This window comes from Salmo salar, chromosome ssa16, assembly GCF_905237065.1.
Source record: "Salmo salar chromosome ssa16, Ssal_v3.1, whole genome shotgun sequence".
Taxonomy (NCBI): Eukaryota; Metazoa; Chordata; class Actinopteri; order Salmoniformes; family Salmonidae; genus Salmo; species Salmo salar.
This window is the reverse complement of record NC_059457.1, coordinates 54,780,204-54,924,382: the sequence shown is the minus strand read 5'-3', so window position 1 is coordinate 54,924,382 and position 144,179 is coordinate 54,780,204.

The window sequence follows — 144,179 nt, the reverse complement described above, 5'->3', positions numbered from 1 at the left end:
AGGCTACATTGTGCATAGAATCTCAGTGTTTCGCCAAACTTAAACTTCTTAATTATTTTCACAGCGCTGTGTTTTGAATTCCATTCCCAAGTTTATCAAACATTCCAATTATAAGCACATTTGCGCTTCCATAATATGCTTGATCAAACGATCGCATTGAACAGGGCAGCTCATTCATTCACAGTGGTTACTCACGGCTGGCGAATTCTAGGAGTTCAAGTCCTTCCAAGCGAGCTGTCCTTATGGTCTGAATGCAATTAAAAATAGAACAATATCCAGCGTGTGTACGAACCGGAGATTTCCTTCCGATAGCAATCCTTCACGGAGTTTTTTTGACTTGATTGAAGTGGCTATCCTTTCCTCTTTACCATAGCCACTGCCCAAGCCTGAAGCGGGGTTGTTTGGTCCACACTCAAGGTTTCCAAAAAAGCCAAACATTCAATGAGATCCAGGGATATGGTGCAACAAAAATGTTTATTCTTCTTATATCTAACAGGAAAATGATTATCCAATCAACTTAAAACATAGATTACTTGATATGGAAAATACATAATATGGTGAAAAAACTATACCGCTCCCGCGTCTAGCAAGGACTCCCTCCCCCCGAGGGGGCCCAACTTCCTGCCTTTATCCTAACACACTTACCACAGTACAATGAATGGGCAAGAGGGGGGCCAAAAACTAAGTTACACTAACAACAAATGAATATATCTCAATTAGGTAAATATAAATCATAAAGGTACCTAATATTTCATCATATACATTCATATTTAATATATTTACACAAATATATAGGGAGCTCGGTATGTTCAGTCTTTTATACAAATATGTCCGAATCGGCTCTAACAACCATGGTAGAACCAGGTACCAGACTGACTCATGGTAGAACCAGGTACCAGACTGACTCATGGTAGAACCAGGTACCAGACTGACTCATGGTAGAACCAGGTACCAGACTGACTCATGGTAGAACCAGGTACCAGACTGACTCATGGTAGAACCAGGTACCAGACTGACTCATGGTAGAACCAGGTACCAGACTGACACATGGTAGAACCATGGTAGAACCAGGTACCAGACTGACTCATGGTAGAACCAGGTACCAGACTGACTCATGGTAGAACCATGGTAGAACCAGGTACCAGACTGACTCATAGTAGAACCAGGTACCAGACTGAGGATAGAACCATGGTAGAATCAGGTACCAGACTGAGGGTAGAACCATGGTAGAACCAGGTACCAGACTGAGGATAGAACCATGGTAGAACCAGGTACCAGACTGAGGATAGAACCAGGTACCAGACTGAGGATAGAACCAGGTACCAGACTGAGGGTAGAACCAGGTACCAGACTGAGGGTAGAACCAGGTACCAGACTGATGGTAGAACCAGGTACCAGACTGAGGGTAGAACCAGGTACCAGACTGACTCATAGTAGAACCAGGTACCAGAAAGACATGGTAGTAGAGCCTGGTAGTACACTAGAACAATGGTTGAATGTCAGGAAGACCTCAAAATACATCACACTTTACCAGATGTAAAGCAGACTGGTAAAAAAAAATCCTCTCGGTTGTTATTTGACACACAGTTGAGAAAACATTAATCTCATCGATTCCAGCAAGATATATGATAGGGTGATGTCATATTGTCAATCAAAATAACTATTTTTGACACAAAATAAATAGGAATATATGAGATGTGGAATAACCGGAAGCCTGTTTTGAGGATACTCTACTAGCTTAATACCAACCATTCTAATACCAACAATTCACATCCAGAATTGAGGAAGTAGTAAACAATCACATCATAACCATTAACTTCTGTGACTCATGCACTGGTTGGTCAGCATCACATCATTGACATTTTTTTTTTTTTTCACATCAAGTTTTTATTAGTCTCTCCACCCCACCGGCAATTTGATAGCATGCAAAAATCAATCAAGAGATTAAAAACAAATCAATAAAATATTACATAGGTAATCTCCTTTTAGATATACATCACGTACAGTGCTCACAGTTCCCGCTCAGCCCAGTCAAAACTGTTCGCTGCTCTGGCACCCCAATGGTGGAACAAGCTCCCTCACGACGCCAGGACAGCGGAGTCAATCGCCACCTTCCGGAGACACCTGAAACCCCACCTCTTTAAGGAATACCTAGGATAGGATAAAGTAATCCTTCTAACCCCCCCCCCTTAAAAGATTTAGATGCACTATTGTAAAGTGGTTGTTCCACTGGATATCATAAGGTGAATGCACCATTTTGTAAGTCGCTCTGGATAAGAGCGTCTGCTAAATGACTTAAATGTAAATGTAAATGTACAGTGCATTCGGAAAGTATTCAGACCCTTATTATAAAATAGATTTTACTCTTTTCCCCCGCCTTCATCAATCTACACACAATAACACATGATGACAAAGTAAAAACAGTTTTTTTGACATTTTTGTAAATATCACATTTACATAAGTATTCAGACCATTTACACAGTACTTTGTTGAAACACCTTTGGCAGCGATTACAGCCTAGAGTCTTCTTGGGTATGATGCTACAAGCTTGGCACACCTGTATTTGGGAAGTTTCCCCCATTCTTCTCTGTAGATCCTCTCAAGCTCTGTCAGGTTGGATGGGGAGAGTTGCGGCACAGCTATTTTCAGGTCTCTCCAGAGATGTTTGACCGAGTTCAAGTCCGTGCTCTGGCTGGGCCACTCAAGGACATTCAGAGACTTGTCCTTAACCCACTCCTGCATTGTCTTGGCTGTGTGCTTAGGGTCGGCATCGTGTTAGAAGGTGAACCTTCGACCTAGTCTGAGGTGCCGAGCACTCTGGAGCACGCTTTCTTCAAGGATCTCTCTGTACTTTGCTCCGTTCATCTTTCCCCTCGATCCTGACTAGTCTCCCAGTCCCTGCCGCTGAAAAACATTCCCACAGCATGACCCTGCCACCACCATGCTTCACCGTAGGGATGGTGCAAAGTTTCCTCCAGATGTGACGCTTGGCATTCAGGCCAAAGAGTTCAATCTTGGTTTCATCAAACCAGAGAATCTTGATTCTCATGGTCTGAGAGTCCTTTAGGTGCCTTTTGGTAAACTGCAAGCGGGCTGTCATGTGCCTTTTACTGAGGAGTGGCTTCCATCTGGCCACTCTACCATAAAGACCTGACTGGTGGAATGCTGCAGAGATGGTTGTTAGGCCTCAGACGCAGAGGCCCATTGTATAATCTTCAATATCATCACAAAATCCTTTTTTTTTTTTCATTTTGAAAAATGGACTTTGTGATGACTATAACTTATTACACATCTTGTCATTCTACATAAATCCTCGTCACTTATTTACATATTTACATCTTAAACAAGGTTATAATGAAAGTTTAAATCACGCTATGTAAGTATATTTAGCCTTCCCTGTGGCTCAGTTGGTAGAGCATGGTGTTTGCAACGCCAGCAAGGTCTGTGCAAAGCCAGGGTTGTGGGTTCAATTCCCACAGGGGGCCAGTACAAAAAAAATAAAATGTATGAATTCACTACTGTAAGTCACTCTGGATAAGAGCGTCTGCTAAATGACTAAAATGTAAATTTGGAAGTTATTGTTTTAGAACTTCAGCTCTGGAAGGTTTAACTCATTTACAGTAAAAGGTATTTCTACTCTGATCCTTTAGTGACTGCTAGTAAAAAAAAAAATCGATAGAATTTTCCGTGATCAGACACTTTCTTTTCCAGATAGTAAATTAAACACATCTGCACCAAAACAAATTACAGAAAGCATTGAGTCTTCCTGTCACAACATCCACAGAAGGTGGCGCCTCTCCCCGTTCGGGCGGCACTCGGCGGTCGTCGTCGCCGGCCTACTAGCTGCCACCGATCTCCTTTTCTTTTTCATTTAGTGATGTCTGTTTAGGTTAGCACCTGTTTTGTGTTGGTTCATTAGTGGGGGGTATTTAGTCTGTCTGTTTTTGGTTTGGTTTTGTGACGGATTATTTTGTGTCGTCTATTCGTAGGTTGGGGATTTGATTTTCCTCTGCCGTTCTGTGTTTAGGCATTAGGGTTTGCTGGGCTGCGTCCCGACTCATTTAGGGTTTTGCCTGTCGCTTGAGTTTTGTACCCTGCCTTGTTTTCACGGCACTTTTGGACTTTGTTCATTAAACGTGTGTTTCACGTACCTTCGTCTCCTGTGCCTGACTTCACCCCTCCTGCATATTAGAGTCGTTCTGACACTTACATTTGATAAGAGAAGACACACAAGTAATATAATATTAATAAAATAACTTTATTGAAAGAATAAGGTTAGGGGAATACAATTGTCTTATTTGACCTGAAAACAAAATGCAAGTTACATCACGATCATAACAGCAACATCACACACAACCACTCAACTGCATTATGGTGCCACACAAGCATCCCACATCATATTGTCCTTTCTATATTTCCTGTAGCAAAGCCAACAATTTCTAGAGTAGTCCTCAAGTACATTAACTTAAGGCTAGGCGTCCCGCTAGTGGGACAACTGTCGACAACATCCGGTGAAATTGGAGGGCGCGCAAATCAAATAAATAACCGTAATATTAAACATTTATGAACATACAAGTATCTTCTATCGGTTAAAAGCTTAAATTTTTGTTAATCTAACTGCGTTGTCCGATTTACAATAGGCTTTACAGCAAAAGCATTCCATGCGATTGTTTGAGGACAGCGCCCCACATCAACATATTTTTCAACCAGTACAGGCTTCATAAAATCACAAATAGCGATTAAATAATCACTTACTTTTTGAAAATCTTCCTCTGTTTGCAATCCCAAGGGACCCAGCTACAACACGAATGGTCATTTTGTTAGATAAAATCCTTCTTTATATCACAAAAAGTCTGTTTTGTTGGTGCCATCGATTTCAGTAATCCACTCGTTCAACATGCAGACAAAGGAGTCCAAAAAGCCACCACTAAACTTTGTTCAAACAAGTCAAACTACATTTCTATTTAATCCTCAGGTACCCTAAAATGTAAATAAACTATAATATTTCATACGGAAAGAAGTATGTTCAATAGAAAAATAAAATTAGAAAGTGCGCGCCCACAGACTAATTTTCCACTGTGACTCTTTGTACCAAAACACCAAATTCTTCCTCGTTTTGGAAGAAACAAGCCTGAAACCTTGAACAAAGACTGTTGACATCTAGTGGAAGCCATAGGAATTGCAATCTGGGAGCTGGAATTACATAGGAGCCATAGCTTTCCATTGAAAGAGCAAGGAATCTCAAAACAAAACATTTGCATACCATATCAATTGTGTTATAGTCTCATACATTATTTTAACATTTCTACAAACTTCAAATTGTTGTCTATCCAATGATACCAATTATATGCATATCCTGGCCTCTGGGCCTGAGTAACAGGCAGTTTAATTTGGGCACGTCAGTCAGGCGGAAATTCCGAAAAAAGGACCCTAGCCTGGACAATATTATATATATTATTTAAAGTTTCACTCTTTTTGTTCTGACAATCAGCCAAATGTTAGCTTGGTATTCAATCCATTTGCGCTATATAGCCAACTCCTATGTATAGCCAAATCCTATGTAAAGCCAACTCCTATGTATAGCCAACTCCTATGTAAAGCCAACTCCTATGTAAAGCCAACTTCTATGCATAGCCAACTTCTATGTAAAGCAAACTCCTACGTATAGCCAACTCCTATGTAAAGGGTTGGAGGGTTAGAGGGGAACCAGCTTGGTGTATACAGCAGCCACCTCTACCAGCATCAACCTAGGAGGGTTAAAGGGGAACCAGCTTGGTATATACAGCAGCCACCTCTACCAGCATCAACCTAGGAGGGTTAGAGGGGAACCAGCTTGGTATGTACAGCAGCCACCTCTACCAGCATCAACCTAGGAGGGTTAAAGGGGAACCAGCTTGGTGTATACAGAGCAACAGCATCAACCTTGGAGGGTTAGAGGGGAACCAGCTTGGTGTATACAGCAGCCACCTCTACCAGCATCAACCTAGGAGGGTTAGAGGGGAACCAGCTTGGTATATACAGCAGCCACCTCTACCAGCATCAACCTAGGAGGGTTAGAGGGGAACCAGCTTGGTGTATACAGCAGCCACCTCTACCAGCATCAACCTTGGAGGGTTAGAGGGGAACCAGCTTGGTATGTACAGCAGCCACCTCTACCAGCATCAACCTAGGAGGGTTAGAGGGGAACCAGCTTGGTGTATACAGCAGCCACCTCTACCAGCATCAACCTAGGAGGGTTAGAGGAGAACCAGTACAGCTCCTTCTCTGCCTGTCCATGTTCACCTGTCTGTCCTGTGTGTGTGTGTGTGTGTGTGTGTGTGTGTGTGTGTGTGTGTGTGTGTGTGTGTGTGTGTGTGTGTGTGTGTGTGTGTGTGTGTGTGTGTGTCATACTCTTCGTCCTCGTCTTCACCAAGTAGCTCCTGGTCAAAAATACGTGGCTCTAAGAAGTCCATGACCTCAGGGATCCTCCTCATCCTGCAGGCTTTCATCAGCAATAGCAAATACTGTAAGAAAGGGGTTGATGAATGGAAAGGAATAGTGTAGCTGCAAGTTATCATCCAGTTTGCAAGGTGACAAAGTTACATCTTATAATCCAATTGTTTTCACTGACATTTGAGAAAACATGTAACATGTTTTAATATCTGATAGTCCATAAGTGAAATATTTATGATCATGTATGCCTGTTTAATAGCACAAACCAGATAAGGTGCATCAAAGCTGGAACCGAGAGATTGAGAAACAGCTTCTATCTCAAGGCCTTCAGACTGCTAAACACGCAATCCCTAACTCAGAGAGGCTGCTGCCTACACTGAGACCCAATCACTAGTCACTTTAAACAATGCAACTTTAATAAAGTTTACATATCTTTGTTACGTTCCCCAGTTTCTGTGTTGTGGTTTGTGTATTTGTATGTATTTCAGGAAATGGCTTCCTGAAATTCTCCAAGCAGCTGATTGGTCGGCCCCATTACTGATTGGAGAGCTGACCCCGCCTCCTCGTCAGGACGTAGCTGTCTCCAATTAACAACTCCTTCTCCAGCTATATAAGCCAGTGTTCTGTTGCTTGGAGAGAGAGATGATGGCAGAGGGTTATATATATTTGTTGGTTGTTTCTCAGAAAGAGAATTGGGTTTGTACTGAGTTAGTTGTTGCTGAGAAAGCTTATTGTTATGTTCTGTGTTTGGTGCTCAGAGAGAGTTTTCTTTAATGTCCTGGGTTAGTGTTTTCTCAGGTTTTGTTGTGAAGTAGTTTGTACATTTGTGTTATTCTGTTTCAGTTGTTCCCAGGGGGGAAGGGGAAGGCACCTGGGGAGTGCTTAGGCAAGAGGCCCGCGGGCATACATTACCCATAGTAGTAGCTTATTGTCTATGCACACTAGGTAAGACCTGGGCGGACCACCCCCTGTATTTTGGTTAGTGCACCAGGTGGTGCTAGTTAGGTAAGTAGTGGGTAGGCAGGTAAGGTAGCAGAGGGGGCTTTGATATTTACTTTCTTTGCTTTGGTTCCGTCCAGCCCCTTTTCCCCAAACTTACCGCGTGAAGGAATAAATTCCCTGTAAATGGTATTCTCTGCCTTTTTGTCATCCTTACTCACACCTACAGTCCCATACCTCTTTCACACCACGGAGAGTTGAGTTGTAGCAGGGTGTTGTGTTCCCTCTTTCTAGAGGCGTGCGTAACAATCTTACATTACTCATATCATATGTATATACTGTATTTTCTACTATCTACTGCACCTTGCCTAAGCTGCTCGGCCATCGCTCATCCATATACTTATATGTACATATTCTCATTCACCCCTTTAGATTTGTGTGTATTAGGTAGTTGTTGGGGAACTGTTAGATTACTGGTTAGATATTTACTGCACTGTCAGGAACTGGAAGCACGAGCATTTCCCTACACTCACATTAACATCTGCTAACTGTGTGTATGTGACCAATAAAATGTGATTGAAACTGAATGAATGAAACTGAATGAAACTGCGCAATTTAGAGTGGCCTTTTATTGTCCCCCAGCACAAGGTGCACCTATGTAACGATCATGCTGTTTAATCAGCTTCTTGATAATATGCCACACCTATCAGGTGGATGGATTATCTTGGCAAAGGAGAAATGCTCACTAACAGGGATGTTAAATGTGTGCGCAAAAATAGAAAGATATTAGCTTTTTGTGCGTACGGCAAATTTATGGGATCTTTTATTTCAGCTCATGAAACATGGGACCAACACTTAACATGTTGCTTTTATATTTTTGTTCAGTGTAGAATGAATGGCTATTTATCATTAAAGAGCAATTCTGCCACTTTGAACCTCATATTCATTATCTCCAGCACCATACCAGTGTCTACTGTACACCTGGAAAAAAAAGTTTCTATGATCTGTGGTTAAAAAAAACAAATGCTTCTCTGTGACAACACAGGGTAGGATTTAAAAGTAAGGAACAACTGTGATTTTCAAAACCTGCAGTGAGTTTCTAACCAGAGGAAGGGTTTTGTCTTGCTACCTACATCACTGATTCGCTTAGTGTTTGAATATAAAGTGTTTATAAAATGTGTACAATTTTGATGATGTCATCGGGTAGATATTTATTTTCTACAAAAAACATAGAAATGAGCTATTTTCAAATATTTAGCCACTGGTATTGTGCTGGAGAAAATGAAAATTAGGTTTAAAAGTGGTGGAATTTCCCTTTAATTTAACGGTCCAAAATGGATGTAGCAACTGGCGATTGCCCCTTTAAGGACAGCATAACGTTAGGAAGGTGCTACACATGAATGATAGTAAGTGTGTTTGCTCCCAAATTAATTAATATTGTAAGTGTGTTTGCTGCCATATGAATTAATATTGTAAGTGTGTTTGCTGCCAAATTAATTAATATTGTAACTGTGTTTGCTGCCATATTAATTAATATTGTAAGTGTGTTTGCCGCCATATGAATTAATATTGTGTGTTTGCCGCCAAATTAATTAATATTGTAACTGTGTTTGCTGAAAAAATATTGTAAGTGTATTTGCTGCCATATGAATTAATACTTTAAGTGTGTTTGCTGCCATATGAATTACTATTGTAAGTGTGTTTGCTGCCATATGAATTAATATTGTAAGTGTGTTTGCTGCCATATGAATTAATATTGTAAGTGTGTTTGCTGCCATATTAATTAATATTGTAAGTGTGTTTGCTGCCATATGAATTAATATTGTAAGTGTGTTTGCTGCCATATGAATTAATATTGAACATGTATTTACTTCCATATGAATACTTCCATATGTGTATTTACTGTCACATGAATGACAAGTCCTAGGCAGAACATACAATCATCTTGTTAAATTCTTCTATATCTTTTCCATCTGTGTGGAAATGGTTGTATTGTGTTGTGTGTCCTGGGGATCTGTAAAGAACCTGGTGTCTTAGGAAGAGAGGAAATGAGTTACCATACCTTACGTTACTGTATCAGGATAGTCAGCCCTTCCTCTCTGGTGACATCATACAGGGATGGAACACACTTACAGGGCTTCGACACGGTTACAGGGCTGGGACACGGTTACAGGGCTGGGACACGGTTACAGGGCTGGGACACGGTTACAGGGCTGCGACACGGTTACAGGGCTGGGACACAGAAACAGGGCTGGGACACGGTTACAGGGCTGGGACACGGTTACAGGGCTGGGACACGGTTACAGGGCTGGGACACACTTACAGGGCTGGGACACGGTTACAGGGCTGGGACACGGTTACAGGGCTGGGACACGGTTACAGGGCTGGGACACGGTTACAGGACTGGGACACACTTACAGGGCTGGGACACGGTTACAGGGCTGGGACACGGTTACAGGGCTGGGACACGGTTACAGGGCTGGGACACGGTTAAAGGGCTGGAACACACTTACAGGGCTGGGACACACTTACAGGGCTGGGACACACTTACAGGGCTGGGACACACTTACAGGGCTGGGACACGGTTTCAGGGCTGGGACACACTTACAGGGCTGGGACACGGTTACAGGGCTGGGACACGGTTACAGGGCTGGGACACGGTTACAGGGCTGGGAAATGGTTACAGGGCTGGAACACAGTTACAGGGCTGGGTCACTGTTACAGGGCTGGGACACGGTTACAGGGCTGGGACACACTTACAGGGCTGGGACACGGTTACAGGGCTGGGACACACTTACAGGGCTGGGACACGGTTACAGGGCTGGGACACGGTTACAGGGCTGGGACACGGTTACAGGGCTGGGACACGGTTACAGGGCTGGAACACGGTTACAGGGCTGGAACACACTTACAGGGCTGGGACACACTTACAGGGCTGGGACACGGTTTCAGGGCTGGGACACACTTACAGGGCTGGGACACGGTTACAGGGCTGGGACACGGTTACAGGGCTGGGACACGGTTACAGGGCTGGGACACGGTTACAGGGCTGGGACACAGAAACAGGGCTGGGACACGGTTACAGGGCTGGGACACGGTTACAGGGCTGGGACACGGTTACAGGGCTGGGACACACTTACAGGGCTGGGACACGGTTACAGGGCTGGGACACACTTACAGGGCTGGGACACGGTTACAGGGCTGGGACACGGTTACAGGGCTGGGACACGGTTACAGGGCTGGGACACGGTTACAGGGCTGGGACACACTTACAGGGCTGGGACACGGTTACAGGGCTGGGACACGGTTACAGGGCTGGGACACGGTTACAGGGCTGGGACACGGTTACAGGGCTGGAACACACTTACAGGGCTGGGACACACTTACAGGGCTGGGACACACTTACAGGGCTGGGACACGGTTTCAGGGCTGGGACACACTTACAGGGCTGGGACACGGTTACAGGGCTGGGACACGGTTACAGGGCTGGGACACGGTTACAGGGCTGGGAAATGGTTACAGGGCTGGAACACGGTTACAGGGCTGGGTCACTGTTACAGGGCTGGGACACGGTTACAGGGCTGGGACACACTTACAGGGCTGGGACACGGTTACAGGGCTGGGACACACTTACAGGGCTGGGACACGGTTACAGGTCTGGGACACGGTTACAGGGCTGGGACATGGTTACAGGGCTGGAACACGGTTACAGGGCTGGAACACACTTACAGGGCTGGGACACACTTAAAGGGCTGGGACACACTTACAGGGCTGGGACACGGTTTCAGGGCTGGGACACACTTACAGGGCTGGGACACGGTTACAGGGCTGGGACACGGTTACAGGGCTGGGAAACGGTTACAGGGCTGGAACACGGTTACAGGGCTGGGTCACTGTTACAGGGCTGGGACACGGTTACAGGGCTGGGACACACTTACAGGGCTGGGACACGGTTACAGGGCTGGGACACGGTTACAGGGCTGGGACACACTTACAAGGGCTGGGACACGGTTACAGGGCTGGAACACACTTACAGGGCTGGGACACGGTTACAGGGCTGGAACACACTTACAGGGCTGGGACACGGTTACAGGGCTGGGACACGGTTACAGGGCTGGGACACGGTTACAGGGCTGGGAAACGGTTACAGGGCTGGAACACGGTTACAGGGCTGGGTCACTGTTACAGGGCTGGGACACGGTTACAGGGCTGGGACACACTTACAGGGCTGGGACACGGTTACAGGGCTGGGACACGGTTACAGGGCTGGGACACACTTACAAGGGCTGGGACACGGTTACAGGGCTGGAACACACTTACAGGGCTGGAACACGGTTACAGGACTGGAACACACTTACAGGGCTGGGACACGGTTACAGGGCTGGGACACGGTTACAGGGCTGGGACACGGTTACAGGGCTGGGACACGGTTACAGGGCTGGGACACGGTTACAGGGCTGGGAAATGGTTACAGGGCTGGAACACGGTTACAGGGCTGGGTCACTGTTACAGGGCTGGGACACGGTTACAGGGCTGGGACACACTTACAGGGCTGGGACACGGTTACAGGGCTGGGACACGGTTACAGGGCTGGGACACACTTACAAGGGCTGGGACACGGTTACAGGGCTGGAACACACTTACAGGGCTGGAACACGGTTACAGGGCTGGGACACACTTACAGGGCTGGGACACGGTTTCAGGGCTGGGACACACTTACAGGGCTGGGACACGGTTACAGGGCTGGGACACGGTTACAGGGCTGGGACACGGTTACAGGGCTGGGAAATGGTTACAGGGCTGGAACACGGTTACAGGGCTGGGTCACTGTTACAGGGCTGGGACACGGTTACAGGGCTGGGACACACTTACAGGGCAGGAACACGGTTACAGGGCTGGAACACACAGGGCTGGGACATGGTTACAGGGCTGGAACACACTTACAGGGCTGGGACACGGTTACAGGGCTGGAACACGGTTACAGGGCTGGGACACACTTACAGGGCTGGGACACGGTTACAGGGCTGGGACACACTTACAGGGCTGGAACACGGTTACAGGGCTGGAACACACAGGGCTGGGACATGGTTACAGGGCTGGGACACAGTTACAGGGCTGGGACACGGTTACAGGGCTGGGACACACTTACAGGGCTGGAACACAGTTACAGGGCTGGAACACGGTTACAGGGCTGGAACACACTTACAGGGCTGGGACACGGTTACAGGGCTGGGACACGGTTACAGGCTGGAATACACAGGGCTGGGACACGGTTACAGGGCTGGGACACTGTTACAGGGCTGGGACACTGTTACAGGGCTGGGACAGGGTTACAGGGCTGGAACACACTTACAGGGCTGGGACACGGTTACAGGGCTGGGACACGGTTACAGGGCTGGGACACGCTTACAGGGCTGGGACACGGTTACAGGGCTGGGACACACTTACAAGGGCTGGGACACGGTTACAGGGCTGGGACACGGTTACAGGGCTGGGACACGGTTACAGGGCTGGGACACGGTTACAGGGCTGGGACACGGTTACAGGGCTGGAACACACAGGGCTGGGACACGGTTACAGGGCTGGGACACGGTTACAGGGCTGGAACACACTTACAGGGCTGGGACACACTTACAGGGCTGGGACACGGTTACAGGACTGGGACACGGTTACAGGGCTGGGACACGGTAACAGGGCTGGAACACACCTACAGGGCTGGAACACACTTACAGGGCTGGGATACACTTACAGGGCTAGGACACGGTTACAGGGCTGGAACACACTTACAGGGCTGAGACACACTTACAGGGCTGGGACACGGTTACAGGGCTGGGACACACTTACAGGGCTGGGACACACTTACAGGGCTGGGACACGGTTACAGGGCTGGGACACGGTTACAGGACTGGAATACACAGGGCTGGGACACGGTTACAGGGCTGGGACACTGTTACAGGGCTGGGACACGGTTACAGGGCTGGGACACGGTTACAGGGCTGGGACACACTTACAGGGCTGGGACACACTTACAGGGCTGGGACACGGTTTCAGGGCTGGGACACACTTACAGGGCTGGGACACGGTTACAGGGCTGGGACACGGTTACAGGGCTGGGACACGGTTACAGGGCTGCGACACGGTTACAGGGCTGGGACACAGTTACAGGGCTGGGACACGGTTACAGGGCTGGGACACGGTTACAGGGCTGGGACACGGTTACAGGGCTGGGACACACTTACAGGGCTGGGACACGGTTACAGGGCTGGGACACACTTACAGGGCTGGGACACGGTTACAGGGCTGGGACACGGTTACAGGGCTGGGACACGGTTACAGGGCTGGGACACGGTTACAGGGCTGGGACACACTTACAGGGCTGGGACACGGTTACAGGGCTGGGACACGGTTACAGGGCTGGGACATGGTTACAGGGCTGGAACACGGTTACAGGGCTGGGACACACTTACAGGGCTGGGACACACTTACAGGGCTGGGACACACTTACAGGGCTGGGACACGGTTTCAGGGCTGGGACACACTTACAGGGCTGGGACACGGTTACAGGGCTGGGACACGGTTACAGGGCTGGGACACGGTTACAGGGCTGGGAAACGGTTACAGGGCTGGAACACGGTTACAGGGCTGGGTCACTGTTACAGGGCTGGGACACGGTTACAGGGCTGGGACACACTTACAGGGCTGGGACACGGTTACAGGGCTGGGACACGGTTACAGGGCTGGGACACACTTACAAGGGCTGGGACACGGTTACAGGGCTGGAACACACTTACAGGGCTGGAACACGGTTACAGGACTGGAACACACTTACAGGGCTGGGACACGGTTACAGGGCTGGGACACGGTTACAGGGCTGGGACACGGTTACAGGGCTGGGAAATGGTTACAGGGCTGGAACACGGTTACAGGGCTGGGTCACTGTTACAGGGCTGGGACACGGTTACAGGGCTGGGACACACTTACAGGGCTGGGACACGGTTACAGGGCTGGGACACGGTTACAGGGCTGGGACACACTTACAAGGGCTGGGACACGGTTACAGGGCTGGAACACACTTACAGGGCTGGAACACGGTTACAGGACTGGAACACACTTACAGGGCTGGGACACGGTTACAGGGCTGGGACACGGTTACAGGGCTGGGACACGGTTACAGGGCTGGGACACGGTTACAGGGCTGGGACACGGTTACAGGGCTGGGAAATGGTTACAGGGCTGGAACACGGTTACAGGGCTGGGTCACTGTTACAGGGCTGGGACACGGTTACAGGGCTGGGACACACTTACAGGGCTGGGACACGGTTACAGGGCTGGGACACGGTTACAGGGCTGGGACACACTTACAAGGGCTGGGACACGGTTACAGGGCTGGGACACACTTACAGGGCTGGGACACGGTTACAGGGCTGGGACACACTTACAGGGCTGGGACACGGTTTCAGGGCTGGGACACACTTACAGGGCTGGGACACGGTTACAGGGCTGGGACACGGTTACAGGGCTGGGACACGGTTACAGGGCTGGGAAATGGTTACAGGGCTGGAACACGGTTACAGGGCTGGGTCACTGTTACAGGGCTGGGACACGGTTACAGGGCTGGGACACACTTACAGGGCAGGAACACGGTTACAGGGCTGGAACACACAGGGCTGGGACATGGTTACAGGGCTGGAACACACTTACAGGGCTGGGACACGGTTACAGGGCTGGAACACGGTTACAGGGCTGGGACACACTTACAGGGCTGGGACACGGTTACAGGGCTGGGACACACTTACAGGGCTGGAACACGGTTACAGGGCTGGAACACACAGGGCTGGGACATGGTTACAGGGCTGGGACACAGTTACAGGGCTGGGACACGGTTACAGGGCTGGGACACACTTACAGGGCTGGAACACAGTTACAGGGCTGGAACACGGTTACAGGGCTGGGACACACTTACAGGGCTGGGACACGGTTACAGGGCTGGGACACGGTTACAGGACTGGAATACACAGGGCTGGGACACGGTTACAGGGCTGGGACACTGTTACAGGGCTGGGACACGGTTACAGGGCTGGGACATGGTTACAGGGCTGGAACACACTTACAGGGCTGGGACATGGTTACAGGGCTGGGACACGGTTACAGGGCTGGGACACACTTACAGGGCTGGGACACGGTTACAGGGCTGGGACACACTTACAAGGGCTGGGACACGGTTACAGGGCTGGGACACGGGTACAGGGCTGGGACACGGTTACAGGGCTGGGACACGGTTACAGGGCTGGGACACGGTTACAGGGCTGGAACACGTTACAGGGCTGGGACACGGTTACAGGGCTGGGACACGGTTACAGGGCTGGAACACACTTACAGGGCTGGGACACACTTACAGGGCTGGGACACGGTTACAGGGCTGGGACACGGTTACAGGGCTGGGACACGGTTACAGGGCTGGAACACACTTACAGGGCTGGAACACGCTTACAGGGCTGGGATACACTTACAGGGCTGGGACATGGTTACAGGGCTGGAACACACTTACAGGGCTGGGACACACTTACAGGGCTGGGACACGGTTACAGGGCTGGGACACACTTACAGGGCTGGGACACACTTACAGGGCTGGGACACGGTTACAGGGCTGGGACACGGTTACAGGGCTGGAATACACAGGGCTGGGACATGGTTACAGGGCTGGGACACTGTTACAGGGCTGGGACACGGTTACAGGGCTGGGACACGGTTACAGGGCTGGGACACACTTACAGGGCTGGGACACACTTACAGGGCTGGGACACGGTTACAGGGCTGGGACACACTTACAGGGCTGGGACACGGTTACAGGGCTGGGACACGGTTACAGGGCTGGGACACGGTTACAGGGCTGGACACGGTTACAGGGCTGGGACACAGATACAGGGCTGGGACACGCTTACAGGGCTGGGACACGGTTACAGGGCTGGGACACGGTTACAGGGCTGGGACACACTTACAGGGCTGGGACACGGTTACAGGGCTGGGACACACTTACAGGGCTGGGACACGGTTACAGGGCTGGGACACGGTTACAGGGCTGGGACACGGTTACAGGGCTGGGACACGGTTACAGGACTGGGACACACTTACAGGGCTGGGACACGGTTACAGGGCTGGGACACGGTTACAGGGCTGGGACACGGTTACAGGGCTGGAACACGGTTACAGGGCTGGAACACACTTACAGGGCTGGGACACACTTACAGGGCTGGGACACACTTACAGGGCTGGGACACGGTTTCAGGGCTGGGACACACTTACAGGGCTGGGACACGGTTACAGGGCTGGGACACGGTTACAGGGCTGGGACACGGTTACAGGGCTGGGAAATGGTTACAGGGCTGGAACACGGTTACAGGGCTGGGTCACTGTTACAGGGCTGGGACACGGTTACAGGGCTGGGACACACTTACAGGGCTGGGACACGGTTACAGGGCTGGGACACGGTTACAGGGCTGGGACACACTTACAAGGGCTGGGACACGGTTACAGGGCTGGAACACACTTACAGGGCTGGAACACGGTTACAGGACTGGAACACACTTACAGGGCTGGGACACGGTTACAGGGCTGGGACACGGTTACAGGGCTGGGACACGGTTACAGGGCTGGGAAATGGTTACAGGGCTGGAACACGGTTACAGGGCTGGGTCACTGTTACAGGGCTGGGACACGGTTACAGGGCTGGGACACACTTACAGGGCTGGGACACGGTTACAGGACTGGGACACGGTTACAGGGCTGGGACACACTTACAAGGGCTGGGACACGGTTACAGGGCTGGAACACACTTACAGGGCTGGAACACGGTTACAGGACTGGAACACACTTACAGGGCTGGGACACGGTTACAGGGCTGGGACACGGTTACAGGGCTGGGACATGGTTACAGGGCTGGGACACGGTTAGCAGGGCTGGGACACGGTTACAGGGCTGGGAAACGGTTACAGGGCTGGGACACGGTTACAGGGCTGGGACACTGTTACAGGGCTGGGACACGGTTACAGGGCTGGGACACACTTACAGGGCTGGGACACGGTTACAGGGCTGGGACACACTTACAAGGGCTGGGACACGGTTACAGGGCTGGAACACACTTACAGGGCTGGAACACGGTTACAGGGCTGGGACACACTTACAGGGCTGGGACACGGTTACAGGGCTGGGACACACTTACAGGGCTGGGACACGGTTACAGGGCTGGGACACGGTTACAGGGCTGGGACACGGTTACAGGGCTGGGAAATGGTTACAGGGCTGGAACACGGTTACAGGGCTGGGTCACTGTTACAGGGCTGGGACACGGTTACAGGGCTGGGACACACTTACAGGGCTGGGACACGGTTACAGGGCTGGGACACGGTTACAGGGCTGGGACACACTTACAAGGGCTGGGACACGGTTACAGGGCTGGAACACACACAGGGCTGGAACACGGTTACAGGGCTGGAACACAGTTACAGGGCTGGGACACGGTTACAGGGCTGGGACACGCTTACAGGGCTGGGACACGGTTACAGGGCTGGGAAATGGTTACAGGGCTGGAACACGCTTACAGGGCTGGGACACTGTTACAGGGCTGGGACACGGTTACAGGGCTGGGACACACTTACAGGGCTGGGACACGGTTACAGGGCTGGGACACGGTTACAGGGCTGGGACACACTTACAAGGGCTGGGACACGGTTACAGGGCTGGAACACACTTACAGGGCTGGAACACGGTTACAGGACTGGAACACACTTACAGGGCTGGGACACGGTTACAGGGCTGGGACACGGTTACAGGGCTGGGACATGGTTACAGGGCTGGAACACAGTTACAGGGCTGGGACACGGTTACAGGACTGGGACACAGTTACAGGGCTGGAACACACTTACAGGGCTGGGACACGGTTACAGGACTGGGACACGGTTACAGGGCTGGAACACACTTACAGGGCTGGAACACGGTTACAGGGCTGGGACACACTTACAGGGCTGGAACACGGTTACAGGGCTGGAACACGGTTACAGGGCTGGGACATGGTTACAGGGCTGGAACACACTTACAGGGCTGGGACATGGTTACAGGGCTGGGACACACTTAGAAGGGCTGGGACACGGTTACAGGGCTGGGACACACTTACAGGGCTGGGACACGGTTACAGGGCTGGGACACGGTTACAGGGCTGGGACACGGTTACAGGGCTGGAACACACAGGGCTGGGACATGGTTACAGGGCTGGGACACGGTTACAGGGCTGGGACACGGTTACAGGGCTGGGACACGGTTACAGAGCTGGAACACGGTTACAGGGCTGGGACACACTTACAGGGCTGGGACACACTTACAGGGCTGGGACACGGTTACAGGGCTGGGACACGGTTACAGGGCTGGGACACACTTACAGGGCTGGAACACGGTTACAGGGCTGGAACACACAGGGCTGGGACATGGTTACAGGGCTGGAACACACTTACAGGGCTGGGACACGGTTACAGGGCTGGAACACGGTTACAGGGCTGGGACACACTTACAGGGCTGGGACACGGTTACAGGGCTGGGACACACTTACAGGGCTGGAACACGGTTACAGGGCTGGAACACACAGGGCTGGGACATGGTTACAGGGCTGGGACACAGTTACAGGGCTGGGACACGGTTACAGGGCTGGGACACACTTACAGGGCTGGAACACGGTTACAGGGCTGGAACACGGTTACAGGGCTGGGACACACTTACAGGGCTGGGACACGGTTACAGGGCTGGGAAATGGTTACAGGGCTGGGACACGGTTACAGGGCTGGGACACTGTTACAGGGCTGGGACACGGTTACAGGGCTGGGACATGGTTACAGGGCTGGGACACACTTACAGGGCTGGGACACGGTTACAGGGCTGGGACACGGTTACAGGGCTGGGACACACTTACAAGGGCTGGGACACGGTTACAGGGCTGGGACACACTTACAAGGGCTGGGACACGGTTACAGGGCTGGGACACGGGTACAGGGCTGGGACACGGTTACAGGGCTGGGACACGGTTACAGGGCTGGGACACGGTTACAGGGCTGGAATACACAGGGCTGGGACACGGTTACAGGGCTGGGACACGGTTACAGGGCTGGAACACACTTACAGGGCTGGGACACACTTACAGGGCTGGGACACGGTTACAGGACTGGGACACGGTTACAGGGCTGGGACACGGTTACAGGGCTGGAACACACCTACAGGGCTGGAACACACTTACAGGGCTGGGATACACTTACAGGGCTAGAACACGGTTACAGGGCTGGAACACACTTACAGGGCTGAGACACACTTACAGGGCTGGGACACGGTTACAGGGCTGGGACACACTTACAGGGCTGGGACACACTTACAGGGCTGGGACACGGTTACAGGGCTGGGACACGGTTACAGCTGGACACAGGGCTGGGACACGGTTACAGGGCTGGGACACGGTTACAGGGCTGGGACACGGACAGGGCTGGGACACGGTTACAGGGCTGGGACACACTTACAGGGCTGGGACACGCTTACAGGGCTGGGACACGGTTACAGGGCTGGAACACGGTTACAGGGCTGGAACACGGTTACAGGGCTGGGACACACTTACAGGGCTGGGACACGGTTACAGGGCTGGGACACGGTTACAGGGCTGGGACACACTTACAGGGCTGGAACACGGTTACAGGGCTGGAACACACAGGGCTGGGACATGGTTACAGGGCTGGAACACACTTACAGGGCTGGGACACGGTTACAGGGCTGGAACACGGTTACAGGGCTGGGACACACTTACAGGGCTGGGACACGGTTACAGGGCTGGGACACACTTACAGGGCTGGAACACGGTTACAGGGCTGGAACACACAGGGCTGGGACATGGTTACAGGGCTGGGACACAGTTACAGGGCTGGGACACGGTTACAGGGCTGGGACACACTTACAGGGCTGGAACACGGTTACAGGGCTGGAACACGGTTACAGGGCTGGAACACACTTACAGGGCTGGGACACGGTTACAGGGCTGGGACACGGTTACAGGACTGGAATACACAGGGCTGGGACACGGTTACAGGGCTGGGACACTGTTACAGGGCTGGGACACGGTTACAGGGCTGGGACATGGTTACAGGGCTGGAACACACTTACAGGGCTGGGACATGGTTACAGGGCTGGGACACGGTTACAGGGCTGGGACACACTTACAGGGCTGGGACACGGTTACAGGGCTGGGACACACTTACAAGGGCTGGGACACGGTTACAGGGCTGGGACACGGTTACAGGGCTGGGACACGGTTACAGGGCTGGGACACGGTTACAGGGCTGGGACACGGTTACAGGGCTGGAATACACAGGGCTGGGACACGGTTACAGGGCTGGGACACGGTTACAGGGCTGGAACACACTTACAGGGCTGGGACACACTTACAGGGCTGGGACACGGTTACAGGACTGGGACACGGTTACAGGGCTGGGACACGGTTACAGGGCTGGAACACACCTACAGGGCTGGAACACAGTTACAGGGCTGGGAACACTTACAGGGCTGGGACACGGTTACAGGGCTGGAACACACTTACAGGGCTGAGACACACTTACAGGGCTGGGACACGGTTACAGGGCTGGGACACACTTACAGGGCTGGGACACACTTACAGGGCTGGGACACGGTTACAGGGCTGGGACACGGTTACAGGCTGGAATACACAGGGCTGGGACACGGTTACAGGGCTGGGACACTGTTACAGGGCTGGGACACGGTTACAGGGCTGGGACACGGTTACAGGGCTGGGACACGCTTACAGGGCTGGGACACACTTACAGGGCTGGGACACGGTTACAGGGCTGGGACACAGTTACAGGGCTGGGACACGGTTACAGGGCTGGGACACGGTTACAGGGCTGGGACACGGTTACAGGGCTGCAACAAGGTTACAGGGCTGGGACACAGATACAGGGCTGGGACACGGTTACAGGGCTGGGACACGGTTACAGGGCTGGGACACGGTTACAGGGCTGGGACACACTTACAGGGCTGGGACACGGTTACAGGGCTGGGACACACTTACAGGGCTGGGACACGGTTACAGGGCTGGGACACGGTTACAGGGCTGGGACACGGTTACAGGGCTGGGACACGGTTACAGGACTGGGACACACTTACAGGGCTGGGACACGGTTACAGGGCTGGGACACGGTTACAGGGCTGGAACACACTTACAGGGCTGGGACACACTTATAGGGCTGGGACACACTTACAGGGCTGGGACACGGTTACAGGGCTGGGACACACTTACAGGGCTGGGACACGGTTACAGGGCTGGGACACGGTTACAGGGCTGGGACACGGTTACAGGGCTGGGACATGGTTACAGGGCTGGAACACGGTTACAGGGCTGGGACACTGTTACAGGGCTGGGACACGGTTACAGGGCTGGGACACACTTACAGGGCTGGGACACGGTTACAGGGCTGGGACACACTTACAGGGCTGGGACACGGTTACAGGGCTGGGACACGGTTACAGGGCTGGGACACGGTTACAGGGCTGGAACACGGTTACAGGGCTGGGACACACTTACAGGGCTGGGACACACTTACAGGGCTGGGACACACTTACAGGGCTGGGACACGGTTTCAGGGCTGGGACACACTTACAGGGCTGGGACACGGTTACAGGGCTGGGACACGGTTACAGGGCTGGGACACGGTTACAGGGCTGGGAAACGGTTACAGGGCTGGGACACGGTTACAGGGCTGGGACACTGTTACAGGGCTGGGACACGGTTACAGGGCTGGGACACACTTACAGGGCTGGGACACGGTTACAGGGCTGGGACACGGTTACAGGGCTGGGACACACTTACAAGGGCTGGGACACGGTTACAGGGCTGGAACACACTTACAGGGCTGGAACACGGTTACAGGACTGGAACACACTTACAGGGCTGGGACACGGTTACAGGGCTGGAACACGGTTACAGGGCTGGAACACACTTACAGGGCTGGGACACGGTTACAGGGCTGGGACACGGTTACAGGACTGGAATACACAGGGCTGGGACACGGTTACAGGGCTGGGACACTGTTACAGGGCTGGGACACGGTTACAGGGCTGGGACATGGTTACAGGGCTGGAACACACTTACAGGGCTGGGACACGGTTACAGGGCTGGGACACGGTTACAGGGCTGGGACACACTTACAGGGCTGGGACACGGTTACAGGGCTGGGACACACTTACAAGGGCTGGGACACGGTTACAGGGCTGGGACACGGTTACAGGGCTGGGACACGGTTACAGGGCTGGGACACGGTTACAGGGCTGGGACACGGTTACAGGGCTGGGAAACGGTTACAGGGCTGGAACACGGTTACAGGGCTGGGACACGGTTACAGGGCTGGGACACGGTTACAGGGCTGGGACACACTTACAGGGCTGGGACACGGTTACAGGGCTGGGACACGGTTACAGGGCTGGGACACGGTTACAGGGCTGGAACACGGTTACAGGACTGGGAAAAACATGGACGTAAGAATAACCTATAGACAAACAAAAGCATGAGGTCTGACTGAATGGTGGAGCTAAAAGCCAGTTTATGGGTTTGTGGCAAACAGATGAATAATACATTTAACAAAGCATTAGGACACACATCTATTTATAATGACAGGGGCCTCACTGACAGTAGAGGCATTTAAGTTGTCACACTCCATGTGTATAATTCACACTGTCAGAGGGCTCCAAATGGGCCACCACCTATGGAATCTGGCGTGGCTCTCTCCGCTCAGATTAAAGAACAGATGTATTAGTAAGGCTTTACACTGTGGCAGCCATCGGCATTGCATGTGAGTGTGTGACAAGTCCCTTGGGGAGTTGACGCTGTCACAGAAAGGTTTCCACAACCTACTACAGGACTTTTCAAACAACAAGTTAAGATCACGGTGGCTCTCCGTGCTGCCAAAGCTGACTCTCTCTCCTCTGTTCTCATCCTCCGAGATCTATCCGCTGCCTTTCACACCCTGAACCATCAGATTAGGGCTGTCTCTGAGATCTATCCACTGCCTTTCACACCTTGAATCATCAGATTAGGGCTGTCTCCGAGATCTATCCGCTGCCTTTCACACCCTGAACCATCAGATTAGGGCTGTCTCCGAGATCTATCCTCTGCCTTTCACACCCTGAACCATCAGATTAGGGCTGTCTCCGAGATCTATCCTCTGCCTTTCACACCCTGAACCATCAGAATAGGGCTGTCGCCGAATTAAAAATAATCTTGGTAGACTAAAAGTCATCTGTTGTTTGGACCAATCGATTGGTCGACATTTTTTTAAATGTGTATTTATACACATATAGACACACCCTATGCGTTTTAATTAAATATGTTTGATGAAATAAAACACAAATGACTCAAGAGGGAGTTAGAGATCAAGATAACCTGAACCGACCATCCTCCTCCCGCTCCTATTGGCTTTCATAGATTCTGCCGTTACTTACATGAAGTTGCCGTAAATAGCCTACACGAGGAGTCTTCATATCTCAAAATCTTTGTCATGTGGTTAATCAAAATTATATCCAAATCTAAATGAAAATGATACAAACCTAAAAATAAATTATATTGCCATTAACAACTATGTAAAAATAGCCTATAAAGCCAACAAGTAAAAACATTGCAGACTGCAGGTAGAAAATATTCCGAAAAATAAAGAAATATCCTATGAATCACATTGGCTATGCATGGCCTGTCTGCAACGAACTTAAAACATTGTATCAACTATTAACTTGGGTCTGGCCTGAAGCTTGCACTAGCAAACTTGCAACAAGTAATAACATATTCTGGACCATATTCTGGTCCCTCAGAATTTGCCAGCCGGTGAACTCGGGACAAACACAGCTGTAGGCTATTTACGAGAGGGATAAGAAGTAATAAGGTAGGCCCTATTTTATGATGTTTTCACTGGATCAGAGCATGACATTTTTCCCTTTCACACTGAGTGGTTATCGAAAGAGAGAGAGAGAGCTGGAAATATTTTTCGAATACATTGAGGAACTGTTGTCATTAACAATTGTTGTAAAAACAGACTTTATTTGCTTGCTGTTTTGAGGTGTAGAAAACATGACTTTGAGAAGCTCCACAGCTCATTAGTGATGGTGCTTTAAGCCAATCAGAAACTCTCAGATCCCCAAATGGGAATATTTATATACCTACATTACATTTGTGCGCAGGCCAGGTAGCCTATAGGCTTACTTCTGTGTGTAATCAGGTGCATGTCCTTAATCAACAGGGTTCATCTTCCTCTGGGCCACCTTGTCCTACACTTCGTCCCATCTTCAGGGTTCATCTTCCTCTGGGCCACCTTGTCCTACACTTCGTCCCTTCTTCAGGGTTCATCTTCCTCTGGGCCACCTTGTCATGCACTTCGTCCCGTCTTCAGTGTTCATCTTCCTCTGGGCCACCTTGTCATGCACTTTGTCCCATCGTCAGGGTACATTGTCTTGGGTTGATTCCAACCTACAGCCATACATCCAATATAGTTTATGAAATCAATTGAGGCATTGAGCAAATACAAATAAGACAGCTAGATACGCCTACTTTCAGGCTGCATTTCTGTACAGCACTTTGACATATCAGCTGATGTAAAAAGGGCTTTATAAACACATTTGATTTGATTTGATACTTCAAACCCTAGCTAACTAATAAAACATTGCCACAGCTACAATACTGCAGATTCGTTTACCAGACTCACAACATTTTCCTTTCTTTCTGTTCATACTACTGGTACAGTGAACAGGTTTACTAATACTGTAACATTATATGGAACCATGTTGTTTAAATTAAATCAATGGTTAGCGGGGGCGGGGGGGGGCAAGCTATACGATCACTCCTGGCCTTGCTAAAAAAAACAATGACATACTGGATGTTGTGCAGCTGAGAGCCTCGTGAATACCGAATCACACAGGGTTGAGTACACTCTTTCCCGGTGTTGTTAACTTTCATGCTCTCCCCATTGACTACACTATATCGCGGGTAAAATATATCATGGTGACATCTAGATGGCTATCACTATTACTTATTTCTTGTGTAGGCTGCCATCCTACTTGAAATATAATCATGAAAGGGGGGGGGAAATGGGCCATGTTACTACCTACCACTGGCGACACTGTGATAGGCTAAAGCTGCCCATTGCACCTTTGGTCGGCAGGCAGATCGATACAACACTGGTGCCATTCATATTGGCTTGCGAGTACGGACCACGACGTTGTTTGCCGGTATGTGTAAAATACGGCCCTTCTATCTTAAAAAACACCATTGCGCCGGTAATAAATTGGTCAACTGCTAGAAACAAAACATTTCTCTGTAGTGATGGTGTAAACATACCTGTTAATTATTACCTGGGTGATGTTTTTCTAGGTCGCACAGCAAGATGTTTACAAGCAATTTACAGTAAACCGGAATGCCTTGTGTCAACTTGAGCTAACTAGCTAGCTAGCTATGTTAGCTAAGAAAATATGCAGTCATTCAACGTTGACTAGCAATAAATATACGTATAAACAAGTCAAGGTACCTAGCCAGCAGCAGCTGAAAATATTATTATTCCACTTCACAGTCGCTTCAAGAAGATATTTACTAAAATAGTCTGAGCTTCATGTGTCTCACCTGAGACAGCATGATGTTGGTGCCTGTAACAGATCATTTTAATCGACATTAGGCATAAGCTATCACTGTGAAGTCATATGGTATCTTAGAGTCATTTTTACAGGAGGCTTCCAGTTACAGTTAATAACAGTATTTTTAATAAAATTACCCACAATGCAGTGCGATCTACTGCATTAGTGCTGTAAAACGCACCTAGGGTATTTTCATCTATATTCTACAGTGTTTTACTGTTGAAATGACAGAAAAACACTTTTACAGTGTATGAGGTTAAGCCTAAGCATGTCACTATGGTTGTGTTCCAAACGGCACCCTATTCTCTATGTAGTGCACGTCTTTACAGGCTACCTCTATTGGCCCTGGTCAAAAGTAGTGCACTACATAGGGAATAGTGTGCCAACACATCGTGGAATACATCAGTACTCAATTCACAGCCATAGACAAATAGACAATCAAGATACTACTAACAACAGTTTCTCTAGACAGGGTTTCCTCAATGTTTCAAGCTTATCACGTCTGTCTGTAATAAAACGTCAAATCAAATCAAATTTGATTGGTCACATACACATGGTTAGCAGATGTTAATGCGAGTGTAGCGAAATGCTTGTGCTTCTAGTTCCAGACAGTGCAGTCATATCTAACAACTAATTTAACAATTCCCCCAACAACTACCTTATACACACAAATCTAAAGACCTCAACTGGCAGCTTCATTAAATCGTACCCACAAAACACCAGACTCAATGTCAACAGTGAAGAGGCGACTCCGGGATGCTGGCATTCTAGGCAGAGTTGCAAAGAAAAAAGCCATCTCTCAGACTGGCAAATGAAAAGAAAATATTAAAATGTGTAAAACAACACAGACAGATGAACTGTAGCCTAGAAGGCCAGCATCCCGGAGTCGCCTCTTCACTGTTGACGTTGAGACTGGTGTTTGCTATTATTTAATGAAGCTGCCAGTTGAGGACTTGTGAGGCATCTGTTTCTCAACCTGGACTCTCTAATGCACTTGTCCTCTTGCTCAGTTGTGCACCTTGGTCTCCCACTTTTCTTTCTATTCCGGTTAGAGCCAGTTAGCACTATTCTGTGAAGGGAGTAGTACACAGTGTTGTACGAGATCTTCAGTTTCTTGGCAATTTCTAGCATGGAATAGCCTTAATTTCTCAGAACAAGAATAGACTGACGAGTTTCAGAACAAAATCCTTTGTTTCTGGCCATTTTGAGCCTGTAACCGAACCCACAAATGCTGATGCTCCAGATACTCAACTAGTCTAAAGAAGACCCGTTTTATTGCTTCTTTAATCAGAACAACAGTTTTCAGCTGTGCTAAAATAATTGTATTTCTGATCTATTTGATGTTATTTTCATGGATACATTTTTTTGCTATTCTTTCAAAAACAAGGACATTTCTAAGTGACCCCAAACTTTTGAACGGTAGTGTGTGTATATATATATATTTTAACACCTTTTTCTCCCCAATTTCCTGGAAAATTGTAGTTACAGTCTTGTTCCATCGCTGCATATCTACAGACCGTAGTCTCTGCTGTTGCCTATGGTCAGGTTTCCGTGACTACTGACAACACAAAGTAGAAAAAGTTTCTAAATCCAACCACAAGATGTCCCTCTTGCTCCATTGAAGTGGCCCAGACCAAGCCCCCATTAGTATGCCCAGCCCCAGCTCTGTATCCCTTTTAGACCAGTTTTCCTGCGTTGATGTAGTTATAAACAGATGCATTTTCATTTGCGTGACTACAGGAAGCTCCAGGATTTATTTGAACTCACTACAGGTGGGGGGAAAGAAAGCGCTCTTAAATGCATGGCATGCTATCAAGGCGGTGCTACTCTGTAATTCACATTCCCTGGCTGTTCGCTGGCTCGACAGGGCGTGATATCTGCTGGTCTATGCTGCCAACTCCTGGAAGAAAGCTGCCTTGTGCTTTCCTGAAGTCTCGCTCCAGAACACTGACCCTCCCTCTCTCCAGGCTGCCTGCTTAGGAGAATGTTAAACCTTGGGAACGAGTTGAACCACACTCACTGCACCAACCTTCTCCTCTCATCTCCTATGTACTGTATGTGTGTGTGTGTGTGTGTGTGTGTGTGTGTGTGTGTGTGTGTGTGTGTGTGTGTGTGTGTGTGTGTGTGTGTGTGTGTGTGTGTGTGTGTGTGTGTGTGTGTGTGTGTGTGTGTGTGTGTGTGTGTGTGTGAACTCAACCCACCTCATCTCAGCTCCTGCCACACAAGCACATCAGTGGAGACTTCTGCGGGCAGGACGGCTCACAATAATGGCTGGAACTGAGTGAATGGAATTGCATCAAACACATGCAACAACCGGGTTCCCGCCATTCAACCCCTAGTACAGAGAGGGTACAGCAAGGGTGCAGAGAGGGTACAGAGAGGGTGCAGAGAGGGTGCAGAGAGGGTACAGAGAGGGTACAGCGAGGGTACAGAGAGGGTGCAGAGAGGGTACAGCGAGGGTACAGCGAGGGTACAGAGAGGGTACAGAGAGGGTGCAGAGAGGGTGCAGAGAGGGTACAGAGAGGGTACAGCGAGTGTACAGAGAGGGTGCAGAGAGGGTACAGCGAGGGTACAGCGAGGGTACAGAGAGGGTACAGAGAGGGTGCAGAGAGGGTGCAGAGAGGGTACAGAGAGGGTACAGAGAGGGTACAGAGAGGGTGCAGAGAGGGTACAGAGAGGGTACAGAGAGGGTGCAGAGAGGGTGCAGAGAGGGTGCAGAGAGGGTACAGCGAGGGTACAGAGAGGGTGCAGAGAGGGTACAGAGAGGGTGCAGAGAGGGTACAGAGAGGGTACAGCGAGGGTACAGAGAGGGTACAGAGAGGGTACAGCGAGGGTGCAGAGTGGGTGCAGAGAGGGTACAGAGAGGGGAGGATGCAGAGAGGGTACAGAGAGGGAACAGCGAGGGTACAGAGTGGGTGCAGAGAGGGTACAGAGAGGGTACAGAGAGGGTACAGAGAGGGTACTGTCTGAACAGCATGAAGTGAAATGGAACTGTTAAATTATATGCCATTATATGCCACCAACCTGTTTTTATCTACCTGGTTGACCAACCTGCTTTTATCTACCAAATGCAAAGAAGCACCTCTTTCCACCCTGTGACCTGGTAGGCTACCGTGGAACTACACCCAGTAACTAACTACTGTTTGTTTCTTTGTTTGCTACAGGGTCAGCCTACCAGGTTATTTACTATAGCCTGTAGCCTACCAGGTTATTTACTATAGCCTGTAGCCTACCAGGTTATTTACTATAGCCTGTAGCCTACCAGGTTATTTACTATAGCCTGTAGCCTACCAGGTTATTTACTATAGCCTGTAGCCTACCAGGTTATGGTACATATCCTGTAGCCTACCAGGTTATTTACTATAGCCTGTAGCCTACCAGGTTATTTACTATAGCCTGTAGCCTACCAGGTTATTTACTATAGCCTGTAGCCTACCAGGTTATTTACTATAGCCTGTAGCCTACCAGGTTATGGTACATAGCCTGTAGCCTACCAGGTTATTTACTATAGCCTGTAGCCTACCAGGTTATTTACTATAGCCTGTAGCCTACCAGGTTATTTACTATAGCCTGTAGCCTACCAGGTTATTTACTATAGCCTGTAGCCTTCCAGGGTATTACATATAGCCTGTTGCCTTCCAGGGTATTATACATAGCCTGTAGCCTATAGTTTGTGTGGCTAGAGAATTAAGGCTCATGTTATTCTACACTTGTTTGGCCCGGGTCTTGAAAATCTGTCAGCTAATTATAGTTTCTCTGTTTCTGACCAAGTCCGTTTTTCATGTTGAAAAATAATGCGAGAACCGGGTTTCTTTTAAATATCTCTAAGTTTTATGAAAATGTCAGTTTTCTGTCTTGAATAAAAGTAATAATTGATATTAAAAATGTCTGTGTCTTGACTTAATTATGAAAGGTTACTATACAGTCCAACTTTGTCTGTGAGCATGTGGTTTATGCTGTCTGTGAGCATGTGGTTTATGCCGTTTGTGAGTGTAACAGCATAGCTTCCGTCCCTCTCCTCGGCCCAACCTGGGCTTGAACCAGGGACCTTCTGCACACATCAACAACTGACACCCACGAAGCATCGTTACCCATCGCGCCACAAAAGCCGCGGGGAACAACTACTTCAATGTCTCAGAGCGAGTGACGTCACCCGATTGAAACGCTATTAGCGCGCACCACCGCTAACTAACTAGCCATTTCACATCGGTTACATATGCATGTGGTTTTATGCTGTCTGTGAGCATGTGGTTTTATGCTGTCTCTGTGAAGATGTGGTTTTATGCCGTCTGTGAGGATGTGGATTTATGCTCTCTGTGAGCATGTGGTTTTATGCTGTCTCTGTGCATGTGGTTTTATGCCGTCTGTGAGCATGTGGATTTATGCCGTCTGTGAGCATGTGGTTTTATGCTGTCTGTGAGCATGTGGATTTATGCCGTCTGTGAGCATGTGGTTTTATGCCGTCTGTGAGAATGTGGTTTTATGCTGTCTGTGAAGATGTGGTTTTATGCCGTCTGTGAGCATGTGGTTTTATGCTGTCTGTGAGCATGTGGTTTTATGCTGTCTGTGAGCATGTAGTTCTATGCTGTCTCTGTGCATGTGGTTTTATGCTGTCTGTGAGCATGTGGTTTTATGCTGTCTGTGAGCATGTGGTTTTATGCTGTCTGTGAGGATGTGGTATTATGCTGTCTGTGAAGATGTGGTTTTATGCTGTCTGTGAGCATGTGGTTTTATGCTGTCTGTGAGCATGTGGTTTTATGCTGTCTGTGAGCTTGTGGTTCTATGCTGTCTCTGTGCATGTGGTTTTATGCTGTCTGTGAGCATGTGGTTTTATGCTGTCTGTGAGCATGTGGTTTTATGCCGTCTTTGAGCATGTGGTTTTATGCTGTCTGTGAGGATGTGGTTTTATGCTGTCTGTGAGCATGTGGTTTTATGCTGTCTGTGAGCATGTGGTTTTATGCTGTCTCTGTGCATGGGGTTTTATGCTGTCTGTGAGCATGTGGTTTTATGCCGTCTGTGAGCATGTGGTTTTATGCTGTCTGTGAGAATGTGGTTTTATGCCGTCTGTGAGCATGTGGTTTTATGCTGTCTGTGAGCATGTGGTTTTATGCTGTCTGTTTTGTGTAGTTTTGCTCAACTGACACGTTTCTTCGAGTCCTACCACTATTCTACCGTAGATGTGCTGTAATATACATTCTCCTACAAATTATGTTTGAAATGGAAATGGCAAAACTCAAAGAAGTTAATACAGCCTCTTACTTATCACTGCCAGTTAATCCCCTTGACATTTCAAAATGGTGTCCCTACCGACAATCATCCTGTTTAAAATACAGCCGAGACATTAGATTCATGCACTAAAGACACAATCTCCATACACTCTAATTTCAGAATTTACGGCCTTGAAATATGGCGGCAGTAAACGTTGGCTGACTTGGCTCCATGGGAAAATATTGTTCCCGTACTCATTCTTTCCAGATGACTAAAGTTGAATAATTTAAAGTACATTTACATGATAATTGAATGCTTGTGTTAATCCACCGTGAAGCTGAGATTTGTATCGCTATATGAAATGTCCACTGTTTGTATAAAACCAGAGAACTACTGTCTTCATTGAGACTTGTTGGAAACTCTTTCTATTTCATTATCTCTCCATTTCTTTGGTTTCATCTTTCTGGTTCTATGATGGAGAATTACCACTCTTACTCACAGTTTGGTAAGCTAAAACGGTTGTTTTCCAACAGAACAGAATTGTGATCTCTGTCACAGTGCATTAAAGTCTATTGAAATGAAACACTGGGCTACATCTTAAGTAAAGATCTGTCAGACATGCTGTTCTGCTGTTAGCTGTCTCCACAGTCCCTTACCACTGCCAAAAGGACCTGTTGGAATTCATTCACATGATGGCTCCTTGACAGAAAGTAGTGTAAGATGTTTCAGCTTTTAGTACTGATGAGCCTCACAGCCGAGACATCGGAAACCGACACTATGTGTATGCTCAATGGACGCTAATGGTTTCACTTTTGACAAAGACATTTCTTGTCTGTTAGAATCCTTGGCACACAATGGGTTTCACTGGGGTCTTGTCTGTTAGAATCCTTGGCACACAATGGGTTTCACTGGGGTCTTATCCTACCAGGTGCTGCACAGAGCCTGATTGCTGAAATCAATTGTGTGGATTAAAACGCTTTTTCATGCTGTTTGCTTGCAAAAGGTTAGCTTAACTGTCAGTTATTGAAGCTCTGAAAGAATGTGCAGTAGACTGTGTTACATTGCATTACATCACTTACTGTAAATATCCAATTAAATTGAAGATGAATCTATCAAGCTAAAGGGGGAGGGAGATACAGTGATTCTGCATGTGCTGAGGAGGTCTTAGTTTGCATTTTTACATCTAGTTAAGGTGTTTGGTGCAGTATTTCTCCCGTAAGAAAATGTGCATGAAAACTATATTCAGTGCACTACAGACAGTATCTAGTCAGCTGCTGCTGCTGGCTGTGCTCAGGACTGGTTTCTGAGAACATCATCATCATCACGCTATCAAACTGTTGTAATCAAACTGTTGTAAATAAGGCACAAGATGCACGCTGTTTATAATCAGTGACCAAAATCACCAGCTAGCTATCAACCCAGCTAGGACATAAGGTTCTGCTAACCATATGTTTCGTAGAGCATGAGTTGTCCTTATGGTTATTTTGCATACAACCTTCACACACCTTTCTGAGAATGGTTCAGGATTGTTTGCTTGGCTTTGGAACATTCTCAGCACATTTAAAACCACTTAGAGTCAATTGACACACCGGTGCGTCAATCGAAGTAACATAAGAAAAACAATCCCCATCCAAATCCGTCAGTTTAAACCAGAGATATCTGTTGTTAGCATTGGATGTATATCAATCCACCGCATTCGCCAATCGCAGTTTCGCATCTGCGGTGAAAGATGGCCGACCTAGAGCTGTGTTTTTTTTCCGACCATGAGACATTCCGGTGTTCTCTCGTAAACGTCTGTAGTGTCCAAACGGTATGACCACTCTTTGTAAAGGAGAGACTATTATCAAAAACGATGGTGTTTTCCATTTTTGCTCTATGATCCCCACACGTGTCACTGGACTCGTATGAAGGTAACCGGTACAGTTTTTTTTATTTTTATCAATGGAAGGTAGTTTTGTACCTAGAAAATATTTCCTGAGTTTTTAGGGAAGACACTTTAAAACCTTTTGATTTATTTTGTTGAATGTCCTTTTTTTCCATTGATGAATGTGTTCTTCAATGCATTTCTATGGGCTTTAGTAGTAAAGGCCAAAATCTATATTTTATCAAATCATTTTTTAAATATATTTTTGGGATAACTAAAGGGGTCCTAAAATTCCAAATCAATTAGCGAAATAATCAATAATATGACTATTTTAAAACAATTCCATATGTCAGTTTAGCACCGCCCCAACATCTTAGACTCTAAAGAATTAAGGAACTTTACAAAGACATTTATTTTCTTTAAATGTTATTACTTTAACAGAATGTTTCATAAAAGTTCAAACATGGTTACAATACATTTAAATGTTGGTAATGTTCGGGGAGCGTTCTCCAACAGGTTTGACATTGGGAATGTTCTCAAATAGTTCAGAGAACGTTAAGAAACAGCATTATTCTGTGGGAATTTCAGTACTTCAGCAAAACGTTTCCTACAGGTTTCCTCATGGTTTTATTTAAAGTCATGTTCTAAGGTTGTTCCAAGAATGTTAATTTAAAAAAAAGTTCTGTGGGAATTTCAGTACTTCTGTAACGATCGTCGTGCAGGAAGGAAGAAGTGGACCAAGGCGCAGCTGGGAGCGAACTCATGTTATTTATTACAGACTGAAATAACACGGTCAAAACAGAGAATAAATGTATCGCTACTGCTCCAACAAAAAGAGACAACAACCCACAAACATCGTGGGGGGAAAAGGAACTTAAATATGATTCCCCAATCAGAGGCAACTAGTGACAGCTGTCTCTGATTGGGAATCGACAGAACCCAACATAGAAATACGCCCCAAAGCAAGGCTATACCAAAAACATAGAAAATAAACTATAGAAATGCCACACCCTGACCAAAATAGAAGAGTTCACCTGGTCAGGGCGTGACAGTACCCCCCCTCCAACGGTGCGTACTCCCGGCGCACCAACCGAAAGTCTATTAGGGGGGGGGACCCGGGTGGGCGCCTCACCCTCGGTGGAGGCTCTGGCCCCGGGCGTGTTTCTCCCCCTGCCTCCACCCTAGCCCTACCCCTCTGGCCCGGACTGGACCACGGTGGAGCGCATGCTCAGGCTCCGGAGCGGAGCCGCCGACCGGAACAGGACTGGTCACCGGTGGACCGGACACAGGCCGTGCCGGACTGTGGACACGCGCCGTGGGCCTGGTGCGGGGAACAGGGACGGGCCGGACAGGACCGGGGACACGCACCACCAACCTGGTGCGGGGAGCAGGGACGGGCCGGACTGGCCTGGGGACACGCACCACCAACCTGGTGCGGGGAGCAGGGACGGGCCGGACTGGACTGGGGACGCGCACCACTAACCTGGTGCGGGGAGCAGGGACGGGCCGGACAGGACTGGGGACACGCACCACTAACCTGCGGGGAGCAGGGACGGGCCGGACTGGACTGGGGGCACACACCACTGGCTTGGTGCGGGGAGCAGGGACGGGCCGGACTGGACTGGGGACGCGCACCACTAACCTGGTGCGGGGAGCAGGGACGGGCCGGACAGGACTGGGGACACGCACCACTAACCTGGTGCGGGGAGCAGGGACGGGCCGGACTGGACTGGGGGCACACACCACTGGCTTGGTGCGGGGAGCAGGGACGGGCCGGACTGGACTGGGGACGCGCACCACTAACCTGGTGCGGGGAGCAGGGATGGGCCGGACAGGACTGGGGACACGCACCACTGGCTTGGTGCGAGGAGCAGGGATGGGCCGGACAGGACTGGGGACACGCACCACTAACCTGGTGCGGGGAGCAGGGACGTGCCGGACAGGACTGGGGACACGCACCACTAACCTGGTGCGGGGAGCAGGGACGGGCCGGACTGGACTGGGGGCACACACCACTGGCTTGGTGCGGGGAGCAGGGATGGGCCGGACAGGACTGTGGACACGCACCACTAACCTGGTGCGGGGAGCAGGGACGGGCCGGACTGGACTGTGACCGCACACCGGCGACACAGTGCGCATAAGCGGCGCCGGATATCCTGGACCGAGGAGGCGCACTGGAGGTCTGGAGTGCACAGCTGACATCACCCGTTCTGGCTCAACACCCACCTTAGCCTGGCAAGTGTGGAGCGCTGGCACAGAACGCACTGGGCTGTGTAGCCGTACCGGAGACACAGTGCGCGTCCTCGGCGCAGGATACATCGGACCGAGAAGGGGCACCGGAGGCCAGGAGCGCTGAGCCGGCACAACACGTCCTCGCTGAACACTCCCCTAGCCCGGCAAATGTGGGGCGCTGGCACAGAGCGCACTGGGCTGTGCAGGCGCACTGGCGATACCGTGCGCACCTCTGCCACCCAAGGCTCTTCCTCCACGCTGTCCCTACGCAGGTCCTCCAGGACCTGCCACATCTCTGCCTCCTCCTTCGCCGTTATCCCCCACGAGAGCAGTGGTCTGGGCTCTTCCTCTGCCCTTCCGGACCACCCCATTAGCCCCCCCAAAACATTTTCTTGGGGGTGTCTTCCGGGCCTCCTCGACCGCCGCCTGCGACTCCTTCCACCGGCTGGCATCACCTCCTCGACCTGGGAATCCTTCCGCCAGGGTCCTTTCCCCGACATGATCTCCTCCCAGGTCCAGAACTCCTTTCCCTCGCGAGCCCATCTCTCGCGCTCCTTTTCCTCCCGCTGCTTGGTCCTGGTTTGGTGGGTTGTTCTGTAACGATCGTCGTGCAGGAAGGAAGAAGTGGACCAAGGCGCAGCTGGGAGCGAACTCATGTTATTTATTACAGACTGAAATAACACGGTCAAAACAGAGAATAAACGTATCGCTACTGCTCCAACAAAAAGAGACAACAACCCACCAAACCAGGACCAAGCAGCGGGAGGAAAAGGAGCGCGAGAGATGGGCTCGCGAGGGAAAGGAGTTCTGGACCTGGGAGGAGATCATGTCGGGGAAAGGACCCTGGCGGAAGGATTCCCAGGTCGAGGAGGTGATGCCAGCCGGTGGAAGGAGTCGCAGGCGGCGGTCGAGGAGGCCCGGAAGACACCCCCAAGAAAATTTTCTATAGAAATGCCACACCCTGACCAAAATAGAAGAGTTCACCTGGTCAGGGCGTGACAACTTCAGCATAATGTTTCTTCATGGTTCTATTTGGTGATGTTCTCAAATTGTTCTGAGAACTTTCCATAAAAAAAAACTTTCCATAAAAACCACAAGAAAACTTTAGTAACGTTCAGCGAACATTCTAAGAATGTTATTTAAAAACATATACAGTGCCTTCGGAAAGAATTCAGACCCCTTGACTTGTCCCACGTTTTGTGGGGGGAAAAAGTATTCAGACACTTGACTTTTTCCACATTTTGTTACATTACAGCCTTATTCTAAAATTGATTAAATAAATGTTTTCCCTCATCAATCTACACACAATACCCCATAATGACAAACCTTATTTACATAAGTATTCAGACCCTTTGCTATGAGACTCGAAATTGAACTCAGGTGCATCCTGTTTCCATTGATCATCCTTGAGATGTTTCTACAACTGGATTGGAGTCCACCTGTGGTAAATTGAATTGATTAGACATGATTTGGAAAGGCACACACCTGTCTATATAAGGTCCCACAGTGCATGTCAGAGCAAAAACCAAGCCATGAGGTCAAAGGAATTGGATTTAGAGCTCCGAGACAGGATTGTGTCAAGGCACAGATCTGGGGAAGGGTACTAAAAAAATTCTGCAGCATTGAAGGTCCACAAGAACACAGTGGCCTACATCATTTTTAAATGGAAGAAATTTAGAACCACCAAGACTCTTCCTAGAGCTGGCCGACCAGCCAAACTGAGCAATCGAGGGAGAAGGGCCTTGGTCAGGGATGTGACCAAGAACCTGATGGTTACTCTGACAGAGCTCCAGAGTTCCTCTTTGGCGATGGGAGAACCTTCCAGAAGGACAACCATCTCTGCAGCACTCCACCAATCAGGCCTTCATGGTAGAGTGGCCAGATGGAAGTCATTCCTCAGTAAAAGGCACATGACAGCCCACTTGGAGTTTGACAAAAGGCACCTAAAGACTCTCAGACCATGAGAAACAAGATTCTCTGTTCTGGTGAAACCAAGATTGAACTCTTTGGCCTGAATGCCAAGCGTCATGTCTGGACGAAACCTGGCACCATCCCTATGGTGAAGCATGGTGGTTGCAGCATCATGCTGTGGGGATGTTTTTCAACAGCAGGGACTGGGAGCAAAGTACAGAGAGATCCTTGATGAAAACTTGCTCCAGAGCAGTCAGGAACTCAGACTGGGGCAAAGCTTCACCTTCCAACAGGAAAACAACTCTAAGCACACAGCCAAGACAATGCAGGAGTGGCATCAGGACAAGTCTCAAATGTCCTTAAGTGGCCCAGCCAGAGCCTGGACTTGAACCCGATCGAACATCTCTGGAGAGACCTGAAAATAGCTGTGCAGCGACATTCCCCATCCAACCTGACAGAGCTTGAGAGGATCTGCAGAGAAGAATGGGAGAAACTTCCCAAATACAGGAGTGCCAAGCTTGTAGCGTTATAGCGAAGAAGACTCGATGCTGTAATCGCTGCCAAAGGTACTTCAACAAAGTACGTTTTTTTTTTTTATTATAAATTAGCGAACATTCTAAAAACCTGTTTTTGCTTTGTCATTATGGGGTATTGAGTGTAGATTGATGAAGAAAATAAACAATGTAATCCATTTTAGAGTAAGGCTATAACAAAATGTGGAGAAAGTCAAGGGGTCTGATTAAGGCACTGTACATTCCATTCTCAGCATCAACAAAACTCTCTCTGTCCCCTAATCATGTTAATTGTGTTCCAGTGTGTTGGCTAAACCCACTAATTGGCCACACCTGATCTTAATGAGTGCTTGTTTGTTTTGAAATGGGGTCTGCTTGAATAGACTAAAATGAACAGCTTTGTATTCATAAAACAACATGGTGCTCTCCCTCCTGAAGGCGCAGTGGACTAATTCCGTGGATAGAGAACAGAATTACAATTGGGAGTCACTATAAATAAATTAATTAATGGACAAAAAACGGCATAAAGAAACAACGTTTTTTTATTTTTTATTTCACCTTTATTTAACCAGGTAGGCTAGTTGAGAACAAGTTAGCGACCTGGCTAAGATAAAGCATAGCAATTTGACAGATACAACAACACAGTTACACATGGAATAAATAAAACATACAGTCAATAATACAGGAGAACAAAAGAAATCAAAAAGTCTATATACAGTGAGTGCAAATGAGGTAGGTTAAGGCAATAAATAGGCCATGGTGGCGAAGTAATTACAATATAGCAAGTAAACACTGGAATTGTAGAGATAATGGGGTGCAAAGGAGCAAGATAAATAAATAAATACAGTATGGGGATGAGGTAGGTAGATAGATGGGCTGTTTACAGATGGGCTATGTACAGGTGCAGTGATCTGTGAGCTGCTCTGACAGCTGGTGCTTAAAGCTAGTGAGGGAGATATGAGTCTCCAGCTTCAGAGATTTTTGCAGTTCGTTCCAGTCATTGGCAGCAGAGAACTGGAAGGAAAGACGACCAAAGGAGGAATTGGCTTTGCGGGTGACCAGTGAGATATACCTGCTGGAGCGGGTGCTACAGGTGGGTGCTGCTATGGTGACCAGTGAGCTGAGATAAGGCGGCGCTTTACCTAGCAAAGACTTGCAGATGACCTGTAGCCAGTGGGTTTGGCGACGAGTATGAAGCAAGGGCCAACCAATGAGAGCGTACAGGTCGCAATGGTGGGTAGTGTATGGGGCTTTGGTGACAAAACGGATGGCACTGTGATAGACTGCATCCAGTTTGTTGAGTAGAGTGTTGAAGGCTATTTTATAGATGACATCACCGAAGTCGAGGATCAGTAGGATGGTCAGGTTTACAAGGGTATGTTTGGCAGCATGAGTGAAGGATGCTTTGTTGCGATATAGGAAGCCGATTCTAGATTTAATTTTAGATTGGAGATGCTTAATGTGAGTCTGGAAGGAGAGTTTACAGTCTAACCAGACACCTAGGTATTTGTAGTTGTCCACATATTCTAAGTCAGAGCTGTCCAGAGTAGTGATGCTGGACGGGCGGGCAGGTGTGGGCAGTGATCGATTGAATAGCATGCATTTAGTTTTACTTGCGTTTAAGAGCAGTTGGAGGCCACGGAAGGAGTGTTGTATGGCATTGAAGCTCGTCTGAAGGTTAGTTAACACAGTGTCCAAAGAAGGGCCAGATGTATACAGAATGGTGTCGTCTGCGTAGAGGTGGATCAGAGAATCACCAGCAGCAAGAGCGACATCGTTGATGACACTACAAGAGAACGCTCTTTGCAACTGAAAGGGAAGTAAATGAGGAAAGAGGACCTCAATTAGCAGATAGTTGATATAGCTTAGCGTCTCCCTATAGCTCTAGTCATGTGATGTAGCCTAGCGTCTCCCTATAGCTCTAGTCATGTGATGTAGCCTAGTGTCTCCCCATAGCTCTAGTCAGGTGATGTAGCCTAGCGTCTCCCTATAGCTCTAGTCAGGTGATGTAGCCTAGCGTCTCCTTATAGCTCTAGTCAGGTGATGTAGCCTAGCGTCTCCCTATAGCTCTAATCAGGTGATGTAGCCTAGCGTCTCCCTATAGCTCTAGTCAGGTGATGTAGCCTAGCGTCTCCTTATAGCTCTAGTCAGGTGATGTAGCCTAGCGTCTCCCTATAGCTCTAGTCAGGTGATGTAGCCTAGCGTCTCCCTATAGCTCTAGTCAGGTGATGTAGCCTAGCGTCTCCTTATAGCTCTAATCAGGTGATGTAGCTTAGCGTCTCCCTATAGCTCTAATCAGGTGATGTAGCCTAGCGTCTCCCTATAGCTCTAATCAGTTGATGTAGCCTAGCGTCTCCCTATAGCTCTAGTCAGGTGATGTAGCCTAGCGTCTCCCTATAGCTCTAATCAGTTGATGTAGCCTAGCGTCTCCCTATAGCTCTAATCAGGTGATGTAGCCTAGCGTCTCCCTATAGCTCTAGTCAGGTGATGTAGCCTAGCGTCTCCTTACAGCTCTAGTCAGGTGATGTAGCCTAGCGTCTCCTTATAGCTCTAATCAGGTGATGTAGCCTAGCGTCTCCCTATAGCTCTAATCAGCTGATTTAGCCTAGCGTCTCCTTATAGCTCTAATCAGGTGATGTAGCCTAGCGTCTCCCTATAGCTCTAATCAGGTGATGTAGCCTAGCGTCTCCCTATAGCTCTAATCAGCTGATTTAGCCTAGCGTCTCCCCATAGCTCTAATCAGTTGGTTTCAGAGTCTCTGGGCTGTATTGGCCTTCACTGTGTACAGTCTTCTATCTGGAACATCAGCATCCCAAACCTCCCATCTGACCAGCATGCTTACTGAGAGCTAAGTTAACATGAATTCATTACAACTGAACTCCAATCAGACACAGACATAATTTTCAGCGGTCAGGTCCTTTCTCCTCCACAAAATGAGAGGAAATGTGTCATGGCTGGCTCTCTATCTGTTGCAGCAGGCAGGCTTTTAAGATCCGACGTTATCAAGGTGTTTAGTGAGTAGTCGCTAATCGATTGGACTGCTCCGGATTCACTGGATCACAGAGCCTCAGGGGGACAAGAGCTTTTTGACTGTTTCCACGTTCCACAATCTCATCGTACGACTACGACAGACTGTCTAAATTAATCAGGTAGTGGCAGGCAGAATTATAAAGAGGAATACATTCTCTGCTTTGTGCTGTCCCTTTCACATCTCAGTGTCTGCAAGTTCTTCAAAAGAAAGAAAGTGTATGTTCCAGATGTGACAGACCGAAAATTCCCCCCCATTGGAGCACGAACCCACAACCCTTACCAGAAGCACCATCAATAAATATCCCTGAGGCACCTGACCTTCTGGATCTTGGGCGGCAGTTCTTAGCTTGACTACCTATCCACATCACTCCGTCCAAACGCCACGCCCACTAGCGTTTCTTCTCCATCATGAGTCCGCATTTGCTTTCCTCCTCGACATCTTGTAGAATGCGAACACATTTTGACCGTTCCGATTGGTCCCAGAAACCATTGGGTTGAGCCAGAGCCGACCTACACAAATCTTTAATCACATCATTGACTTTGATAATCTGATTGATTAGAGACGATCCAATTGCTGATGAATTTGATTTTGTACAACGTCCCTCATTTAGAGGTCAACGCAAAACGACTTCTAGGATGCCGGATTCAGACTGAATGTATGTAGTGATCTATGGAACAGTGAAATAAAATCAGGACGAGTTCAGGCAAAGTACTTCTAGGTCTCAAGTAGCATTGCACGGAAGTCCACACCTTATATAACATCAGGGTTTTCCACCCCAGAAAAAAACACTACTTTCAATAGTTTATTTGAGATATCTTTAAAATGTAGAATTAGAACTGACGCTTTGCTAAAATGATGGTCCTTCTCAGGTACATGTAGGCCTTAGTCTATTTTGATTTTACTCTTATTATTATCTATCATGATGCCTGGTCACTTTACCCTGCCTTCATGTATATATCTAGCTGAAATACCTCATACCACTGTATATTTATCTAGTACTGGTACTCCCTGTACTGGCACTCCCTGTATATAGCTCCACATTGATCTGGTACTGGTACTCCCTGTATATAGCTCCAGATTGAGCTCCACAGGGATCTGGTACTGCTACTGTAACGGGCGTCGTAAGGATTAGACCAAGGTGCAGCGGGAACGTGTATACTCATCTTCTTTATTAAATCAAAAGAAGGAAAAACAAACAAATCACGTATACAAAACAACGAACGACACTAAACAGTCCTGTCAGGTGCACAGACACAAAACAGGAAACAACTACCCACAAATCCCATAGAAAAAACAACCCTCTTAAATAAGACCTTCAATTAGAAGCAACTAGGAGCAGCTGCTTCCAATTGAAGGTCAACCCCATTAACTAAACATAGAAATAGATAGACTAAACATAGAAATACACTAACATAGAACATAGCCCATAACCCCTTTACTGGTCAGGATGTGACAGTACCCCCCCCCCCCCCAAAGGTGCAGACCCCGGATGCACATAAAACAACAAAACAAAACCTAATCCAATAACTCTAAACACAAACCAAAAAAGAATCCCCAACTAAAGGGAGGGAAGGGAGGGTGGCCACCGTCACCGACGGTTCTTGTGCTACACCCCCCCTCCCCCAACCACGGAGGTGGCTCAGGCTCCGGCCTTACTCCCCAACCTACCCTGTCCACCCCCGCTAAACTTTCATTAAACCCCTCCCGAAGTCTCTGGGCTATGGCGCATCGCTGAAGACCTCGGGCTGATGCGGGTCGCTGGAGACCTCGGGCTGAAGGGCGACTCTGGCTGCGCCGATTCCGTACTGTAGGGCGACTCTCGCTGAGCCGGCTCCGGACTGTAGGCCGTCTCTCTCGGCTCCGGACTGTGGGCCGTCTCTCTCGGCTCCGGACTGTGGGCCGTCTCTCTCAGCTCCGGACTGTGGGCCGTCTCTCGGTTCCGGGCTGTGGGCCGTCTCTGGACGGGGCACTGTCGCCGGACACTCTGGACGAGGCACTGTCGCCGGACACTCTGGACGAGGCACTGTCGCAGGACACTCTGGACGAGGCACTGTCGCCGGACACTCTGGACGAGGCACTGTCGCCGGACACTCTGGACGAGGCACTGTCGCCGGACACTCTGGACGAGGCACTGTCGCCGGACACTCTGGACGAGGCACTGTCGCCGGACACTCTGGACGAGGCACTGTCGCCGGACGCTCTGGACGAGGCACTGTTGCCGGAAGCTCTGGACGAGGCACTGTTGCCGGAAGCTCTGGATGGGGACTGCGCACTGAAGACCTGATGCGTGGAGCTGGCTTAGGACGTGCCAGACTAAGGACATGCACCACAGGGCTAGTGCGAGGAGCAGGAGTAGGACGAGCTGGACTGGGCTGACGCACTGGAGGCCTGGTGCGTGGGGCTGGTAGTGGAGGTACCAGACTGGAGACACGCACCCCAAGGCTAGTGCGAGGAGCGGGAACAGGACATACTGGACTGGGCTGACTTACTGAAGGCCTGGTGCGTGGTGCTGGCTTTGGAGACGCCAGACTGGAGACACGTACCTCAGGGCTAGTGCGGAGAGCGGGAACAGGATACACTGGGCCGTGAAGGCGCACTGGTGGTCTCGAGCGCAGGACTGGCACCACCCTTACTGGCTGGGTGCCCGCTTCCCCACGACAAATGCAGGACGCTGGCACCGAGCAGACCGGCCTGTGGATGCTTGACCTCGACGCCGTGCACATCACCCTATAGCACGGGGCCTGACCAGTACCACGCTGCCTCTGGTAAGCACGGGGAGTTGGCTTAGGGCTCAACCCTGGCCCAGCCAAACTACCCGTGTGCCCCCCCAAAACATTTTGGGGGGGGCTGCCTCTCAGGTTTCCATGCCAACCGTGTTCCAGCAAAACACTCCCGATCCTCTCCAGCCTTCCTCCATGGTCCCCTCTCCGGCTAGGATCTACTCCCAGGTCCACGACTCCCGATAGCTCCTCTCCAGCTCCTTACCCCGCTGCTTGGTCCGTTGGTGGTGGGTAGTTCTGTAACGGGCGTCGTAAGGATTAGACCAAGGTGCAGCGGGAACGTGTATACTCATCTTCTTTATTAAATCAAAAGAAGGAAAAACAAACAAATCACGTACACAAAACAACGACCGACACTAAACAGTCCTGTCAGGTGCACAGACACAAAACAGGAAACAACTACCCACAAATCCCATAGAAAAAACAACCCTCTTAAATAATACCTTCAATTAGAAGCAACTAGGAGCAGCTGCTTCCAATTGAAGGTCAACCCCATTAACTAAACATAGAAATAGATAGACTAGACTGAACATAGAAATACACTAACATAGAACATAGACCAAAAAACCCGGAACACATAAAACAAACACCCCTCTTACATAAGTACATAGCCCAACAAACCCCGAACCACATAAAACAAACACCCCCTGCCACGTCCTGACCAAACTACAATAACAAATAACCCCTTTACTGGTCAGGACGCGACAGCTACTTCCTGTATATAGCTCCACAGTGATCTGGTACTGGTACTTCTTGTATATAGCGCCATAGTGATCTGGTACTTCCTGTATATAGCTCCACATTGATCTGGTACTTCCTGTATATAGCTCCACATTGATCTGGTACTGGTACTCCCTGTATATAGCTCCACATTGATCTGGTACTGGTACTTCCTGTATATTGCACCATAGTGATCTGGCACTGCCTGTATATAGCTCCACATTGATCTGGTACTGCTACTTCCTGTATATAGCTCCACATTGATCTGGAATTGGTACTCCCTGTATATAGCTCAATATTGATCTGGTACTGGTACTTCCTGTATATAGCCCCACATTGATCTGGTACTTTCTGTATATAGCCCCACATTGATCTGATACTCCCTGTATATAGCTCCACATTGATCTGGTACTGGTACTTCCTGTATATAGCTCCACAGTGATCTGGTACTTCCTGTATATAGCTCCACAGTGATCTGGTACTGATACTTCCTGTATATAGCTCCACATTGATCTGGTACTTCCTGTATATAGTTCCACAGTGATCTGGTACTGGTACTCCCTGTATATAGCTCCACATTGATCTGGTACTGATACTTCCTGTATATAGCTCCACAGTGATCTGGTACTTCCTGTATATAGCGCCACAGTGATCTGGTACTGATACTTCCTGTATATAGCTCCACAGTGATCTGGTACTTCCTGTATATAGCTCCACATTGATCTGGTACTTCCTGTATATAGCTCCACATTGATCTGGTACTTCCTGTATATAGCTCCACAGTGATCTGGTACTTCCTGTATATAGCTCCACAGTGATCTGGTACTTCCTGTATATAGCTCCACATTGATCTGGTACTGGTACTTCCTGTATATAGCTCCACATTGATCTGGTACTCCCTGTATATAGCACCATAGTGATCTGGTACTTCCTGTATATAGCTCCACAGTGATTTGATACTTCCTGTATATAGCTTCACAGTGATCTGGTACTTCCTGTATATCCTGTAGCTTCATTCTTGTGCATTCTATTCCTCTTGTTTTGCTATATTTTACTATGCGTTCCTAAGCAAGAATTTCACGGTCTACACCACCGTTGTATTCAGCGCAGGTGACAAGTTAGATATGTATTTTATATGGATAACAACGTACGCTTTGATTCATAAAAGAGTCAATAGTTCAATTCTCTGAACCACAGAGCACTCCCATATCATAAAAGTGTAATGCACTTGAGTCTCAGAAAGTACAATGAATATTTAAGACAGATTTCTTGGCCCTTTCTGTCTCTCTCTCTCTCCCTCTCTCTCTCTCTCTCTCTCTCTCTCTCTGGCCTCCTGTCTTCACCTACTCACTGCTACCACACAAATAGATTCATAAATTAAGCATGGCACAGAGATCACCTGCCAGTGTTTTTGAGAGAGCATGGCATGTTAACATCACCCAACCTTTTCAAACTTGCTCTCAGTGCAATTCTCAGTTCTCAAATGTGGCCTTGAACACGATTAGATCTCTCAGAAAGAAAGAGAACCCTCAACCCTCTGCTTCTGGTATACAGGCTATAGAGGTTGTGGACTGTTTAGTTAACACGTCTTTTTGAAAGTCTGATGAATAAAAAAATAAATAAAATCACCAGAAAAGCTTGATGTTGGAATTTCCCCCCTGGTGAACTTTCTAAAGTTGTTGACTCCTGAATGAGATGTGTTGGTGTCAGACAGGAGAGAGTGATGACAGAGTGAAGCTCTCCAGACCGGACACTGGGCCAGAAAGAGAAAGAGACAGGGAGGGATAGAGAGAGAGAGAGAGAGAGAGAGAGAGAGAGAGAGAGAGAGAGAGAGAGAGAGAGAGAGAGGGAGAGGAAGGGTGGGGCAGAGAGTGAGAAAGAGAGAGGGAGTGAGGGATAGAGAGAGGGAGGGATAGAGAGTGGGGGAGGGTGGGGCAGAGAGAGAAAGAGAGAGGGAGGGATAGAGAGAGGGAGGGGCAGAGAGAGGCAGGGATAGAGAGAGGGAGGGATAGAGAGAGGGGGAGGGTGGGGCAGAGAGAGAAAGAGAGAGGGAGGGATAGAGAGAGGGAGGGAGGGATAGAGAGAAGGGGAGGGTGGGGGAGAGAGAGAAAGAGAGAGGGAGGGATAGAGAGAGGGAGGGATAGAGAGAGGGGAGGGTGCGGGAGAGAGAGAGAAAGAGAGAGGGAGGGATAGAGAGAGGGAGGGAGGGATAGAGAGAAGGGGAGGGTGGGGGAGAGAGAGAAAGAGAGAGGGAGGGAGAGAGAGAGAGAGGGAGGGATAGAGAGAGGGGAGGGTGGGGGAGAGAGAGAAAGAGAGAGGGAGGGAAGGATAGAGAGAGGGAGGGATAGAGAGAGGGGGAGGGTGCGGGGGAGAGAGAGAAAGAGAGAGGGAGGGATAGAGAGAGAGACAGAGAGAAAGCAAGATAGAGAGAGAGAGAGAATTGGAGAGGCACCGGGAGCAACGTGGCGATGCTTTTCATATGTGAAGGAGCATAAGAACACTTGAGCCTTTGTGCCTGTGATTTATTGGAACCTTCATGGACTGTCAGATGTGGGATGTCCCACATTGAACCAGACAGTCAGGCCAAGATCATTACAGTATCACTAATGAGTGTGTGTGTGTGTGTGCGTGGTTGTGTGTGCGTGTGCGCACGCGTGTGTGTGTGTGTGTGCGCGTGCGTGCGCATGTGCGTGCACGTGTGCGTGCGTGTAAAGTGGGGGGAATGGTCAGATCAGATGGATGGGTTGATGTTTTGGACAGATGCCTGTTTTCTCCTGCCAAAGGGAACCGGGACTGCAGGACTGCAGGAATCAGAGGAGGGGATTAGGAATCATTAAATAGAGAAAGGACAAATAACAGTAATCCAGAAGGGAGAAGAAAAAAAATTACAATTTCTTCCTCCATGACTAACACAGCCAAAAGCGTGTTTGTCTCTTGTCGCTTGACAAATGAGATCCATCCAAAGTAAAAAGTCTGAAAATGAAAAGAGAGCGGGGGGGTAAAAAATAGCTTTTACTCAAACAATAAGACATTTGAATAAGAAATGGACGGTTTTAACAGCTAAGCTGCCCAAGGCTGTTGCCAACATTCCACTTACTGTTTTTCTCTTAAAGCCCTTCTGTTTGAATGAAATATACTTTTTATTCAAAGTGTAAGCTCTATAATTCTGCAAATCTTCCATCAGCCTTTGAACGGAAAAATGGAGGTGACTTTGGGTCTTCGTCTTTGTGACAAATAAAGAGTTAAGACCTTTGTTATTTGTTCCCCTCAGCCTTGATAACAGACCATTTCAAACTGCGACATTTTTAGCCAGAGATGAGATGTTTCCACCCAAGAGATGGTTCCACCCAAGAGATGGTTCCACCCAAGAGATGGTTCCACCCAGGAGATGGTTCCACCCAAGAGATGGTTCCACCCAGGAGATGGTTCCACCCAAGAGATGGTTCCACCCAAGAGATGGTTCCACCCAAGAGATGGTTCCACGAGGTTACCCAAGAGATGGTTCCAAGAGTACTGACAGAATACCGTTCACCAGAGATTCCACACAAGAGATGGTTCCACCCCAGACATTCTACCCAGATAGTATCTTGATGTTTGTGTCTGTGTGTCTGTGTGTGTATGTGTGTGTGTCTGTGTGTGTGTGCGTGTGCGTGTGCGTGTGCGTGTGTGTGTGTGTGTGTGTGTGTGTGTGTGTGTGCGTGTGCGTGTGCGCGTGCGTGTGCGTGTGCGTGTGTGTGTGTGTGTGTGTGTGTGTGTATATATAGAGAGAAAGTAAGAAAGAGTGTGTGGGTAGTGCTGTAGTGTATGTAATGATCCCCAGCATGAAGCACTAGGGACAAGATAAGCCTGGATGAACTTTCACACCCATGGAAATGTTTTCGTGTTGTGGAACTCCTCAGGGCTCTATTCATGGACAGAGAACTGCATTTCTCGGCCTCCCCTCATCACAGAAGAAGAAAAAAAAGCCATTGAGCAGACGCTTTTATCGAAAACCAACTTTCAGACATGCATGCATACGGGTGGCCCCAGCGGGAATCAAACCGACAACTCTCGGCATCGCGAAGGCCATGCTCTACCGGCTGAGCCATACAGATGCACTGCTAATGGACCAGGGACCAGGATGCCATGGACCAGGGTGCCTCTCCCTCTTATTACCCCAGTTTAGAGCATCTTGGCTGGGAGTGGCCTTCACAGATAGACCCTGAAAACCTGACGTCAGGACAGCTTTTACCTCCACCAGAACTCCAACCCCTTCAAGGGGGACACATAGTAAATCAAATTATTTTCACAGAGGATTGAACGTTGGACGGACGAGGCATTTTGGAGCGACCTGTCACCCCTGACGAGCTAACCGCGTGTCATCGCCTGGGCTGTAAAGTGTCTGTCTCCGGGGCTGCATAGTTTGCCAGGGAGAGGGAACACAAGAAAGTGAGGGATGGTGGGAAATGAGGCCAGTATTTGGCTGCGCACTCTAGTCTCATAAATCAGAAGGTCTGTAAAATACGCTGTGATGAGAAAAGGACACCGAGGCGTCTGTGGAGTCTCTGTATCAGCGGCAGGCAAACATTAGATATGTGTTGGAGTTAGAGATCTCTGGACCAGACGTACGGCATGTGTGTGGGAGTGATGTGTTTGTGTGTGTGTGTGTGTGGGTCTTTGCATTTGTTTCTCTTTGTAGTGAAGGGGTCTGGGTGTTCAGGCAGGCCTAAGAGCTGAAGCAGACACCATGCTGATTGATTGCTGTGAAGAGTGTGTGTGTGCTGCCTGTTCCCATGCTATAAAATAAATAGAGAAATTCTGACACTGTAAATCCAACCATCATTCACAGTCCTCAGTTTGATATGCACAAATAACAAACAAAAAAATCGGTCTTGTGTGGTCTTATTGTGAATTAAAAAAAAAAAATGTTTGTAACGCAGATTACAATTCTGGAGTTGATTTGCAGATACGATGTGTGTTTGTTGTTGTAAACATAAAACAAACTGTAGCCAAATATGAGTGATGTCAGTCTCACTGAACTATGACCATGTGCCACATTTGGATAAAACGTCTGCATTAAAAAGACTGAAAGACTCCAGCCCCTGACATCAATAGATTTCTGATATCCTCATGCTCCCTACGATGATGTCGCATTTACCAGTCCCTGACATCAATAGATTTCTCATATCCCCATGCTCCCTACGATGATGTCGCATTTACCAGTCCCTGACATCAATAGATTTCTGATATCTCCATGCTCCCTACGATGATGTCGCATTTACCAGTCCCTGACATCAATAGATTTCTGATATCTCCATGCTCCCTACGATGATGTCGCATTTACCAGTCCCTGACATCAATAGATTTCTGATACCCCCATGCTCCCTACGATGATGTCGCATTTACCAGTCCCTGACATCAATAGATTTCTGATATCCTCATGCTCCCTACGATGATGTCGTATTTACCAGTAGTTGCCTCCAGTTCCTTTTCAAACACATTCTATTTCTTTTTCGAAGCGAACTACAGTGCCTTCAGAAAGTATTCATACCCCTTGACTTAATCTAAATTGTTTTGTGTTACAGCCTGAATTCAAAAATGTATTAAATATATATATTTTAACCCATTTACACACAATAGCCCCATAATGTCAAAGTGAAAACATGTTTTTAGAAATGTTTGCAAATGTATTGAAAATGAAATACAGAAATATCGAATTTACATAAATATTCACACCCCTGAGTCAATACATGTTAGAATCACCTTTGGGAACAATTGCAGATGTGAGTCTTTCTAGGTAAGTTGTAAGAGCTTTCCACACCTGGATAGTACAATATTTGCACGTGTTTTAATTTTTTATTCAAGCTCTGTGAAGGTGATTCTTGATCATTGCTACACATCCATTTTCAAGTCTCACTATAGATTTTCAAACTGATTTAGGTCCAAACTGTAACGAGGCCACTCAGCAACATTCACTGTCTTCTTGGTAAGCAACTCCAGTGTATATTTGGCCTTGTGTTTTAGGTTATTGTCCTGCTGAAAGGTGAATTCATCTCCCAGTGTCTGTTGGAAAGCAGACTGAACCAGGTTTTTGTCTAGGATTTTACCTGTGCTTAGCTCTATCCCGTTTCTTTTTATCCTAAACAACTCCCTATTACAAGCATACCCATACCCTGATGCAGCCACCACCATGCTTGCAAATATGAAGAGTGGTACTCAGTAATGTGTCGTGTTGGATTTGACCCAAACATAACACTTTGTATTCAGGACATTAAGTTAATTACTTTACAACATTTTTAAGCAGTATTACTTCAGTGCCTTATTGCAAACAGAATGTATGTTTTGTAATATTTCTATTCTGTACAGGCTTCCTTCTTTTCACGCTGTCATTTAGGTTAGTATTGCGGAGTAACTACAATGTTGTTGATCCATCCTCAGTTTTCTCCTCTATCATAGCCATTAAACTGTGTAACTGTTTTGGCCTCATGGTGAAATCCCTGAGCGGTTTCCTTCTTCTCCGGGAACTGAGTTAGGAAAGACGCTTGTACTGGTGTATTGATACACCATCCAAAGTGTAATTTGTAACTTCATCATGCTCAAAGGGATATTCGATGTCTGCTTTTTTTTTTTAAATTTTATGTTTTACCCATCTACCAATAGGTGCCCTTCTTTGTGAGGCATTGGAAAACCTCCCTGGTCTTTGTGTTTGAATCTGTATTTCAAATTCACTGCTAGACTTACAGATAATTGTATGTGTGGGGTACAGAGATTAGGAAGTCATTTAAAAATCATGTTAAACACTATTATTGAACACAGAGTGAGTCCATGCATCTTATTTACTCAATAACACATTTTTTTTGCCATAACAAAGGGGTTGAATGCTTATTGACTCAAGACATTTCAGCTTTTCATTTTTTATTAATTTGTAAACATTTCTAAAAACATAATTCCACTTTGACATTATGGGATATTATATGTAGACCAGAGACACACAATCTCTATAAAATTCAGGCTGTAACACAACAGAAAAAGTCAAGGGGTGTGAATTCTTTCTGAAGAAACATTACCTTTATTTATTTTTTTCCCCCTCGTGAATGTTGTTCTGGAGACAGCTCAGTAGAGAGTGGTCACTAGCTGGCTATCACACTGCTAACCTTTATGCCTAACCCTAACCTTAAACTCATTTTTGTTTTCATAGATTTTTTTACAATATAGCCAGATGGCCAATCTAAGGAGAAATCTCTCAGTTCTCCCTCGAGGACAAGACTCATGACAATAAACCAGCTTCTTTTTTTGTTCCTATAATGGAAGTGCAGGGCGACCCCTTAATGCCCAGCAATCCTCAGGAGAGTACCAATCCCATTCTCATGTGGTTCCCATTTCAGGAAGTCACATGACATGGGGGGGGGGGGGAGTTTGTGTCACAAAGACATGGCCACTACCTCTACCAAAGACATCATCATCAAGTCCCACGGCTCCTGAATAAAGAGCGCTACTCATCACCTCAGAACAAGCAGTGACCTGACCCAAAATGACCCGAGGGACTTGGGGGACCTCTCCTATTGAACACTGCTTTGGTTCATTCATACCTTTCTGTTGTTCTTCGAGGACTGGTGAAGTAGGCGTGCAGGCATTCTTGATCGTTGCTTTCTGTTGAGGTTGAATTTTCACCCTCTCATAGCGTATTTATTGGATGTTGATATGCGATTGTAAATGGACAGGGTATCAATAGTATTCACCCAACTTTACATTTTTTCACATTTTGTTGCGTTACTTAGTGGGATTTGAAATAGATTTATTTGTGATTTTTTTTTGGCATTAAAATAAAGAGTAATGTTAAGGTGATCTACAAAAAGGTTTACAAATTAATAAACTAAAATATAGTTATTGCATAATTTTATAACTAAAATATAGTTGTTGCATAATTATATAACTAAAATATAGTTGTTGCATAATTTTATAACTAAAATATAGTCGTTGCATAATTTTATAACTAAAATATAGTTGTTGCATAATTTTATAACTAAAATATAGTTGTTGCATAATTTTATAACTAAAATATAGTTGTTGCATAATTTTATAACTAAAATATAGTCGTTGCATAATTTTACATGTAAAATATAGTTGTTGCATAATTTTATAAAATATAGTTGTTGCATAATTTTATAACTAAAATATAGTTGTTGCATAAGTACTGTATTCTTTGTTTAGGCAAGCCTAAATGAGTTCAGGAGTGAAATGTGGCTTAACAAATCCCATAATAAGTTACATGGACTGACTCACTCTGTGTATAATAATAGGGCTTGACATGATTTTTAATGACTACCCCTTCCTCTGTTCCCCATACATACAACATCTGGCAGGCCCCTCGGTCAAGTATTGAATTTCAAGCACAAATTCAACTACAAAGACCAGGGAGCATAGCGGTGTGTCCATGAAGTTAAGCTTCCCTTATGTAAACTGAATTAAATTGTCAAAATTATATACCTAATTATCCTACTCCTTTCTATACAGAAATAAATAAAAAATCATTCAAAATAGGCTACTGTACGAGAAAGCCTGATTTGGCCACAGAGGATCATGTTTTAAATCGCATTTCCCACAGTCAGAAGGACTGGCAATTTGGGCAATGTAACAAATACCAAATAGGTTATTGTTGAATTGCGACAGTTAGTGAAAAGTCAAGAGGCCCAGCCAAGCATATCACAATATTTTAAAAATAGAATCTCACAAAAACATAGTTTGCAAATGGCTATTGCTGTAAAGAGAAGACAATGAAAATACTCTATGTCTTTTAATTATACAAATTCTGAACTTAATTGAGCAAATGGTATAGCCAATCTTATTGGCACCAGTAGGCATCGGCCATATCCCTGGTGGATGAGTGGTATTGGCCATATCCCTGGTGGATGAGTGTTATTGGTACCAGAGGGCATCGGCCATATCCCTGGTGGATGAGTGGTATTGGCCATATCTCTGGTGGATGAGTGTTATTGGTACCAGAGGGCATCGGCCATATCCCTGGTGGATGAGTGGTATTGGCCATATCTCTGGTGGATGAGTGGTATTGGTACCAGAGGGCATCGGCCATATCCCTGGTGGATGAGTGGTATTGGCCATATCTCTGGTGGATGAGTGGTATTGGCCATATCCCTGGTGGATGAGTGGTATTGGCCATATCCCTGGTGGATGAGTGGTATTGGCCATATCCCTGGTGGATGAGTGGTATCGGCCATATCCCTGGTGGATGAGTGGTATTGGCCATATCCCTGGTGGATGAGTGGTATTGGCCATATCCCTGGTGGATGAGTGGTATTGGCCATATCCCTGGTGGATGAGTGGTATTGGCCATATCCCTGGTGGATGAGTGGCATCGGCCATATCCCTGGTGGATGAGTGGTATTGGCCATATCCCTGGTGGATGAGTGGTATCGGCCCTATCCCTGGTGGATGAGTGGTATTGGCCATGTCCCTGGTGGATGAGTGGTATTGGCCATATCCCTGGTGGATGAGTGGTATCGGCCATATCCCTGGTGGATGAGTGTTATTGGTACCAGAGGGCATCGGCCATATCCCTGGTGGATGAGTGGTATCGGCCATATCCCTGGTGGATGAGTGGTATTGGCCATATCCCTGGTGGATGAGTGGTATTGGCCATATCCCTGGTGGATGAGTGGTATCGGCCATATCCCTGGTGGATGAGTGGTATTGGCCATATCCCTGGTGGATGAGTGGTATTGGTACCAGAGGGCATCGGCCATATCCCTGGTGGATGAGTGGTATTGGCCATATCCCTGGTGGATGAGTGGTATTGGCCATATCTCTGGTGGATGAGTGTTATTGGTACCAGAGGGCATCGGCCATATCCCTGGTGGGTGAGTGGTATTGGCCATATCCCTGGTGGATGAGTGGTATTGGCCATATCCCTGGTGGATGAGTGGTATTGGCCATATCCCTGGTGGATGAGTGTTATTGGTACCAGAGGGCATCGGCCATATCCCTGGTGGATGAGTGGTATTGGCCATATCCCTGGTGGATGAGTGGTATTGGTACCAGTAGGCATCGGCCATATCCCTGGTGGATGAGTGGTATCGGCCATATCCCTGGTGGATGAGTGGTATCGGCCATATCCCTGGTGGATGAGTGGTATTGGTACCAGAGGGCATCGGCCATATCCCTGGTGGATGAGTGGTATTGGCCATATCCCTGGTGGATGAGTGGTATTGGCCATATCCCTGGTGGATGAGTGGTATTGGCCATATCCCTGGTGGATGAGTGGTATTGGCCATATCCTTGGTGGATGAGTGGTATTGGCCATATCCCTGGTGGATGAGTGGCATCGGCCATATCCCTGGTGGATGAGTGGTATTGGTACCAGCGGACATCGGCCATATCTCTGGTGGATGAGTGGTATTGGTACCAGAGGGCATCGGCCATATCCCTGGTGGATGAGTGGTATTGGCCATATCCCTGGTGGATGAGTGGTATCGGCCATATCCCTGGTGGATGAGTGGCATCGGCCATATCCCTGGTGGATGAGTGGTATTGGCCATATCCCTGGTGGATGAGTGTTATTGGTACCAGAGGGCATCGGCCATATCCCTGGTGGATGAGTGGCATCGGCCATATCCCTGGTGGATGAGTGGTATCGGCCATATCTCTGGTGGATGAGTGGTATTGGTACCAGAGGGCATCGGCCATATCTCTGGTGGATGAGTGGTATTGGCCATATCCCTGGAGGATGAGTGTTATCGGCCATATCCCTGGTGGATGAGTGGCATCGGCCATATCCCTGGTGGATGAGTGGTATTGGCCATATCCCTGGTGGATGAGTGGTATTGGCCATATCCCTGGTGGATGAGTGGTATTGGCCATATCCCTGGTGGATGAGTGGTATCGGCCATATCCCTGGTGGATGAGTGGTATTGGCCATATCTCTGGTGGATGAGTGGTATTGGCCATATCTCTGGTGGATGAGTGGTATTGGCCATATCTCTGGTGGATGAGTGGTATTGGCCATATCTCTGGTGGATGAGTGTGAATTTTCACTCATTTCTATCATTGCTGAGTCAGTACCAGTTCAACGTTTGTTTTTGGACAATAGTTTCCTCCTCCAGGTTAGATGATGTCATGTGTGTCTCCAGTTCTTGTAGACCTTTTAAATGGATAACTTTGTGTTATGCTAAGCTATATGGACTTGTGTTAATAAGGTCATACCAAGGATCATTTTGCAATTAGATTTTTATATTTTAAGACCATTTGAAGTATCAAAAACATTTATATATATATATATATATATAAAAAAAAAATAATGATTTAAAAAATGTTTATTTGGCCTTACTGCTATTACACCACACAAACGCAATGAATAACAGATTCACTACATGGAACAACAGATAGACCCCCTCCAAAAAACCGAAAGGAAGTTTGTTCTGAAGTGTCTGTCCTATATCTGAGAGATATTAGAAAGATCAGGAAACATTTGTTATGTATTTAACCACTCATTTTTTGGCCTCTAAACAGTCTCTATACTGTATATACTTCCATTCATTTTTTTCAACTGGTACCGGGGGACATTCAGACGAGTCCTGTGAGGCCTGTGGGCATCCTAGAGCAGAACAAGATGAGAGGGGTCATATTAGTGTGTAGCCCAAACTGTTCGACGCTACAGACAGAAGTTGGCAGATAGGCCCGACCGACTTCAGACGAGTCCCAAGAAGCTTGTGGGGGTCGTAGAGCAAAACGGAGAACATCATAGTGGCTCATCTTTCCATAGAGGGGTCATAATAGTTTCTAAGCCAAACCGTTTGGACGCTACAGACGATTTTGTGAGAAGACTGATTTTCGTGGATGTCCAATGGTCTGACAAACATCGCTGTAGCTCCGTCACCTTCCACCGCAAACGTCTCGTGGTCTTACAAGCACAGTTCTAGCTCTGTCAACTTCCACCGCAGATGTGGAAGTGCGTCATCGGCGAATGCGGTGGATTGAGACGCATCCAATGCAGATATCTCCAGCTTAAACTGATGGATTTTTATGCAGACTTTTTAATATTATGCTAATTATGCTAATTACGCTATGCTAATTACATTTCTGCAGCTAGAAAGTTCAATGGCTGTGATGGGAGAATGAGGATGGATCAACAACATTGTAGTTACTCCACAATACTAACCTAAATGTCAAAGTGAAAAAAATTATATAAATATCCAGAATAAAAATATTCCAAACCATGCATCCTGTAAACAGTAAAGCAATAAAGTATTTGGCCTGAATGCAAAGCCTTAAATTATGGCAGAATTGCAAATCGAACACAACAGTTCACTCAGTAACTGACTCCTTATTTTTCAATCATGGTGGTGGCTGCATCATGGTATGGGTATGCTTGACGTCGGCAAACGCCAACGCCTTGACAGAGCTTGAAGAATTTGGAAAAAAATTATAATCAGCAAATATTTCACAATCCAGGTGTGCAAAGCTCTTAGAGACTCACCCAATGAGACTCACAGTTTTTTGTAACATGTATTGAGGGGGGGGAATGTTTGAATTTGTTTTCCACTTTTCATAGTTTTTCTCAAAATGTTTGTTTGCTTCCATTTTGTTTTACATGTTAATAAAGTAGTGTATCAACTAACACAGTGAATTTCAGGAAATACCACATGCAAGACATTGACTCAAAGGTTATATACCACCAATCTCTATTTTGATATTTGTTACAAGTTTTCAACGCTTCTAGCCTAATAGTATTTCTGTTTATATCACATCTGAACTACCTTATTCAGGATACTGTATTTAACATGCTATATTTTGTGTAAAAGATCAATTATGTTCACAGAATTAATATTTTTCACCAGAAAATAGCAGGTTGCAAACACTGCCCCATAACTCATAGACGTTCCTGTAGTAAAATCTCTGGTTTGGAGGAAACCGCAATATCTTCCCTGGCCTTGAATCTCCATGTATTTCACTGTAATAACCAAAAGGCTAGGAGTCATCAGCATAATGAGTGTGTGTGTGTGTGTGTGTGTGTGTGTGTGTGTGTGTGTGTGTGTGTGTGTGTGTGTGTGTGTGTGTGTGTGTGTGTGTGTGTGTGTTACAAATACTATACAGCTCTGCCAAACACACCTCCCCTAAGCTTTCCAAGACTGGTCCAATTTAGAAGATGTCATTTCTATCTAAACTGATAATCTCCAAATCTGTGTGTCTGTATTTGTGGGTGTCTTTGTTCCGAAAATAACATTGCAAGTTGTTACAGTCCAGGCAGAGATTATAATTCATGAGGATACAAAGACCTGGCAGTATTTTGGTTTATTCCAGAACATCATTGTTTAGTTACTCATTTCTTTGTGTACTTCTCACTGTTATTTTCCTTTCAAACCAGGAACATTCCCAGAATATTAGCTAAAATCCTAGATTTTGCTAAAATTCCAGAACATTAGCTTAGATTACAGAACATTAGCTAAGATCCCAGAACATTAGCTAAAATCCCCGAACATTAACTAAGATCCCAGAACATTAGCTAAGATCCCAGAACATTAGCTAAGATTTCAGAACATTAGCGAAGATCCCAGAACATTAGCTAAGATTCCAGAACATTAGCTAAGATTCCAGAACATTAACTAAGATTTCAGAACATTAACTAAGATCCCAGAACATTAGCTAAGATTCCAGAACATTAGCTAAGATCCCAGAACATTAACTAAGATCCCAGAACATTAGCTAAGATCCCAGAACATTAGCTAAGATTTCAGAACATTAACTAAGATCCCAGAACATTAGCTAAGATCCCAGAACATTAGCTAAGATTCCAGAACATTAGCTAAGATTCCAGAACATTAACTAAGATCCCAGAACATTAGCTAAGATCCCAGAACATTAGCTAAGATTCCAGAACATTAGCTAAGATTCCAGAACATTAACTAAGATCCCAGAACATTAGCTAAGATTCCAGAACATTAGCTAAGATTCCCATTAAGTTCTAATTAAGGTTTTATCTAACATTAGGATGATAACATCCCAAAACAATGTTTTTTAATAACACCTTTTTTTTTCAGAAGATCTTTTAAATGAAATATCCTGTTATGCATAACATCTGTAACAACCACCACAGAACATTCCCCCAATGTTTCAAGGTAATGTAATTACACAATGTACTGTACCAGTAATATTATTTTGAACATACTGTCGCAAAAAAAATATGAGAGCAACGTTCTGGGAATCTGGCAAATGTTTTATTCAAACATTGTGTAATCATCAGCATAACTGGACAGTTTTTGTGTTATGAGAACATTTGCCGCAACCTAATGTATTCTCTGGGAACATTCCCAGAACAATTTTAGTTTGCTGGGCTTTTGATTTATTTCAGAACAATTCATTATTTCGTTACTCAATTATTTTTGCACTTCTCAGTGTTTTTAGTTTTTTTCCTCATCAATACATATACTGAATAAAACTATAAACGCAACATGTAAAGTGTTGGTCCCATGTTTCATGAGATGAAATAAAAGATCACAGTAATGTTCCATTACGCACCAAAGTATTATTTTGGGCACACATTTGTTTACATCTCCTGTCAGTGAGCATTTCTCCGTTGCCAAGGTAATCCATCCAACTGACAGGTGTGGCATATCAAGAATGGTGATTAAACAGCATGATCATTACACAGGTGCAACTTGTGCTGGGGACAATAAAAAGCCACTCTAAAACACAGATGTCTTAAGTTTTAAGGGAGTGTGTATTTGGCATGCTGACTGCAGGAATGTCCACCAGAGCTCTTGCCAGAGAATTGAATGTTCAATGATCTACCATAAGCCACCTCCAACATTGTTTTAGAGAATTTGGCATTACATCCAACCGGGATAAAAACTGCAGGCCACGTGAGACCACGCCAGCCTAGGACTTCCACATCGGGCTGAGACCAATCACCCAGACAGCTGATGAAACTGAGGAGTATTTCCGTCTATAATAAAGCCCTTTTGTGGGGAAAAACTAATTCTGATTGGTTGGGCCTGGCTCCCAAGTGAGTGGGCCTATGCCCTTCCAGGCCCACCCATGGCTGCGCCCCTGCCCAGTCATGTGAAATCCATAGATTAGGGCCTAATGAATTTATTTCAATTGACTGATTTCCTTATATGAACTGTGACTCAGTAAAATCTTGAAATTTTAGCTTGTTGCGTTTCTATTTTTGTTCAGCATAAATACAAGTAGAATACAACAGAATTTTTTCCGAGAGTATGTGTGTGTGTGTTTGCTTGTGTCCACGCATTCCTGTGTGTGTGTTTGTGTTTTTGTGTCCATGCATTCATGTGTCTGTGTGTGTGTTTGTGTTTTTGTGTTAATGCATTCATGTGTCTGTGTGTGTTTGCTTGTGTCCATGCAGTCATGCGTGTGTGTGTGTGTGTGGTCGTCTGCATATTTTATAGAGCGTTTGTTTGTCTTTGATTGATGAAGACGTTTTGCCTGTTTGGTACAATTCAATACCATGGCAATTGTTTAACAATGCCAATGTACATTTAATTACGTGACAAAACGACTCGGCAAATACCATTATTACGAGGCGTAGACTAACTTCTGTAGTCAATTGTCTTTGATATGTCAATCAAAATTTTATAAATCCACACCACAATCGTTCCCGTTACTATAAAGTGACTGTGATTGTTTACTGTAGCCAATAACTCCAAGCCAATCCTCTGCACAGAGACGATGACTCTTGGAGAGTACAATCTCTTGGTCAGTACAATCTCTTGGTCAGTACAATCTCTTGGAGAGTACAATCTCTTGGTCAGTACAATCTATTGGAGAGTACAATCTCTTGGTCAGTACAATCTCTTGGAGAGTACAATCTCTTGGTCAGTACAATCTCTTGGAGAGTACAATCTCTTGGAGAGTACAATCTCTTAGTCAGTACAATCTCTTGGTCAGTACAATCTCTTGGAGAGTACAATCGCTTGGTCAGTACAATCTCTTGGTCAGTACAATCTCTTGGAGAGTACAATCTCTTGGAGAGTACAATCTCTTGGTCAGTACAATCTCTTGGAGAGTACAATCACTTGGTCAGTACAATCTCTTGGAGAGTACAGTCTCTTGGAGAGTACAATCTCTTGGTCAGTACAATCTCTTGGAGAGTACAATCTCTTGGTCAGCCGCATTGCTTTGTAAAGGAGTCAGAGACATCATTTAGACAGCTGGAGATGGGGCCATGGAGGGTGTTCCTCATGGCCGAAAGTGAGAAATCAGCTTGTCATTATCCGGTGAATGAACGTTTGCCGTTCCAACGCAGCCCTGGACACCCTTGTTGACTCTTCTCCACACGTGTTTTAGATAAGAAAACAAACAAAATCTAAATGTGATAAGTCCCTTCTCAGATTCAGAAAGCTGCATGAAATGCTGTTGAAAGTTAAAAGATGACCCAAGACCCTACTTCTCCACTGCTGTGTACTCAGCTATGGAAGGAGAAACAAAGAGCTGGTTTTGTATGCATAGCACAAACCTTAACTTGATTATTCCCCACTAATACATGCAGAATTGGTTTCACATTGGACAACCCAAGTAAACAAAAGACAACTTATCATTTACATACATACTTACATTTCCACAAACATTGTCATTAGTTAGTTTTACACTTATGTCACGCCCTGACCATAGAGAGCCATTGTTGTTGGGGGGTATTCTAGTTTATTATTTCTATGTGGGGTTCTAGGTTATTATTTCTATGTTGGCGATTTGTATGATTCCAAATTAGAGGCAGCTGGTAATTGTTGTCTCTAATTGGGGATCATATTTAAGTAGTTATTTTTCCCACCTGTGTTTGTAGGATCTTGTTTCTGTGTAGTTGCCTATGAGCACTGCTTGAGCTTCACGTATTGTTTATTGTTTTTGTGTTTCACTTAAATAAATTATGTGGAACGCTACTCACGCTGCGCCTTGGTCCAATCATTACGACGATCGTGACAACTTAAGACATGACTCTGCCATTGTGCTGTTGAATTAAAGTGAATTTTGTCTCTTGTATAATATATTCTATACATTAGTTTATACTAGATTAAGTGTACATTTCGTTAACAGTAATTATGTTCGTTATGTCCCAACACTCCCTCTATCTTGTTCCGATATCTGTTATCAGTTTGTTCCAAAGGGGTGTGTTTCTAGGGAGTGATATTGGTTCTTGTAGAATTCAGTTTAATTTTCTTCCATGTTGTTATAGTGTTCTATATTGTTATAGTGTTCTATATTGTTATAGTGTTATAGTGTTATATATTGTTATAGTGTTCTATAGTGTTATAGTGTTCTATATTGTTATAGTGTTCTATAGTGTTATAGTGTTCTATATTGTTATAGTGTTCTATAGTGTTATAGTGTTAAAGTGTTCTATATTGTTATAGTGTTCTATAGTGTTCTATAGTGTTATAATGTTCTATAGTGTTATAGTGTTCTATAGTGTTATAGTGTTCTATGGTGTTCTATATTGTTATAGTGTTCTATATTGTTATAGTGTTCTATGGTGTTATAGTGTTCTATATTGTTATAGTGTTCTATAATGTTATAGTGTTCTATAGTGTTAAAGTGTTCTATATTGTTATAGTGTTATAGTGTTCTATGGTGTTCTATATTGTTATAGTGTTCTATATTGTTATAGTGTTCTATGGTGTTATAGTGTTCTATATTGTTATAGTGTTCTATAATGTTATAGTGTTCTATAGTGTTATAGTGTTAGTGTTCTATATTGTTATAGTGTTATAGTGTTCTATAGTGTTATAGTGTTCTATATTGTTATAGTGTTCTATAGTGTTATAGTGTTCTATAGTGTTATAATGTTCTATAGTGTTATAGTGTTCTATATTGTTATAGTGTTCTATAGTGTTATAGTGTTATAGTGTTCTATAGTGTTATAGTGTTCTATAGTGTTATAGTGTTCTATATTGTTATAGTGTTCTATATTGTTATAGTGTTCTATAGTGTTATAGTGTTCTATGGTGTTCTATATTGTTATAGTGTTCTATATTGTTATAGTGTTCTATAGTGTTATAGTGTTCTATAGTGTTATAGTGTTCTATAGTGTTATAGTGTTCTATAGTGTTATAGTCTTCTATAGTGTTCTATATTGTTATAGTGTTCTACATTGTTATAGTGTTATAGTGTTCTATAGTGTTATAGTCTTCTATAGTGTTCTATATTGTTATAGTGTTCTATATTGTTGTAGTGTTCTATATTGTTATAGTGTTATAGTGTTCTATATTGTTATAGTGTTCTATATTGTTGTAGTGTTCTATATTGTTGTAGTGTTCTATATTGTTATAGTATTCTCTATTGTTATAGTGTTCTATATTGTTATAGTGTTCTATATTGTTATAGTGTTATAGTGTTCTATATTGTTATAGTGTTCTATATTGTTATAGTATTCTATATTGTTATGGTGTTATAGTGTTATAGTGTTCTATGTTGTTATAGTGTTATAGTGTTCTATATTGTTATAGTGTTCTATAGTGTTATAGTGTTATAGTGTTCTATACTGTTCTATATTGTTATAGTGTTATAGTGTTCTATAGTGTTACAGTGTTCTATATTGTTGTAGTGTTCTATATTGTTATAGTGTTATAGTGTTCTATATTGTTATAGTGTTCTATATTGTTATAGTGTTATAGTGTTATAGTGTTCTATATTGTTGTAGTGTTCTATATTGTTATAGTGTTCTATAGTGTTATAGTGTTCTATAGTGTTATAGTGTTCTATATTGTTATAGTGTTCTATATTGTTATAGTGTTATAGTGTTCTATATTGTTGTAGTGTTCTATATTGTTATAGTGTTCTATATTGTTGTAGTGTTCTATATTGTTATAGTGTTCTATATTGTTATAGTGTTCTATAGTGTTATAGTGTTAAAGTGTTCTATATTGTTGTAGTGTTCTATATTGTTATAGTGTTCTATATTGTTATAGTGTTCTATAGTGTTATAGTGTTCTATAGTGTTATAGTGTTCTATAGTGTTATAGTGTTCTATATTGTTATAGTGTTCTATAGTGTTAAAGTGTTCTATATTGTTGTAGTGTTCTATATTGTTATAGTGTTGTATAGTGTTATAGTGTTCTATAGTGTTATAGTGTTCTATAGTGTTATAGTGTTGTAGTGTTCTATAGTGTTATAGTGTTCTATATTGTTATAGTGTTCTATATTGTTATAGTGTTCTATATTGTTATAGTGTTCTATAGTGTTATAGTGTTCTATATTGTTATAGTGCTCTATATTGTTATAGTGTTCTATATTGTTATAGTGTTCTATAGTGTTATAGTGTTCTATATTGTTGTAGTGTTCTATATTGTTATAGTGTTCTATATTGTTATAGTGTTCTATAGTGTTAAAGTGTTCTATATTGTTGTAGTGTTCTATATTGTTATAGTGTTCTATATTGTTATAGTGTTCTATAGTGTTATAGTGTTCTATAGTGTTATAGTGTTCTATAGTGTTATAGTGTTCTATATTGTTATATTGTTATAGTGTTATAGTGTTCTATAGTGTTATAGTGTTCTATATTGTTGTAGTGTTCTATATTGTTATAGTGTTCTATATTGTTATAGTGTTCTATAGTGTTATAGTGTTCTATAGTGTTATAGTGTTCTATAGTGTTATAGTGTTCTATAGTGTTATAGTGTTCTATAGTGTTATAGTGTTCTATATTGTTATAGTGTTCTATATTGTTATAGTGTTCTATAGTGTTATAGTGTTCTATATTGTTATAGTGTTCTATATTGTTATAGTGTTCTATAGTGTTATAGTGTTCTATATTGTTATAGTGTTCTATATTGTTATAGTGTTCTATAGTGTTAGAGTGTTCTATAGTGTTATAGTGTTGTATATTGTTATAGTGTTCTATAGTGTTATAGTGTTCTATATTGTTATAGTGTTGTATATTGTTATAGTGTTCTATAGTGTTATAGTGTTCTATATTGTTATTGTGTTCTATATTGTTATAGTGTTCTATAGTGTTATAGTGTTATAGTGTTCTATATTGTTGTAGTGTTCTATATTGTTATAGTGTTATAGTGTTCTATATTGTTATAGTGTTCTATAGTGTTATAGTGTTCTATAGTGTTATAGTGTTCTATATTGTTATAGTGTTCTATATTGTTATAGTGTTCTATAGTGTTATAGTGTTCTATATTGTTATAGTGTTGTATATTGTTATAGTGTTCTATAGTGTTAGAGAGTTCTATAGTGTTATAGTGTTGTATATTGTTATAGTGTTCTATATTGTTATAGTGTTCTATATTGTTATAGTGTTCTATATTGTTATAGTGTTCTATAGTGTTATAGTGTTCTATATTGTTATAGTGTTCTATATTGTTATAGTGTTCTATAGTGTTATAGTGTTCTATAGTGTTATAGTGTTATAGTGTTCTATATTGTTAAAGTGTTCTATAGTGTTATAGTGTTCTATAGTGTTATAGTGTTCTATATTGTTATAGTGTTCTATATTGTTATAGTGTTCTATAGTGTTATAGTGTTCTATAGTGTTATAGTGTTATAGTGTTCTATATTGTTATAGTGTTCTATAGTGTTATAGTGTTCTATATTGTTATAGTGTTCTATATTGTTATAGTGTTCTATAGTGTTAGAGTGTTCTATAGTGTTATAGTGTTGTATATTGTTATAGTGTTCTATAGTGTTATAGTGTTCTATATTGTTATAGTGTTGTATATTGTTATAGTGTTCTATAGTGTTATAGTGTTCTATATTGTTATTGTGTTCTATATTGTTATAGTGTTCTATAGTGTTATAGTGTTATAGTGTTCTATATTGTTGTAGTGTTCTATATTGTTATAGTGTTATAGTGTTCTATATTGTTATAGTGTTCTATAGTGTTATAGTGTTCTATAGTGTTATAGTGTTCTATATTGTTATAGTGTTCTATATTGTTATAGTGTTCTATAGTGTTATAGTGTTCTATATTGTTATAGTGTTGTATATTGTTATAGTGTTCTATAGTGTTAGAGAGTTCTATAGTGTTATAGTGTTGTATATTGTTATAGTGTTCTATATTGTTATAGTGTTCTATATTGTTATAGTGTTCTATATTGTTATAGTGTTCTATAGTGTTATAGTGTTCTATATTGTTATAGTGTTCTATATTGTTATAGTGTTCTATAGTGTTATAGTGTTCTATAGTGTTATAGTGTTATAGTGTTCTATATTGTTAAAGTGTTCTATAGTGTTATAGTGTTCTATAGTGTTATAGTGTTCTATATTGTTATAGTGTTCTATATTGTTATAGTGTTCTATAGTGTTATAGTGTTCTATAGTGTTATAGTGTTATAGTGTTCTATATTGTTATAGTGTTCTATAGTGTTATAGTGTTCTATATTGTTGTAGTGTTCTATATTGTTATAGTGTTCTATAGTGTTATAGTGTTCTATAGTGTTATAGTGTTCTATATTGTTATAGTGTTCTATATTGTTATAGTGTTATAGTGTTATAGTGTTCTATATTGTTATAGTATTCTATATTGTTATGGTGTTTTAGTGTTATAGTGTTCTATATTGTTATAGTGTTCTTAACTATGAAGTTGTTGATGTTCTTAGCTTTATCCTTTTGAAAACAGACCCGTGAAAATATTTTGGGGGATGAGCGTGCACATCTTCAATAGATACCCAGTGTTTCTCTTAGTGCCTTTAACAATACGTCGCTGGGTGGCGAGTTGATACATTTCCAAATCTGGAAGATTAAAACCACCCTCAGATTTAGGGACATGTAAAACTTTCCCATTTTATTCTAAGGGGCTCTTTTTTAGGCAACATCTATAAGGAAAAAGAACCTGTGGGTAACGAGAGAGAGAACTTTATTTGTCTTATAAAAAGTCTTTGGGACCCGGGCGATGAAACCATTAAATGGTTATAGGAGAAGTTCCCTGCTGACACTGATTCTATCGGAGCTCTGCGGGCTGCAGTGCGCTCCAGGGTCTGGTACGCGAAACCCAAACCGTCCCCGTAGTCCCACCATTTCCAGCACAGCTCTGTGGCGTCCCCCTGAAATTCCAGTCTGGCTCTCTCCCTCCTTCTGTCTCACTTTCACCTCAGTCAATCAGGCCAGCGTCCAAGCCTCCCCACAATGGTCACAAGCACCGCTGCTGCTTAACGTTTCAGCCTCTCATTTCTCCCCGTTATCCTCCTGACTAATTATTGTTATGCTTAGTTTGCATTTTTGGCAGGCTAGCGAGGTTCCCAGTGACATTCGGGGCTATTATGCCTAAAGCACTTGTCAAAACAGCGGTCAGGCGAGCCGCGCTGGCCAGGTCGGGGCCTAGCCAGGGAGAGTGCGGGTGGGCATGGGGAAGCTGGCGTTCCAGGCAGGGTTCGAAAGCTTCTGGTCCCCAGCCTCTGCTGCCGGAACCAGGAAACGACACAGCATTAGCCGGGCCTGGCCAGGCTAACGACGCTAGCTAAGGAGTGAAGGGGACGCTACCATCCAGTGAGGGGTGGGCTCTGAGGGAGGGGAGAGTTGAAAGTGAGGGGTGGGCTCTGAGGGAGAGGAGAGTTGAAAGTGAGGGGTGGACTGTGAGGGGGGGGAGTAGAAAGTGAGGGGTGGACTGTGAGGGGGGGGAGTAGAAAGTGAGGGGTGGACTGTGAGGGGGGGAGTAGAAAGTGAGGGGTGGGTTCAGGGGGGGAGTAGAAAGTGATGGGTATACTCTGAGGAGGAGAACTAAAAGACAGTTCAGTGTGTTCTGAGGAGACAGCTAAAAGACAGTTCAATGTGTTCTTGGCCAGACAGTAACAAGTTCAGATGCAAAATGTTTCTTTTTAACCTTTATTTAACTAGGCAAGTCAGTTAAGAACAAATTGTTTTTTCAATGACGGCCTAGGAACAGTGGGTTAACTGCCTTGTTCAGGGGCGGAACAACAGATTTTTACCTCGTCAGCTCAGGGATTTGATCCAACAACCTTTCAGTTAATAGTCCAACACTCTAACCACTAGGCTACCTGCCGCCCCTAAAGACAAGGAGTGGATAACGTCGGGACCTCACATTATTTTTTTTGCTTTTTTTATTTAACCTTTATTTAACTAGGCAAGTCAGTTACGAACAAATACTTATTTACAATGACGGCCTAACCCATGCCAAACCCTACCCTAACTCCGTTGACGCTGGGCCAATTGTGCGCCGCCCTACAGGACTCCCGATCACGGCCGGTTGTGATACAAACCTGGGTCTGTAGTGATGCCTCTAGCACTGCGACGCAGTGCCTTAGACCGCTGCATCACTCAAGGAACCCAAGGAACATGTACAGGCACACACATACACACACACACACACACATCAGGGTTTCCGTTAGCCGATAATAGCCGGCTTTTGGCCAATGAAAAAGACGATAAATAAAATTGGCTTCAGCCAATTCTCCCAGAGAAGAAGAACAAATCTGATTGTGACATAATGCCTTTTAGTGACCTCTTCATTGATGTAAATACCAGTTGATGTAAATACATTTGACTGGTCATGCTTATCGGTCTATAGGTTCATTTGCATAACTTATTTGAATTAAATTGGCACGTGTGTACAGTATATTTTATTATGTATCTTATTACACGCGTACAGATACGGATTCAGAGCCTTTGAGTGGAACATCTGTCAGACAGATGCTGCAGCATCTCAAATGGCAATGGAAGGCACGTCACACGTCTACCGCTGCATAACTAAGACCGTAAGACAACTGTCTCTTTCCCAGCTTCCATTGCATGAAAAGTTTAAAGCCACTGTATGATGTCATCACAGCAGCATTCGTCTACCAGAGTGCAGGATTGGACGGGAAACCCCCCCCCCAACCCCACCCCCGTCCCCCCCCATCTTCCACCAGTCCTGTATTTATTTGCATTGTTCAGACTTTTCTATGTGATTTATGATGTTAAAAAGAGGGTTATGGTACCTGTGCCAGGTTGTGCTCCCAGGACTGTAGGCTTGGAGGTCGACCTCCTCCAGGAGAGCCCCATTACTCACCATCTATCCACACCACACATAGACTCCACCTCCATTAAACCTTACACTCAGAGACTGGGTCATTCCTTCGTTTTGGCAGGACAGATAGACTGAGAAGCACAATGTTTCAGTTTCCTTTAAAAATCCCATCGGATGCCTCCTTTGCTTCCCCGATTCTGGTAAAAAAAAAACACTTAAGTTCCTGCACTCGGGAGTCACCGTTACTGTAGTTTGAGTTTTCCTAAACCCTTGTATGGCTCATCTCACCAAATGGGGAAACTTGCGTGATATTCAGAATTTTTCACCCTCCAAAATGACTCTCTGACACTAAACAGTACCAGAGATCTGACTTGACTCTCTGACATAAAACAACACCAGAGATCTGACTTGACTCTCTGACACTAAACAGTACCAGAGATCTGACTTGACTCTCTGACATAAAACAACACCAGAGATCTGACTTGACTCTCTGACACTAAACAATACCAGAGATCTGACTTGACTCTCTGACACTAAACAATACCAGAGATCTGACTTGACTCTCTGACACTAAACAATACCAGAGATCTGACTTGACTCTCTGACACTAAACAATACCAAGGATCTGACTTGACTCTTTGACACTAAACAGTACCAGAGATCTGACTTGACTCTCTGACATAAAACAACACCAGAGATCTGACTTGACTCTCTGACACTAAACAATACCAGAGATCTGACTTGACTCTCTGACACTAAACAATACCAGAGATCTGACTTGACTCTCTGACACTAAACAATACCAAGAGATCTGACTTGACTCTCTGACACTAAACAGTACCAGAGATGTGACTTGACTCTCTGACACTAAACAATACCAGAGATCTGACTTGACTCTCTGACATAAAACAACACCAGAAATCTGACTTGACTCTCTGACCTTGGACAGGAAGTTGATTGACTCTGGACAGAAAGTTGATCGACACTGGACAGGAAGTTGATCAACACTGGACAAGAATTTGATCGACCTTGTACAGGAAGGAAAGCTAAAAACCCTCCAGAATTACAGGAAGAGTTGGCCGTTCAATAAATCCTTTGCGGTGTGTTAAATGTTGTTAATAATTCCAGGCAACACTAAAGAGGTCTGCGCAAGGTCTCCTTATACCCTCCACTGCAGACAAGGCACCATTACATCCAGGTGGTTCAGTGTGACTGGGAAACACATCATCATGAGGGGATCCTACATTTACCCCTTCCCTCTTCATCGCAAAAAGGAATGACATTTATATTCTCCTGTGCAGTGATCTGTGACCAGAAACCGTTGGCGGTCCCAAACGCTACTCCCGCCCTCAGCGCTCTACGTTGTGCCAATCAAACAGGGTTAGTGTACTGTGGTACAACGATGTGAAAGGGTTATTATACTGTGATACAATGCTGTGAAAGGGTTATTATGCTGTGATACAATGCTGTGAAAGGGTTAGTGTACTGTGATACAATGCTGTGAAAGGGTTATTGTACTGTGATACAATGCTGTGAAAGGGTTAGTGTACTGTGATACAATGCTGTGAAATGCGTAGTGTTTGATGAATGAAAAGTGTTGACTGGCTTTCTATCGATGTCTGGTTTAAGTTGAATTAATATTTTGTCTGTTGCTCTGATGTCGAATAGCAGAAGTCTTTGGATAAGTTTTACCATTGACGATTGACTCAAGGAGTGATGAAAGGGTGACGCTGAGAATGTCCAAAAATGTACACCGTAATCCCAAGCACAAATCATTTCTGTTCTGTCAGTGTCTTCTTCCATGTGGTTTCCTTTAGGGTCAAAATGTGCTGGTTAACATACCACCCGTCCAATGGGAACACTTACATCAAAATGTATTATACCTTTCTCATTTGGACATAAAACCAAGTAGCAAAACATCTTAATATGGAGAATGGAGAATTTACCCTAACTCTCAAAACAAGTCAGTATTATTGGGGGTGAGGGAGGAAGCAGGAAGTCCACGCTGGAATGTCTGGCAGTGTGCAAGGTTGGCTGGCTGGCTGCTTGGCTTGCTGACTGGCAACTGGCTGGCTGATTGGCTGGTTGACTGGCTGGCTGGCTGCTTGGCTTGCTGCTTGGATGGATGGATGACTGGCTGGCTGGCTGGCTGGCTGACTGGCTGTTTGTTTTGGTATGAACACTTGGAATGGATGCAATGCTTTGCTGGAGAAACCACCTTTTCTAATCCTTGCAGTAAATACACTCTGTCTCTTAAAGACACACGCACGCGCACACGCACACACACACACACACACATGCACATACACATACGGGACTGATGAAGCCCAAAGTTCACCTTTATCATTTGCAGATATTTATTATACGCTGTTTAAAGTTCTATGTGCTCAAACATGTTGATTTAAAGGAACATTCCCCCTTTCAGTGTCTCCCTGTTGTTCTTTATAACCAGAACCATGAGAGGGACATGTACAGGGAAGACTAACGTGTAAGATTTACATGATGGAAATTACCTGAGTAGGCCATTGAGTTGTTGTGAGTCCCAAATGGCACCCTATTCCCTATGAGCCCCAGTCAAAAGTAGTGCACTATATAGGGAATAGGGAGCCATTTGGAATGCAGACTTGGTCTCAAGCCAGACTAATAACAGTAAGATATTTACAGGTTAGCGAGAGACATGTTATTATACATATCGTGGGCTGAAGTCAAATAAACCATGGTGTTTCCATAATGATTACAATGTCAAAGTTGCTCAGGACTGTATTACTGCAATTGCTGATGAATCTGCTTTACTTCAGGTTTTCAGTGCCAAACCGCTATCCAGTTAGCTGTTTCTAGCAAATGTAATGTACTGGAAAAGTTTGAAATACCTCAGTTCATTCTAGAAGTGTTAAAATAGTTGATATTACAACTGCAGAGCTACATATGCAAATCACAGAATATATATGATTTTTCTCGATTAAGAAAAACCTGTAGGTTGGTCTCAGGTTGATATCAGTTTGGTCTGAGGTTTGTATCAGGTTGGTCTCATATTGGTGTCCGGTTGGTGTCCGGTTGGTGTCCGGTTGTTATCAGGTTGGTCTCAGGTTGGTCTCATGTTGGTGTCCGGTTGGTGTCCGGTTGGTGTCCGGTTGTTATCCGGTTGGTCTCAGGTTGGTCTCATGTTGGTGTCCGGTTGGTGTCCGGTTGGTGTCCGGTTGTTATCAGGTTGGTCTCAGGTTGGTCTCATGTTGGTGTCAGGTTGGTGTCCGGTTGGTGTCCGGTTGTTATCAGGTTTGTATCAGGTTGGTCTCATGTTGGTGTCCGGTTGGTGTCCGGTTGGTGTCCGGTTGTTATCAGGTTGGTCTCATGTTGGTGTCCGGTTGGTGTCAGGTTGGTCTCATTTTGGTTTCAGGTTGGTCTGAGGTTGGTGTCCGGTTGGTCTGAGGTTGGTCTGAGGTTGGTATGAGGTTGGTCTCATGTTGGTGTCCGGTTGGTATCAGGTTGGTATCAGGTTGGTTTCAGGTTGGTATCAGGTTGGTATCAGGTTGGTATCAGGTTGGTTTCAGGTTGGTATCAGGTTGGTATCAGGTTGGTATCAGGTTGGTATGAGGTTGGTCTCATGTTGGTATCAGGTTGGTATCAGGTTGGTTTCAGGTTGGTATCAGGTTGGTATGAGGTTGGTCTCATGTTGGTCTCATGTTGGTATCAGGTTGGTATCAGGTTGGTATCAGGTTGGTATCAGGTTGGTTTCAGGTTGGTATCAGGTTGGTATGAGGTTGGTCTCATGTTGGTCTCATGTTGGTATCAGGTTGGTATCAGGTTGGTTTCAGGTTGGTATCAGGTTGGTATCAGGTTGGTATCAGGTTGGTATCAGGTTGGTTTCAGGTTGGTATCAGGTTGGTATCAGGTTGGTTTCAGGTTGGTATCAGGTTGGTTTCAGGTTGGTATAGGTTGTATTGGTTCATGTTGGTCTATTTGGTATCAGGTTGGTTTCAGGTTGGTATCAGGTTGGTATCAGGTTGGTTTCAGGTTGGTATCAGGTTGGTTTCAGGTTGGTATCAGGTTGGTATCAGGTTGGTCTCTGTACAGTATGTGTGTGCGTTTGTGTGGCACTCAGAGTGTGTGTGTCTATGTGAGTGAGTGTGTCTTTCTGTCTCTCTCTCTTTGTGTGTGTGTGTGTGTGTGTGTGTGTGTGTGTGTGTGTGTGTGTGTGTGTGTGTGTGTGTGTGTGTGTGTGTGTGTGTGTGTGTGTGCGTGTGGCCTTGCATGCACCTGCCTATCTGTGTTAGTGTGTTACTGGGCCATGGACAGTAGGGTAGTGTCCTGGCAGAAAGTAGGACTGAGGTGGAGCCTCTGGGAGCTCAACCTATTAGAGATCAGATTAGAAATCCCATTACAGATCCCATTAGGGATTCCATTACAGATCCCATTAGGGATTCCATTAGAGATCCCATTAGAGATCCCATTAGGGATTCCATTAGAGATCCCATTAGAGATCCCATTAGAGATTCCATTAGGGATTCCATTACAGATCCCATTACAGATCCCATTAGGGATTCCATTAGAGATCCCATTAGGGATTCCATTAGAGATTCCATTAGAGATCCCATTGGAGATCCCATTAGAAATCCCATTAGGGATTCCATTACAGATCCCATTAGAGATCCCATTAGGGATTCCATTAGAGATCCCATTAGGGATTCCATTAGGGATCCCATTACAGATCCCATTAGGGATTCCATTAGAGATTCCATTAGAGATCCCATTAGAGATCCCATTAGGGATTCCATTACAGATCCCATTAGAGATCCCATTGGAGATCCCATTAGAGATCCCATTAGGGATCCCATTAGAGATTCCATTAGAGATCCCATTAGGGATCCCATTAGAGATCCCATTACAGATCCCATTAGAGATCCCATTAGAGATCCCATTAGAGATCCCATTACAGATCCCATTAGAGATTCCATTAGAGATCCCATTAGAGATCCCATTTGAAGGTTAAACATTATTGAATGTTTTATGTGGGATCACAGACAGTCCAATAGGGCGGCGCACAATTGGCCCAGCGCTGTCCGGGTTTGGCCGGGATAGGCCGTCATTGTAAATAAGAATTTGTTCTTAGCTGACTTGCCTAGTTAAATAAAGGTTAAATAAATAAAATAGTGTGTGTGTGTTTGAAAGCTACAGAATGGGTGTCTGGGCCACAGCACATGTGGTGTGGTAATGCTGGAATAAGTGCGTGTGTTCTCGACTTTTGAAAAGTCCCAAATATCACGCTATTTGTAGGCTCGAACAAAGAAAGAACGGTCCCAGAACAGGGGCCATTACTCATATGGTGTCAGTATTTTTTAATAGGGGACTGAGTGAGATTTGGCTAACCCGGACCCGACTCAGACAATAGCTGATTGATGCTAGCGGCAGTGTCACTCCTGCCTTCGCACTCCCTCTGCGCCCTTCGGTGCTGACAGACTGATAGGCATGCTATTGTTCCACTGCTGAATTGGAGGAAGACAAGCAAACTCCCATCTCTCTCTCTCTCTCTCTCTCTCTCTCTATCACCTCTCTCTTTCCCTTGCTTTCTCTCTCTCTCTCTCTCTTTCTGTTCCCTGCCTCACATTCGTCTTTTCCACTCTCCCTCCCTCCATCTCCTGTTCTGTACGTTTCTATCCATAGCAACGGTCAAATTCCTCCATCTGTTGGCTCCTGAGTGGCACAGCAGTCTAAGGCACTACATCTCAGTGCTAGAGGTGATCACAACAAACCCTGGTTCGATTCCAGGCTCTATCACAACCGGCCGGTGATTGGGAGTCCCATTGGGCGGCGCACAATTGGCCCAGCGTCGTCCGGGTTAGGATTTGGCCGGGGGTAGGCTGTCATTGTAAAATAAGAATTTGTTCTTAACTGACATGCCTAGTTAAATAAAAATCTCCATCCCTTGTTCTGTATGTTTCTACCCCATAGCAGCTGTCATATTCCTCCATCTGTTGCTTTCTACTTCTCTATCAATCTCTCTTGTCCGTTGACTGTCCCTCTCTCCATCTGGCAGTCAACCTTCTCTCTCTCTCATGACCCTCTCCTTCCCCACCTCCCATGGGTCTCTAGGACCACTTGATGAAAAGATGACTAAGAGCTGTGTGAAATCAAAAGAATAGTATCGGTGGCAGCTGTAGCTGTAGTAGTAGTAGCACAGTAGCAGTTGTAGTAGCAGTATTAGCGGTAGTAGGAGTAGCATCAGTAGTAGCAGTATTAGTATTAGGAGTAGCAGTAGTAGTAGCAACAGTTGTATCAGTAGTAGTAGTAGTAGCAGCAGTAGCAGTAGTGGTAACTAATAGTAACTGTAGAAGTAGTAGTAATTCTGCTACTGATATCTTCATAGATAAAGGTGTGTTTTAGGACCATGCGGATGCCTCGGATCAGTCGGGTAGGCTGTTTTCCAGTTCAGTCGGCTGGATTTAGGATCGCACAGACACCACAGAGTGTAGACAGGCTGTGTGAAGGCAAAGCTTCTGAAAGGTTGGCGTATAGGACCAACATTTTTTACATTTACATTTTAGTCATTTAGCAGACGCTCTTATCCAGAGCGACTTACAAATTGGTGCATTCACCTATAATATCCAGTGGAACAACCACTTTACAATAGTGCATCTAAATCTTTTAAGGGGGGGGGTTAGAAGGATTACTTTATCCTATCCCAGGTATTCCTTGAAGAGGTGGGGTTTCAGGTGTCTCCGGAAGGTGGTGATTGACTCCGCTGTCCTGGCGTCGTGAGGGAGCTTGTTCCACCATTGGGGTGCCAGAGCAGCGAACAGTTTTGACTGGGCTGAGCGGGAACTGTGCTTCCTCAGAGGTAGGGAGGCGAGCAGGCCAGAGGTGGATGAACGGAGTGCCCTTGTTTGGGTGTAGGGCCTGATCAGAGCCTGAAGGTACGGAGGTGCCGTTCCCCTCACAGCTCCGTAGGCAAGCACCATGGTCTTGTAGCGGATGCGAGCTTCGACTGGAAGCCAGTGGAGAGAGCGGAGGAGCGGGGTGACGTGAGAGAACTTGGGAAGGTTGAACACCAGACGGGCTGCGGCGTTCTGGATGAGTTGTAGGGGTTTAACCTGTTGGGTCTAGGGGGCAGCATTTGCACGTCTGGATAAAAAAAATGTACCCGATTTAATCTGGTTACTAATCCTACCCAGTAACTAGAATATGCATATACTTATTATATATGGATAGAAAACACTCTAAAGTTTCCAAAACTGTTTGAATGGTGTCTGTGAGTATAACAGAACTCATTTGGCAGGCAAAACCCTGAGACATTTTCTGACAGGAAGTGGATACCTGATGTGTTGTATTGACTTTAAACCTATCCCATTGAAAAACACAGGGGTTTAGGAATATTTTGGCACTTCCTATTGCTTCCACTAGATGTCACCAGCCTTTACAAAGTGTTTTGAGTCTTCTGGAGGGAGATCTGACCGAACAAGAGCCATGGAACGGTGATGTCCCATTAGACACCTGGCGCGCTACTTCATGTTGGGTACCCTCGTTCCAATACGTTATAAAAGACTATGCATTCGTCCACCTTGAATATTATTCATGTTCTGGTTAAAAAAGGCCCTAATGATTTATGCTATACAACGTTTGACATGTTTGAACGAACGGAAATATATTTTTTCCCCTCGTTCATGACGAGAAGTCCGGCTGGCTTACATCATGTGCTAACGAGACGGAGATTTTTGGACATAAATGATGAGCTTTTTTGAACAAAACTACATTCGTTATGGACCTGTGATACCTGGAAGTGACATCTGATGAAGAGAATCAAAGGTAATGGATTATTTACATAGTATTTTCGATTTTAGATCTCCCCAACATGACGTCTAGTCTGTATCGCAACGCGTATTTTTCTGGGCACAGTGCTCAGATTATTGCAAAGTGTGATTTCCCAGTAAGGTTATTTTTAAATCTGGCAAGTTGATTGCGTTCAAAAGATGTAAATCTATAATTCTTTAAATGACAATATAATATTTTACCAATGTTTTCTAATTTTAATTATTTAATTTGTGACGCTGACTTGACTGCCGGTTATTGGAGGGAAACGATTTCCTCAACATCAATGCCATAGTAAAACGCTGTTTTTGTATATAAATATGAACTTGATAGAACTAAAAATGCATGCATTGTCTAACATAATGTCCTAGGAGTGTCATCTGATGGAGATTGTAAAAGGTTAGTGTATCATTTTAGCTGGTTTTATGGTTTTGGTGACCCTGTCTTTGACTTGACAAAACATTACACACAACTCTTGTAAATGTACTGTCCTAACATACTCTAAATTTATGCTTTCGCCGTAAAACCTTTTTGAAATCGTAAAACGTGGTTAGATTAAGGAGATGTTTATCTTTCAAATGGTGTAACATAGTTGTATTTTTGAAAAATTTGAATTTTGACATTTATTTGGATTCAAATTTGCCGCTCTTGAAATGCACCTGCTGTTGATGGAGTGCACCACAGGTGGCACGCTAGCGTCCCACCTAGCCCCAAGAGGTTAATGGCACAGGCAGGGAGCCCAGCCAACAGCGAGTTGCAGTAATCCAGACGGGAGATGACAAGTGCCTGGATTAGGACCTGCGCTGCTTCCTGTGTAAGGCAGGGTCGTACTCTGCGAATGTTGTAGAGCATGAACCTACAGGATCGGGTCACCGCCTTGATGTTGGTGGAGAACGACAGGGTGTTGTCCAGGGTCACGCCAAGGCTCTTAGCACTCTGGGAGGAGGACACAAGGGAGTTGTCAACCGTGATGGCGAGATCATGGAACGGGCAGTCCTTCCCCGGGAGGAAGAGCAGCTCCGTCTTGCCGAGGTTCAGCTTGAGGTGGTGATCCGTCATCCACACTGATATGTCTGCCAGACATGCAGAGATGCGATTCGCCACCTGGTTGTCAGAAGGGGGAAAGGAGAAGATTAATTGTGTGTCGTCTGCATAGCAATGATATGAGAGACCATGTGAGGATATGACAGAGCCAAGTGACTTGGTGTATAGCGAGAATAGGAGTGGGCCAAGAACAGAGCCCTGGGGGACACCAGTGGTGAGAGCACGTGGTGCGGAGACAGATTCTCGCCACGCCACCTGGTAGGAGCGACCTGTCAGGTAGGACGCAATCCAAGCGTGCGCGGTGCCGGAGATGCCCAGCTCGGAGAGGGTGGAGAGGAGGATCTGATGGTTCACGGTATCAAAGGCAGCAGATAGGTCTAGAAGGATGAGAGCAGAGGAGAGAGAGTTAGCTTTAGCAGTGCGGAGAGCCTCCGTGACACAGAGAAGAGCAGTCTCAGTTGAATGCCCAGTCTTGAAACCTGACTGATTAGGATCAAGAAGGTCATTCTGCGAGAGATAGCAAGAGAGCTGGCCAAGCACGGCGCGTTCAAGAGTTTTGGAGAGAAAGGAAAGAAGGGATACTGGCCTGTAGTTGTTGACATCGGAGGGATCGAGTGTAGGTTTTTTCAGAAGGGGTGCAACTCTCGCTCTCTTGAAGACGGAAGGGACGTAGCCAGCGGTCAAGGATGCGTTGATGAGCGAGGTGAGGTAGGGGAGAAGGTCTCCGGAAATGGTCTGGAGAAGAGAGGAGGGGATAGGGTCAAGTGGGCAGGTTGTTGGGCGGCCGGCCGTCACAAGACGCGAGAGTTCATCTGGAGAGAGAGGGGAGAAAGAGGTCAAAGCACAGGGTAGGGCAGTGTGAGCAGGACCAGCAGTGTCGTTTGACTTAGCAACGAGGATCGGATGTCGTCAACCTTCTTTTCAAAATGGTTGACGAAGTCATCCGCAGAGAGGGAGGAGGGGGGGAGGGGGAGGAGGATTAAGGAGGGAGGAGAAGGTAGCAAAGAGCTTCCTAGGGTTAGAGGCAGATGCTTGGAGTTTAGAGTGGTAGAAAGTGGCTTTAGCAGCAGAGACAGAAGAGGAAAATGTAGAGAGGAGGGAGTGAAAGGATGCCAGGTCCGCAGGGGAGGCGAGTTTTCCTCCATTTCCGCTCGGCTGCCCGGAGCCCTGTTCTGTGAGCTCGCAGTGAGTCGTCGAGCCACGGAGCAGGAGGGGAGGACCGAGCCGGCCTGGAGGATAGGGGACAGAGGAAATCAAAGGATGCAGAGAGGGAGGAGAGGAGGGTTGAGGAGGCAGAATCAGGAGATAGGTTGGAGAAGGTTTGAGCAGAGGGAAGAGATGATAGGATGGAAGAGGAGAGAGTAGCGGGAGAGAGAGAGCGAAGGTTGGGACGGCGCAATACCATCCGAGTAGGGGGAGAGTGAGAAGTGTTGGATGAGAGCGAGAGGGAAAAGGATACAAGGTAGTGGTCGGAGACTTGGAGGGGAGTTGCAATGAGATTAGTGGAAGAACAGCATCTAGTAAAGATGAGGTCAAGCGTATTGCCTGCCTTGTGAGTAGGGGGGGAAGGTGAGAGGGTGAGGTCGAAAGAGGAGAGGAGTGGAAAGAAGGAGGCAGAGAGGAATGAGTCGAAGGTAGACGTGGGGAGGTTAAAGTCACCCAGAACTGTGAGAGGTGAGCCATCCTCAGGAAAGGAACTTATCAAGGCGTCAAGCTCATTGATGAACTCTCCAAGGGAACCTGGAGGGCGATAAATGATAAGGATGTTAAGCTTGAAAGGGCTGGTAACTGTGACAGCATGGAATTCAAATGAGGAGATAGACAGATGGGTCAGGGGAGAAAGAGAGAATGTCCACTTGGGAGAGATGAGGATTCCAGTGCCACCACCCCGCTGGCTCGATGCTCTAGGGGTATGCGAGAACACGTAGTCAGACGAGGAGAGAGCAGTAGGAGTAGCAGTGTTATCTGTGGTGATCCATGTTTCCGTCAGCGCCAGGAAGTCTAGGGACTGGAGGGTAGCATAGGCTGAGATGAACTCAGCCTTGTTGGCCGCAGACCGGCAGTTCCAGAGGCTGCCGGAGACCTGGAACTCCACGTGGGTCGTGCGCGCTGGGACCACCAGGTTAGAGCGGCAGCGGCCACGCGGTGTGGAGCGTTTGTATGGCCTGTGCAGAGGAGAGAGAACAGGGATAGGCGGACACATAGTAGACAAGCTACAGAAGAGGCTACGCTAATGCAAATGAGATTGGAGTGACAAGTGGACTACACGTCTCGAATGTTCAGGAAGTTAAGCTTACGTTGCAAAAATGTTATTGACTAAAATGATACAGTACTGCTGGCTGGTGGAGTAGGCTAGCTAGCAGTGGCTGCGTTGTTGACTTTGAACGTGTAGCTGGCTAGGTAACCTCGGTAGTTTCAGTACTACACCTTGTCATGATACAAAGCAACTTTGTAGCTAGCTAGCTAACATAACACTAATCAAGACGTTCCTTGTAGTGTATTTAGTTTCAACAATGCTGCTCGTCGGTAATAGTTGGCTAGGTTAGGAAAAATGGCGTCGCGGGGGACGGAAATAGCTGGCTAGCTAACCTCGATGGCTGGCTAGCTAACAATTATCAATTAACAATTATCAAGCTATGACAAAGCCAACTAGGTAGCTCGCTAGGTAACACTGCACTAGTCAAATCGTTCCGTTGTGAAGTGTTAGTAACTACAGCGCTGCTAGTCGGTAACGGATGGCTATCTGGCAGTGGGTTAATGATGACTAGGTGTGTTGAGTAAGTCTGGCGCCGCGTCGCGGCTGGCTAGCACACCTCGATAATACTCAAACTCAAACTACACAATTATCTTAGATACAGAGACAGCACAGACAACTATGTAGCTGGCTAACTAACACTAACACCACACTAATCAAGTCGTTGCGTTGTAATGTAATAGTTTCTGCGGTGCTGTTAGTCGGTAGAAGTTGGCTAGCTAACAGTGATGACTAGCTAGCTAGCAGCTAGCAGTGTTGACTACATTAGGAGGACGAAGATAGCTAGCCTCGATAATTACTCAGTTACTCTAAACTACACAATTATCTTTGATACAAAGACGGCTATGTAGCTAGCTAAGAAGAATTGCTCAGATCAAACAAATCAAGCCGTTGTAATGTAGCGAAGTGGAATATTACCTGTGGAGCGAAGCGTGGTGCGACTGCTCGCGTGGTGCGACTGCTCGCACCACGAGTTAATGTATAGCCTGGGAGAGATGGGAGAGATGAACAAAGGCAGCTGCTGTCTGTGTTGTGCTTTTTCTCTGAGTTGTAAAAGCAAGCAGAGCAGAAACTGGCTACTCTTATTTGATTGATGTAGCTGGCAAGGTAGCTGCTGTTTGACAAAAAATAAATAAAAAAATTCCCAGTGCTGAGCTAGTGGTCTAACTGACATGTTACGTTAGCTAATGTTTCATCCCCTCTCGACTGAAGTGAATGAGCTACTAGCAGCTAGTAAGTTAGCTAGTAAGTACCATAGCATTTCAGCTCTAGCTAGCTATCTGTCAGGTAGCAGTGTCTAACAGCTGTTGTGTAAATGGAAATATGTTGTAGCCTTTGTTTTGTCCTGTTTCAACAGAAGGACATTTGATGATGTACCATTGCACCATTAGCTAGGGCTAGCCAAAAGTTGCTAGAGCTAGCCATAAGTTGCTAGAGCTAGCCAAAACTTGCTAGAGCTAGCCATACGTTGCTAGAGCTAGCTGAAAGCTGCTGGAGCTAGATCAAAGCTGCTAGAGATAGCCGCAAGTTGCTAGAGCTAGCCAAAACTTGCTAGAGCTAGCCAAAAGTTGCTAGAGCTAGCTGAAAGCTGCTGGAGCTAGATCAAAGCTGCTAGAGCTAGCCAAAACTTGCTAGAGCTAGCCAAAATCTGCTAGAGCTAGCCAAAACTTGCTAGAGCTAGCCAAAAGCTGCTAGAGCTAGCCAAAAGCTCACTAACTTTAGCTAATTGTTTTGCCTCAATCACACTAGACCTGAATTAAACAATGAAACCAGCGGCCAATATTCTGACGTTTTATCTGCACACTGTTTATATCAGTCAGTATAGCAATGTAACATTATTGATCTATCAGTTTCTTTATTTAATTTACTACTTTCCGCACTGACATGGTATAAACAGCTTCACTGTCATGGTGCACAGTCAGTACACAACACTATACTCATCATGTCTTAGCTGGATCAGATGGTGACAGGTGTCCCTGCAGGGTCAGACAGTCAGGGAAGACCAGTCTACGGAGCTCACGTGAATTTTTCAGTATATAACGATCAGTGAATAGATACAGTGAATAGATACAAAGTTCCATCTTGAGTTGATGGGTAGGCTGCAGTCTGGGATCTGGGAATAATAGTCATTTTAATTATTGAACCATTGATTCTATTCTTGGATAATATAATGTACACCAAGGTCATTTTTTGTTTGTTATGCCTCATCTGAGCAGGATCAGGTAGCCAGGGAAGACCAGTCTGTGACGGCGCTGAGGTGAACTTTTGCAGATACAACACTTGATTCACTCTGTGCAGCAAACAATGGACAAGCAATAAACTTCAAAAAATGATAAGGAAGTTGTGTTGGGGAGAGAGTTGAGTTATTGACTAGGCTGGTGGGGGTCGTGGGTTTGCAGGCGGCTCGGTCTGGCTGAAATTTGATATAGAGGATGTCTTGATAAAGACAATCAAAAATATTTCTACTTTACTTGTAAGAGTTGTTCAATTGTTGGTTATTAAAGGTGCAACACAATATTGATTATTGATTAGTGAATTATCATTGATCTACTTCAGTCTTATCAATCACTTAAAAATATTTAATAATGATCTCTTACATAGCTTGATGACTGTGGGCATTTTACATTGTTCTTGTTCTATATAGAGAAGAAGGGCCATGGGTTTTATTAGAGGCAAAAATGCAGGAAATAAGCTTTAGACGCCCCAAAAATGGGAGGACCCATAGACCGTCAAGTTATGTCCCCCCCACTTCAAAAACGAATGTTGCGCCCCTTGTTCTAAATATAGCACATACTGTACATAATGTAGGTAGGTGGAAGTGGCATATTCCCTCCTGTAGTCTGGCCTGGCAGGCAGGCAGGCAGGCAGGCTGCCGACAGCGAGTTCCTCACAGCCATCATAAACCAACATCAGCCTGGGCCAAATGCGTTATAGCAACATAACCACACACACACACACACACACACACACACACACACACACACACACACACACACACACACACACACACACACACACACACACACACCCTGTACAGCAGCAAGTGCCACTTTACAATAACATTTGAGTCTGAGGGAGAGGAAGTGTGCTTAAAACCTGTTAGGGCTAGGGGCAGTATTGACACAGCTGGATAAAAAACATACCCGATTTAATCTGGTTACCACTCCTACCCAGTAACTAGAATATGCATATACTTATTACATATGGATAGAAAACACCCTAAAGTTTCTAAAACTGTTTGAATGGTGTCTGTGAGTATAACAGAACTCAAATGGCAGGTCAAAACCTGAGAGATTCCTTTACAGGAAGTGGCCTGTCTGACCATTTCTTGAACTTCTTTTCCATCTCTATCTTTTACTAAGGATCTCTGCTCTAACGTGACACTTCCCACGTCGTCCATAGGCGCTCAGAGCCCGGGAAAAAACAGAATGTCGTCATTCCAGCCCCAGGATGAAACACATTATCGCCTTACTCAAGTGGCCGATCAAGGGACTCTGGCCTTATGCGCGTGACCCGACCGCCCCCGCCTTTGTGATTTTTTCCTCTGTTTGGCGAAAAGGAGATTCCCTGTCGGAATATTATCGCTTTTCTACGAGAAAAATGGCGTAAAAATTGATTTTAAACAGCGGTTGACATGCTACGAAGTACGGTAATGGAATATTTAGAATTTTATTGTCACGAATTGCGCCATGCGCGCGACACTTCTTTACCATTTTGGATAGTGTCTGGAACGCACGAACAAAACGCCGCTATTCGGATATAACGATGGATTATTTTGGACCAAACCAACATTTGTTATTGAAGTAGACGTCCTGGGAGTGCATTCTGACGAAGACAACAAAAGGTAATCAAACTTTTATAATAGTAAATATGATTATGGTGAGTGCTAAACTTGCCGGGTGTCTAAATAGCGAGCCCGTGATGCCTGGGCTATGTACTTAGAATATTGCAAAATGTGCTTTCACCAAAAAGCTATTTTAAAATCGGACATATCGAGTGCATAGAGGAGTAATGTATCTATAATTCTTAAAATAATTGTTATGCTTTTTGTGAACGTTTATCGTGAGTAATTTAGTAAAATGTTAGCGAATTCCCCGGAAGTTTGCGGGGGGTATGCTAGTTCTGAACGTCACATGCTAATGTAAAAAGCTGGTTTTTGATATAAATATGAACTTGATTGAACAAAACATGCATGTATTGTATAACATAATGTCCTAGGGTTGTCATCTGATGAAGATCATCAAAGGTGAGTGCTGCATTTAGCTGTCTTCTGGGTTTTGGTGACATTATATGCTGGCTTGAAAAATGGGTGTCTGATTATTTCTGGCTTGGTACTCTGCTGACATAATCTAATGTTTTGCTTTCGTTGTAAAGCCTTTTTGAAATCGGACAGTGTGGTTAGATTAACGAGAGTCTTGTCTTTAAATAGCTGTAAAATAGTCATATGTTTGAGAAATTGAAGTAATAGGATTTTTAAGATTTTGAAAATCGCGCCACAGGCTGCAAGTGGCTGTTACGTAGGTGGGACGCCAGCGTCCCACCTAGCCCATAGAGGTTAAAGAAATGTCTGAGAGTTAAAGGTCAAACAATGTCCATAACTGGCCACTAGCAATGATGTAGCTTGGTTCATCACATTACTGTAGACTGTATCCGCTAACAATGATGTAGCATGGTTCATCACATTACTGTAGACTGTATCCGCTAACAATGATGTAGCATGGTTCATCACATTACTGTAGACTGTATCCGCTAACAATGATGTAGCATGGTTCATCACATTACTGTAGACTGTATCCGCTAACAATGATGTAGCATGGTTCATCACATTACTGTAGACTGTATCCGCTAACAATGATGTAGCTTGGTTCATCACATTACTGTAGACTGTATCCCTTAGCAATGATGTAGCATGGTTCATTTGGGACGGCAGGTAGCTTAGTGGTTAGAGCGTTGGGCCAGTAACCGAAAGGTTGCTGGATTAAATCACCGAGCTGACAAGGTAAAAACCTGTCGTTCTGCCCCTGAACAAGGCAATTAACCCACTGTTCCCCGGTAGGCTGTCACTGTAAATAAGAATTTGTTCTTAACTTACTTGCCTAGTTAAATAAAGGTTACAGTTGAAGTCGGAAGTTTGCATACACCTCAGCCAAATACATTTAAACTCAGTTTTTCACAATTCCTGACATGTAAGCCAAGTAAAAATTCCCTGTCTTAGGTCAGTTAAAATCACCACTTTATTTTAAGAATGTGAAATATCAGAATAATAGCAGAGAGAATGATTTATTTCAGCTTTTATTTCTTTCATCACATTCCCAGTGGGTCAGAAGTTTAAATACACTCAATTAGTATTTGGTAGCATTGCCTTTAAATTGTTTAACTTGGGTCAAAGTTTCGGGTAGCCTTCCACAAGCTTTCCACAATAAGTTGGGTGAATTTTGGCCCATTCCTCCTGACAGAGCTGGTGTAACTGAATCAGGTTTGTAGGCCTCCTTGCTCGCACACGCTTTTTCAGTTCTGCCCACAAATTTTCTGTAGGGTTGAGGTCAGGGCTTTGTGATGGCCATTCTGATACCTTGACTTGTTGTCCTTAAGCCATTTTGCCACAACTTTGGAAGTATGCTTGGGGTCATTGTCCATTTGAAAGACCCATTTGTGACCAAACTTTAACTTCCTGACTGATGTCTTGAGATGTTGCTTCAATATATCCACATAAATGTCCTTCTCATGATGCCATCTATTTTGTGAAGTGCACCAGTCCCTCCTGCAGCAAAGCACCCCCAAAACATGATGCTTTCTTTCAGGTTATGTCTATATCGGACTCATTTTACTGTTGATATAGATACTTTTGTACCTGTTTCCTCCAGCATCTTCACAAGGTCTTTGGCTGTTGTTCTGGGATTGATTTGCGCTTTTCGCACCAAAGTACGTTCATCTCTAGGAGACAGAACGTGTCTCCTTCCTGAGCGGTTTGACGGCTGCGTGGTCCCATGGTGTTTATACTTGCGTACTATTGTTTGTACAGATGAACGTGGTACCGTCAGGCATTTGGAAATTTCTCCCAAGGATGAACCAGACTTGTGGAGGTCTACATTTTTTTTCTGAGGTCTTGGCTGATTTCTTTTGATTTTCCCATGATGTCAAGTGAAGAGGCAATGAGTTTGAAGGTAGGCCTTGAAATAAATCCACAGGTACACCTTCAATTGACTCAAATGATGTCAATTAGCCTATCAGAAGCTTCTGAAGCCATGACATCATTTTCTGGAATTTTCCAAGCTGTTTAAAGTCACAGTCACCTTAGTGTATGTGAACTTCTGACCCACTTCAATTGTGATACAATGAATATTAAGTGAAATAATCTGTCTGTAAACATTTTTTGGAAAAATTAATGGTGTCATGCACAAAGTAGATGTTCTAACCAACTTGCCAAAAATATAGTTTGTTAACAAGAAATGTGTGGAGTGGTTGAAAAACAAGTTTTAATGACGCCAACCTAAGTGCATGTAAACTTCTGACTTCAACTGTACATTACTGTTGACAAAATCCACTAGCAATGATGAAGCATGGTAATCACATTACTGTAGACCTAGGGGTGCTCGACTACTATTTGAGAATGTAAAACTGTGACACTAATTTCCTGGGAGGCAAAGGTCAAGGATGGGTATTTATCAGCGTTACAGCATAGTAACAAACATAGTCGTCTATATAGATATAGAAAATATATAAAATGTTCATTAAATTACACTAAATGTGACTAAGAACTTGAATTAAATCTTTATTTTTTTTGGTGTGTAAACATTGCATCAATATTGCTGAAGAACAAAAAGCGTAATTGTCTATGCAACAAAAAAAAAGTGCACTGTGCATGTTTTCCTGGAGAACAAAGGAGAGTTCAACAAATATAATCTAAATGCACAGAACGTTACTGTTGGCCATGCAATATTCATGGATAAGTCACTCTGGGCCTTGGCCTGCATCAATGAAAGAATTTCCACTTTCTGTCCCCTGCCAATGCTTTGAATGTTGGCACAAATGGTGTGAGACACTGGTGCATGTGTTCATTAGTTCTGGTGCAGGCGTTTGTTTTGAATAAAGTTCATTTGTGGAGAAGGCTGATTCACAGCTGTATGTGGAGCCAAAAACATGGTCAGGATGTATTGTACCAGTTTCTTGAGAACAGGGACGTCAGCTGCAGGCACCATCTTTCCCCAGAAAGTAACAGGGTCACAGTCACCAGTCTGCTTCTTCAAAGCCACATTTTCTTGCATCTCAATCAACTCCATTTGCAATAATGCAACATCTACCCATCTGAAGATCTGTTTTGTTTCTTCTGACAACTTTGTCACATTTGTGACCTAAGAAAGTGGTTCTGGATGTGCAGCAGCTGTTCTCTTCCAACAGTAAAGTCATTAAAACATGCCTTGAAGTTATCCATCAGCTTCTGGATGAAATCACCATGGTTGGAAACATTTTTTTTCTCCCTGCGTTTACATGAGAAGATTGTGGAAGTGGACAGTTTCTCCCTGGAGATCATTCTTCAAAAGCTCTGTTTTCCTCTGGAAAGCCCGGACTGCTGTTATCATGTCACACACATTGTGTTGTCCCGTCTCTACTGCTTAAACATTCATGGATGTAATGTCTGTCAAAAATACAACTGTTTCCATCTCCTCCTCATCTTCCAAAAACTCAGAAAACTGATTTGCCTTGTCACTCTTTTGCTCTGACAACAAAGCTTTGATTTCCTCCTGAATGGCCCAAAAGCGTACCAAAACCCTACTATCGCTGAGCCATCTGACATTGTTGTGCAGCAGTAGTAAGTCATTTTAAACTGCCATTGGCCTCTGTCAGAACGCCTCGTAGCAGGCGGTGTTGCAGGGATGATGATGCTCTCAAAAAAAGTTTCATCATCGTTGTCATGACCTCAGAATACTCTTTTACCCAGACTGGCACACAGGACAGATTGATGGATGATGAAGTGATATGATGTCAGTTCAGGGTGGTCATCTTTAAAATGTACAACCAGTCCCCTTCCTCTTCCTATCATGGCTGGAGCTCCGTCTGTGGTGACGGGAAACCACGGACTTCAGATCTCTCCCCCTTTTGTCAGCATCCCTTTTGATGGTCTCATAGCTATCCTCTCCCCATGTGTGTGTGTGTGTGTGTGTGTGTGTGTGTGTGTGTGTGTGTGTTTCTAGATGTGATAAGCCCAACAGTTCCTTACATAATTCCTTCCTTGTTTCGTTATAAAATCTGACAAACACCAGAAGCTGTTGATTCATCCACAGATGATGAAATGCATGGTGCATTCTGAATGACCTCACATCAAGTTATGAAGTTAAATCTTCAGCTAATATTTCCGTTCTCCTCGTTGGTGTGGAATCTGACAGTGGGATTCTGTTTTGATCTTTTCTCTGAGCTCATCTTTTTTGTTTCCCTTCAAGGAAGGTGTCAGTAACTTCACACATGGGCTCTTTTACCATCTCACCCTTCTGAAAATTGTATATTTTTGTTGTTGTTGTGTTTTCCCAAAACCCAAGCTATCCTCAATGAACACTCAAATTGCAGGTTGTTGGGCTGTCAGGGAATTGACAAGGACTTTGGTGGACCTCTCATATTGGGATTTTAGTTGGTTCATATTTTTTTGTTCTCGCCTCCGGGTTCAGGCGATACGTCTGATCCAATTTACTATGTCTGGTGTCATAATGGAGCTTAACATTGCCACTTTTCACGTGGGCTACGGACTCACTGCATGTCAGACACATTGGTTTTAGCGCTAGTTGCAGGGGAAATGAACAAATACTGTTCCGTTCATTCGTCTTTGAATATTTTTTTTTTTTAACAAGCCATATTTACAAATATACTGGTAACTAAGCTCCTTCTAGCTGTCATATAACCGGTTGAACCGCGGTCAAATCTTTCTGTTTCTTTCTGCCTGCTTGTCCCAAGGTTTCACGGGGGAATACTTGGATATTGATGTGATTGGGTAAGACGTGGCCTCTTGTATTTGCATATAACCACATGATTGGATTAGACACTAGAAGAGGTGGGCGTTGCTTCATGAGAGAGCAGGAAAGAGAGGTTGCTGAGTTAAAGAGGCTGCTGCGCCTGGTAGATTTTTTATTTTTTAAAAGCTGTTTAAAAATAATTGATTCACTTTAATATAACAAAATGCGATGTTGTCCGGTCCGGATTGACCCTTCTCTGGGCCTGGACCAGGACCAACATCCGCCAATTGAGTTTGGCTGCTGTGCTATATCCACTGGTCTGTCTGTAACATGGTCCATCACATTACTGTAGACTATATCCACTGGTCTGTCTGTAGCATGGTCCATCACATTACTGTAGACTGTATCCACTGGTCTGTCTGTAACATGGTCCATCACATTACTGTAGACTGTATCCACTGGTCTGTCTGTAACATGGTCCATCACATTACTGTAGACTATATCCACTGGTCTGTCTGTAACATGGTCCATCACATTACTGTAGACTATATCCACTGGTCTGTCTGTAACATGGTCCATCACATTACTGTAGACTGTATCCACTGGTCTGTCTGTAACATGGTCCATCACATTACTGTAGACTATATCCACTGGTCTGTCTCATTGTATGTGTAAAAATATTTTTTTACATTTGCAGTTTCAGATGTGAAAATGGCATTTTCACATATTAAATTTAAAGTTCACGTCACCTTTTTTCACGTTACGAGAATAGCATGTTTTCACCTCACGTGTGATTTACGTTTTTTTATTTATTTACAAAAAAGATTCATGTGAAAATCCAATTTGCTGTTTCACATTGTAAGAAAACATTGTTCTCCTCACATGGCAAAACACGGTGTTAAAAATGTTGCACTAGTAATGTTTCCACTGGTGGAATTATTGTGACCGTATCTAATAATAAATATGTAAAGGGAAATATTTTTCGGTACATTCATGCTAATGGATCATGTTCACATAGTTCTGCTGTATGAAGGTCTCTGCCTGTTAGAGGGCCAATCCTTACATGATACATGCATTTTTGGACTAATAAATTAAAATGTTCCCATTGATTCTTGAAGAAATATAACTTATAAATAGCCTCATGAGCTTAGTTTACATGTGGTACCCCATCAGAATCCAAAATATAAGCTTGTTTTACAGGTTTAACAAAGTAAAATGTAAAGAAACACTGTATAACCTAAAAACATGGTTAAAAATATAATTTTGATATCATGGTTTTAAACACATTTAATAGTTATAGTGTTTTTATATGGTGCAATTCTCTAGTGAGTGAGTAACTTTTAGAAACCAAGCTTATGAAGTCGAGAACAAAATTCTTAGTTGCAAACAAAAATAATGATATAGAAAGCAAAACATCAAGCCAAAAGTACTGATAGCAAAAAACAAAATATTGAAAGGAAATCATTTTGAAATTAATTGTTAATGGATTCTGCCAAAACATGTATGTAAAAAAAATGTTTTATGACAATGCGATTTTTTTTTATGCTGGAAAAAACACTTGTTTGAAAAAACATTTTCATGTGATTTTTGTAAGGGAATGTCTGCCATGGAGGGAAAGAGAAAGAGGGAGGATAGGGGGAGAGAGAGAAAGACAGAGAAATGTGAGGGATTTAGGGTGAGAGAAAGAGAGAGAGAGATAGTGAGAGAGAAAAGGGGGAGAGATAATGAGAAAGGGAGAAGATAATTGAAAGAGAGTGAAAGGGGGAGAAAAAAAGAAAGCGCGGGGAGAGAGGGAGTGGGAGAGGTGAGAGGGAAGAGAGAGAGAAAGAAAGAAGAAAGGCCGCCGTAGGCAGACCTGTCTCTCAAGAGAAGACAGACTATGTGCAACACAGCCCACAAAATGAGGTGGAAACTGAGGTGCACTTCCTAACCTCCTGCCAAATGTATGGCCATATTAGAGACACATATTTCCCTCAGATTACACAGATCCACAAAGAATTTGAAAACAAACCCAATTTTGATAAACTCCCATATCTACTGGGTGAAATACAGTGTGTCATCACAGCAGCAAGATTTGTGACCTGTTGCCACAAGAAAAGGGCAACCAGCGAAGAACAAACATTGTAAATACAACCCATATTTATGCTTATTTATTTTCCCTTTTGTACTTTAACTATTTGCACGTCGTTACGATACTGCATATATACATAATATGACATTTGAAATGTCTTTATTCTTTTGGAACTTCTGTGAGTGTAATGTTTACTGTTCATTTTTATTGTTTATTTTACTTGTGTTTATTATCTACCTTATTATCTACACTTGGGTCTCCTGAGTGTCACAGCGGTCTAAGGCACTGCATCTCAGCGCTAGAGGTGTCACTGTAGACACCCTGGTTTGAATCCATGCTGTATCACAACCAGCTGCGATTGGGAGTCCCATAAGCCAGCGCACAATTGGCCCAGCATTGTCTGGGTTTGACCGGTGTAGGCCGTCATTGTAAAAAATAATTTGTTCTTAACTGGCTTGCCTAGTTAATAAATACAAAAATACTTCACTTGCTTTGGCAATGTTAACATATGTTTCCCATGCCGATAAACCCCTTGAATTGAATTGAGAGAGAGAGAGAGAGGAGAGTTCCAAAGTCTCTCATGAACTTCCAGTCCAGTTCTGGCTTTTGTCTCCTTCCATTTATGGAGGAGGTGTCCTCTTCTCTTCCAAGTCTCTTGATGTGTCGTTTGCTGCCCAGAGAAAGAATTCAAGTCTGGCGAATGCTCCTTGTGGACAGAGACTAGTATGAATGTCGTAGTGGGAGAGGGAATGAGCCGAGCATGCAGTCATTCTGGGACCCAGTCATATTTACAGTACAAGTGTCCAAGACAAAGTATAATTTACAAAAATGTTTGCATGATTACAAGTATTGTTAATTCTTATTTACAATGATGGCCAACCAGAAGACAAAAGGCCTACTGCGGGGACGGGGGCTGGGATTTAAAATAATTTGCATGGCAGCAACACATGACAACACAGCATAGTAGCAACACAACATGACAACAACATGGTAGCAACACAACATGGCAGCAGCACAACATGGTAGCAGCGCAAAACATGGTACAAACATCATTGGGCACAGACAACAGCACAAAGGGCAAGAACGTAGAGACAACAATACATCATGGCGAAGCAGCCACAACTGTCAGTAAGAGTGTCCACGATTGAGTCTTTGAATAAAGAGGTGGAGTACACACTTCCTCTGTGAGGGAGGAGGAAGTGTGCTTAAAGAAGTGTCTGAGAGTTAAAGGTGACCTGTCACAAACAAAAAATAATGATATTGAAAGAAAAACACAAACCCAAAAGTGTTGATCGCAAAACTAAATATTACAATGAAATAATTTTGTAATGCGAGAGAACAAACGAATTGGAAATGGATCCCCCTCGCAAAAAAAGATGTAAAAGCAAATGGATGACATTTACATTTTAATTAAATAAAATTAAAATGAAATAAATAAAATAAAATGCCTTCTCCCTCTTTCCTGAAATGTCCCGTGTCTTTGCTTATGTGGCCTTTGCTTTCCCTGTGTTGTTTTTCTTCAGTTGCAAGGTTTGCCACATTGTTTCCAGCAACATAGCACCCTGGACCTCATTGCTTATTGGCCTCTGAATCTAAGCAGGGTTTATCCTGGTTGGTCCTGGATAGGAGACCAGATGTAGCTGGGAAAAAGAAATAAACGTGTGAAGAAAAACACTTAAAAAATTAACATGTGAAACTCCACACGTGTTTTTGGCAAAACTATGTGTCTGAATCAGTTTTCAAACGATTTGTTCACACACGTGACCGAACGAAAACCACGTGTGTTTTTTTTTTTCACGTGATTTCGTTGTAAGGGAAGGTCTGTTGCAGAGCAGTGCTCATGATGGTTTTTATTCCACTGACACTATTCCCTATATAGTGCAGTACTTTTGACCCATATAGGTTAAGTAGCAGTGGGGGGAAAAGTACCCAATTTGTCATACTTGAGTAAAAACAAAGATAGTTAATAGAAAATGACTCAAGTAAAAGTGAAAGTCACCCAGTAAAATACTACTTGAGTAAAAGTCTAAAAGTATTTGGTTTTAAATATACTTTTAAGTAACAAAAGTAAATGTAATTGCTTAATTATACTTAAGTATTAAAATAAGTAAAAGTATAAATAATATAATATTTCTTATATTAATCAAAACGAGACGGCACCATTTTCTTGTATGTTTTAATTCACAGATAGCCTGTGGCACACTCCAACACTCAGACATTATCTACAAATGAAGAATTTGTGCTTAGTGAGTCCACGAAATCAGAGGCAGTAGGGATGACCAGAGATGTTCCCTTTAATAAGTGTGTGAATTGGACCATTTTCCTGTCCTGCTAAGCATTCAGAATGTAAAGAGTACTTTTAGGTGTCAGGGGAAAATGTATGAAGTAAAAAGTACATCATTTTCTTTAGGAATGTAGTGAAGTAAAAGTAAAAGTTGTTAAAAATAGAAATAGTAAAGTACAGACTTAAGTATTACTTTAAAGTTTAAAGTACTTTTACACCACTGGTGAGTAGGGTACCGTTTGGGACAAATCTACGATAACGTAGACTTCTTCCTGTTCTCTGGTGTCATTCTATGAGCTCTCTCTTTCGACTACCTCATTCATTTGAAGGATACCAGAGTGATTCCGCTGTTGGTATTGTCTGATAGAGTTGAATCCATTTAGTCCTTCTAGTGTTTTCTATGACTAGTTGGCATTAAGATTAGGGTTTCTCGTGTAAAGGGAAAAACAGGTAAAAAAAAAAAACTGGATTAAAACTGATATTTTGAGCAGAATTTTCTAACTCAGAAACTCCAGTCACAAGAAACAATGAAAAACAAATAGGAACCAATTATGGAGGGAAGGAGTGTTTGTTTCAGTAGGAGGCAGTAACAGTGGGAACGTGTGTATGTATGTTAAGATTAAGATAACTTTATTGGTCAATTGTTCACAAGGTCCAATCAAAAGTTGACTTCCTCTTTTAACCGCAACCCCTCTGAAAGACACACATCCATTCACATCCAGGTTCTGGAAAGGAGTGGGGGGCTGCAACACTGGCCACCCAGGGAGCTGCTGTTATGGGGGGGGGGGGTTAAGTGCCTTGCTGAAGGGCTCAATGGCAGGCAATGGCATCTAGGATTTTGATACCAGCAACCCTCCGGTTGCTGCCTCTCTTCTCTTAACCGCTAGGCTAACTGCTATGTGTGTGTGTGTGTGTGTGTGTGTGTGTGTGTGTGTGTGTGTGTGTGTGTGTGTGTGTGTGTGTGTGTGTGTGTGTGTGTGTGTGTGTGTGTGTGTGTGCGCAGCGGACTGCAGGGGGAGAGGTTCCAGATGTGGAGTGGGCAACCTGCCTGTTGGGACCAAACACAGGAACTTCTCCTGACAGCAGAGATTAATCAAAGCCCAGGGAATCTCTCCACGTAATACAGAGAGAGGGGGAGAGGGCAGAGGAGGGAACGAGGGAGGGGGAGGGGAAGAGAGAGAAAGACAGAGGTGAGAGGGGTTTATGGTGAGAGAAAGAGAGAGATGGTGAGAGAGAAAAAGGGGAAGAGATAATGAGAACTTGAGCGAAAGGATGAGAAAAAAAGAGAGAGGGGAGAGAGGGAGAGGCTTCCAACCTTCCATAACAAAGCTATCACCTGCAGGGTGATGAACCTGGAGAAGAGTCCCCTAAGCAAGATGGTCCTGGGGCTCTGTTCACAAACACAAACACAAACACACCCCACAGATCCCCTGGGCAGCAACACAATTAGACCCAACCAAATCATGAGAAAACAAAAAGATAATTACTTGACACATTGGAAAGAATTAACAAAAAAACAGAGCAAACTAGAATGCTATTTGGCCCTAAACAGAGAGTACACAGTGGCAGAATACCTGACCACTGTGACTGACCCAAACTTAAGGAAAGCTTTAACTATGTACAGACTCAGTGAGCATAGCCTCGCTATTGAGAGAGGCCGTCGTAGGCAGACCTGTCTCTCAAGAGAAGACAGGCTATGTGCAACACTGCCCACAAAATGAGGTGGAACCTGAGGTGCACTTCCTAACATCCTGTCAAATGTATGACCATATTAGAGACACATATTTCCCTCAGATTACACAGATCCACATAGAATTAGAAAACAACCTTAATTTTGATAAACTCCCATATCTACTGGGTGAAATACCACAGTGTGACATCACAGCAGCAAGATTTGTGACCTGTTGCCACAGGAAAAGTTCAACCAGTGAAGAACAAACACCATTGTAAATACAACCCATATTTATGCTTATTTATTTTCCCTTTTGTACTTTAACCATTTGTAAATCATTACAACACTGTATATATACATAATATGACATTTGAAATGTCTTTATTCTTTTGGAACTTCTGTGAGTGTAATGTTTACTGTTCATTTTTATTGTTTATTTCACTTTTGTATATCATCTACCTCACTTGCTTCGGCAATGTGAACATATGTTTCCCATGCCAATAAAGCCCCCAATAAAGAGTTGAGAGAGGGGAGAGAGGTAGGGCAGAGTTGGGAGAGGGAGAGGGGGGAGAGTTGAGAGAGGGGAGAGAGGGGGAGAGGTGAGAGAGAAGAGAGAGAAAGGAGTGAGGTGAGAGAGAAGAGAGGGGGAGAGGTGAGAGAGAAGAGAGAGAGAGGGGGAGAGAGGGGGAGAGGTGACAGAGAAGAGAGAGAGAGAGGGGGGAGAGGTGAGAGAGAAGAGAGAGGGAGAGGGGGAGAGGTGACAGAGAAGAGAGAGAGAGGGGGAGAGAGAGAGAGAGAGAGAGTGGGGAGAGAGGAGAGAGTGAGAGAGAAGAGAGAGAGAGGGGAGAGAGTGAGAGAGAAGAGAGAGAGGAGAGTTCCAAAGTCTCTCATGAACCGCCAGTCCAGTTCTGGCTTTTGTCTCCTTCCATTTATGGAGGAGGTGTCCTCTTCTCTTCCAAGTCTCTTGATTTGTCGTTTGCTGCCCAGAGAAAGAATTCAAGTCTGGCGAATGCTCCTTGTGGAAAGAGACTAGTATGAATGTCGTAGTGGGAGAGGGAATGAGCCGAGCATGCAGTCATTCTGGGACCCAGTCATATTTACAGTACAAGTGTCCAAGACAAAGTATAATTTACAAAAATGTTCGCATGATTATAAGTCAGCGAGTATACCCTACTCAATCAGCGTGTAAAAACAATAACGACATCTCTAATGAAGGTTTATTACTGGTGTGAAGTGCTCCTGGCCTGTGGAACTCCACAAGACCTTGTCAGGACCAATCCAAATAGGTTTGGGCTATTCAAGGAAAAAGAGCCACATACTTTGTTATAATCTTGCGGGGCCGGGTGCAATTGAAAGATGGACCGTATAGCACTGACCATAGCAAGGTGGTCATTACTCACAGGCATATGTCTTGGCAGACCTAAGGGTCCTCGGGCCGCCTCCTGTGACATCTCTGTGCCTACTAAACGTCTCTGCCCATCTGAAGGTATGATGCTCTTTAATCACACCCCAGGGTGGTATGATTCTGGAATGATTCTTTCTTTACTGGTATGATTCTTTACTGGTTTAATGGTATAATTCTTTATTGGTATGATTCTTTATTGGTATGATTCTTTAACGGTATGATTCTTTATTGGTATGCTTCTTTACTGGTATGATTCCTTATTGGTATAGTATGATTCTTTACTGGTATGATTCTTTACTGGTATGATTGTTTAATAGGATGATTCTTTACTGGTATGATTGTTTAATAGGATGATTCTTTAAAAGTATGATTCTTTACTGGTATGATTCTTTACTGATATGATTGTTTAATATGATGGTTCTTTAAAAGTATGATTCTTTAAAAGTATGATTGTTTACTGGTATGATTCTTTACTGGTATGATTGTTTAATAGGATGATTCTTTAAAAGTATGATTCTTTACCGGTATGATTGTTTAATAGGATGATTCTTTAAAAGTATGATTGTTTACTGGTATGATTCTTTACTGGTATGATTCTTTACTGGTATGATTGTTTAATAGGATGATTCTTTACTGGTATGATTCTTTACTGGTATGATTGTTTAATAGGATGATTCTTTGAAGTAGTAATGCAACTACTCTAGACTCCTGTCTTACCTCTCCTGTCTCACCTCTCCTGTTTCACCTCTCCTGTCTCACCTCTCCTGTCTCACCTCTCCTGTCTCAACTCTCCTGTCTCACCTCTCCTGTCTTACCTCTCCTGTCTCACCTGTCCTGTCTCACCTCTCCTGTCTCACCTCTCCTGTCTCACCTCTTCTGTCTCACCTGTTCTGTCTCACCTCTCCTGTCTCACCTCTCCTGTCTTACCTCTCCTGTCTCACCTCTCCTGTCTCACCACTCCTGTCTTACCTCTCCTGTCTCACCTCTCCTGTTTCACCTCTTCTGTTCTCCTCTCCTGTCTCACCTCTCCTGTCTCACCTCTCCTGTTCTCCTCTCCCGTCTCACCTCTTCTGTCTCACCTGTTCTGTCTCACCTCTCCTGTCTTACCTCTCCTGTCTCACCACTCCTGTCTCTCCTCTCCTGTCTTACCTCTCCTGTCTCACCTCTCCTGTCTCTCCTCTCCTGTCTCCCCTCCCCTCTCCTGTTCTCCTCTCCTGTCTCACCTCACCTGTCTTACCTCTCCTGTCTCACCTCTTCTGTCTCACCTCTCCTGTCTCACCTCTCCTGTCTCACCTCTCCTGTCTCACTTCTCCTGTTCTCCTCTCCTGTCTCACCTCTCCTGTCTCACCTCTTCTGTCTCACCTGTTCTGTCTCACCTCTCCTGTTCTCCTTTCCTGTCTCACCTCTTCTGTATCACCTGTCCTGTTCTGTCTCACCTCTCCTGTCGCACCTCTTCTGTCGCACCTCTTCTGCCCTGTCTCACCTCTCCTGTCTTACCTCTTCTGTCTCACCTCTTCTGTTCTCCTCTCCTGTCTCACCTCTTCTGTCTCACCTCTCCTGTCTTACCTCTTCTGTCTCACCTCTCCTGTCTCTCCTCTCCTGTCTCTCCTCTTCTGTCTCACCTCTCCTGTCTCACCTCTTCTGTCTCACCTCTTCTGTTCTCCTCTCCTGTCTCACCTCTTCTGTCTCATCTCTCCTGTCTCACCTCTCCTGTCTCATAACTCCTGTCTCACCTCTCCTGTCTCATAACTCCTGTCTCACCTCTCCTGTCTCACACGGTCTCGTTACAGAGTCTTACTGCAGAGGGTTTACAGTATATCACTGTCTAGATACAGAGTCTTACTGCAGGGGGTTTACAGTATTTCAATGTCTAGATACAGAACCTTACTGCAGAGGGTTTACAGTATATCACTGTCTAGTTACAGAGTCTTACTGCAGGGGGTTTACAGTATTTCACTGTCTAGTTACAGAGTCTTACTGCAGGGGGTTTACAGTATTTCAATGTCTAGATACAGAGTCTTACTGCAGGGGGTTTACAGTATATCACTGTCTAGTTACAGAGTCTTACTGCAGGGGGTTTACAGTATTTCAATGTCTAGATACAGAACCTTACTGCAGAGGTTTACAGTATTTCACTGTCTAGTTACAGAGCCTTACTGCAGGGGGTTTACAGTATTTCACTGTCTAGTTACAGAGTCTTACTGCAGGGGGTTTACAGTATATCACTGTCTAGTTACAGAGCCTTACTGCAGGGGGTTTACAGTATTTCACTGTCTAGTTACAGAACCTCACTGCAGGGGGTTTACAGTATATCAAGGTATAGTCACAGAGCCTTACTGAGATAAGTTGCATAGAGTCACTGTGTGCAATAATAGTGTTTAACATGATATTTGAATGAGTACCTCATCTGTGCCCCACACATACAGTTATCTGTAAGGTCCCGCAGTAGATCAGTGAATTTAAAACACAGATTCAACCACAAAGACCAGGGAGGTTTTCCAATGCCTTACAAAGAAGGGCACCTATTGGTAGATGGGTAAAAAAAACAGACATTTAATATCCCTTTGAGCATATTGAAGTTCTTAATTACTCTTTGTATTGTGTATCAATAGACCCAGTCACTACAAAGGTACATGGATTCTTCCTAACTCAGTTGCCGGAGAGGAAGGAAACCGTTCAAGGATTTCACCATGTGGCCATTGGTGACTTTAAAACAGTTACAGAGTTTAATGGCTGTGATAGGAGAAAACTGAGGATGGGTCAACAACATTTTAGTTATCCACAATACGATGACAGAGTGAAAAGAAGGAAGCCTGTACAGAATACATTTTTTTTTCTCCAAAACAGGCAATAACATAGAGGAAGACCTGGTTGTCTGCTTTCCAACAGACACTGGAAAACAAATTCACCTTTCAGCAGGACAATAACCTAAAACACAAGGCTAAATATTCACTGGAGTTGCTTACCAAGACAACAGTGAAGGTTCCTGAGAGACCTAGTTATAGTTTGAACTTAAATCAGTTTGAAAATCTGCAGTGAGACATGAAAATGTCTGTCTATCAAAAATCAACAACCAACTAGACAGAGCTTGAAGAATAATGGGCAAATGTTGCACAATCCAGGTGTGGAAAGCTCTTAGAGACTTACCCAGAAAGACTCACAGTTGTAATCACTGCCAATGGTGATTCTAACATGTATTGACTGAAGGGTGTGAATACTTATGTGAATTAGATATTTATTAATTTCATTTTTAATACATTTGAAAAACAATCTAAAAACATGTTTTCATGTGTGATGTGTGAAGATGTGTGAAGCTGTATTGTGTGAAGATGAATTGTGTGAGAATGTATTGTGTGAAGATATATGGGAAAAAGTGCAATTGCTTGTATGATGTCTTTCTTTTAATTATAATTTTGTTTTGGTTTATTTTTTATTCATTTTTATTTTCTGCTCCTCAAACATATGATGAGAAATCTCCATTCAGCTCCAGGAAGCACAAAATTACCATATTCACATAGAAGAGCTCTCCCTCCCAAATTACATGCATTACATTAAATCTCCTAGCAACTGAAGCTAACAATCTGGTTTAGTTCAAGGAGATGATGCCTGCATGAAGTATGCTTTTAATTTCCCTCGCTGGTACAATTTTCATTTACATGTGACCTGGAAAATAGGTGAAGGCACAGACAGATGTTTCGAATTGATTCTTTTAGTTATATAAATTAACATTTAATAGTTTAATCCTTAAATGCAGCTGGATTGCCAAGACTTGTATAAATCTGGCCAAATTACATGTGTTGTGTTGTGAGTGGAAAAAGACTGGCCAAATTACATGTGTTGTGTTGAGGGTGAAAAAGACTGGCCAAGCTACAGGTGTTGAGGGTGAAAAAGACTGGACAAGCTGCATGTGTTGAGGGTGAAAAAGACTGGCCAAGCTACAGGTGTTGAGGGTGAAAAAGACTGGCCAACCTACAGGTGTTGAGGGTGAAAAAGACTGGACAAGCTACATGTGTTGAGGGTGAAAAAGACTGGCCAAGCTACAGGTGTTGAGGGTGAAAAAGACTGGCCAAGCTACATGTGTTGAGGTTGAAAAAGACTGGCCAAGCTACAGGTGTTGAGGGTGAAAAAGACTGGACAAGCTACATGTGTTGAGGGTGAAAAAGACTGGCCAAGCTACAGGTGTTGAGGGTGAAAAAGACTGGCCAAGCTACAGGTGTTGAGGGTGAAAAAGACTGGCCAAGCTACAGGTGTTGTGTTGAGGGTGAAAAAGACTGGCCAAGCTACAGGTGTTGAGGGTGAAAAAGACTGGCCAAGCTACAGGTGTTGTGTTGAGGGTGAAAAAGTCTGGCCAAGCTACAGGTGTTGAGGTTGAAAAAGACTGGCCAAGCTACAGGTGTTGTGTTGAGGGTGAAAAAGACTGGCCAAGCTACAGGTGTTGTGTTGAGGGTGAAAAAGACTGGCCAAGCTACATGTGTTGAGGGTGAAAAAGTCTGGCCAAGCGACAGGTGTTGAGGTTGAAAAAGTCTGGCCAAGCGACAGGTGTTGTGTTGAGGGTGAAAAAGACTGGCCAAGCTACAGGTGTTGTGTTGAGGTTGAAAAAGACTGGCCAAGCTACAGGTGTTGAGGGTGAAAAAGACTGGCCAAGCTACAGGTGTTGTGTTGAGGGTGTAACATAAGGGATGCAGTCACTGTGTAATCTCACCCTTGATTGGAATTTAAAGCATGAGAGTGCATCTTTAGCATACCTCCATTTTGGAGGCCTGTGAACGTATACATGGCGTGAACTCTCTGCTTATGACCCTCACCTACCCAATTCTCAGTGTACCCAGGGGATTGTCCTTTTAGCATAGCGATCTGACATCTTGGAGACCCTTTTAGCATAGCGATCTGACATCTTGGAGAACCTTTTAGCATAGCGATCTGACATCTTGGAGACCCTTTTAGCATAGCGATCTGACATCTTGGAGACCCTTTTAGCCTAGATATCTGACATCTTAGAGACCCTTTTAGCATAGCGATCTGACATCTTGGAGACCCTTTTAGCGTAGCGATCTGACATCTTGGAGACCCTTTTAGCATAGCGATCTGACATCTTGGAGACCCTTTTAGCATAGCGATCTGACATCTTGGAGACCCTTTTAGCATAGCGATCTGACATCTTGGAGACCCTTTTAGCCTAGATATCAGAGATCTTGGAGACCCTTTTAGCATAGCGATCTGACATCTTGGAGACCCTTTTAGCCTAGATATCTGACATCTTGGAGACCCTTTTAGCATAGCGATCTGACATCTTGGAGACCCTTTTAGCGTAGCGATCTGACATCTTGGAGACCCTTTTAGCATAGCGATCTGACATCTTAGAGACCCTTTTAGCATAGCGATCTGACATCTTGGAGACCCTTTTAGCATAGCGATCTGACATCTTGGAGACCCTTTTAGCGTAGCGATCTGACATCTTGGAGACCCTTTTAGCCTAGATATCTTGGAGACCTCAAAAACCGAGGCCACACACACAAACAAAAAAAAGACCCTTCTCATATTCAAGCCCCCAAAGGGAACTCGGAACACCTCGCTCTGCGTTACCTCAGCTTGATGTTCTGTCGGACCACCATCACATGCATGTCAAATCTGTGTAGTGGGCCTCGCGTCGAGCAGAACCAGGGGTTTCCCCCCTCGGAACGAGTTCCCCAGCTGACAGAACAAGAGGGTTCAGAGGTGAGACGCCTGGGATTACTTTTGGTACAACTGCTTTGGTTGGCTGTGTTTACACGTCTAACAGGCTGGGAGCCTCGGGGTCTCCTATCAGACCACCAAGACAGAGCTGGGACATGTACACGTTAACTGTTGAATTGATCTGATGGGAAGGTGTTTTTCCATCCACCACTTGACTGGGTAGATGGCTACTTCAACTACGTAGGTAGTATATGTGTGTCATTTTAAACATGTCGTTAATTTCAGTGCTGGCAAGTCCATTGAAAACAGCCAATACGGGATCACGTAATATTCAGAATTGATTTATTTGTAAGTCTATATTAATAAACTTTACGTATACGTGTCTGAATCACTCGTCTTAAAATTGTTCAGAATCAAATCTATATTGTACTTCAATGTTTCACTAATTTTATTGGTAAGATGAAAAACACTTTAGGAGCTTTGCATGCTTACTCAGTTCCATACTCCAAAATGGTTGCTCATTTGTACCTCTAAGTTTGATCAAACGAACATTACTTCCAAACTCCAAGTAACTAAAACATCTTGAGTCTCATATTTTTTCTCTTAAGATGAGGACTTAGTTAATGGAAAGAGGTTAAGAGAGAGGGCTGTTCAATGTAACCAAATAAAAACAAGAGTTTTATCCCCCATGAGTGAATTCATAGTAAAGGAACATGTTTTAATATCCACTGGCTGAGGTATAAGCACTGATTAGTGACAGAGGATCTCTACTCATGTATCATTCCTATCAAACATCCTCCTTTCTTTTCTTTCTTTCTTTCTTTCTTTCTCCCTTCCTTTTATTTTGGGCACAGCGGTCTAAGGCACTGCATCTCAATGCTAGAGGCATCACTACAGACCCTGGTTCAATTCCAGGCTGTATCACAGCGGTCTAAGGCACTGCATCTCAATGCTAGAGGCATCACTACAGACCCTGGTTCAATTCAAGGCTGTTTCACAGCGGTCTAAGGCACTGCATCTCAATGCTAGAGGCATCACTACAGACCCTGGTTCGATTCCAGGCTGTATCACAGTGGTCTAAGGCACTGCATCTCAGTGCTAGAGGCATCACTACAGACCCTGGTTCGATTCCAGGCTGCATCACAACCGGCTGTGATTGAGAGTCCCATAGGGCGGCACACAATTGGCCCAGCGTCATCCAGGTTAGGGATTGGTCGGTGTACGCCAACAATGTAATAAGAATTTGTTTTTAACTGACTTGCCTAGTTAAATAAATGTTAAATAAAGTTTAAGTAAAGGTTAAATGTAAAAAAAAAAAAAAATGAATTATCAGATTGTCAATAACAGGCTTTCTTTTTAAATCTATTCTGTCCCTTTTCTCTCCCATCTATCCACACAAGCAACCTATCTGTCTGTCTTTCTCTCTGTACTTCCAGTACCAGTCAAACATTTGGACACACCTACTCATTAAAGGGTTTTTTCTTTATTTTTTACTATTTTCTAAATTGTAGAATAGTAGTGAAGACATCAAAACTAATAAATAGCACATGTAGTAACCAAAAAAAGTGTTAAACATGCCAAGAGTGTGCAAAGCTGTCATCAAGGCAAAAGGTGGCTACTTTGAAGAATCTCAAATCAAAAATATATACTGCTCAAAAAAATAAAGGGAACACTTAAACAACACATCCTAGATCTGAATGAAAGAAATAATCTTATTAAATACTTTTTTCTTTACATAGTTGAATGTGCTGACAACAAAATCACACAAAAATAATCAATGGAAATCCAATTTATCAACCCATGGAGGTCTGGATTTGGAGTCACACTCAAAATTAAAGTGGAAAACCACACTACAGGCTGATCCAACTTTGATGTAATGTCCTTAAAACAAGTCAAAATGAGGCTCAGTAGTGTGTGTGGCCTCCACGTGCCTGTATGACCTCCCTACAACGCCTGGGCATGCTCCTGATGAGGTGGCGGATGGTCTCCTGAGGGATCTCCTCCCAGACCTGGACTAAAGCATCCGCCAACTCCTGGACAGTCTGTGGTGCAACGTGGCGTTGGTGGATGGAGCGAGACATGATGTCCCAGATGTGCTCAATTGGATTCAGGTCTGGGGGACGGGCGGGCCAGTCCATAGCATCAATGCCTTCCTCTTGCAGGAACTGCTGACACACTCCAGCCACATGAGGTCTAGCATTGTCTTGCATTAGGAGGAACCCAGGGCCAACCGCACCAGCATATGGTCTCACAAGGGGTCTGAGTATCTCATCTCGGTACCTAATGGCAGTCAGGCTACCTCTGGAGAGCACATGGAGGGCTGTGCGGCCCCCCAAAGAAATTCCACCCCACACCATGACTGACCCACCGCCAAACCGGTCATGCTGGAGGATGTTGCAGGCAGCAGAATGTTCTCCACGCATCTCCAGACTCTGTCACGTCTGTCACGTGCTCAGTGTGAACCTGCTTTCATCTGTGAAGAGCACAGGGCGCCAGTGGCGAATTTGCCAATCTTGGTGTTCTCTGGCAAATGCCAAACGTCCTGCACGGTGTTGGGCTGTAAGCACAACCCCCACCTGTGGATGTCGGGCCCTCATACCACCCTCATGGAGTCTGTTTCTGACCGTTTGAGCAGACACATGCACATTTGTGGCCTGCTGGAGGTCATTTTGCAGGGCTCTGGCAGTGCTTCTCCTGCTCCTCCTTGCACAAAGGCGGAGGTAGCGGTCCTGCTGCTGGGTTGTTGCCCTCCTACGGCCTCCTCCACGTCTCCTGATGTACTGGCCAGTCTCCTGGTAGCGCCTCCATGCTCTGGACACTACGCTGACAGACACAGCAAACCTTCTTGCCACAGCACGCATTGATGTGCCATCCTGGATGAGCTGCACTACCTGAGCCACTTGTGTGGGTTGTAGACTCCGTCTCATGCTACCACTAGAGTGAAAGCACCGCCAGCATTCAAAAGTGACCAAAACATCAGCCAGGAAGCATAGGAACTGAGAAGTGGTCTGTGGTCACCACCTGCAGAACCACTCCTTTATTGGGGGTGTCTTGCTAATTCCCTATAATTTCCACCTGTTGTCTATTCCATTTGCACAACAGCATGTGAAATTTATTGTCAATCAGTGTTGCTTCCTAAGTGGACAGTTTGATTTCACAGAAGTGTGATTGACTTGGAGTTACATTGTGTTGTTTAAGTGTTCCCTTTATTTTTTTGAGCAGTGTATTTTGATTTATTTTATTTTGTTTTATTTTATTTTGTTTTGTTTTGTTTTGGTTACTAAATTATTCCATATGTGTTATTTATTAGTTTTGATGCCCTCACAATGTAGAAAATAGTAAAAAAAATTATAATAATCCTGGAATGAGTATGTGTGTCCAAACTTTTGACTGGTACTGTATCTCTTATGCACACACACACACACACACACACACACACACACACACACACACACACACACACACACACACACACACACACACACAAACACACACACACACACACACACACACACACACACACACACACACACACACACACACACACACACACACACACACACACACACACACACACACACACACTAATTCACTTTCTCTCTCTCTAGCTCTCTCGGTGTGCTTGCAGAGTGTTGAGGTTTATGTTACGGGGTAACTGGAGCAGTTTTAGCGCGGGGCGTGCTAGTAGTGGTTCAATCGGTGACGTCACTCGCTCTGAGACCTTCAAGTAGTTGTTTTCCTTAAATCAGCAGATTTTTGTGGAACGATAGGTAACGCTGCTTCATGGGAGGCAGTTGTTGATGTGTTCAGAGGGTCCCTTGTACAAGCCCAGGTTTGGTTCGAGGAGAGGGACGGAAGCCACACTGTTACATGTGTGTGTGTGTGTGAGAGAGAGAGGGAGAGAGAGAGAGAGAGGGCGTGTGCTTCAAATCAAATCAAATCGTATTACTCACATGAGCTGAATACAACAGGTGTAGACCTCACAGTGAAATGCTGAATACAACAGGTGTAGACCTTACAGTGAAATGCTTACTTATGAGCCCCTAACCAACATTGCAGTTTAAAAAAAAGACAGATAAGAATAAGAGATAAAAGTAACAAGTAATTAAAGAGGAGCAATGAAATAACAATAGTAATGTGCGGGGGCACCGGTTATTTGAGGTAGTATGTACATGTAGGTAGAGTTATTAAAGTGATGATAATAGAGAGCAGCAGTGGTGTAAAGAGGGGGGGCTGCAAATATTCTGGGTAGCCATTTGACTAGATGTTCAGGAGTCTAATGGCTTGGGGGTAGAAGCTGTTTAGAAGCCTCTTGGACCTAGACTTGGCGCTCCGGTACCGTTTGCCGTGTGTTAGCAGAGAGAACAGTCTATGACACCTTCCTCTGACACCGCCTGGTATAGTGGTCCTGGATGACAGGAAGCTTGGCCCCAGTGATGTACTGGGCCGTTCGCACTACCCTCTGTAGTGCTCCCTGCTGTCGGAGGACGAGCAGTTTCCATACCAGGCAGTGATGCAACCATTCAGGATGCTCTCGATGGTGCAGCTGTAGGACATATTGAGGATCTGAGGACCCATGACAAATCTTTTCAGTCTCCTGAGGGGGAATAGGTTTTATCATACCCTCTTCACGACCGTCTTGGTTGTGTGTGTGTGTGCTTGTGTTTGTGAGTGTGCGCTAATTTGCTATTTACTTCCTTATCTTCTAATCATACTGTTGTGAAGTTTCTATGTTTTATACAGATGGATATTTGTTTTAATGCTTAATTTTGTATTGTAATCATGTATTGTATTTAAATGATGTATCTATGTAACGGTCTCTGTAATATACTTCAACATTACAGGTTAAAGGATGGTCATCCATCCATCGACTGATATGTAAAGTGCTGAAGGTCGGTGTTCCGGTACTCAACCCTGCACATTAGTAACTGCTGACCTTATGTACATAGAGTCATGGAACACTGGTCACTTTAATAATGTTTACATACAGTTTTACCAACTTTAAATATATATACTGTGTTGCTTTTTAATGTGTATTGCTAGGTATTACTGCACTGTTGGAGCTAGAAACACAAGCATTTCACTGCACCTGCGATAACATCTGCAAATTTGTGTACGCGACTAATACATTTTGATTAGATTTTTATACCGTTCTATGCAATCAATGCTAATGCCATTATAAAACGTATCTCATTCCAGACTGCCCTCAAGCTTGTACTGATTATATCATTTCATGGATGTTGATGCTTGTAAGTCACCTCTAATAAAAGTTGTGTTCGTATATAAAAACAATAACCAAATTGTCTTGCACTCCCTCCGTTCCCTAAGGAGCTGGGAACTGTATGGTCTAACGTGTGGGGCACTCTGAGATTTCTTTTCTCAGCCATTGTTTACTGAAGGATTTACCAGAGAGAAAGGGATGGAGGGGGTTTTCCAGCTCATTTGCAGGCAGTGGCCTCTGTGGAGTGCTCCTGGCCAAAGCTCCAAGCTTTAGCCTCGTGCGTACGCCTCTACTACTCTACTCTTCGGGCCTTTTTCTCAACCATCACACGAATCAAAATGTGACTGGGATACCTTTAGCACATCCCCAAGCCACAGTGAAACACAGCCTCCCTCCCTCCCTCCCTCCCTCCCTCCCTCCCTCCCTCCCTCCCTCCCTCCCTCCCTCCCTCCCTCCCTCCCTCCCTCCCTCCCTCCCTCCCTCCCTCCCTCCCTCCCTCCCTCCCTCCCTCCCTCCCCTCCCCTTCCATCCACCTCCCTCCCTCCCTCCCTCCCTCCCTCCCTCCCTCCCTCCCTCCCTCCCTCCCTCCCTCCCTCCCTCCCTCCCTCCCTCCCTCCCTCCCTCCCTCCCCTTCCATCCACCACCCTCCCTCCCTCCCCTCTCCTTCCATCCACCACCCTCCACCCTGAGTCACAAGGTGCTGCTGAGGGCAGTGGCCAAGCGATTATCAAACGGGAGTCTTCCACTTTGTTGTGGTCATCGTTGACAAATCAAAGTTCTCCCACTAAGCTCCCAGTTCGTAGGGCAAGGGTTTTAATGAGGGTTTTTCTTGTTGGATTAAGTGAACAGAAAGTTCCTGTTTTAGACGGGGGCTTTATAAAATCAGCCATTCCCTTCTCATCTCATGAACACAGAGGGGTTGAGGTACACCAACAAATCTCTGGTCGGTGAAATCACTTTGATCTCTGATCCCCTGTGCAAACGTTCGCTTCCCCTGTTGAAAGTGTATGGATTTGGACACGAAGGAGTGACCTTCCATTGCTTTGGGAAAACCTGCCCCTTCGGGGGAAAGCAGGGTAAAATATTTCAAGTACCAATATATCATTGAGCAGCTTGGTTGCCTGTTTCTTTACTTTACAGTCTGTGAAGTCAGGAGATCAAAACAGCAGTAACTGATGATCTTCCTACTGTTCTCTATAGACCAGGGGAAAGTTAAGAATTCAGTGTCAGCTGAGTTGCCTGATACATCATCATCGACTGACACACTCATATTTCACCAACGACAGTTAAGTTATGATCAGGTGATGTTAGAACTGAGACAGACTCAGTTTCCAGAGGTCATTGACAAGGTCCAGACACAGAGATGGATTGATCAAAACAGGTTTTTGAGTGTCCCTCGCTTGTACGTGTGTGTATGTCCGGATATATGTGTCTGAGGACTTGATTGTGTGTCCTGAAAGTTGCTGTCTGTTTTTACAGTCTATGTTTGATTTACTGTCTCTGTGTGTGAACGCTTGTCTCTGTGTGTTCTAAGTGACTGTTACATGTCTGTGTGTGTTCTAAGTGACTGTTACATGTCTGTGTGTGTTCTAAGTGACTGTTACATGGATGTGTGTGTTCTAAGTGACTGTTACATGGATGTATGTGTTCTAAGTGACTGTAACATATCTGTGCGTGTTCTAAGTGACTGTTACATGGATGTGTGTGTTCTAAGTGACTGTTACATATCTGTGTGTGTTCTAAGTGACTGTTACATATCTGTGTGTGTTCTAAGTGACTGTTACATGGATATGTGTGTTCTAAGTGACTGTTACATGGATATGTGTGTTCTAAGTGACTGTTACATGGTTATGTGTGTTCTAAGTGACTGTTACATGGTTATGTGTGTTCTAAGTGACTGTTACATGGATGTGTGTGTTCTAAGTGACTGTTACATGGTTATGTGTGTTCTAAGTGACTGTTACATGGTTATGTGTGTTCTAAGTGACTGTTACATGGATATGTGTGTTCTAAGTGACTGTTACATGGTTATGTGTGTTCTAAGTGACTGTTACATGTCTGTGTGTGTTCTAAGTGACTGTTACATGGTTATGTGTGTTCTAAGTGACTGTTACATGTCTGTGTGTGTTCTAAGTGACTGTTACATGGATGTGCGTGTTCTAAGTTACTGTTTAATGTACAGTGCAATCGGAAAGAATTCATAACCCTTCCCTTTTTCCACATTTTGTGACGTTACAGCTTAATTCTAAAATCTATTAAATAATATATTTTTCTTATCAATCTACACAAAATACCCCATAATGACAAAACAAAAACAGGTTTGTAGAAATGTTTGCATATTTATTAAAATAAAATACAGACCGGCTTGATTCGGTCTTATGTAGCAAAATTTGAAATTGTGTTTTTTTACATTTGATATACGTAGAGACTCAGAGCTACAAAATGGTATATCATAGACTGCATTATTATTTTTATTTTACCTTTATTTAACCAGGTAGGCCAGTTGAGAACAAGTTCTCATTTACAACTACGACCTGGCCAAGATAAAGCAAAGCAGTGCGACACAAACAACAACACAGAGTTACATATGGAATAAACAAGCGTACAGTCAATATCACAATAGAAAAAAATCTATATACAGTGTGGGCAAATGGAGTGAGGAGGTTTTGAGGAACAATGGGAAAGTACAGTTGAAGTCGGAAGTTTACATACACTTAAGTTGGAGTCATCAAAACTTGTTTTTCAACCACTCCACGAATTTCTTGTTAACAAACTATAGTTATGGCAAGTCGGTTAGGACATCTACTTTATGCATGACACAAGTAATTGTTCCAACAATTGTTTACAGTCATTATTTCACTTATAATTCACTGTATCACAATTCCAGTGGGTCAGAAGTTTACATACACTAACTTGACTGTGCCTTTAAACTGCTTGGAAAATTCCAGAAAATGATGTCATGGCTTTAGAAGCTTCTGATAGGCCAAATGACATCATTTGAGTCAATTGGAGGTGTACCTGTGGATGTATTTCAAGGCCTACCTTCAAACTCAGTGCCTCTTTGCTTGACATCATGGGAAAATCAAAAGAAATCAGCCAAAACCTCAGAAAAAAATTGTAGACCTCCACAAGTCTGGTTCATCCTTGGGAGCAATTTCCAAACGCCTGAAGGTACCACGTTCATCTGTACAAACAATAGTACGCAAGTATAAACACCATGGGATCACGCAGCCGTCATACCGCTCAGGAAGGAGACGAATTCTGTCTCCTAGAGATAAACGTACTTTAGTGCGAAAAGTGCAAATCAATCCCAGAACAACAGCAAAGAACTTTGTGAATATGCTGGAGGAAACAGGTACAAAGTATCTATATCCACAGTAAAACAAGTCCTATATCGACATAACCTGAAAGGCCGCTCAGCAAGGAAGAAGCCACTGCTCAAAAACCGCCATCAAAAAGCTAGACTATGGTTTGCAACTGCACATGGGGATAAAGCTCGTACTTTTTGGAGAAATGTCCTCTGGTCTGATGAAACAAAAATAGAACTCTTTGGCCATAATGACCATCGTTATGTTTGGAGGAAAAAGGGGGAGGATTGCAAGCCGAAGAACACCATCCTAACCGTGAAGCACGGGGGTGGCAGCATCATGTTGTGGGGGTGCTTTGCTGCAGGAGGGACTGGTGCACTTCACAAAATAGATGGCTTCATGAGGTAGGAAAATTATGCGGATATATTGAAGCAACATCTCAAGACATCAGTCAGGAAGTTAAAGCTTGGTCACAATTGGGTCTTCCAAATAGACATTGACCCCAAGCATACTTCCGAAGTTGTGGCAAAATGGCTTAAGGACAACAATGTCAAGGTATTGGAGTGGCCATGCCAAAAGCCCTGAACTCAATCCTATAGAACATTTGTGGGCAGAACTGGAAAAGCTGTGCGAGCAAGGAGGACTACAAACCTGACTCAGTTACATCAGCTCTGTCAGGAGGAATGGGACAAAATTCACCCAACTTATTGTGGGATGCTTGTGGAAGGCTACCCGAAACATTTGACCCAAGTTAAACAATTTAAAGGCAATGCTACCAAATACTAATTGAGTGTATGTAATCTTCTGACCCACTGGGAAAGTGATGAAAGAAATAAAAGCTGAAATAAATTACTCTCTCTACTATTATTCAGACATTTCACATTCTTAAAATAAAGTGGTGATCCTAACTGACCTAAGACAGGGACTTTTTTACTAGGATTAAATGTCAGGAATTGTGAAAAACTGAGTTTAAATGTATTTGGCTAAAGTGTATATAAACTTCCGACTTCAACTGTGTGCATTTCTACTACTATATATTTTTAAAGCCACGTTAGACAGGATTGCCTACACATACTGACCACCTCAAATAGACAGAAGCGTGCTATATGGCTTACCAATCCAAACTCATCTCTTGGCATGTCCAGCCCACTAATTATCTCAGCCAATTATGGCTAACGGGAAGGTTGCTTACTTTTTCTGTGGCGAAACCAACTAGGCTCGTTATTTAAAAATAATGTTTTCATTCAAATGGCTCTCATGTGAAGCAGTGACCCGCGACATACACCTAGTTTGCTGAAACGAGTCACATTTACATAAGTATTCAGACCCTTTGCTATGAGACTTGAAATTGAGCTCAGGTGCATCCTGTTTCAATTGACCATCCTTGAGATGTTTCTGCAAAGTGATTGGAGTCAACCTGTGGTAAATTCAATAGATTGGACATGATTTGGAAAGGCACTCACCTGTCTATATAAGGTCCCACAGTTGACAGTGCATGTCAGAGCAAAAAAACAACGCCATGAGGTAGAAGGAATTGTCCTTAGAGCTCCAAGACGGGATTGTGTCGAGGCACAGATCTGGGGAAGGTTACCAAAACATTTCTGCAGCTTTAAAGTTCCCCAAGAAAACAGTGGCCTCCATCATTCTTAAATGGAAGCAGTTTGGAAACACGAAGACTCTTCCTAGATCTGGCCACCTGGCCAAACTGAGCAATCGGGGGAGAAGGACCTTGGTCAGGGAGGTGACCAAGAACTCAATGGTCACTCTGACAGAGCTCCAGAGATGCTCTGTGGAGATGGGAGAACCTTCCAGAAGGACAACCATCTCTGCAGCACTCCACCAATCAGGCCTTTATGGTAGAGTGGCCAGACGGAAGCCAATCCCCAGTAAAAGGCACATGATAGCCCGTTGGAGTTTGCCAAAAGGCACCTAAAGGACTCTCAGACCATGAGAAACAATATTCTCTGGTCTGATGAAACCAAGATTGAACTCTTTGGCCTGAATGCAAAAAAAGTTGTTTTTCAGCGGCAGGGACTGGGAGACTAGTCAGGATCGAGGGAAAGATGAACGGAGCAAAGTACAGAAAATTTGATGTCATTATGGGGTATTGTGCGTATATTGATGACGAGGGGAGAAAAACAATGTAATCAATTTTAGAATAAGGCTGTAACGTAACAAAATGTGGAAAAAGTCAAGGGGTCTGAATGCTTTCTGAATGCACTGTATGCGTGTGTTTGCATTAGAATGTACAGTGCATAATGTGTGTGTTTTTTCCACGTATGTGTGTGGAAGAGGAGTACAAGAGGAGGAGGTGGGGGGGGGGGGGATGGCTGGAGGAGGTTAGGCTAATTCCCTCTCCCTCCTGGCCTTGATTTGTTCCCTACAAGTTTGACTGCAATTTGCGCTCTGTCTTCAGGTTCAAATTTACGACCTTTCACGGCTTCAGAGCAGAACAAAAGAGTGGATTGAACGCAAAGGAAGCCATTTGGCCTACCAAGGCCTGTTCATAGGAAGCCATTTGGTTTATCAAGGCTTGTTCAGAGGAAGTAATTTGGCCTATAAAGGCTTGTTCAGAGGAAACCATTTGCCATATCAAAGGATAGTCCTTGTGACATGTCACACAACTGGTACCAGATCTTCTTATGAACCCGGGTTTGGACTTATTGCAGGGAATCAATTTTGTGATGTCTCACAATTGTACTTCGGTGTTTGATATTAACCAGCAGTACTGAGGCTTCAGACTCCATCCTTTCTGTTCAGCTCCAGATCCCTCATCCTTTCTGTTCAGTTCCAGACTCCATGCTTTCTGTTCAGCTCCAGACACCATGCTTTCTGTTCAGTTCCAGACTACATCCTTTCTGTTCAGCTCCAGACTACATCCTTTCTGTTCAGCTCCAGACTCCATCCTTTCTGTTTAGCTCCAGACTCCATCCTTTCTGTTTAGCTCCAGACTCCATCCTTTCTGTTCAGCTCCAGACTCCATCCTTTCTGTTCAGCTCCAGACTCCATCCTTTCTGTTCAGCTCCAGACTCCATCCTTTCTGTTCAGCTCCAGACTTCATCCTTTCTGTTCAGCTCCAGACTCCATCCTTTCTGTTCAGCTCCAGACTCCATCCTTTCTGTTCAGCTCCAGACTCCATCCTTTCTGTTCAGCTCCAGACTACATCCTTTCTGTTCAGCTCCAGACTACATCCTTTCTGTTCAGCTCCAGACTCCATCCTTTCTGTTCAGCTCCAGACTCATCCTTTCTGTTCAGCTCCAGACTCCATCCTTTCTGTTCAGTACTGAGCCCCAAATAGACCTCTACGATCAAAGCAAGTAAAATTGTATTTGTTGCATCCTTGGCAAACGGGTGTAGACTAACAGTGAAATGCTAACGGGCTCTTCCCAACAATAAAGAGAGAAAGAACAAAAAGATAAAATAGAAACAATAAAACAAGGAATAAATACACAATGAGTAATAATAACATGGCAATATACACCGGGTACCAGGTAATAACATGGATTTATACACCGAGTACCAGTACTGAGTCGATGTGCAGGAGTACCAGGTAATAACATGGCTATATACACAGAGTACAAGGTAATAACATGGCTATATACACAGAGTACCAGGTAATAACATGGCTATATACACCGATACCATGAAATACCATGGCTATATACAGGGAGTACCAGGTAATAACATGGCTATATACACTAAGTACCAGGTAATAACATGGCTATATACAGGGAGTACCAGGTAATAACATGGCTATATACACAGAGTACCAGGTAATAACATGGCTATATACAGGGAGTACCAGGTAATAACATGGCTATATACACAGAGTACCAGGTAATAACATGGCTATATACACAGAGTACCAGGTAATATCATGGCTATATACACAGAGTACCAGGTAATAACATGGCTATATACACTAAGTACCAGGTAATAACATGGCTATATACAGGGAGTACCAGGTAATAACATGGCTATATACACAGAGTACCAGGTAATAACATGGCTATATACAGGGAGTACCAGGTAATAACATGGCTATATACACAGAGTACCAGGTAATAACATGGCTATATACACAGAGTACCAGGTAATAACATGGCTTTATACACCGGGTAACTGGCAATAACATGGCTTTATTTACCGGGTACCAGGTAATAACATGGCTATATACACAGAGTAGCAATACTGAGTCTATGTGCAGGGGTACCAGGTAATAGCTTGGGTACCAGTACCTAGTCGATGTGATGGATTACGAGGTAATTGAGGTGTCTATATTTTAGTGTGTGTGTGTGTGAATGTGTGTGTGTGTGTGTGTATGTGTGGATGTTAGTGTAAGTACGTGTATGGGTAGAGTCGAGTGTGTTGGGTAGTGTCCAGTGTGGGTGGAGTCCAGTGTGTTGGGTAGAGTCCATTGTGTTGGGTAGAGTCCAGCGTGTTGGGTAGAGCCCAGTGTGTTGGGTAGTGTCCAGTGTGTTGGATAGAGTCCAGTGTGTGGGTAGAGTCCAGTGTGTTGGGTAGTGTCCAGTATGGGTGGAGTCCAGTGTGTTGGGTAGAGTCCAGTGTGTTGGGTAGAGTCCAGTGTGTTGGGTAGAGCCCAGTGTGTTGGGTAGTGTCCAGTGTGTTGGGTAGAGTCCAGTGTGTGGGTAGAGTCCAGTGTGTTGGGTAGTGTCCAGTGTGGGTGGAGTCCAGTGTGTTGGGTAGAGTCCATTGTGTTGGGTAAAGTCCAGCGTGTTGGGTAGAGTCCATTGTGTGGGTAGTGTCCAGTATGGGTAGAGTCCAGTGTGTGGGTAGAGTCCAGTGTGGTTAGAGTCCAGTGTGTGGGTAGAATCCAGTAGGTGGGTAGAGTCCAGTGTGTGGGTGGAGTCCATTGTGTGGTGTAGAGTCCAGTGTGTTGGGTAGAGTCCAGTGTGTGGGTAGAATCCAGTAGGTGGGTAGAGTCCAGTGTGTGGGTAGAGTCCATTGTGTGGGGTAGAGTCCAGTGTGTGGGTTGAGTCCAGTGTGTTGGGTAGTGTCCAGTGTGTTGGGTAGAGTCCAGTGTGTTGGGTAGAGTCCATTGTGTTGGGTAGAGTCCATTGTGTTGGGTAGAGTCCAGTGTGGGTAGAGTCCAGTGTGTGGGTAGAGTCCAGTGTGTGGGTAGAGTCCAGTGTGTTGGGTAGAGTCCATTGTGTTGTGTAGAGTCCGGTGTGTTGGGTAGAGTCCAGTGTGGGTAGAGTCCAGTGTGTGGGTAGAGTCCAGTGTGTGGGTAGAGTCCAGTGTGTGGGTAGAGTCCAGTGTGTGGGTAGAATCCAGTGTGTGGGTAGAGTCCAGTGTGTGGGTAGAGTCCAGTGTGTGGGTAGAATCCAGTAGGTGGGTAGAGTCCAGTGTGTGGGTAGAGTCCAGTGTGTGAGTAGAGTCCAGCGTGTTGGGTAGAGTCCATTGTGTGGGTAGTGTCCAGTATGGGTAGAGTCCAGTGTGTGGGTAGAGTCCAGTGTGGTTAGAGTCCAGTGTGTGGGTAGAATCCAGTAGGTGGGTAGAGTACAGTGTGTGGGTGGAGTCCATTGTGTGGTGTAGAGTCCAGTGTGTTGGGTAGAGTCCAGTGTGTGGGTAGAATCCAGTAGGTGGGTAGAGTCCAGTGTGTGGGTGGAGTCCATTGTGTGGTGTAGAGTCCAGTGTGTTGGGTAGAGTCCAGTGTGTGGGTAGAATCCAGTGTGTTGGGTAGTGTCCAGTGTGTTGGGTAGAGTCCAGTGTGTTGGGTAGAGTCCATTGTGTTGGGTAGAGTCCATTGTGTTGGGTAGAGTCCAGTGTGGGTAGAGTCCAGTGTGTGGGTAGAGTCCAGTGTGTGGGTAGAGTCCAGTGTGTTGGGTAGAGTCCATTGTGTTGTGTAGAGTCCGGTGTGTTGGGTAGAGTCCAGTGTGGGTAGAGTCCAGTGTGTGGGTAGAGTCCAGTGTGTGGGTAGAGTCCAGTGTGTGGGTAGAGTCCAGTGTGTGGGTAGAATCCAGTGTGTGGGTAGAGTCCAGTGTGTGGGTAGAGTCCAGTGTGTGGGTAGAATCCAGTAGGTGGGTAGAGTCCAGTGTGTGGGTAGAGTCCAGTGTGTGAGTAGAGTCCAGCGTGTTGGGTAGAGTCCATTGTGTGGGTAGTGTCCAGTATGGGTAGAGTCCAGTGTGTGGGTAGAGTCCAGTGTGGTTAGAGTCCAGTGTGTGGGTAGAATCCAGTAGGTGGGTAGAGTACAGTGTGTGGGTGGAGTCCATTGTGTGGTGTAGAGTCCAGTGTGTTGGGTAGAGTCCAGTGTGTGGGTAGAATCCAGTAGGTGGGTAGAGTCCAGTGTGTGGGTAGAGTCCATTGTGTGGGGTAGAGTCCAGTGTGTGGGTTGAGTCCAGTGTGTTGGGTAGTGTCCAGTGTGTTGGGTAGAGTCCAGTGTGTTGGGTAGAGTCCATTGTGTTGGGTAGAGTCCATTGTGTTGGGTAGAGTCCAGTGTGGGTAGAGTCCAGTGTGTGGGTAGAGTCCAGTGTGTGGGTAGAGTCCAGTGTGTTGGGTAGACTCCATTGTGTTGGGTAGAGTCCGGTGTGTTGGGTAGAGTCCAGTGTGTGGGTAGAGTCCAGTGTGTGGGTAGAATCCAGTAGGTGGGTAGAGTCCAGTGTGTGGGTAGAGTCCAGTGTGTGGGTAGAGTCCAGTGTGTGGGTAGAATCCAGTAGGTGGGTAGAGTCCAGTGTGTGGGTAGAGTCCATTGTGTTGGGGAGAGTCAAGTGTGTGGGTAGAGTCCAGTGTGTGGGTAGAGTCCAGTGTGTTGGGTAGAGTCGAGTGTGTTGGGTAGAGTCCAGTGTGTGGGTAGAGTCCAGTGTGTTGGGTAGAGTCCAGTGTGTGGGTAGAGTCCAGTGTGTTGGGTAGAGTCCAGTGTGTGGGTAGAGTCCAGTGTGTTGGGTAGTGTCCAGTGTGTTGGGTAGAGACCAGTGTGTTGGGTAGAGTCCATTGTGTTGGGTAGAGTCCACTGTGTGGGTAGTGTCCAGTGAGGGTAGAGTCCAGTGTGTGGGTAGAGTCCAGTGTATGGGTAGAGTCCAGTGTATGGGTAGAGTCCAGTGTGTGGGTAGAGTCCAGTGTGTGGGTAGTGTCCAGTGTGTTGGGTAGAGTCCATTGTGTTGGGTAGAGTCCAGTGTGTGGGTAGAGTACAGTATGGTGGGTAGTGTCCAGTGTGTGGGTAGAGTCCAGTGTGTGGGTAGAGCATAGTGTGTTGGGTAGAGTCCAGTGTGTGGGTAGAATCCAGTAGGTGGGTAGAGTCCAGTTTGTGGGTAGAGTCCATTGTGTTGGGTAGAGTCCAGTGTGTGGGTAGAGTACAGTATGGTGGGTAGTGTCCAGTGTGTTGGGTAGAGTCCATTGTGTTGGGTAGAGTCCAGTGTGTGGGTAGAGTACAGTATGGTGGGTAGAGTCCAGTGTGTGGGTAGAGTCCAGTGTGTGGGTAGAGTCCAGTGTGTGGGTAGAGTCCAGTGTGTTGGGGTAGAGTCCAGTGTGTTGGGTAGAGTCCAGTGTGTTGGGTAGAGTCCAGTGTGTGGGTAGAGTCCAGTGTGTTGTGTAGAGTCCAGTGTGTTGGGTAGAGTCCATTGTGTTGGGTAGAGTCCAGTGTGTGGGTAGAGTCCAGTATGTTGGGTAGAGTCCAGTGTGTTGGGTAGAGTCCAGTGTGTTGGGTAGAGTGCAGTGTATGGGTAGAGTCCAGTGTGTGGGGTAGAGTCCAGTGTGTGGGTAGAGTCCAGTGTGTTGGGTAAAGTCCATTGTGTAGGGTAGAGTCCAGTGTGTTGGGTAGAGTCCATTGTGTAGGGTAGAGTCCAGTGTGTTGGGTAGAGTCCAGTGTGTTGGGTAGAGTCCAGTGTGTTGGGTAGATTCCAGTGTGTTGGGTAGAGTCCAGTGTGTTGGGTAGAGTCCAGTGTGTTCGGTAAAGTCCATTGTGTTGGGTAGAGTTCAGTGTGTGGGGTAGAGTCCAGTGTGTTGGGTAGAGTCCATTGTGTTGGGTAGAGTCCATTGTGTGGGGTAGAGTCCAGTGTGTTGGTAGAGTCCTGTGTGTTGGGTGATGTCCAGTGTGTTGGGTAGAGTCCAGTGTGTTGGGTAGAGTCCAGTGTGTTAGGTAGAGCCCAGTGTGTGTGCATAGAGTCAAAAAGAGTTAGAGCAAAAATGGTCAATGCAGATAGTCCGGGTAGCTATTTGGTTAACTATTTTTGCAGTCTTGTGGCTTTGGGATCAAAGCTGTTCAGGAGCATTTTGGTCCAAACTTAGTGTTCCGGTATCGTTTGCCGTGCGGTAGCACAGAGAACAGTCAATGACTTGGGTAGCTGGAGTTTTGACAACTTTTAGGGCCTGACACCACCTGGTATAGAGGTCCTGGATGTCAGGTAGTTTGACCCCAAGTGATGTACTGCACAGCAGTTGCCATACCAGTTGTGTGTTGTTTGTGTATGTGTGCAACTATGTGGTGTTAAATTGTTCTCACCAGTGTCAGTACTTCAGTGTCAGTACTTCAGTGTGGAGTGAGTAAGTAGGGTGTTGACCTCTAGTATCCAGTAAGAGCATATGGATGCAATCAGAGCAGAAAGAGAGGGACCAGAGGCCTGGCTTGTATCTCTGGATTCTCTTCCATATTCTTCTTCTTCATCACACTTTTTCCTTTTATGGACTTTATGGACTGTGGTATTTTCATGCAGTAATTGCTGCAGTAATACTGCAAAATGACTGCTGTTTTTTTCTGCATACTGCAATTATACTGTACTCTAACTGCAGTTATACTGCAGTGTAGTGCAATTACTGTATTACTTTGAATACAATATTTTTCTTAAGGGACAAAACTGAGGAGGTTACAGTACAGATTATACTGGACATTTAGATTCGATTTTTAAAAAGTGAAAACTGTTTGGAACTTTCTTTCTTATTGGTCTAATAACTAATTTACAGCCTGGTGGCACAACATTCCATTCCACCAAAACAGGCTCAAATGTCTTACATGGAATTATCATCATTTTCACAATTTCACAGTATTATTCCAACCTCATAGTGTGGAAATATAAATAAAACTCAGAAAAATTATGTTTTTAACTGCACTGGGCTTTTAAAATATATAATATGTCATGATCCAAAAGAAAAGGAGTCTTTACCAAAAACAAATGATGATTAACAAATAAAAGCAAGATAGGATTTTTCTGGTTAACACAGAATATTTTACAAACATATTTCTTACTTTGCAAACACAACAGTAGTCAAATATGTTTTTGTGTGAATGTGACAACATTTCTGACTCCACATATTACTTTGTGACTACATTTGACATTTTTGTGACTTGCGTTACATTTGTGAGTTGCCTCACATAGCGGGGTAGGGGGAAAAGGGGGGGAGCATCAGTCTGTCAGTATTCAGACCCCTTCACTTTTTCCACATTTTGTTATGTTACAGCCTTGTTCTAAAATGTAATAAATCGTTTTTTTCCCTCCTCAATCTACAATCCCTCATAATAACAAATAAAAAACAGTTAAAAAAAGATATTTTTTATAAAAAATAAATAAACTGAAATATAACATTTACATAACTATTCAGACCCTTTACTCAGTACTTTGCTGAAGCACCTTTGGCAGCGATTACAGCCTCAAGTCTTCATGGCGCTGCAAGCTTGGCACACCTGTGTTTGGGGAGTTTCTCCCATTCTTCTCTGCAGATCCTCTCAAGCACTGTCAGGTTGGATGGGGAGCGTCGCTGCACAGCTATTTTCAGGTCTCTCCAGAGATGTTCCTATTAAGTTCCAGCCTTGGCTCTGGCTGGACCACTCAAGGACATTCAGAGACTTGTCTCAAAGCCACTCCTGCATTGTCTTGGCAGTGTGTTTAGGGTCGTTGTACTGTTGGAAGGTCAACCTTCACCACAGTCTGAGGTCCTGAGTGCTCTGGAGCAGGTTTTCATCAAGGATCTCTCTGTACTTTGCTCCGTTCATCTTTCCCTCAATCCTGACTAGTCTCCCAAAATCATCCCCACAGCATGATGCTGCCACCACCATGCTTCACCGTACTATATATTGTTTACCTGTACTGACCTCGCCTTCTGGATGATAACGGGGTGAACAGGCCTTGGCTTGGGTGATTGATGTCCTTGATTATCTTTTTGGCCTTCCTGTGACATCAGGTGTTGTAGGTGTCCTGGAGGACAGGTAATTTGCCCCCAAAAATGCATCGGGCAGACCGCACCACCCTCTGGAGAGCCCTGCGGTTTCGGGTGGGGGAGTTGCCCTACTAGGCAGTGATACAGCCCGACAGGATGCTTTCAATTGAGCATCTGTAAAATGTTGTGAGGGCTTTATGGGCCAAACCAGAGTTCTTCAACATCCTGGCCAAGGCCCATCTGCCCCGTTTACTCAATTTGGCCGGGGGGCCAGCTCTAGGAAGAGTCTTGGTGGTTCCAAACATCTTCCATTTAAAAATGATGGAGGCCACTGTGTTCTTGGGGACATTCACTGCTGCAGAAATGTTTTTGTACCCTGCCCCAGATCTGTGCCTCGACACAATCCTGTCTCTGAGCTCTACAGACAATTATTTCGACCTCATGGCTTGGTTTTTGCTCTGACATGCACTGTCAACTGTGAGACCTTATGTAGACAGGCGTGTGCCTTTCCAAATCATGTCCAATCAATTGAATTTTCCACAGGTGGACTCCAATCAAGTTCTAGAAACATCTCAAATATGATAAATGGAAACAGGATGCACTTGAGCTAAATTTCGAGTCTCATTGCAAAGGGTCTGAAAACTTAATTTAAGTAAGGTATTTAAAAAAAAAAAATGTTTATCTTGAATACATTGGCAAACATTTTTTTAAACCTGTTGTCATTATGGGCTATTGTGTGTAAATTGTTGAAGATTTTTTTAAATTGAATACATTTTTTAAATAAGGCTGTAACTGTCACAAGCGTCGATGAAAGGGGATCAAAGCGCAGCGGGTAAAGTGCTCATCTTTTATTATTTAATAAAGTGAACACTTAAACAAAAATAACAAGCCGACAATCAATAGTTCCGTAAGGCACTTAGGCTATACCGAAAACAACCACCCACAAAACCCAAAGGAAAAAACAGGCTGCCTAAGTATGGCTTCCAATCAGAGACAACGAAAGACACCTGCCTCTGATTGGAAACCATACTCGGCCACACGTAGAAAATGAACATAGAAAAAGAAAACTAGAACATATCCCCTGGAAACAAACAAACCCCAAAACACACAGAAACAACCCCCCCCCCTGCCACGCCCTGACCATACTACAATGACAAATTACCCCTTTACTGGTCAGGACGTGACAGTAACGTAACAAAATGTGGAAAAAAGTCCAAAGGGTCTGATTTTTTTCCAAATGCACTGTATACACTCAATAGTCAGCTATGACAGAGGACACTGGCTATAGGAGGACCACAGTTTAGACACGCCAGATGTCTGTCATAGGGGTGAGACAAAACATATCTGCCGGACATGTAGGCCTATTACACTGACGTCTGATAGAACAGAGACCGATACATACAGTGGACAGAGGCAGACAGAGGTTTTTTGGACATACTAACAGAGTTAGTATTACCATCTACAGTCAGTTCAGCATCTTCTCGGATTGATGTCCTCACTAAAACTATTGGCGGACTCCACCTGTTATCACTCTTCACCTGGTGCTGCTGACGCTCCTTCTGCACTGTTGCCAAACAGAAATCCACAGGCCTTGGGGTTACAAACATAGCAATGTTTGACATTGTAGTGTTTTACTTACCAGGAGTGGCCCAAGATGGGCTTCCTGAAAACGACTTTTTCTTCCAAGTGGAGATCTACACCAAGTCAAATCAAATCAAGCTTGATTTGCCACATGCGCCGAATAAACAAGTGTAGACTTTACTGTGAAATGCTTACTTAGAAGCCCTTAACCAACAGCACAGTTCAAGAAGAAGAAAATATTCACCAAGTAGGCGAAAAATTTAAAGTAATAATTAAAAAGAACACAATAACAATAACAAGGCTATATACAGGGTGTTACGGTACAGAGTCAGTGTGCAGGGGTACAGGCTAGTTGAGGTAAACTGTACATGTAGGTGGGGGCAAAGTGACTACGCATAGGGGGTTGGTTTTTTAAATAAATTGTTCAGCAGTCTAATGGCTTGGGGGTAGAAGCTGTTGAGAAGCCTTTTGATCCTAGACTTGGCGCTCCGGAACCGCTTGCAGTGCGGTAGCAGAGAAAACTGTCTATTACTTGGGTGACTGGAGTCTCTGACAATTTTATGGGCTTTCCTCTGACACTGCCTATTATTATAGGTCCTGGATGGCAGGAAGCTTGGCCCTACCCTCTGTAGCGCCTTACGGTCAGATGCAGAGCAGTTTCCATACCAGGCGGTGATGCAACCGGTCAGGATGCTCTCGATGGTGCAGCTGTAGAAGTCGTGCCTCTTGTAAAGAGAAATATGATAATCTCACTATAAGACATTTTCAGCTGTATGCAAACATTTCTATCACCAGGCCCAGTGGCGGTCAGTGCCGTTAAAGATGAGCATGGCCTTATTTATTTTACAGCATATTGGATGACTGTCATTCATATTCCATTCACCCAGTTCCATGTAACAGCGATAGGTTTAGGCTACTACATGATACTCTAATTTTCCCCTATAATCATCATGAGGTTAATACAACCTAGCCTACGAATGAAAGTTTACAACGTAGGTGCACACAGGCCGAGAGAAAATGTTGAGACGACAGTCAGTGACACATTCGATGATTTGCACAGACTCTTGCCTGCACCTAAGCTGATCTAGGGTGTAATCATTAGTCGAACAGTTGCTAATAAGAGTTTTCATTTGACAAATTCAGGTATGTTTATCCTCGTTTTGTTCAGTTAGCTTACATTTAAAAAAAATAAATCAACAAAATCGGCAGAATGAATACACCCCTGATCTCTCTGGTACTCCCTGGCAAGCAACAAATTAGCAAGCTAGCTAACTAGCTAAATGAATTATCTGAGCTAAGTTAGTTAGCTAGTTAACATGACTCAAAGTCAATAGCATATTCTCCCTGGCTGAGAAAAACAATAATAAGATTAACAGTTACTGTTCATATCAACCTTGTTGTGACTAGGCAAGAGAATTTAGCTATGCTAGGTTAGCTAGTCAAAAGTACAGTAGCTTAGCTGGCTCATAATAACTAGCTCACGTCAGCTAATCTTGTTTGTGTGGACAATTTGTTAAGTCAATCCAAACCTTATGACATTCAATTTACTTGAGTTATTGAAACTAGAAACTCACACACGATAATTTTAAATCCTCCATGATCAAGATCAGCAAGAACGAGTTACTTGTCTAAAAAGGACTGATAGAAGTCAACAAGATCAAGTCATGAATCCTTCAAAATACAATCTCTAACCAAACATGAGTTATGTCATGAGTTATCTCATATCTAAGACGAGAGTTGATGGTAGTATTTTTATTATGAATAAGTTGTTGTTGTTATAATCATATTGTTTTGGATGTAATGTATTAGTAATTTGTATTGTTTTAGTGAATATTTGTATTTGTATTGTGGTTGTTTAGTTGCCCTTACCTGCCCTGGGACTACGGGTGCAAATTAGCTTTTGGCTAACCCTGGCACATTTACATTCATTATTATCATATTGATGTTGATTAATGTGCACTGTCCCTGTAAATAAATAAAATAAAAGTAATTTACTGTGTAAGTGAATAATGCTGGTAAGAATCATGGAAAAGCATGTGAAATCATGGAAAAGCATGTGAAATCATGGAAAAGCATGTGAAATCATGGAAAATTAAACATCTTATACTGGTGATCAAACACATTCCTAAAATTAATTATATCATGGATTTGTTTTGATCTTTTTTTTTGTTGCCTAAATGGCAACATGATAACTAAGGAAGTCCTAATATGGGTGCCGTGTTTTTAGATCAGCCAACTCATGAGGGTAGTCACGAATGTAATGCAAGTCACAAATATGTAAAATGTAGTCACAAAAGTAATCTGTTGAATCAAAAATGTAGTCACAGTCACACAAAAAAAAAAAATATTTGACTACTGTTGTGTTTGCAAAGTAAGAAATATGTTTGTAAAATATTCTGTGTTAACCAGAAAAATCCTATCTTGCATTTATTTGTTAATCATCATTTGTTTTTGGTAATGACTCCTTTTCTTTTGGATCATGACATATTATATATTTTAAAAGCCCAGAGCAGTTAAAAACATAATTTTTCTGTGTTTTATTTATATTTCCAAACTGTGAGGTTGGAATAATACTGTGAAATTCTGAAAATGATGATAATTCCATGTAAAATGATGATAATTCCATGTAAAATGATGATAATTCCGTGTAAAACATTTGAGTCTTTTGAGGTGGGATGGAGTTTTGGCCTGCCTGGTGACATCACCTGGCAGTAAATTAGTTAATAGACCAATAAGAAAGTTCCAAACTTCTCTACCAATAACAGCTAGTTTTCACTTTTTAGAAATCTATTGCCATAATTACTATGCAAATAGAGACAGAAAAATGTAGTTTAAACAAAAAAATCCACCCAAACTATTTTTGTAGTTTTAGGTTATAAATGACTTCATTCAGCTAATGTCAAACACCCAGAACTGAATAGCGGACTTCATAGAAGTAGGGGGAAACCACTGTTGTTTTTGTTTTAGAGCAGAGGAGCATTGAGCATGTTCTCTTCTATTGTATTTCCTGTGTTGGTTGATTGCAGTAACTTCTTTGTTCTTGTAATATCGCAAATGGACGTGTCATTAAGGCTTCCAGCTTTAAAGATACGGATCAAATTCTATTCCGATAGCATCACATTAGAGGCTATTCTCAATGGCAAAGATGAGCACGATGAGATATCAATTTACATCACATGTACTTTACATAAACTTTTCAATGTTCATTACATTCTTGCCTTCGTTGTGGCTGTCAACGTGACGTTCTTGCTCTGCAGCTCCAAATTTACTGTAAATATCAGTATCACAGTAGCCACTAGCCAGTTAGCTTGCAAACTTAACTGTTCAACATTGTAAACAACTTTTCCTCTAAAACATATTAGATAGCTACACTCTTGACAAAACCTTATAACACTCTTGAATAATGTAACAATTCACAAGCATGTGCAGACAATTAAAGGGTTTATTTTCTCGTTCGTACACGCATTAGCTAAATGTAGCTTGCATTAGCTAAATGTAGCTTGCATTAGCTAAATGTAGCTTGCATTAGCTAAATGTAGCTTGCATTAGCTAAATGTAGCTTGCATTAGCTAAATGTAGCTTGCAAAACAATAAAATAGTCCTTCTTGAAGGGGGGGGCAACTGTCGGGTGAGTGTCGTGCACACAATACGCAAGTTTACAGTAATGTCTCTCGAGAATCGACACCTCTCGATACCTTCATTCTCATCAAAGTGAATGGACCTTTAATTCTAAAGAAATAGTTTAAAGCTGTTCGAAAGGAGGTGTAATTCACAAACAGTCACCTGGAAGAGAAAGGGGATCAATTTGAAACCTTTTCAAAAGTGTTACCAAGCAGGAGGAGCGTGTTTACACATGTGATTATCACTGTGACCTCTGCACCTCACAGGGCTCTTTGTAACACAAACAAAAGAGGCTCCCTGCCGTTTTGGTGGCACTCTTTTGACGCCCCTATCCTTCTCAAGAGAAAGTGGCCACTCACTATTCCTTTTGGAGTGCCTTGCCACTTTCTGAGGTCACATGTTTCCCATTGAGAACAGTTAACTTCCATCAAAACATATTTCCGTAAGCCTTTGATTCAAACCAGAGACAAAGGAGGGGCTTCTTTTTTCGAAAGCTTCAGACGGCCCCGTCCAAAAATGATCTGAGCTGAGAGGAATTCTTCTGCGCTTTTCAGCCCTGCCATATCCGTGCCTTCCAGAAGGTTTATTAAAGACTATTTTACACTTCATTATTGCTAATGGAGCTCAAAAGCATGAAATTCGGGACCAAGCGTGATGGGAAACGAGAGGAGACATGTTCCCTTTGCGGCCCAGGTCAGGTTTACATATTTATTCCATATGCACTGACAGGGTAAATAAGGCTTTGATTTTTATAGGCCGCTTCAGTGAACCGTCTGTCTGCCCATTTGAATTAGAGGAGCTTTAATCAACCAAATGTTTGACAAATTTGATAATGTCTCCACGGTCTGATGCATTGTCACAGGCCTGCACTTCAAAGGTATCGCTTTCATCCTCCCAGTCAAAATGATTCCTCTTTCTGTCTGCTTTAATTGTCGCCGTACTCAACACAATAGACTAGGTCTGTCAAGGTGCTGCATCGAATTATGAGCAGACCTGGGTTCAAATAGTATTCATTTTCTTTGAAGTACTTCAGCTGCACTTGGTTGAGCAGGCTTGGCGCAATGGAACCAATGGAACAGTCCCAAAAGTGCAAAGCCCGCCCATATGACACTCCCACGCAGGCTCATTCAAAAGTTAAATGTATTTAAGAGAAAGCAAATACTGTTTGAAACGAAGTCTGGTTATGTGAATGCATTTATTCACCCTTACCTCTACCTTGATTTTATCGTTCAGCTGTTTGGATGACATAGAGAAAACAGAAATGCATATGGTTTTACAATTAGCCTGTATTAAGGTTATATCAAATTCATTATATGCAATTACTGTGGATAAATATACTGTAATCACCAAAACTGGCTTTTAACTAGCTTTTATCTAAAGACCTCATGAGGTGGGTGGGACAAACTTTTATTTCCTTAAATGATTTAATATTTACCTTATATTAGTCTAACTTGTTAGAAACCCTTTACATGTAAATAGGAATTAACCTAACCTCCAAGTGTTCCAACTTACTCTCCATTTAAATGTCCACATTTGGATTCAATGAGCGATATTCTATTCTTACCGCATCAAAGGTTATGTAAAAAAAGGGCTTGGCAAAGCATTCCGAGTATGGCACTATAGGACGGAGATGGAATTAAATGTGTGAAAAGTATGAGCTTGCCAAATGCAAATTTCAAATCTATTGAGAGCAAACCTTTTGACTGATCCAAAATTAATTTGTTTTGCATCTCAATTTTGACAGATTGTGGATAAAATTGGTTTGACATACTGAGAATGCCTGTGCACCTGCACGCCTGTGATTTGAAGTAAAGAGGCCACCTGCTGCTGTTTTTTCAAGACAAATAGAACATGCAGGTATTACACTGAACAAAGTACATTTTACTAATAGTACATGCATATATTATAATGCACAAAGTAATTTACATAGACAACAATATACTGTAGCACAACAGTTTATCTGCTAGCACCCAAGCTAACTGGCTAACGTTCGCAAGCTGGCTAGCTACTTCCTGGCACAAATGAGAGAAAAATCTCACTCTGACCATTTTACTTGGCCTAGCAGAGCTGGTTAGGGTGTTTTCATGTTATCCAGAGCGTTGGTGACTGTAACCGTGCTGCTGGCAACAATTTAATTACACTTTAACTGAAATTTACTGACACCAGCTATATTCAAGGGGTGTTGAGAGTTCTTATATTCATCAGTTATTCTGCGCTCTGGCACACTCAGATGAGAGTTGTCACATCTTCTCTGGCCACACCCCCTAGTGGTCATCCGGTGTCTGCTTTGACCTGCAACCATTCCCCCAGTACTCTCTCTCTCTCTCTCTCTCTCTCCCCCCTCCCTCTCTGTGTGATTGTGTGGTTGGAGACAAGTGTGCTGGAGTCAGAGCAGATCCCTACCAGCTGCAACTCGTTCCATTATCAAGACCTCTACAAATACTCAGTTCTGCCACTTCCACTCTGCCAGTTCGTAATCTCTGCTCAGTCAGTTTATGCTTCTTGCCATTATTATTATTATTATTATTATTATTATTATTATTATTATTATTATTATTATTATTCAAGATCCTGTTTCCCTGCTTGATGCTGTTTATCCTCTCACTGCAGTTTTGCCGCCCTGACTCTGGCTCCTGTTTCCTGTTCCACATCTCACCAACCTGCTACCCTGTTCTGGACTCACTACTCCCTTGGATTCCCCTCCGGACCTGTTTTACCCTGTCCCAACCCAGCACACTCCAACCTCAGCCTCCACATCTGGTTTCCTACAACTCATCCAAGCTTCCCCGGATCTGCACTGCATATCTCCCTGTTACAATAAATACCTTGGTTCATTCATCTTGGTTTCCTCGTGTAAGTCCGCTCTTGGGTTCCCCTGTGCCGCTCCAAGTAACGAGTGATCTAAAACCAGAGTAGACAGCCAGAGTGAATTTACAATTATTATTATTATTAACCCTAAAACATGGTCCAGCTAGCAAGTGAGAATGTTCTGTTGCTGAAAGAATCGGCCACAATTCCTGTTGTATTCAGAAACACAAGCTAGCAACATCAAAGCAAACAGACCCACCTGTGTTTTCAAATATGCACTACTGCGCATCGTCAGCTGTTGCATGGACAGACGGACAGCCAGGAGCCAATACATGAAACATTAGGCTACACTTTCATTAATTAGGCTACACTTTCATTCTGAATTACTTTCATTTATGAGTCTATTTTTTTTTTTTTATGAGAAGGATATACAGTCAATATTTGTTTGTGTAGGCGTGGATGGAACAGATATGCCTAGATTGTGCATCAGAGTATTTATCCATATGCGTCATAATTACCTGGAGAAATCTGACCTGTAATTTGTAAACGCTGCTGTATTTATAATTCGTAAAAAATTCATTTTGAAAATTCACATAAAATGTAATTAATTCAATTTAATTGACTCTCCATTATTACCATACCGCAAATGCCAGCCAGCAACTTTTCTAGCTTGCTAGTTAGCTAAACGGTTTGCATCATCACCTAGCTAGCTAAACACTTGGTCACAGACAAAAGGGGTGAGCTATGAGTATCTTTGACTCGGTCAAATATTACAATAACCTTCCATCTGTGACTTGGCACTGCCTTTAGAATAGAACAGCGCCCTGTATGTAAATCAATCCCAAATGCCTTTTTTTATTTAACTAGGCAAGTCAGAGAAGAACAAATTCTTATTTTCATTGACAGCCTACAGTGCGTTAATTTCCTTGTTCCAGGGCAGAACAACAGAGTTATACCTTGTCAGCTCAGGGATTTGATCTTGCAACCTTTCAGTTACTAGTCCAACACTCTAACCACTAGGCTACCTGCCGCTCGGCCTTAGACCTCCCCTTAAGATACAAACTGTATTAATCGACACAAAATAGCATGCTGTCAAATCAAAGGCACACCTTCGATATGAAGTGTTTATTTTTACAAAAATGAAAATGCGTCAGTTTGTCACGAGGTTTGAGTAATAACATGTTTAGCTACTTAAGATATTGGCTTGAATGTAGGTTTTGCCTTTAGAAATCAAGAAAATATAAAATCAAAATCAAATCAAATCAAATTTATTTATATAGCCCTTCGTACATCAGCTGATATCTCAAAGTGCTGTACAGAAACCCAGCCTAAAACCCCAAACAGCAAGCAAAGCATGTGAAAGAAGCACGGTGGCTAGGAAAAACTCCCTAGGAAAAACTCCCTAGAAAGGCCAAAAACCTAGGAAGAAACCTAGAGAGGAACCAGGCTATGAGGGGTGGCCAGTCCTCTTCTGGCTGTGCAGGGTGGATATTATAACAGAACATGGTCAAGATGTTAAAATGTTAAAATGTTCATAAATGACCAGCATGGTCAAATAATAATAATCATAGTAGTTGTCGAGGGTGCAACAAGCACGTCCGGTGAACAGGTCAGGGTTCCATAGCCGCAGGCAGAACAGTTGAAACTGGAGCAGCAGCACGGCCAGGTGGACTGGGGACAGCAAGGAGTCATCATACCAGGTAGTCCTGAGGCATGGTCCTAGGGCTCAGGTCCTCCGAGAGAAAGACAGAAAGAGAGAAAGAGAGAATTAGAGAGAGCATATTTAAATTCACACAGGACACCGGATAAGACAAGAGAAATACTCCAGATGTAACAGACTCACCCTAGCCCCCCGACACATATACAACTGCTGACATGTAAATGCTCAACGTGTGTTTTTTTTATGTCCGTTTTTATCCTTTTAAGGTAAGCCAGAGCTCCAAAGACAATTTTCCACTTTGTATAAACTAAATGGACAATACAGTTTTCTTACCCATTTGTTTGGTTTAAGTCAACATCATTCATCAGGTGACCTCTGGCTTGCGGTCCATTTTGCGATGTTACGTCTCCATTGACTGACTGCGGGAAATCACCCATGGCCTCGAGGAGAGATCCGAGTTACCTCACTGGAGCAATAGATGGGTGCCGCAGCCCCATCACAACCCCCCCCCCAGCACAACCCAGCAGGTTTCTTCAACAAGAAGGGCTCTGTGGTGCTCCCAGGGATAGTTGACCACCTTGGTCGGTAAGAGAAAAGTTACAATGTAAAAATTACAGCATTCAAATTTCCCTCACAATTAAAAATAGATAAAAGTTTTGTCAGCAGATTTTCTTACACTATCCCTAGCTTTTCATACAGGCTACATTTCAGCTGAATTAACATTGTCGTTATGTTCCTCAAATGAGTCAAATAAATGTAGCCTGTAGAGGGGAGACGCTGGGCTAGCGTAGCATAGCATAGCAGGGCCTGGATACTGTTGTAATAATACAGATGTAGGGGACTGAACGCACCGATTCTGCATGTTTTTCTGCTGCTTATTAAGAAAAACGAGATTTGGGTCTTACGGGGTGTGGTTCGATGTGAGTATGTTATGTTTGCATATCGTACAAGGCAGTTACTGTTGTTTGTATCTCGAGTCACCGTAGCAACAACATAGCCACTACCACTCCCTCAAAATAGTCAGAACTAATCTAAGATCAATCAAGAAATCTGTAATTTGGAGGTCTTGGTTTGCAATTTTACACCTAGCTAAGGTGTTTGGTGCAGTATTTCTCAAGTAAAAAAAAATGTGCATGAAAACTATATTCAGTGCACTGCAGACAGTATCTAGTCAGCTGCTGCTGCTGGCTGTGCTCAGGACTGATTTCTGAGAACATGTCTACAACATCATCAGTAAGCTGTCCAACTATTGTAAATAAAGCACAAGCTACACACTGTTTATCATCAGTGACCAAAATCACAAGCTAGCAAGGTATTTTCCATCTCTGTGTTTGTCAATTAAGCTAGCTAATAGTAGCTAGCAGGCACATTGAGCAGCCAGGCCACAATCAGCTTATCAAGTCACTGGCGAGTGGCGATGCGTGTGCTTCAGTGCTGTTTGGTTGTTTACAACTTTTTTACTATCTATTACCAGACTGTGTCTCTCAGTGTTTCATAATGAATTGTTACTAAGCAGGTCACGTGAAAACAAGATGGTCGCGAATGGGTTTTGAATTTTGGAATATTGATATGTGGCAGTTCGGATGCAAGTGCACGTCATCTCAATTCAAATTTTGCCCCAAAACAGTGGCAGACTAGAGGGATCCCTACCAAACACAGCAGCAAGTGGCCGCTCCATAAAGAACTTTCAACATAATATTGGCGACGTGTTTTCTTATGTAAACAAGTCTGAGTCGCTGTGTAATAGGCAGGTCTGTCTCACTGTCTGGAGGTTCTGCGATTGGATAGAGCACAATCAGCGCAGCTGACATCTCAGTGCATGACAATTCTCCCTAGGCGTTACCATGTCATTTTAGTGGGCATGGTTGTAACCCAACAAATCTCACAAAACTCTGGTTTGGAATATACTGACTTTAATTATCCTACATACACGTTTTAGTCAATTTTGGCACTGGAATACGTGTTTGACTAATGTCGATGTCACATAGGTCGTTTGCAACCAGATAAGTCGTTTTTTTGCGTTCAGTTGCTCTTTAATGGTGTTTGTCTTGGTCATTTTAGTGTGTTCAGGTAGTTGGAAACGCCTTCTATTTGGCACACCTGATCTTAATGAGTCTCCTTGAAATATTTGTCTATTCGAACAGTTTGGGAGAAATGTTTGTGGAAAGAGTTAGACATGCTTTAATGCAGGAAGATTCTAGATTCTTTCTACATTTTAGAACCTTTAGCATTGTATTGTTTTGTAACTTATTTTTAAACCCATCTGTTTTATCATTAAAAAAAAGTATATATTTTGACAATGTGTCCAGCTACCATTTGAACCTCCTAGCGTACAGGGGGTACAGCCAGTATCGTCACACCGGGGAGTACTGAATTCGAGGGTGGCTGGCGACCCACCAGGGTTTGTGGTTAGAATTGTGAACACAACCTTTTTTTGGGTTCCTTACTTAAGGAACCAAAAGGTTTACACTTTTTTTTTCAAATGCTATTTGTCAGCTTTTTCCCATAAGCGTGGCACATAACACATAGTTGTTATGCTAACACAACCAGTTGACCAGCATGATTATTTCCTGTAACAAATTCAACATCAGCCAATCAAAGATCTTAGACAGTATAGCCACCAACCAATGGCATTTTTCTTTTTTAAATAGGTCAACTAGGCCACCAGAGGGATAATGCAAACCTCCAAATTCAAGGTGTAGGTTGTTCTGCTTGGTCTGTAACAAGTAAAATGTGCCAATATACAGCATCACACTTAACCAGCATGCCTACCACAGCATTCTGCAGCGATAAGCCATCCCATCTGGTTTGCGCTTAGTGGGACTATCATTTGTTTTTCATCAGGACAATGACCCAGGCTGTGTAAGGGCTATTTGACCAAGAAGGAGAGTGATGGAGTGCTGCACCCAACCTCAACCCAATTGAGATGGGATGAGTTGGACCGCAGAGTGAAGGAAAAGCAGCCAACAACTGCTCAGCATATGTGGGAACTCCTGCAAGACTGTTGTAAAAGCATTCCAAGTGAAGCTGGTTGAGAGAATGCCAAGGCAAAGGGTGGCTACTTTGAAGAATCTAAAATATAACATATATTTTGATTTGTTTAACACTTTTTTGGTAACAACATGATTCCATATGTGTTATTTCATAGTTTTGATGTCTTCACTATAATTCTACAATGTAGAAAATAGTAAAAATGAAGAAAAACCCTTGAATGAGTAGGTGTATCCAAACTTTTGACTGGTACTGTATCTTACATGATGTACCCTTTACTAGGCTACTAACATTAGTCAACATTTAACGGCACATTTCCGGATATGTAACAATTCCATGTTTTTTACTTATCCATGTGCTTTTTAAGGAAAAGAAGATTAGAGGTTTATACAACATGTACATTTATATTAAATCGTACATGGTAAAAAACCTGTCTGAGACTGATGTTCTTGTCAAATAGCAGGAAAGTACCCTTTTCATTATGAATATCAAATAGCAGGAAAATACCCTTTTAATTATGAATGTTAAATAACAGTAAAGTACCCTTTTAATTATGAATATCAAATAACAGGAAAGTACCCTTTTAATTATGAATACCAGGTGGTGTCATCTGCTAAATTGGTGTACTCAAATGAGTCCCCTTAGCAACAGACTTGCTTATTTTTCTTAGAAAAACTGTGTTTGTCTGCAAGGCTGAAGAAAGACACAGCTCCTCATTATTAAATGTATTCTATATCTTCATAATTTGGCCAGTGGTTTTAGTAACATTGATTAGCACATCGTGCTGACTCCATTTGACTTCTGTTATTAAGAACGCTTCAATGACAAAGTGTTCTATCACGTCCAACTACGGCAACTTTTTTAATTGGACGATGCAGAATTTGTTACGGGAAGAAAATAAAAAATGTTCAACCAAGAGTTTTGACCCTTCCTGTTCATGCTGGACCCGCTGCATTTGGAGATGCAGTTTACCATAGTTTCCTAGCTTGTAGACTATACAGGCTTTTTGTAAAGGACTCTTTTGTGATATCACATTGACTCTTTTTCCTCTGCCTCCACCGCAGAGTAAAAGAGTAATGCCAGCGTGGACTTTAATGAAATTTCCATATTCTACCCTCCCACTGTACCATTTGAATATCTGATACAGAAACGGTATAAATAATGTGTATCAAGCGCTCAGGAGCTTACCCTCCGTCCCCCACAGTAAATCTTTCTCTTTCTTTAATTACAACATTTGCCAACGAAGGACCGCCACACACAACAAGGTGAGTCCAAAAATGTCATATATGTATAAAACATATATCTATATATGTTTTAAGATGACCACCATAATTCCTGTCCCCAAGAACTCTAAGGCTTTTATGTTTTATGCCACAATGATTACCACCCTGTAGCACTCACACCTATAATCATGAAGTGCTTTGAGAGGCTGGTTATGGCACACTTTTACTCCATCATCCAGGACACCCTAGACCCGCTCCAATTTGCACACCGCCCCAACAGATCCATAGATGACGCAATCTCAATTGCACTCCATACTGCCCTCACCCACCTAGAAAAGAGGAATAGATAAGTGAGAATGCTGTCCATTGACTACAGCTCAGCGTTCAACACCACTGTCCTCTCCAAGCTCGTCATCAAGACCCTGGGACTGAACACCTCCCTCTGCAACTGGATCCCTGGACTTCCTGACGGGCTGACCCCAGGTTGTGAGAGGAGGCAACATCACCTCCGCCACGCTGACCCTCTAACACGGGGGGGGTCCACAGGGGTGTGTGCTTAGTCCTCTCCTGTACTCCCTGTTCACCCACAACAACCTCTCCCTCAACGTCAGTAAGACAATGGAGATGATTGTGGACTACAGGAAACGGGAGGGGTGAGCACACCCCCATCCACATCGACCGGGCTGAAGTTGAGACGGTTGCGACCTTAAATTTCCTCTTTATTGCAATTACTAAAGAATTAAAATGGTCCACACACAAGCGCAAAGTCATGAAGAAATCCCGACAGCGCCTCTTCCCCCTCGGGAAGTTGAAAAAGTTTGACATGGGCCCTCAAATCCTCAAAAGGTTCTACAGCTGTACCATTGAGAGCATCTTGACTGGCTGCATCACTGCTTGGTATGGCAATAGCATCGCCCTTGATCACATGGTGCTAGAAAGGATGGTGCGGACAGCCCAGTACATCACTTGGGCCGAGTTCCCTGCCATCCAGGACCTCTATATCAGGCGCTGTGAAAGGAAGGCCCAGAAAATCGTGAAAGACTCCAACCACCCAAGCCATAGTGTTCACTCGGCAAGCAGTACCGGTTCATCAAGTCTGACAACAACAGATTCCTGAACAGTTTCTATCCCCAAGCTATAAATACAGTAGCTAAATAAATAGCTAACAAAATGGCTACATGGATAATCTGAGTTGACCTAACCCTAATCCTTGTATTTAATTGTATTTTTGCACTGTCTCTATGCACACTCACAGGGCCCTATACACTCACACACACTGACACTCCAACACACACACATAAACACTCACTTCACAACACATAATATGCACATACACTACCGTTCAAAAGTTTGTGGTCACTTAGAAATGTCCTTGTTTTTTAAAGAAAAGCACATTTTTGTCCATTAAAATAACATCAACTTGATCAGAAATACAGTGTAGACATTGTTAATGTTGTAAATGACTATTGTAGAGGATTTTTAATAGAATATCTACATAGGTGTACAGAGGCCCATTATCAGCAACCGTCACTCCTGTGTTCCAATGGCTCGTTGTGTTAGCTAATTCAAGTTTATCATTTTAAAAGGCTAATTGATCATTAGAAAACCCTTTTGCAATTATGTTAGCACAGCAGAACTGTTGTTCTGATTAAAAGAAGCAATAAAACTGGCCTTCTTTAGACTAGTTGAGTATCTGGAGCTTCAGCATTTGTGGGTTGATTAAAGGCACAAAATGGCCAGAAACAAAGAACTTTCTTCTGAAACTCGTCAGTCTATTCTTGTTCTGAGAAATGAAGGCTATTCCATGCTAGAAATTGCCAAGAAACTGAAGATCTCGTACAACGCTGTGTACTACTCCCTTCACAGAACAGTGCAAACTGGCTCTAACCAGAATAGAAAGAGGAGTGAGAGGCCCCGGTGCACAACTGAGCAAGAGGAAAAGTACATTAGAGTGTCTAGTTTGAGAAACAGACACCTCACAAGTCCTCAACTGGCAGCTTCATTAAATCGTACCCGCAAAACACCAGTCTCAATGTCAACAGTGAAGAGGCGACTCCGGGATGCTGGCCTTCTAGGCAGAGTTGCAAAGAAAAAGCCATATCTCAGACTGGCCAAATAAAAAGAAAAGATTAAGATGGGCGAAAGAACACAGACACTGGACAGAGGAACTGTAGAGTTGGTCCAGGAGAAGAATGGGAGCTCCACAAATAAAATAAAATAAAATAAAATTACATTTTATTGGTCACATACACATGGTTAGCAGATGTTAATGTGAGTGTAGCGAAATGCAGTAATATCAATGCGGTAATATCTAACAAGTAATCTAACAAATTCACAAATACAGGTGTGCCAAGCTTGTAGCATCATACACATGATGACCCGAGGCTGTAATTGCTGCCAATGGTGCTTTAACAGAGTACTGAGTAAAAGGTCTGAATACTTATGTAAACGTAATATTTCAGTTTAACATTTTTAATACATTTGAAAAAAATAACATTTGCTTTGTCCTTTTGCGGTATTGTGTGTAGATTGATGAGGGAAAATAACAATGTAATCAATTTTAGAATAAAGCTGTAATGTAACAAAATGTGGAATAAGTCAAGGGGTCTGAATAGTTTCTGAATGCACTGTATATGATGTCTGTATAGAAAGTATGGACCCTATGGCCCCTTTTCTGGTTAAACGAATCTCTGGGACTTCCCTCTGACCCTATGGCCCCTCTCCTGGTTAAACAAATCTCTGGGACTTCCCTCGGGCCCTATGGCCCCTCTCCTGGTTAAACAAATCTCTGGGACTTCCCTCGGGCCCTATGGTCCGTCTCCTGGTTAAGCCAGTTCACATGCGATGAGAAGCAAGTACAGCATATTACCAGTCTCAAGAGGGTTTACCCCCTTCTGTTGTATTTAGGATTGAGATATTTCATCATGATCTAGGGATTTGGACGCTCTGTGAATCCATCTCCGTCTGTTTCAGGCCTTTTGGAAACTATTTTCTATATCAGAGAAAAGGAATCAGCTTGCAATTTGTGGGGTTTGGTGCATATTACATCTAATTGAATTACTTAGCCAATCCCTCTAGGTGCCCACCCCCTTTTAAACATTGTGTCACCATTGGAAGGCTTCCCTTGGTGTGTTAGGAGGACAGTTATTCAATAAAGCCCTTATTAAAGCCACACAACCTATACACCCTAATTGTTTTTACCCTGCTTTAATAAAGGGGGGTTTTATTAAAGAGGAAAATAAACATCTCTGAGCCTAGCGGCTCTTCAGTAGAAAAGGACCTGGCCATGTTTGCGTTTCGCCAAGATGGTGGAAATTATCTGCCTACAGACAGTTTTCCAACTACAGAAAACAGACAGGAAAAAAATTAAGAAAAAGGATTGGGGGAGTCTACCATGTACAAAGGGCAGCATTATTAAAATTCCCCTTTTGACTACAAAATGTGAATTTTACACGGCCCATATGTCAATCGTGAAAGTGGTACAGATGATGTAACAATTATAGGGTTTTGTGAGGGCTAGGATGGAGGTGCTTCCTGTGTTGGCGTCCTAGATTGAAACCAAGTTTCAGGTCCACTCCAGGTCTCAATATGGATGGTCATTTGATAGAACCATTTCCTGTCTTTTAAAAAAAAACAAATCATTATTGTTTCTTCTCCGTGTGAACGTCAAAAAAAGCTTTGGTTTATGGAGGGGTTGTAGCCTAAACAAAGTTGCCCGTTCCCCCTTCCCCACCCATGCTCGTAGACCATATCAAGGCCTTAGCTGACTGCTATAGGGGATCATTAATATATTAGAGCGATATCATGCCTGGGGTCTCACACCCAGTGGACACAAAGTCAACATATAGCATAACCCCTTCACTGGCCTGAACCACTTACAGATAGGGGGGGGGCATGTCTCCCATCACAGGATGAAGAAAGGAAAAGGCGATCAGAGCGAGGAAAAACCAGGAAGGTGAACAGCAACCTTTACTGTGGAAGGAAAGGAATAACAGTTTTTGCTGGATGTTTATTTGAACAGAACAAGGAGAGGTCACTGCAGGATTTAGGGAGTAATGAAGTCAAGCTGAAATAAAATAGATCTCCTAGCGACTCTGGTCACCATGCTGCCGGAAGGCCACCCCCAACTGGGATCGGATGCCATGGCAACGTAAACACCATTCTCTGCCAAAAGGCAATATAACATCAAGAGAGCATTATGGGTTTTGTGGTTTTGACTGATTGAATCTGTAGTTTTCTCATGTTTTGTTTTACTGACATTTTTTACCTCTGTCTCCCAGGAGGACGGCTCAGATATGCTTTTTTAGGCCATGTATACTCAAATTAAACGTGGCTCAATGACATTGCTAACATTTCTATTCTGGCTTTCATTTCACCTACATTACCTTGCTGTTCAGACTGTACAAAGCTTCAGTTTGACAAGTATTAACAAACAACATCTGCAACCGAATAACTCCTGATAATCCAACGTTTACCGTCACCCCTCCATCTGTAATCCTCCTAATAACTCCTGATAATCCAACGCTTACCGTCACCCCTCCATCTGTAATCCTCCTAATAACTCCTGATAATCCAACGTTTACCATTACCCCTCCATCTGTAATCCTCCTAATAACTCCTGATAATCCAACGCTTACCGTCACCCCTCCATCTGTAATCCTCCTAATAACTCCTGATAATCCAACGTTTACCATTACCCCTCCATCTGTAATCCTCCTAATAACTCCTGATAATCCAACGCTTACCGTCACCCCTCCATCTGTACTCATCCTAATAACTCCTGATAATCCAACGTTTACCATTACCCCTCCATCTGTACTCATCCTAATAACTCCTGATAATCCAACGTTTACCATTACCCCTCCATCTGTAATCCTCCTAATAACTCCTGATAATCCAACGCTTACCATTACCCCTCCATCTGTAATCCTCCTAATAACTCCTGATAATCCAACGCTTACCATTACCCCTCCATCTGTAATCCTCCTAATAACTCCTGATAATCCAACGCTTACCGTCACCCCTCCATCTGTACTCATCCTAATAACTCCTGATAATCCAACGTTTACCATTACCCCTCCATCTGTAATCCTCCTAATAACTCCTGATAATCCAACGCTTACCATTACCCCTCCATCTGTAATCCTCCTAATAACTCCTGATAATCCAACGCTTACCATTACCCCTCCATCTGTAATCCTCCTAATAACTCCTGATAATCCAACGCTTACCATTACCCCTCCATCTGTAATCCTCCTAATAACTCCTGATAATCCAACGCTTACCGTCACCCCTCCATCTGTACTCATCCTAATAACTCCTGATAATCCAACGCTTACCATTACCCCTCCATGTGTAATCCTCCGATTAACTACTGATAATCCAACGCTTACCATTACCCCTCCATCTGTAATCCTCCTAATAACTCCTGATAATCCAACGTTTACCTTTACCCCTCCATCTGTACTCACCTGTTTCCTCTTTCTCTTCAACCCACACTTGGCCTTGTCAGAGCTATTCTCATGTCCTTCACTCAAAACTCGTCTCACGTTTTGTTTGCAGGTTGAACAGATGATTAATTAGATGTTAAGGTCTCCATTGTGAACTTTAAGTGGCAGTTTGTTGTATTTGCTTAATGAATGGGGTTGGTAGAGATCAAAGAGGAGAAATGACAGGGGTGAATGTAGAAGAAGGTTCTGGTTTGTTTCGCCTAATTGCTGTCTGGCAAGGAAAAAAATGTAATCAAGTCAAGTTTGGAAAAGTTCACGCTCGGTTACAGACGTGGTCAGGGGAGGTTTAGTTTTGTACATTCTTAATTCGTCAAAAGCCAGATTAATGTGCTTTTGGCACCTGTGTTTAATTTGTCAATTTCTGCTAGCTTTGAAGGTTCATCGTTTTCCCATTACTCTACCGTTGGAACCATTTGAATTTGTAGGGACATGTTCAAACGGTATTACTCTACAGTACTGTTGGAACCATATGATTAGCATACAATTAAGAAGTATAAGAGTGTATTACATTAATACTGATTTAATACAGTATTAGAAAAAAAGGTTCTGGGTAGAACCAAAAAGGGTTCTAGTGCTTGTTTTAATATGTAAATGGCACTCAGAAAGGTTCTATCTAGAACCCTTTTGTAGGCTTCTTTAATCAGAACCCCAGGGATCTTATTCACTGAACCAAAACTGGTTCCATATAGAATCCCTATGTTTGGAACACCATATCTATGTTTAAGGGCCATTGGCGGTCGGTGGAGTTTAAGACGAGGAAGGACGCAACATTTTTTGTAGGAGCATGGCCTTTCTATTACAGCATATTGGATGACTGTCGTTCATATTCCATTCACCCAGCTCAATGTAACATTGATAGGTTTAGGCTACTACATGATACTCAAATTTTCACTATACCCAGCATGAGGTTGCTACAACCTAGCCTATGAATTAAGTATACAATGTAGGTGCACAGGTCAAGATAACATTTTGAGTAATCTAGTTGACAGACGTTGACACATTTGAATCCGCACTGAGCTAAAGGCTAGAGCTGCCGCTTTCAAGGAGCGGGACACAAATCCAGACACGTATAAGAAATACTGCTATGCCCTCTGACGAAACATCAAACATGCAAAGCGTCAATATAGGACTACTGTAAGCTTGAATCCTACTACACAGGCACTGATGCTTGTCGGATGTGGCAGGGCTTGCAAACTATTACGGATTACAAAGGGAACCCCAGCCGTAAACTGCCTAGTGACGCAAGCCTTCCAGATGAGCGAAATACCTTCTATGCTCGCTTTGAGGCAAGCAACACTGAACCATGCAAGAGACCACCAGCTGTTCCGGACGACTGTGGGATCACGCTCTCCGTGGCCGATGTAAGTAAGACCTTTAAACAGGTCAAGAGACAGATTACGAGGAAGCGTACTCAGAGCATGCGCTGACCAACTGGCAAGCGTCTTCACTGACATTTTCAACCTCTCCCTGACCGAGTCTGTAATACCTACATGTTTCAAGCAGACCACCATAGTCCCTGTGCCCAAGAACGCCAAGGTAACATTCCTAAATGACTACCGCCACAGAGTACTCACGTCTGTAGCCATATACAGTTGAAGTTGGAAGTTTACTTACACTTAGGTTGGAGTCATTAAAACTCGTTTTTCAACCACTCAACAAATTTCTTGTTAATAACAAACTATAGTTTTGGCAAGTTGGTTAGGACATATACTTTGTACATTTCCAACAATTGTTTACAGACAGATTATTTCACTTATAATTCACTGTATCACAAATCCAGTGGGTCAAAAGTTTACATGCACTAAGTTGACTGTGCCTTTAAACAGCTTGGAAAATTCCAGATGATGTCAGGGCTTTAGAAGCTTCTGATAGGCTAATTGACATAATTTGAGTCAATTGGAGGTGTACCTGTGGATGTATTTCAAGGCCTACCTTCAAACTCAGTGCCTCTTTGCTTGACATCATGGAAAAATCAGAAGAAATCAGCCAAGACGCCAGAAAATAAATTGTAGACCTCCACAAGTCTGGTTCATCCTTGGGAGCAATTTCCAAATGCCTGAAGGTACCGCATTCTTCTGTACAAAGAATAGTATGCCAGTATAAACATCATGAGACCGCGCAGCCGTCATACTGCTCAAGAAGGAGATGCGTTCTGTCTCCTAGAGATGAACGTACTTTGGTGTGAAAAGTGCAAATCAATCCCAGAACAACAGCAAAGGACCTTGTGAAGGTGGTGGAGGAAACAGGTACAAAAGTATTTATATCCACAATAAAACAAGTCCTATATCGACATAACCTGAAAGGCCGCTCTGCAAGAAAGAAGTCACTGCTCCAAATCTGCTATAAAAAAAGCCAGACTACGGTTTGCAACTGCACATGGGGACAAAGATCATACTTTTTGGAGAAATGTCCTCTGGTCTGATGAAACAAAAAATAACTGTTTGACCATAATGACCATCATTATGTTTGGAGGAAAAATGGGGAGGATTGCAAGCCGAAGAACACCATCCCAACCGTGAAGCACGGGGGTGGCAGCATCATGTTGTGGGGGTGCTTTGCTGCAAGAGGGACTCGTGCACTTCATAGAATTTATGGCATCATGAGGTAGGAAAATTACGTGGATATATTGAAGCAACATCTCAAGCCATCAGTCAGGAAGTTAAAGCTTGGTCGCAAATGAGGCTTCCAAATGGACAATGACACCAAGCATACTTCCAAAGTTGTGGCAAAATGGCTTAACAAAGTCAAGGTATTGGAGTGGCCATCACAAAGCCCTGACCTCAATCCCATAGAAAATATGTGGGCAGAACTGAAAAAGTGTGTGTAAGCAAGGAGGCCTACAAACTGGACTCAGTTACAACAGCTCTGTCAGGAGGATTGGGACAACATTCACCCAACTTATTGTGGGAAGCTTGTGGAAGGCTCCTCGAAACGTTTGACCCAAAATATACAATTTAAAGGCAATGCTACCAAATGCTAATTGAGTATATGTAACCTTCTGACCCACTGGGAATGTGATAAAAGCTGAAATAAGTCATTCTCTCTACTATTATTCTGACATTTCACATTCTTAAAATAAAGTGGTGATCCTAACTGACCTAAAACAGGGACTTTTTACTAGGATTAAATGTCAGGAATTGTGAAAAACTGAGTTTAAATGTATTTAGCTAAGGTGTATGTTAACTTCCGACTTCAACTGTAGTTCTTTGAAAAGCTGGTCATGGCTCACATCAACACCATCATCCCAGAAACCCTAGACCCAGTACAATTTGCATTCCGCACAGACAGTTCCAAAGATGACTCAATCTCAATTGCACTTCACACTGCCCTTTCTCACCTGGACAAAAGGAACACCTACGTAAGAATGCTGTTCGTTGACTACAGCTCAGCGTTCAACACCATAGTGCCCTAAAAGGTCATCACTAAGCTAAGGACCCTGGGACTAAACACATCCCTCTGTTCAGGTATATGTTTATCCATGTTTCATTCCGTTCGCTTTCGGCGGAATGAATACACCCCTGATCACACGCAAACACAGTTCACTTTCATAGCAGCCACATACAAACAGCATGAACATTTTGCTGGTGGTATAATTCCTTCTCGCATCTACGCTCTCTCCTCCTCTCACCTTTTCCCTTCGCTTGCGGACTTTAAAAAACAACACATCAGATGTCAGTGACTAGGCGAAAAAACCTTATCATAACCGCTAACCACTACACATAGCCTACATCACTGTCACCATATTAGCTAGCGACATTAGTAACGTCATAGTCAACATATAGAACTAATGCGTTAATAAACTAAACTATCTAACTAAGCTAAAATCATGCAGCATATTGTACAGTCAGCAAACAATTTATTAAATTAATGAAACCAAAAGCTTACCTTGACTTGGAAGAGTTGCAGCGTTAGATAGCCATAGCCAGCTAGCTAACATAGCATCCCTCTCTGTTTGATCCGGGTGTTTGAGTAGGCTAAACTAGCTAGCTGTATTCACTTGCTAAGTGAAAGTGAATTTTTTTAACAAAATAAAGCTCCTTCTCACTCTTGCTTCTCCTTCATTTTTTAAGAAATGTATTTGAAACTATTGTCTTTCTCTTTCAGTAAACTACTCACCACATTTTATGCACTGCAGTGCTAGCTAGCTGTAGCTTATGTTTTCAGTACTAGATTAATTATCTGATCCTTTGATTGGGTTAACAACATGCCAGTTCATGCTGGAAGAGCTCTGATAGTTTGGAGGATGTCCTCCGGAAGTCATCATAATTACAGTGTAAGTCTATGGAAGGGGGTGAGAACCATGAGCCTCCTATTGAATTCAATGTACCCAGAGGAGGACGGAAACTAGCTGTCCTTCGTCTACACCATAGTTCTTCCCTACAGAGTGATGTTGAGGCTACTGTAGACCTTCATTGCAAAACATTTTTAATCAACTATTTGGTGACGTAAATATATTTAGTACATATTTGACCATTCACAGTGAAATTACTGTATCAGAAAAAAATTAAGTCTTGGACATAACCCCGACATTTCGGGGACCTCTACATAACCCAAACAGACTTCACTCGAACAGTTACAAGGTTGAATATCACACGATAATACATACTCTTAAAAAAAGGAGCTATCTAGAACGTGAAATAGTTATTTGGCTGTCCCCATAGAAGAACCCTTCAATAACCCTTTTTGATATCAGGGGGGACCCTTTCTGGTTCCATCGTAGAACCCTTTTGTGTTCCATCATAGAACCTTATTGCGTTCC